The sequence below is a fragment of the Homalodisca vitripennis genome, chromosome 1 (assembly GCF_021130785.1).
Source record: "Homalodisca vitripennis isolate AUS2020 chromosome 1, UT_GWSS_2.1, whole genome shotgun sequence".
Taxonomy (NCBI): Eukaryota; Metazoa; Arthropoda; class Insecta; order Hemiptera; family Cicadellidae; genus Homalodisca; species Homalodisca vitripennis.
The window spans coordinates 10,939,946-11,084,124 of NC_060207.1; the positions used below are offsets into that span (position 1 = coordinate 10,939,946).

Consider the following 144,179-nt stretch of genomic DNA (forward strand, 5'->3'; position numbering starts at 1 on the left):
GAAAAGGCCGTTTTGGAAAAGAGTGATTTAGATTCAGACTTGGACTTAGCAAATGTACTAAATGTTAAGTCAACTCTATTTTGACTGTCTTTGCATATTATAGAAACCCGTAAGGTTATATTTTACAAGAAATAATTTACATTTTTTACTATTATTACCGTACTTTGCACTTTACTGTGTTTAGGTCTTCGTCCTCTATAATATGAATAACATTTAAACGATTCAATCACTTTTTTTACTGAGAAAGACTAATAATGACACCAATTTGAATCAATTTTATAAAATTACCTCATTGTGGTTTATTACGTTTTTTATTCTATATATAAAAAAGAAAGGAAAAAATTGTCATGATTAATTAAAACTATGTTAATTAATTTTTAATGGAAAAATGTCATAATATGAGTTGAAGATCATTGAGATATTTAATTTCCAATTAAAAATTTCATAAATTTCCTTGACATTATTTGTTAAATGAAACACATGCAAATCCAAGAATATTTATAGTGTATCATTGTTTTATTCCTTTTTATACTTTATCGTTAAACATCAAAGCATGTGAATACTGTACACTTAGAATCATTTTGAAGAAATAAAACCAATAAGTTTGGTTTTTTGTAATTTCATTAATTTCCATAAGTGTGTAATTTAAAAAATACTTTTTTGTTTTTTTTAAATTTAAAATAAGGAATATAATAAGTGGAAGATTAAAATATTACATAATCATTACGAGAAAAAATTATTAAGAACTGTTTAAGACACCTTTATAATTGGCTATCATAATGTAGATTTGTTTTATACTTAATCTATTTGATTCAAGGTCAATGGACTCATCACATGTGTCAATATCTGTCAAATAATAGTTAATTAACTAGAAACTCTAATACTTACTCTGAAATGAGTCATCCTAAATACATACAAAGAAATATCACATTAATGGTTTTGTAACTATTTAACTTTGAATCATTTAAATGAGATGTTGTAAAAGAAGAATTCAGTATATAATATTCACTAAATATTATGTTAAAACAACATGTTATTATAATTACTGTTAGTTTAATTCTGACTTTATATAAAAACGGTTGTGTGTGTCACTTTACTTTTATACCTGTTCGTAATAGTGAAATGAGTCAAGCGAATGCTTCCGAGAAGTCAACATCCGAGGAGTCTTCAGAGAAACTTTCATTCTTTGAAATGCTGGACGACACCATATACCAGTCGTTGAGTAACCCGAAACCAGGGTGTTCAGACAAACTGTTCACAGACATAGATATGTTCCACAACTGTTTGGAGAGAGTGAAGAGGATGTACTTGGACATGGAAGGGGAGAAGATTGAGAGCCTGAGGAGTTCCGTTGTCAAACTGTACGCTACCAGAGGCGGCCCGACATTCACACGCTTCCCAATAGACAAACCTGAGAACAAAAAAAGGTTAATTGATGCCTTTAAATGGAATGATGACAACTTCACAAAACTATTTGAGCTGCAAGAAAAATTAGAAAATGTTTGGTACGCTGTGAGGCACATTGTTATATAACTAGTTATTACTTAACTACTTGCGTTTACCGAACACATCAATAATTGGAACAATACTGTGCACGTCAATGTTTTGGTAGTTTGTGCTCAATAACAACATATATTCCCCGGCGAGGTAGATATGTTTCAACTGTGATTATTCCTGAAAATTAACTGAAAAAATGGTTCAGAATTTTGAATTTATGGTGCTGAATATAACAGCTGCAGTAAATGAAGAAACCTTATTGTTAGTAAGTTTTGATTTATTGTTATTATGATAAACAGCTTCACCTAATTGTAGAGCATTGAGCATTGTTTTTAAATTTACATAATATAATTTGTATCACTAAAACTGATGAATAATTAGTACATTTTTAAGTTCACCAAATATTTTAATGAAAAATTATAACTAATTGACATTTTTTTCACAAAGTACCTCACACTGTGTGTATAATATTAAGAAATCATTTGTGAAATTGTAAATTAAGGCCCCACAGCTCCTTTGTAATTATGAACACTTTTGATTAGCTGTACAACATGTCTTTACATCAACACAATAATTAGTAAATGTAAGTTAATTATTTCTAAAAATCGCCCCCCAAATGGGTTTTAAAAATAATTTATTTAAATTCATATATTTTACGTTAACAGTTTAATGTATTTGTTTCTTTAAACACATTATTGAAGATTTTTGCTCATTGAAGCCAAAGTTAAATGGATAAATATATGCAATACAAGAGTCAGTTTGTCAGATGAAGTTTCTTTAAATATATATTCAAAAACTAAAGAAATTTAGTTATCTTAGTATTTAAATAACTAGCCTTGAAGTTAAAATTTTAGACAATTCTGCTGATGTTAATTTCTTCCACTGAACTGTTAAACATTTTAGATATAACAAATGCATTTGTATTTTTATAAAATTTAACCTAACCTTTTAAGTAGATATCTGAAAGTTTACTTCTTTTTCTAATCTAATAACTTTATCACACATCGAGGAAATACATACAAAAAGATCTTTAGATGTTCCCGTGCTGGTAGACAGGGTTTGAACATAATTGTAATTGTTTTAAAAGTAGTAGTCATAATTTCTTCGAAATTTTAATGAACAATATTACAAATTTAGCCTAAAATAGCGTTACAGTTATTATATTGAGCTATCTCATCCGTTGACTCAGTCCCTTCAAATAAACATGTGGCAGTGTCCTGGTAAAATTATTATCTGAAAAAACCAGTCTGATTACAGGCCTGCTGGTAGGAAATAAGACATTCTGTTTTATTAATTCTTTAAAATTTATTATTTAAAGTTTCTGTACATAATTTTATTAATAATACTTTAATAATGTTCAGTAACTGCTCTTGTACATACATACATAGTCAAGATCCAGTTACTATAAACCATATCTTATCTCAGATACAATCTCAAGATGATTCTGTGTAGAGTGGAATATTAGTGTGTACCTCGATTCAAATCTGTGTTAATGTGTGTTAGTACTATACTTTACTCTCATCGATCAACACCTTACTTTATAAAACAATCAAATGCTAATATTACTTTTTTGGTAAATTTTTTCTAATTTATCAAAAATGAATGATTATTCAATATTATGTTAAAATATTGCAGAACAGCAAGTTTTACTTTCATAACATTTTTTTATCTGTCCCAAAAATATTGCTTATGTGAAGAAACTACATTTGAAAGTAATACAAAACTGGATGGGATCTTGGAGAAACAGACAGTTCCTAGAAGTGTTTCTCGGTGGAATGGTACAAAACGTCCTTTTCCCAGAAGCACCCAGAAACCTACAGACAGAAGTGAGATCAAATTTCCCAGACGCCTTGAGCAGTTGAAAAGTGGGAAAAAGATTGAAGTGTTGAGGCGACCTCCACAATTGATGAGGCAAAATTATGCTTTTCCTCCGAGCAAACACAACCCAACGCTTTTTGAGTTATTGGATGAAATCATTTGTGATTCATTGCGTAATCCTGAATCAGGGTTTTCCAGCCAGGTTTTAAAGAACGTTAATAAGTTTTACCACTTTCTACAAATGGTAAAGAGAATGTTCATAGATAAAGAAGGGAAGAGACTAGAGGCTTTAAGGTATTCTGTTTTCAGGCTTTATATGTCCAAAGGAGGGCCAATATTTACTCGCTTTCCTATAAATAACCCTGAAAATAGAAGAAAGCTAATCGATGCTTATAGCTGGACTGATCAAGATTTTGAAATATTCAAACTTCGCCAAAAACAAATTGAAAACACATGGTATAGAGTACAAATGAATATACTTGATATGAATCAGCTACCCAGAGTAAGAGGAAGGAAGGATGCAAAGTTACCGTCATCTACTCAGTCTGTTTGAGACATACTGATTGAAATGAAAATATCAAACTCCCATTTAAACACGAAGTGAGTAACAGTTTTCAATTTATATTTCATTTTTCACAACACATTGATTTGTTTAATTTTGAAAATTGGTTTGAACAGAAGCTCAGTGTATAAAGTAATGTTTTTAGTAACAGTTTATTTAGGCTTATGAATATTCCTATGGATAATTCTGAAATTTTTTAAAAGTATTTCACGCTGTGTACAGTTAAAAGTAAAATTATTATGTAATGTAAAATATAAGCGTGTTAGTAATTCGATTTGTAAGAGTGTTAAATAAAGTTTATTGAGTGAGTATTAAGTGAATTGTTAATGCGGTGACAAAATGAGTTATTCAGATAATTTTTTATATGAAAATAAGTTTTATGTTGCAAAAGAAAGGAATTTTTACTTTAAATAAACTGTAAGTTCGATAAAATGTTAAATTCTTCAGCCACTCCTACACATATATGAATAAGATTAAGGAGAATTTCCATATCAGTCATCTGTCTGTGATCAAAACATCTTTTCCAACCAAGATTCTCATTGGATCTTCTTCAAAAACTAGCAGCATGAAAAAAAGCATGTTCAAACATTGACATTTAGATTATTGAACAGAGTACAAAATGACACTATTCCACCACCAATAAAGATTGGGTATGCCACATCACATTTTACAAGTTGCGCAGAAAATTTCAATTCTATAGCTAATTTCACTCACATAATGCACTGCAGACAGACAGACCGAATCGTATGGAAAAGAAATTTTGGCATCCCTACAGCAGACAAAAAAGAAATATTGTCAGCCCACTGAGTGATAGGCTTCAATAAGGCTCAGCCAAATTACTTGGTTGGACATGCACCATCATAGAGCTCATTCTAGTCTGTATAGAAGTGAAGTTTCATGCAACATTTAAACTCTACAGATCAAATAGTTCTCAAGATATATATCTTGCCACACGATTGATACATTCAAATTTTTGTTCATTAAGTTCTGTTTCATTGCAGAGTTTACATAACAAAAGTCTACACACCTAGTAATCGAAAGATAATGTTGTGTGTTGGAGTAGTTAGGCTACATGTTTTAATGTGTAACATGTTTAAATCTCATTTGATTGTACTCAGTTGCATTACAATTTTATTTACTTTGTTATTTTTCATTACCATTATTATTATCAGTAAGATCAGTATAAAATGTTTGCTAACACTCAGCCAAATTCCACTTTTATAAAAATGAAGCTTCATCTAAAATTTGTTCATAGGTTAATTTTTTTCAAGATATCGTGGGGACAGACAGATCAAAATAAATTCTTTCCAGCCCTTTAGACTCTGCACTCAGCCAAAAGCTGAATATATATTAACAAATCTTCTCACAAGTGTTCTCAAAATTACTAAAAATTACTAGCACTATAGTGTCTAATTCAAAAAATATATTGCCAAAATGGTTTTCCTTATTATTTCTTATTGATTTCCTTGAAGTTTGTTTTTGATGACGGAAGGATTGTGAAGGAACAAGATTTTTCCGGTCATTTGCCATTGTTCAGAGGTACAAAAAAATCAGTACTACTGTGCATTGTTACTGATTTCTTTTGTATCATTATACAATGGAAAATGTCCAGAAAAATCCTGTTTTTGCTCATTATCTCTCGGATAACAAATATGCACATATTATTTCCCAATTTCACAATTATTTTCATAACTGTAGCTCATCTTAGTATGAAATGAAAATGTATTCAATTTGATTAGTGGAAAGGGATAAGAACTACTTTTTATCGTTATTGCTGTAAATACTCATATCAGTTAGTTGATAAGACTTAAGAGGTTGTTGGCCCTTGTCCCTTGTTGCAGGTTATGATTTTAATTCATAACATATCTCTTGTGCTGTGGACCATTAAAAATAAACAATGATAAGTGGATCTGTATGTTTCAAAGTGATGAGTGTTGTTAGTATTTGTAGCTTAGTGAATGCTGTAACATCTGATGATGATGACAACAACTATACGAGGGCAGGAGAGGTGGATCTTCGCAACTCAACTACGATGATAGGGTTAGACAGTTTTATTTACGACGTGATTGTAGATCCAACTAAAGGTTCGGGTGAGGAACTTCTCAGTAAGCTAGAGCTGTTAACCCACTGTATGCGGAAGGCCAGGACAATGTTTACATATGGAAATGAGGAAAATGACTATGCTATAAGAGCTGCAACGCTAATTTTTTTTAACAGTGGTGGACCAACGTTCTCACGTATACCTTTGTACGACGAGGCAAATACTCTTCCTCTGAAAAGACAATATAACTGGACTGATGAAGACATTAAAAAACTAGAGGAAAAGCAAGCAGAAGCCGAAAGAGCTTGGAATAAACTTAGGAGATCTATCCTCTAAACATAACTTAGTTTGAGGTTTGGAACATGACAATTTTATTGTTAAATTTAAGTATTTGTATTCGTTTTCTGTGACATTCAATGTGCAACTTGAAACTTAATGATATGATAACTCAGTTGAATAGTAAGCTTATTATTATCATCAGGTAATCATTATTTTAACTTGTTGGTTCAATAACAAAAGTCATTTATTCCCTACATGGAGAAATGAAGTATGATCAAAACTATGATTAAAAATCTATATTTTTTTGTAATCAGCAACATAAATCTGACAAACTGAATTTTTAATGTGTTTTTGTTCTACTTAGAGTAGAATTAGTAAACATCTTTAAATAAAAAATAACTAATTATATACATTCTACAGGAAATTACAAATGACACCTTTTAAAAATGTTATGTTTACTGGCCATCCAAAATATCTAAACTCAAATATGTCTTTATCACTGGTATACCTGTAATTTCCCAATACCGTTGAGTTTTATAGATATTGAAGTAAAATTGAATTACAATACAATACAATACAATACAATACAAATGATCTTTATTGACATAAACATGGAGTACAGTCATGGCGTCAAGAGTTTTTAAATTTGAGTTGTGTGGTCATCAGTGAGAAGGTCTTCCTATCTGCAGGCATTCTTCAACAGAGTAGAACTCCTTGTCCAACAGCCAGTCAAGAAGAGCTTCTTTAAAGTTCCTGTTGCTTTTTTGTTCTTTCAGCGTTGGTGGAAGGATGTTGAAGAGTCTAGCCCCGATATAGGACGGTTTTTTTTCATAGGCAGTCAGGTGATGTGCTGGGAGTCTGTAGTTAGCTCTGTTCCTAGTGTTATAAGGATGTGTATCCAAGAATTGGACGAGTCCTTTGTTAACTGCATAGGTTATTACCTCACCAATGTACAGGTTGGCAACTGTCTGCAGTTTCAGTCTACATTTGTTTTTAAATCAGAGTTGTTGATTCATTTGGCCAGAAAAATTAAACACTCATCATTCAGTATCCACTGACGAAGATGTTCGCCAAATGAAGCAATTCAGGAAACCAATCAAGTGTTTATGGTATTATCAATGGGATCTGAAATGAAGTGTAAACTCTTGTCTAAGAATGAAAGCCACCTCCACTGAGACAGTCATGGGGGTAATCTCTAATATCACTTACATACAGTCTGTGGTATTGGTAATTAATCCGCAGTCATGATTTACAACTGAAATAATAGAGATCTCAAAAATGTGGGCCTTCTTACTGTGAAAAGCTGAGTGCTGTAGTGATGTACTTATTGTACACACGAGATATTTAGTTCTAATCAGAGAAATTTCATTATAGATAAAGTTAATTACATCTATAATTATTATAGTAGTTGCATGTTTGTTGAGGGAGTTTGGACTCTTTTCACTAGGGCAAGAACTCTACTGCATTTATAACATTTTATACATGGCTTCCAGAGTGACAGGATGGTAAGGTTGAGGGATTCAGGCCTTCTCCTGCTGAGATAGTATAGTGTAGTCACCATGAAGAGATATAATGGACACTATCTTGGTCATGCCACTTTGGAAAAAGGGAAGACTTTATAAGTATTCCCTCTACTAGTCAAATTGGTTATAGTTTATTTCTCCCTTCTGTTTAGGCTTGCAAAATCTTTTTACACTAAGGGAGTCTTTTACTCTCCAGTAATCATCTACAGTAAACTAGACCTACTGATTAATTTATCCCTTTACCCTTATATCTCAATATATGCAGATTGTGATGTGCCACTTCTGGATATCCATTGAGTTGCCCAAAAGTAAGTGATCTAGTATAGGTTCAACTGACAGGTAAAAGCCAGTCCTCTATGGGAAGGTTTGTACTATTTAAAGCCTGTTGTATTTAATATAGCGTTTGACTTCTTTGACAGCAATATTTCCCTATGAGTTGGTATTATACCTACAAATATTCAACACTTCAATTATAAGGGGTTTCCTTTTCTACACTATCTTTTTCCTTATGTATTATGAAACAATTAAGAAGGATCCACCGAAATTTAAATTAGGTCCAAACACAGTGACTATTATCCAAAATAGTTGATTTAATTTTTGAAAATTAAAAGAGACATAGTTGTTTTCACTTAAAATCGTAGGTTTTTGACATTATTTACATATGCTTAGGGGGGGAAAATATTTTTGTTTTGAACTACAAATATAATGCATAAAAACTTATATATAACCATTCTTTTCCAAACTTTGAATAGCCGCCATCATGGAACCTTTATAAAAATACATTAAAAAATAAAAGTTGTTTATAACCGAATATATTTTAAAGATGTTGGGCCTATGTTGAGAATTACTCAAGTTAAAATTTTTCCTTACATTGCGAATTGCTGCTATATTGAAATCTGTTATTGGTTAAAACTGGCCAACTCACCCAAGCTATGTACATTTATGTGGATTATTTTTTTATGTGAGAGTGAAAACAAAAAAACAGTTAGTTAACAAAGTCAGTGCCAGTTCGTGTTATGCGTTATTTGGAACACAGTCTATTTATTTGCCATGGTCACCCCTTCCAGGTTAAAAATTATTGACACTATAAAAGTTTCTATTTGCTAGCCAATATTTTAATTTGCATAGATATTTTAAAAATCACAGCTATTCACAAGCTGGTAATCTATGAATTCTACCTAAAGCCAAATACATACCCGTAACTCAGCACCTGGTGATTTAAATGTGACCAAAGATTATTTTATTTTACTTTAGGCATCATGTAATAAAACTCATTAGTAAATAAAGTAAATCTTATCTAAAACTCGAAGGTTTGGTTTAAATAATGTAATAAGCTTAATAAAGAGTATGTTTGCAATTCTCATCGTAAGAAGCATGATTAGTTTTATGATTTTTTCGAATGTACATCTGTTCTGTCAAAGTCATCTGGTTTGGTAAATTCTAGAAGCTCATTTAACCGATTTTCCTTATCCATTTGCTGCAGGAAGTCTACCTCATCTCTTGTAAAGTTATCTATTCTGGGATAGGTGGTGCCTTTAGGATCCAGTTGTTTAAGCTCCCACCAGAGAACTTGGGTGACGCCAGTCGCATAGTACATCTCCTTAAGGTGCTCTTCAGTCCAATTGAACACTTTCATTAAATTATCATTGTCATATTTAAATTTTAAAAACTTTGGACCACCCAAATCACAGAACAATCTTGCTTCACTGAAAGTACTATTGTCTTCACGAATTGTTGAAACTAGCTGGGCCAGGTCTTGGTTATAGTTTTCAAGCATTTCCATCAACTGTACATCTTCACCCGATTTAGGTTGCTGTAGTATTTCCAAAATTTTATCCTCATGTAGCCGAAGTGAACTGTACAACTTTTGAAGGGATTTTTCTGAGAAATTAGAATTAACACTATTCAACACAATCACACTAATAAATGCTATGAAACACTTCTCTCTTAGATCACACATAGTGATGAAAACATGTTAAAGTTTTATCTAATGTGACATTTCTCACTGGTTTACAACAACAATCTTAATAGTATCAGTAGTGACATGCATATTAATTTATACTGCAGAAGAACATCATATTCATTCAATTGAATTTTTCAAGCACATATTGAGTTCTAATTTTGCAATAAATGAATGTTTTTGTAATTTTTTAGGATAAAGATTTGAGATTTAAAGGAACTGTGTAAATACTGTGACAGATAATTAAGTAGCACAATCTCAACGTAAATCAAAATTGAATACATTCAAAAATATGATTTAACCACAATTTCTATATAGACTGTTGTAAAATTTAAAACCAAGGTGTTCAAATAAGGTGATGCATATACACATGTATATTTGTGCATGTGTATATAAAAAAAAATTTGAGGGAGGATTAAACATCCAGGAAGTTAAAAAGAGCCTTACTCACAAAATTTAGATTTTTTTGTTTAAAAGTGTATTCTCTTCAGGTAGCTGGCTCAAAAATTCTCATATTTGCTCATAATCGTTTACTCAAGGTTATTACAGCATCTGCTCTTCCAGATCATTTCGTTGCAGGTAAGGACTTTACTTCATGAGCTCCTCATGGGCCACGCAGATGGAACAATCTCAGAGAGGAGTGGTGATGGAGGGGCCCCTCCCGCCAACTACAGATAGCCTGAGTATTGCAATAGTGGATCAGCTGTTCCACACGTTCTCGCTACATACTCCTCTGGATTTAATTTAGTTTAGTACCTAGAAAACCTGTTACCACTGTGTTTTCAGCTTATACTCAGAGTTAAACACTTTCTCGTAGTTTGGTGCAGCATACATATTTCAGCTTATACTCAGAGTTAAACACTTTCTCGTAGTTTGGTGCAGCATACATATTTCAGCTTATACTCTGAGTTAAACACTTTCTCGTAGTTTGGTGCAGCATACATATTTCAGCTTATACTCAGAGTTAAACACTTTCTCGTAGTTTGGTGCAGCATACATATTTCAGCTTATACTCAGAGTTAAACACTTTCTCGTAGTTTGGTGCAGCATACATATTTCAGCTTATACTCTGAGTTAAACACTTTCTCGTAGTTTGGTGCAGCATACATATTTCAGCTTATACTCTGAGTTAAACACTTTCTCGTAGTTTGGTGCAGCATACATATTTCAGCTTATACTCTGAGTTAAACACTTTCTCGTAGTTTGGTGCAGCATACATATTTCAGCTTATACTCTGAGTTAAACACTTTCTCGTAGTTTGGTGCAGCATACATATTTCAGCTTATACTCTGAGTTAAACACTTTCTCGTAGTTTGGTGCAGCATACATATTTCAGCTTATACTCTGAGTTAAACACTTTCTCGTAGTTTGGTGCAGCATACATATTTCAGCTTATACTCTGAGTTAAACACTTTCTCGTAGTTTGGTGCAGCATACATATTCAAATTACAATTACAAGCAGGATGCAGCACAATTACACTGTTTCATTAAACCTTGTTTTTACAACATAGTTAATTACAGGCAATTAATCTCGTCTACATACAAATAAACTAATACAATGGATTATCGAAAGATACAACACGCAAGGAAGTCTAATGTAACAAAGTAACCTTGCTTCATGCAGTGGCGTAGCCAGAAATATTTTGAGGTAGGATTAAACAACCGGGAGGTTAAAAAGAGCCCTATTCGCAAAATTTAGAAATATTTTAGTTTTTAAAGGAATTCTCAAAGCTAATTGTACTTTTTTAACTTGCTTACTCATATTGATTGTAATCATTCATGTATGCAATCATTTAAGAGAAACATTACAAAATATTCGAGAATTATGTTCTTAGCAAATGTAGTTAAATAATTATCTTTAAGGACTCTAAAATACAAAAACGACCATTGAATGGAGTTTTTTTTAAATTGAATATTTTGTATTTTAAAATGAAAACCAATAAAATTGTTCTGTAACATGGTTCTGTTTGGTTTATTGCATTTTCCAACAGCCTTAATCAAATAAATATACTTCCAGGTTATAACTATAAGTTAGAATTTACTAGATAGTTACTATAGAGCATGTTCTTACACTATAAACTAACTACTCATTAATTCGTAACTAAGGTCGCTGATCAGCCGCATGTTCAGGATTTGTCGGAACTAATTGACTTTGTCCCACTCTACACTATGCTTTCTGCCAATGGCGTAGTGTAGCAGGTACAACAGTTATCACGAGTTAACCAGAACAAGCAAGTTTGGATGGGTGACTGCTGAGCGATCCTGTCCTTGCAAGCAGTCCACCTGCCTGCCCGTTGGTGGTGGTTCGGAAGTCACCTTTAACCCGTTGGTCCCCAGTTTAAATGTTAGAAAGAGCTTCTTAGCCCTAACTTCACCTGGTAAAATAAGACATATCTTTACTTTACTTTCTCACCGAGGTCGCTGATCAGCCGTATGTTCGGAGTTTGTCAGTACTGCTCGGCTCTGCCCCCACCCTTTCAAATTAATTCAATTTAAAATAATCTTTATTCATTCATTTGGATATTTTGTACATCTAATATTGTCAATTTAATGGAAAAAGTAATCAAATTATAATGTAAAGTTCATAAATTAATTTTTAACAGATACCTAACAAGTATTAAACAGTATGCACTTACTATTAATATTACAAAACAAAAATTAATATTAATATCTTAAGGGAAAGTGCTCAAATTCTTCTAAAGAATATAAAATTAATCCTACCAAAAACTCTTTTGACTTTCTTTTAAAACGAGTAAGTTTACACTCAATTTTCTATAATCGGAAATTTATCTGAAAAATGTATTCCCTATATATAATTTTGTTTTTATATACAGTAATTCAAAACGATGACAAGGGATTACAAATTCATTTTTATATCTGGTGTCATAGTGATGCACCACATTACTGCTACTGATAGATGTTTGATATTTAACATACATGATGGCTTACAAAAATATAAAGTCCATATATAGTTAATATATTTAATTCTTTAAAACGTTCTTTAAAAGATTCAACAAAATAATTTTTAAATGGTTCTAACAGCTTTTTTTGAATTTTCAGTATGGCGTCGAGATTTTCTTTCTAAGTAGCCCCATATACACACAGTCTATATGTAATGTAAGAAAAATAGATAAGTTTTAAGGTGTTGGTACTGCATAAATCAGACATTCTCCTTATTGCGTACAAGCCAGAATTAATTTTATTTATAATAATTTTGGTGTGAGCATCCCATGATAAGTTATTGTCAACTGTTAGCCCCAAAAATTTAACTTCTTTGGCAAATACTATTTCTTTTCCTTTAATTTCAATGAGTAGAGTTATTGCTTGTTTATTTTGTTTTGTTTCAAAACTTAGGCATTTTGTTTTATCCGTGTTTATATATAAATGGTGTCAGTTAAAAAACTTTGTAAATTAGCCAATTCAATATAGGATTTAATTTCTAAATGTTCTTTTATTTTACTTGATATTTTTAAATTCAAATCATCTGTGTATAGACATAGGATTGTAGATGGCTCAAAGCTTAAAACAGTTTTTTAATTTTTTCAGGTAACAAAGGAAAAGGAGTGGTCCTAAAATAGATCCTTGGGGTACTATTATCTCAACTTTTGACAATTTTGGTTTGTATTTCAATTTTAAGTTATTTTCCAATTTAAAATTTATTTCTACAAATTTTTGCCTATTTGATAAATATAATTTAAACCACTTTAATGCTTCATCACTACCAAACCAGCAGCAAGTGGGATGATACACACTGTTAAAAGCTTTTGACATGTCCATAAATACTCGGTTACCTTCTTATTTATTTATTTAACGGAAACCCATTACATACAACTACATAACAATAAGCATTCAATGTTTGAAGAAAAAAAATTACACAATAGCTAGGTATTTATTACACGGATGGCAGCAGGCAACAACATTAATCAAACAAGAGTCCATCGTGCATGAGAGGTATCCAAGTAAAAAAAGAGACAGCGTATACAACCGATGACCGTACTATAAGTAATATAAATAACAATAATCATAATAAGAGAATATAAATATATGTAAATACTCACATATATGTATAATAAAAAAACTAAGAACCAATAACATAAATATATCTTAAGCATTAACAAAGAGATAGTGGAACATTCTATAATAATCAACAGTATTAATCATGCATAGCAGCCGTGCACAAAACACATCCACGTCCAACTAAATCCAGATTATTAAAAATCTATATCAATTCAAGAAGTAATATTAATACGAAAACAATAACAATACTATAACAATAACAATGCTATACAAATAACAATTTGTTAACAATAACCATGCAATAACAATAACAATGTTATAACAATAACAATGTCATAACAATAACAATAAACCAAAAGAATACAAGAAATATAATATAAACCATAACAACTAACGTAAATTATCGGTAAGCACTAACAAGGAAATAAACCATGCAACATACAATAACAAACCATTACTTAGCCATAACATCGAATAACAACTCCGCAACAATTACAGCCACTCCAAAATACCATAAGTGGTCCCCCGAGTGCACTACCATTCGCAGTACTGGCACTGATCACAGTGAGACATCACAGGACCACTGACAACATGTGATACTGTGGCCCTTTAAAGGCACCACCAATTAAATATTTACGCAAACAGCACCACTGCTAATGATCACCAGAGAAGAGGAAGTCCTTAATTGATCTTCGGAAAGTAGCCTCCGACATGAAGAAGACGTCCACCTCTTCAGACAATGAGTTTCCAAGACGTTGCACCCTGACCATGGCGCTTTTCATTTCATAGTTAGTCACATGATGGAATCTACAAAAAGGTTCTCTGGATCTTGTATGAGAAGGCAGACGAAAAAAACACGTTCCAGCAACTCAGGGCAATCAGTCAGACGATTGATGATTTTATAAAGAAACATTAGATCTTGGACTTTTCTTCTGGCTGCCAATGGTGGAAGACACAGCGCTTCAGCCAAACGGTCCACAGGTACCTCTCTGTACAGGAAGCCAGTTCGGACGCCCAGATAACGTTGAAACTTGGTTTGAATCCTTTCAAGGTCATTTATCAAGATTGACTGGTGCGGGGACCACACTACAGAGGCATATTCGACAATCGGCCTTACCATTGAACAGTACAACGTTCTTAGTATACCAGGATCACTAAATGGCTTAGCAGATTGCATAAAAAACCAAGGGCTCGTGTGGCTTGTAGGCACTTCTTAGCAATATGAGCGTCGGCATTCAAGGTAGGTGTCCATACCACACCCAGATCACAAACCGAAGGAGGCCGTCGTATGACATCACCACCAACACTGTAATTGAAAAAAGGCCAAAAACAAAACACAAAATTACTGTAATGCTGTATAGGTTTTTTTACGGAGTCATCACCATTGTCCAGATTGTTGACGACTGTGAGCGCGTCGGCTATTGGTGTAAACTGATGGTCCAGACCAGCGCTTGAAGGCCTAGAAGATCCATTTGATGGTGGGTTAGAATAAATGTCAAATTGAGACATTCCAATTTCAAACAAAACTGGATTAATTCTATGTTTTGCTACCATTCGGGATCGAATATCGGAGATTTGACGCAGCTGACAAGCAATATTTTCAGCAAATACGTCGCAGTCATTCTTTTGTTTCATCTGTGATTGAAGTTGTTTCAGAACTTCATAATATGCTTCGTGAACCTCAGGGTTCCTTTTATGTTTGCAGTATGTTAGCTTACGGTTATTACTAGTGGAGGGGCTGATTTCAGACAAAATTTTCTCACACGAGGAAATATTTCCACCACTTGTTTGGGGAATATCACTGGTTTCAAAAGGAGCTGGTTCGTCTACTTCTGTTCCATCCTGGAAAAAATAGGGTATCTTAATAATATGATAATTGATTTATTTGTATATGCATTACAAATTATTGCGTGATGTCCAAATAGGACAAAAACATGTATTAAAACTATACTATTAAGCCTATACTATACTGGCTGTACTAGATAAAAAACTGATTCTAGTTCTTATTATTTTTTTTATTTTTATTTTTTATTATTTCTTCCAACTGATTATAGCTTCCCTCTACAAAAGATGAGTGGCTACATCACGCTGAAGAGTATAACCGACAATGGAACTTCCCTCACTGTATTAGCAGCATGGATGGGAAACATGTAATGCTACAAGCACCAACCAACACTGGCAGTGACTACTTCAATTATAAAGGATTCTTTATCATTGTCTTGCTTGCAGTTGTAGATGCAAACTATTGTTTCACTTATGTTTCGGTTGGATGCCAAGGACGCATTTCTGATGGTGGTGTATTTGCTTACAGCAAAATCAAGAAACTTTGGGATGAATCTGATTTGAACCTTCCAAACCTCAAAATGTTGCCAGGGAGGACCTATCCAGTACCTCACGTCCTGCTTGCAGACGATGCATTCCCTTTGCAAACAAACATCATAAAACCATCTCCAGGCCTCCACGATAAAGGAAGTCTTAAAATAACCTTTAACTATCGCCAATGCCGTGCGCGTAGAGTCGTCGAAAATGTGTTTCGAATTCATCAAGAATCAAGAATCTTTATTTCCAAAGTACATTACAATAATAATTTGTTCACACAAAAATTACATCAAAAAGTATATAAAAGTACAATGGATAGGCACCTCTGAGCTATTAGCTGAGTTGAGGTTGCCATCACTAATTATTTTTAGGCAGATGGGCCTGGCAGCTCCTCTTTCAGAGTAAGATACATAATTAGAGTAATGAATAAACCATACCAATATTTAAAACAAAGCACAAAATTAAGTTGTATTTCATAATGAAATTCAATACATTACATTACCACAACATATAAAAAATAAAATTACTACATAAATTCACATACACATACATACATATACATAAATCCACACACATACACATAACACACATACAGATACATATACATTTATACACATTCACACATACATTACAAATACACACACATAAACATAAATTTACAAACACATACATTACTGAAACATATAACACACATACAAAACACACTACAAAGATACTTAGACACAATAGATAAAGATGTAACCATTACACACTCATACAATAAAACAAGTCTTCAACAAAATATCTAATTTATGAGTCCGCTCTACATCAACAATTGTAAAAAAGCCAGCATTTCAGAACTTCGTATGAATGTACCCAATGTTTTCGACGAGGACACATCGAAAGGTAATTTGTTATAGAGCTTCGGAGCTATGAATGTATAAAAACGCTTGTAGACTTCTAATTTAGGAAAAGGAATAGTTACTCGGTTTAAAATTTGTAACCTAATCGAGTGAACATTTACATTTCCCAGTGTGTGGCCGCCTCTTGAGAAAAATATCCTGAGTACCCTATAAATGTACAAATATCTAAGCGGAAGTATTCCAAGCTGAATATAAAGAGGAAAAGAAGAATCACGCCGATTAGCCCTGACAATAACCCTAATGATCTTGTTTTGATTTATAATAATAGGTCGAATAATAGAATAATAGGCTCCTCCCCAACATGAAATACCATATTGTAATTTAGAGTTAATTATAGAATAGTAAATAGTTTTCAAGACAGATATTGGACATAAATACTGAAGAAAATAAAACTTCCTCAATGAATTGTTTAAATAGTTTTTTTACATTCAAAATGTGTTCCCTCCAATTACACCTTTCATCCAGAAATAACCCCCAGATACTTTAATTTGTTCCACCCCTCTCAATTTTAACGCAACCCTGACATGGATTTCTCCCGAAAATTAAGCATTGCTTGCATTTAAAAAATATATCTTGTTGTATTTCTTTTTCTATTTCTTAGAGAAAAATTCATAAACTTCGTTTTTTACGCTCAAGACCATCCTATTTCTAGCAAACCACGTTTTCAATTTGTCAAGGTCTTCTTGCATTACGCTATACACTATTTGACTATTTATAGTGGAATAGCAAAGGGCAGTGTCATCTGCAAAACAAGTTAGGGAACCCGATAGATTTCCATTACACAAGCTATTAATATAGACTAAAAATAGTATTGGACCCAAAACAGACCCTTGTGGTACTCCAAAATTTAATCGGGAGAGTTGAACTGACGGAGTTCAGAAATCTTACACATTGAGATCGGTTTGTTAGATAGCTCTTAAACCATATCATAAGGGATACCTCTAACTCCAGCTACCCAAAGATAGTCTAGTAAAATTTTGTGATCCACGGCATCAAATGCCTTAGTTATATCATCAATAAATATTCCACTGACCAATTTACCACTGTTAATTCCTTCATAAACGTCTGAACAGAACTTTAAGAGAGCATCTTCAGTAGATTTTTTGCCCATAAACCCAAATTGATTTGCACAAAAAAACTTATTAGAATCTAAAAACTGAAACCAACCTGATTTTCATAATCTTTTCCATTATTTTAGAGACAACAGATAAAAGAGAAATCGGTCGATAGTTATTGAGATCTTTATTGGAACCTTTCTTGTGAAGTTCTTCTAGTGCAGTTTTTTACACAGAGATAGGAAAGATACTCAGTTTCGAAACTAAGGTTACTTAACTCCAGCCAAACAGGAGACAAGATTTTGTGATCCACGGCATTTTTTTATCATTACATGCGCTGAAATACCATCAATTTACCAAGACTTGTTAGACTTTAAAACTGTTGATAACAGCTAGAACTTCCTTGCCCATAAACTAGTAGGATAGCACAAAAAAACTTGAATTAGAATCCGAAAACTTAGCAGAAAACATTGGGTGTACATATGATTAGAATCAAAGCCATCAAAACAGTCAGAAATCGGTCGATAGTTCATTGAGGTTATTCAACCTTTCATTAACGAAAAAAAGATTGAACTCATTAGCGACAGCTTGACAGTCTGAGATAAGTTCTTCAGGCCTGGATAGAGAATAAACACTGGAATGTGATTTCCTCATTTGCTACCCAAAGCATTTAGTAAATTGTTTCCCATTGCTTCACTGATTAATCATATTTATTCCTCAAAAATATTCGGTAATAATGTATTCCTTCATAAACGTTCATCAATATCTTTAAGAGAGCATCTTCAGTAGATTTTTCCTATAAATTTTTGCACAAAAAAACGTTGAAATTTGATCGTTCAATATTTTTTTTTTTGATTATTTTAGAGACAACAGATAACTAAAAAACCGCTGACGCTTGCAAAGATCAATAGTCATTCCAAGGCTTTAACAACTTATATTTAGAGGTGATGTTTGACTTATACATTTTTAGTCCCACAGCCGTCTCAATACATCAGCAAACAATGAAAACGAAACATTGACATCGTTTTCTCACATAACTGACCAGTTGTACGTGCTAAGAAAACTTTCCATTTTGACAAAATCTGTTTTATTTTTAAACTGTTCAGGAGACAAAGCTATCCTTCTCTTCAGAACTAGTAGGATAGCAAATTGGAAATAAAATATTACAAACTTACTGCATCATTGGGTGTACATATGCCTAAAAGAAGTTAAAACATCAGATTCGCTACATTAGGTCTTTCAACTGCATTAACGAAAAAAAGATTGAATCATTAGCGACAGCTACAGTCTAATGGGTGAGTCAAGTTCAGTGATCAAAGGCCATTACTTGACATGTAATCGCTAAATACCTCTTTTGTCGACGAGCATGTTATTAATTGTTTCCATTGCTCCTGAAGCAAGCATAAGTTATTTTCCTCAAAAATTTCTGGTAACAACTAATATTCCGATCTTTGGATTCATCAATATCATTTTTTAATTCATCCAAAAAGATGCAGTAGAATGTGAATGCAGTTATAAACCGCTGACGCTTGCAACAGATCAATAGTCATCCAACAGACTCAATTTCAACAGTGACCTTGAGAGCGTCAGCTGATTGCATAGTACAGCCTGATCGTCTGGCTTCATATCGATCACTCACAATGAAACGATATCACTGGCACCTGATCTTTCTTCACAACTAACTACAGTTTTGCATACTGCTATACCCACTAATTAAATACAAAATCTGTTTTTATTTTTCACATTCCAGGAGACAAAGTATCTTCTCTTTTAGTACAAATTGGAAATAAAATATTACAAAGAAGGCATCATGGTATTAAGATAAAGTTGAAAAAGAATCAAAGTTTATTCTCTAAAAAATATAGATCTAAAGATATTATTCCTTGAATGGGTGAGTCAAATATAAAAAAAATCTAGTTTTGTCTCAAACAATATTGATTGTTAGTGTTCTTTACAGACTTTTTACCAAATAAAAACTTACTTACAAGTTTTTTCAATTTGCTCCAAGAACTAACAATAATAAAGCCATCACCCTGAGCCTTCCCTCAGAAATATTTTGCCATTTCTTGAGAGCGTCAGCATAAATATGCATAATTCTTTTCCTGTTTTCCCCTGATCGTGCAGCAGCCAGTACTGGTTATTCCTCACTTGGTAGTAATACAAACTTATTTCACTCTCGTATCCAAACACGTAGTAACAGTATTAGCAAAAGTGGACGTAAGTGTAACCAACTAGATATATGTGAGTTTAGGTTTCTTTTTGACTCTCCGTTTTTCTAGGAACTTTTTAGCTTGTCTTCCTATTTGTCTGAACGAACAATAATAAAGGGCTATAATTCCATATTTTGCCATTTCTTACAGCATCATTCTTTCTTTTTTTTAGACGGTGGCAGACATCGATAGTTTCTCTGGATGAGACTCGTTTATACGAGAGCAACGCCAACCTTCTTCACAACTTCGTACACGTCTTCGTTTTTTGCTTTCAGGAATCCCCTGAATCTCAAGTGTGTTGAGCTGCGCATCATATTGCTCATTGTCCCTCAACTTCCTGGAGCATCCAAATCAGTAACAACTTCCTTTGAAGCTTGAATATTTTCATCCTTAAATCTTGCAATAAGCTGAAGGTACTCAGTTAACTTAGCGCTTTGACTTTTTGATTACGTTGTTTTGTTCATTAATTTGTTCATTAACAAACTCAAACGATTTGTTAAATTTCAGACTCAATTCGCTTACGGTCATCGGAAGCTTCATTGAGCTTTTTTTAGCACATCAGACAAAGCTGTTCTGATATCAGACTCCGGGCCACAAGGTGACTCACAAGACATACACACAAGATAATTGTATCGGTAGTGTTTAGAATACTCAAAAAACCACTTCTTCTTGAACCAGAAAACGCTGAAAGAATTGTATTAACATGCGCGCATCTGCACAACTTTTTAAGGAGGAGTGAGACGTCAAGTGCATCGTACGATCCCTCAGGGACATACGATAGTGAAGATGCAAGTGGAACTCTTGTACCTGGCCAGTGGAGGGTGGATGGAATGCCCCAGGGGACACTTCTCCGTCTAAAGCGGATTCCTAGGAAACCCTCAGAACTAGCAAAGAAAATCCGAAAAGAGTTTGCAGAATATTTTAAGAGTCCTCAACGATCAGTCTCCTGGCAGGATAAGCATTAATTTTAGGCAATGTGAAATCGCAGTGTAATCCTGATTTAACATTAGCACAAACTTACATTAGTGTTTTTTTAATTGTAAAAATGTTTATTGTAAATTTTTTAAAGAAAAAAATTATTAAAGTAATAATTATTAAAATAGCTTACCTGTGGGCCAACTGCTTCTTGCTCCCCCGCTGTCTCTCGAGCTTGCCTGGGGATCGTTTTGTCCTTCAGGAACATCATTGATTGAAAAAACTTCCACTTGGTTTTCCCATCGTCGGCCCCCGATCCAGACTTATTCCCCTTTTTAGCTTCTATATTGAATTGAATAATGAGGTTCCTCGTTTGATTTTGCACCTCTACCTTGCTTAAATTCATTTCACGTGAAATGTCATTCCATGCGTAGTTTTTCATGTTTTTATTTTTGTAATCGGAAATAGTTTGGTTTCACAGGACTTGCTGCTCTCTGTACAAGCTAATTAACTTTAGAATGTTGTCTGTGTTGAGATAATTCACAGCAAGCACGAGAGAACTCACAACAAGCACGAGGTAACTAGTAGCAGTCCAGACAGGAAATGACACTTGAGTCGAGACAGGGTGGTGCGAATGATCACGTGAATGAGAGTGGAGGTGGCAGCGTAGGGGATGGCGGGGAAATGTTTCTGTTTCATGTTTCAACGGCACAATAGTGACCGAAACCAGTGTTGCAAACAAAAGTTTGCAATTCCTTTTTATCTTTAACGACTTCAGGTGGAAATAAAAATGTCTGTTGCAAAAATTTAAAAACTGTTTGCAACAGCTAAATGTTTCGTCTAAATTTTTAGAGATGTTTGCAATATTTCTGTTTGCAACTCGTGTTTTAAACTCCAGTATTAACCACAGCAGTATTATCGTGCATAGGGTCGTTATCGTGTAAATCAAATCGGGAGGGACTGTTGTAACACACAATTACACTTAACAAGTCTGTTTACAAGAACTCTTCCTTTACTGCACAGACCAATAATCTCTGATAGCCTTTTTCCTTGACTGTCAGCATATAGTTCAGTTTTTGTTTTGTTTTTCATAATGTTTTGTTCTGTTTTATGTGTAGAGATTTTTGTAGGAACAGTTTTTATGTATGATTCCATCTGTTTGTTTTCTCTTTCTTATTGCAGTGCAGAGTAATGCCATTGTAACTGCTATTATAACAATTGTATTGAAAGGTTTCTCTCCCAGTTTGCTGATCAGCCCATCTGGGTGGCCCGCGAGGAGCTTGTCTTCGCCACTGGCCTACATTTTATGACATACATTACTTCAAAATAATGCACCTGTATGTTGAACTGCCATCTTGGATCTACCTTTTAGGTTCTTGAATTAATTAAGTGTTAACAGTGGTTAACATCTAACTCAATTTTAATTGTCAATGTTGTTTCTGTATATAATATTTACTTATTGTTCTTCTCAAATTGTACAGATTGTAAATAAATAAAATTTCGTTAAGAAAAACATTCTTAGACAAATAAAAAAAAACTACAGTAACGGTGCAGCATTCTGCAGCAGCTAAGCCAACAAAATGTAATCACTGTATTGGTCACGTTATTCAATCAGCAAGGGGGACTCAGCTGCTTTATTTGGGACCTGATTAAAGTATTGAATACAAAAAGCCTTAACTAACTTTTGTCCAGCAAATCTTGATATTGATAACAGAACTAAAAAAACTAACTAAAACTTTCTTCGTCCAACTATACACGATTTTTCAGTCAGAAGCTTAATATTTTGAGCTAGAGGCTTTATCTCTGTTTGAGGTGCATATCGTAAAACAATAGCGAACTGGTCAGTGTGAGAACAATCAGAAGTCAAATCTACTACAAGACAGTGGTATTTAGCTTACCTGCATAAACTACAATTTTAAGCAAACAGTTCACCATAACCAATAGATTAATTCCATTTCATTTGTCGCATCACATAGTTTCCTGTTCTTAATTACCTCTGCTTCAGTAAATATATGATTTTTTATGATAATTAAAAACTAAGATTAGAATGAATATTTCATTGAATCAACCCTATCCGTATGAGATAATGAGAATACCTTTTCACTTCAGTGGCCTATTTTAAATTTCAAAGTAGCCTGGGGACTTGTGTCCAGGGGCTAGTGGCTATTTGCCACCTCTTGTGTCTTTCTTAACCAAAGTTGTATTAAAAACGTATTAGGTATCAACAACATTCTACGTTGAAACCATAATCTTGTTATCTTTTATCAATGGTTGCAATGTTTTAATTTATCAACACTGTAATATGTTTATTTTGGAAGAAATAAGAACATTTTTAAATAAGAAACCAACTGATATATTTGATCTTACGTATGCAAGCTGGCAAGTAAAATGTACATGTTTATTCAGGAAAAAGTAGAACAGAACTTTGTATCATTTAAATCTCTATGTTGATTACATCAATTTTCTTCTTGATTTAGAGACTGAGAATGAATTGATAACATCTTCGATAGTTAATTTCTCAGCCATCTCAGACCCGATGGTTAAAATCGCGTGTAGGTTTTTATCACACATATTTAAAATAAAATGTTTTAATGTTATGTCAACATAGGGGTATACGTATTGAACTCCGTTACATGTCTTGTAACAGTTTATACAGATTAAAAATACTTTTTTGGTCGTTCTTGATCTTTAAGTTCCTTTGAGAAACAAAATAAATGTAGACATTCTATAGAAAAACCCTCCGGTGAAGGGAGACCTTGTTATAAAAATTACACGTTGTCTTACAGTAGTCAGTTAGTGTCTCTTTGTCGTTTCTTTTTCGCTAAAATTGAGAAATAGAAAAACCGAGCTCGTAAAATTTTTCTGTTTTCTATTTCATAACAAAGGATGTCTAATGTGAAATAAAAAGTGATTATTCTAAAGTTCTCTCAGTCTAGAAATTTCCAGTCTTATCAAGATGGAACTTTCGTGGCCTCTTTTATGACTTCACCTTCATATGTACATATTTCTAACTTTAGCACAGCTCTATTTTCATAAACATCGAACTCTTTTCTTATGATACTAATATACTGTGATAATGATCCATACATTAGTGCTACTGTTGTCAAGTCAGTTTTAGATTATGGCAGATTTTACTAGTAATATTAAATCTATTGAGTAGATCACCCCCATAGAATGACAAAAATGCAGTTTCTAATCTTTGAAGCTTGCAAGGGTAGCTACCGACTTCAATTCGTGTGGTTGCCTCTTCCGTTTCGTCATTGAAAATAATTCTGAATGCTTCCTATCTTCATTTAATGTCTGCAAGCGTCACCTCTCGCTTACTAACGTGAGTTTGATATACTTTTTATGTTTAAGTTGTTTTTCTTCCGCGTATCAACGGAAACTACATTACTTCTGCCGCCTTATACAGTGCAGACAAGCATTGACAGTATAACGTCCAAATATCTTCTATAAAACAGTGCAGTATACCAGTGTTAACATACACGTCCTTAAATTTTAAATATGCCTAATTAAATTGTTTTTGTACGTTTAGTAAAACCTTTGCCGCCCTGGGCTTCAGCCTTTATAGCTTTCCCTCTAAATACGCCACTGCTTCACTTAGACTATACTATATTTTGTAGTCCAGGTTGTTGAAACATGACTCCAGATCCCAGGAATAAATAAAGTCTATGACTGCGTCAGATTCCAGATGCTGCACTAAGGAGAAGGTAAACCGGGTTAAACTCAACATTCCCACTGAATCAACTGTTCCCACTGTATAGCGTAAAAATGGATCTATTTGATTTTAATGCAGAGGTAAACTATTGAAAAGATTTAATAAGGAGTACTAAACTCTTTATTCATATATCTTTAAGCAGTGTATAGAATAGTGTAGAGTATTATACCTGAGTGGACTGTAGTGTTCTAAACTATATTTTTTAGCAAACCAAGGTTATTTTTTAGTAAAAACTTCAAAAATGTAAATACACGGAAGTGTTAAAAATATAGATATGATGTGTGTCTTTGATATTCGTTAGCACATTTTCCCATGTGTTGGCCAAGATTATAGTCACTAATCTACTTGAGGCATCCAAAATATTCCAAATTGATGTGAAGTTGATCCGAAGTCCACATTACCTCCTTAGACAGGTAATTCCATAACTAATGAAAATCATACTCCCGTACGTAAGAATGTTGTGCAAAAAATGAATGGCATTATATTGGAAGTACATACAATAAATACTGATACTAAAAGTATTGAGCAAATTTTACATGAAATTAAGTAAATATTTACTAGTTAAATTTCAGTCCTCATGGAAAAATTAACTACTTTATATTAAAACCCTACTCTAACACTCTGTTTAAAATGAAATAAAACTCTTTTTCACAGAGTTTTTGTTCTTAGATTTAATCAAACTGAATAATCAAACATCTGTGGTTGGCGAAAGACATCTTACAGTATTAACTTGTATGAAGAACATGGTTTGTATTATAGTTAATTATTTTAAACACACTTCACGTTATTTCCATTATGTTTTACATTTATTGTGTAAGCGTTATAATAGGGGAAAAATTCAGGAGTGAAATTTTGTGTGAGTTATCTGATGTGCCTACATACCAGAAGAAGAAATAAATAAACCAATATAACGGAGTATTGAGGGATCCGACAAAAAGTAATAAAAGAGTTATTGAACAGACAGATGGACTACTCTTTGACATTTTGTTCCCAAAATCAATAGAGATTTTCCTTGGACACAGAGGAACTTTTTTATAACAGGTTTTAAGACTCTAGGGTCTTTATATAAATGGTTATTGCACATCCATATGGCAGATGAATGGACTTCTTTAAACTTTTGATCTCAAATTAGAGAGGGTTTCCTTGGACAAAAAAACCTTTGAACAGAGTTTCAAGACTCTATGACTTTTCTATCAAGACTTATCGCACAAACAGGTAAATGTACAGACAGACAAATAGACGAGTTGTCCTTTGACCCAATTTTAATAGGGTTCTTCTTGGACCAAGAACAATACATGTACCATATTTCAAGAATCAATCTGGCAGGCGAACATATAGACAGACTGACTGTACTGTGACGTTTTAACTCCAAACTCAGTTAGTCAACCTCCGCTTCCTTTGCCACTGCAATCACCTTATTTTCAACTATCTCCTTTTCGTCTTTGACCAACCGTGGATAATTTCATTTATTAAGTAACTATAAATAGGCAGATATAAATACAGCATTGGTATGGTGATGATAAATATGTAATCTTTAAAGTATTTTTCCACGGAATAATATGACTTATTAATGAGCAGATCTCGATAGTACTTCTGAATTTCTTTCTGTCATAATTTCTAATTGACCCAGGAATATTGTTTAATGTTCAGACTTTAATAGTCAGAAAACAATATCTTGCTTAAGGCAGACTGCAATACCTATTCTTTAATTGCCTTATATTTGTGATAGTATAGCTGTTCCCTCTTCGTGCAACTCGGTGTGAAAAATACAGTTGAAGAAGAATTGGTTGAAGTTCCGACAAGCGGCGAGACATAGCCCTACTGCTGAATTCAAGGTGAACGTGGAACAAAATATTGTAAACCATGAGAATAAATCTTATGAAAATTTTAAAAATATTATTAGTACAATAAATAGTGTACACAGTTTCTACTTTCAATTTAATTTATATGTCAAGTTTTTGTTTACTGTAATTACAGTAACTTACAATATGCCATATTATTCACACTTCTACTTTCCTCTTTGCATCAAAAACAATAATATTAATTCAGTGCCAAAATGAAAATTGTTTCAGTTGGCTGTGGTTCGTCGTACTAGTCATTTTGGCTTATCCTTTCAAGATGGCAGCATCTACAGGTTTGTTTATTATAGATTAAGTCAGTAATGTTATACTAAATGTAACTGTATTACAGTATATTTCGTATCGTACTGTTTTCTCTGTTTATTAATTTAGTTTTACGTTTCATATGGTTAATTAGATCATAGGGAACAAGGTTACACTTTGCTTATTTGATCAATATTCCATTGTTTGAGGTGTGACTTATTATTTACAACATGAATTCTGGTTATTGTTTTAAATAATTATTCAAGTTTACAACCATATTCCTATTTTTAAATCATAGTAAATTCTACATTTTATGATTATGTTTATGCCATGACTCTTCCCAGTTCTTATGTTTCATAGGCTAAGTAGAGGTAAGTGTTGTCCTGAACACATTTTTTAAACTTGTAATTGATGTCCTTAGACTTTTTTGAGGATTTTGGTAACTAAAAAAGCAGGTTACCTAGGTAATGTTAAAGTAAACACTACCTGGTAGACTTTAATAAGCGGCCTGCCTACACTCGTTATTTGAATTTTATTATGAAATGGATTGATTATTAATCCAAATGAATAATTCAATATTACAAGTTTTAACATATGATTACAACTTGGTTATATTAATTTTTAATGTAAGCAGTAAACACCAAGAAGTAAATAATTGTTAGAGAATTTAAAACTGGATCCTATCAATATGAGGAAATTATCTGAGATATTTCTATACACATTTGGCTCCTGATTACCATGGGGAGAATACTTTCCTCCATTTCACAAAAGCGCTTGCTCACTGCTATCCGGGCAAGCTGTAAGTATTGTAACGTTTTATGATATGTAGACCATAGTTTGGATTTGTTATTTTGTAATGTTATTGTTAAATTTATGTTATTAAAATTGTAATGTATTATTCTTGTTTTAATGTATCATAACTACTGTTATGTACGATTATTATACAATATCAAAGTTTCATAATATATTGAATCGTTGGATAATAATAATTGAATAACGAGTGTAGGCCGCTTGTTAAAGTCTTCCCACATTTTATTATATATGCAGCGTTAAGAAAATCCCGTTTTGTCTGTTTTTACATAGGAAAAGGCTAGCATAGGTAAGTATAAACTTAGCTCATCTTATATAAGCATAATTCCTATGGGTGTTGTATCAGCAACATCTGCAAATTAGCCCTTTGTCACAAATGTTCCATTCACCAAAGCATTCTGAACTTTGTGCTTAGCCCTACTCGTAGTTTGCATCTCAGGAGAATTAGATGAAAGAATGCAGTGTGAGACATTTTAAAAAGCATAATTTAGTTGTCTTTATGTCTTGTTCATATAAATTGGTCTAAGTTGAATGCATTTGTAAAGCCTGTGTTACAGATTTTATTGTTTTGTCCTAAAAATCAACAAAGGATGGAATTCTGTCCTCAAATGAGTATGATACCATTCTATATTCTGAGGGATATGTAATGTAGCTCTCAGTTGTTTATCTCACACAATTCCTCATATTCATCGCCATTTACAAATTCTCCAAAAATTAGTTACTACTTCATTTTGTTTATTGTTTACATTAAACATTACTATAACTGAAAGTTGAAATATGTTAATTTAAATAATAAATTTTAATATCAAATTCTTTATTTGATATAAAACAATTGAAACATTTGATGAAAACGACCTAGAATAACAATTGTAGGTCACTTATTAAAGTCTAGGCCTACCATGCAGGTGTGATTTATTTTGGTTCTCTAACCTTCGGAGCATCAAAAACCAGGGTTGATGAAAGCTCGATAGAACACGTAGTGGACGGTAACTAGGGTTTAAGCAACCGCAGGAACTCCTTAGACAACCAAGCTCCCAAACTGAAACATGTGCTGTCAGGGTCTCATAATTTTCCTTAATTACTTCAGTAAGCACAAAATTTGAGCCAAATGAAATATGATAAAGAAGAATACAATTTTATCTATATATAGGATTTTCAAGCCTTCAGTATCCAATAAAAGTCATTAAAAGAAGATGTTCACGTCCACATTCTTTTGTTTAAACTTGAACTGGATGTATCGTTAATAGATTCATCTCATAATCTTTTAAAACATTATGATTTGTAATTCGTCGGTTTATTTTTTAAGGTGGAGAAAGCATGGAAGAGAAGCCTACAGTTGAAAATGCATCCAAGCTGCCAAACAGTCTTCAACAAAGTGCTGAAAAACCTGAAGGTATGCTGCGTGAGTTTAGATTTTTGAAGAATCATTTTTTAGCATAGTATATTTTTGTTTTCAAGTAGACTTCCATTCACTAATGCTTGCAATAAAAAATTATATAGTTAGCTACCTCTTCAAATCAAACATTTTATTTAGGCTACTAAAAAATAAATTAATTTGTAAATACATCAATTGTATGCTTGTCATGCGTAAAATGACAAAGGCTAATACCACAATTAATTATTAGGGTCTCAATTTTTTATTCTGAATTTGATAGTTATTCTGTAGGCTACTATTTGTAACTAAGAAAATAATTCACTGGTTTTTTTTCTGTTAAGCAACTCGAGCAGGTAGCCAAAAATTTCAAAGAATTCAGCCATGATAAAACATTTTAAGAAAAGTAAGTGAATGTCTGTTTACCATTGAGCAGCAAATGTCCACCCATAGTTGCAACAGACATGTGGCGATACATGTAGACATTGGAAATAGAAACTGCTAACTAAACATTATTAATTTAACAAACTATAATAATTTTTTAATTTGGTTAACTATCAATATCAAAGTTACACAGAAAGTACAGCAATAACAAGTTTCAGTGATTAGTAATTTGTATACTTTAGTCAGCTGATATCTGCTAGTAGACTCAGCAGACTTAATGTGATGCGCGATCATAAATATGTAAAATATGAACACCCCCCCCCCCCCCCACCCCCCCCCCCCCCCACCCCCCCCCCCCCCCACCCCCCCCCCCCCCCACCCCCCCCCCCCCCCACCCCCCCCCCCCCCCACCAATTATGGAGAAAAGAGATAGAAAAAAGTTTGGAAGTCAGTTATTAAGACAGCTGTAAATACTGCACGGGTGGTCCAGACTCACCCTGTATACTCTACAAGTATAAAGATGAAATGTCTATTTAAGTTTTTAGGTTAAATTGAATTTTAGAGCTTTCAAAAGATCATGTTTTCAGTTTTATATCATATTTATTTTAATGTAACCTAATAATCTGTCATTGCAAATAAATTAAATAGTACTTAAATATTTATTGTTTTAAATTAAGATATAAATCCAGCAATAGGGTGGAGGTGAAAGACAAGGTGATATTTTCAGACAAAAGGCACCAGTGAAGTTTTAAATGCGACTTACTATTCACTGTTAGTGTGCGAATCTAAACTGTTCACGCTTATAGTGGAATAGCCAAGTTTCGGTACCCCTGATGTGTCTGTGTAGATAGAGAGCAAAGTACACAGGGCAATCGTGCTCCCAACCAAGAAAACGACATTACGAAACAATGGAGTGCTCTGAAAGCCTGAGAGTTACATTTTAAAAATATTCCCCCTTGTAAATAGTGGTATCAAGTCAATGTACCAAACATAATGCAGTCAAATAAACCATCAAATTGTACTTAGTTCATTGGAGAGAAACAAGAAAATATTTTGCACCTTCCAGCTGAAACAGAATTTATAAAGTTGGCGGTATCTGAGTTAAGTTGAAGAAATCTGCATGCTTTGTGTTAAATATAAAATCATTTCTAAAATTTTCATTAGAAACAATATAAAGTTATATACCAATCTGTAGCATTTTTTTTATTTGGATTGAAATACGTCAAACTATTATAATACAATTCCAACAACTTCCACTGATTAAGTCCACTGATCAAGTTTTAAACATTATATTTTTTTAATTTGTAATGAGTGTTTTCTAATATGAATTTGATGCACATAATCAAGAAATAACTGTTATCGTTTGAAATGATAACAATTTAGTCACAATACTACATGGTTTAAAAGATTGATATGTCAATCTTGAAGATCATTCTTAATGTTTGTATTCAATTATAAAAAGAAGGAGTAAACTTACACCACACCAAAAATCTTCTATGCAAAACTTGGTTTCATGAAAAACTAATTTTATAGATAATTTCATTTTGATAGGTTAGATGTGTTATTATGTCACATTTTAAAATGACATGATTGTACACTGTATGTTTACAAATTTATTTATTCTGCAGCTTAATTATTGTGTTTTTTTATGTAACGCTTAGGGCAGATATGTATAATTCTGAATGTTGTTTAAACATTAGTCTCATATTTAAACCGTAGAAAACAATTGGTCAGTCAAAAATGTATGTATGAAGCTGTAGTGGTGTCGAATAAATTTAGCGATTTAGATAAAAGTTTGCTTACATACTCATTTTGAGAAACCTTAAATTAATTAATGAGCCAGTTTCCCACATGAGAATTGTTTTTAAATGGCACTTCCACTTACAACACAACCAATAAAGTGACAATATAAATGCTATTTATAATCAAGGGTAGTTTGTGATAAATGTAAATAATTTGTAAACTACAATGATTCATATGATAACTCTACTGACTCACGTGGTGTTCAAATTATTTCTAGAAATCTGCCCATTTCTTATAGTGTTATATCAAGAAGGATATTTATCAAGAGCATTTCAAGTTTTGGAATTTAAAAACAGCATGTTAGTAGCTTTTTGGAAGGAAAGTGTTTTACAAAACAAATACTTTGTTTAAACTTGTTTCTCTTGTCTTCAATTTTTACCTCTGTACAACTGTTGGGTCTGTTAAACATACTGAGATTAAAGCTGATTGTAAAAACTTGTATGCTCATTTTACAACTGTTAATGAAGTGGTTTAGTAACAAAATCTAATGTTCATTAAAACGAACCACGAACATTCAACTCTCTCCAGAAGTCTTACGGCGAGTGAAGCTCTACATCCTGACTGACCTCACATTCGGTATACCTGGCCCCATTAATATACTCTTTGGAGCTGCCATTTGCCCCAAGCTGCTCACTCATGAGCACTACTCTCTTGGCCTCAATATGCCACATGTTCTCGGCAGCTATCTACGTTACGTGGTAATGGCTGCACCCTGCCTCTAAAGTGTCTTATCTCTTTACTCTCAACCAATGAGCTTGATCAATCCCCCTCCAGCATTTTTGTACTCAAGAGCCCCCTCTCAGCAGAAAATAACTTTATGATGACTTCTTTAAATCTACTCACTCTAGAGACCTTAAGGATGTCATGTCGACTGCCTTCCCTTTAAACCTGAAAATCTCTGTTGGAACTTCAAAAACGGTGAGCGTAGGTTCCATTCCCTTAAAGCCAAATTTCAAAGTATTTGAACTTCAAAACCTTCTATCTCAACTTCATGTCTGAGTATCTTGCCCAAGGTTACAGTTGGAGGAATTTAGCTGTGCTCGTAGGGCCCTAATACTACCCTTTCAACAAATAAACGATATCTGTGTGGCGGGTTGCGTTTACGTGCTAGCCGCTGAGATGAAGGCGCAACAATAGCTTTAACAACTTTAAACTCACGATTTCGATTTGCAGATTAGTATTGACAAATACGTTATTTTCAAAAACACGTTAAATAACACTATAACAACTGAAAAACAAGGATAAGTCCTATTATTGCTATTATTTGTTATTATCTTATTATTTAATTCCACCACAATCAGCACTGTCACAAAACAGACTGATTTTAGCGAGTGTCGTGAGTTATTTGGGCCAATAAGATTCCTGAAAGGAGGATTTTACCCATGAGTCACAGGAAATGTTTTCGGGACGCAGCGCATAATGCTACCCCGCCACCCCTCCCGCCTTTTACCACACACTCAAGGTCACGCGCGCAGCTAAAGTCCTCGAACTGTACGTGGTTGAATGCCCTTATCCTGTCTGCTTATCTCCTCTCTATGTTCTGCCCCATCATGGCTTTTCAAGACTCATATTACCATGTTTAAACTCCATAGTTTTTATACCAGTTAAGGTCTCTCTCAATGATGTCCTGATGATAGGACCAGAACTTCAAAATAACATCTGTCTTTTTACAGACCACCACTTCTCTATATTAGTCCTACATTGGTTATCTAAAAGTGAATAGTTCACTTACAATATAAGACTTCCCACTTGAAACTCCTACTACACGTAAAGTGCTTAGACTTACAGCCTAAATCTATGATCCTTGTGGTTTTCTCTCTTCCGCTTAATGTTTTATGCAGTAGTTCTGTACTACATAAAACAGTTTGGGGCTACTGAATTTCTCCAAAAGCGAAACTCTTGTGTAAATAACATTTCTATCCCCTGTCATATACAGTAAAATGACCGTACAAGTTATGAGCTACATGGGTTTTCTAACACATCCCAAAGTGGTGAAGCGGCCACAGTATACTTGTGGTGCTCAAACAGTGGAAGCGAAGACAATAGACAAATTCTTTATTTACAAATTCTTTGAGAATTGTAACTCGTCAAAATTTGTTACAGATCATATAAATACAATTGCGTAGTTTACAAACAATGAATTTACAGGTAAATGTCCAGTTTGGTTGTTAGTTTTGCTCTCTGTTCAGGTATTCTTCTAAAGAGTAGAATGGATTTTGCAGCAGCCACAACTTCACCTCCTTCTTGAATTTTGCCGCACCATGTCCCTTCAGGTCTTCTGGCAGGTGGTTCCACAGTTTTAAACCCATGTAAGAGGGCTTCTCCTCAAATAGAGAAAGTCGATGCCCAGGGAGATGAAAATCTGTCGCTCGTCTTGTGTTGTAATGATGTGTGTTACATCCTCTGGGAAAACCTCTCTCATGCACACAGGTTACTGCCTCCAGCACGTACAAGGATACAACCGTCAGAATTGAGAGGTTGATAAAGCTGGTCGACAACTCTCTCTTGGCTGTAAGTCAGCAAGTGTTCTCACTGCTTTTTTCTGTGTTACCAGCACACGTTGGAGATTTCCTGCAGATGAATTACCCCAGACCAGGAGATCATAGCGAAGGTTCGATTCAAATAAAGCAAATTAGGCTGTTTTTTGCAGAGGGTACATCACTTATTGATTTTATTCTTTTAACGACATACAGTCCAGTACCTAATTTCCTGCACAGGTTGTCAATGTGTGTTGTCCATTTGAGATCTTCATCTATTGTCACTCCCAAGTACTTTGCCTCTGATGCTGCTTGGACGTTAGGCAGGTGCACAGTTTGTTCCTTTTTTGGGCCCAATATGAGTTGCTGGGTTTTAGCTTCATTAACTACCAGGTTATTAATATGGCAGTACTGTACCGCCATGTTCATTGCAGTGAATGACAATGAAATCGCCTCCTTGAAATCCCGTTAGGTTTTGCACAGTTCGTTTTGCTCTGGTTACCTTGTAAGCACTGGTCCCACCTCCCTCGCCAATTAATATTGTTGCGAAGTATTTCTGCAACATTAGTGGTGACTCCAACTGCTCTTCTACCTATGGACACTGAGTAGACCCCATACGGAGGATGCAATGCCAGACATAACACCCAGCACATCTCCAGTGATGTCGTTAGTGAGTGGCATCACCCCAGTTACCTTTTTCTATCACTTAAATGTTCACTTTGCCAACCATGTCATCTCTTTATTTTAACTCTTTAGTATCCAATAAATCAACATCTCTCAATTCTCAGTAAATCTTGGGCTAATAGTGGTAGAACTTAATTTCTTGATGATGCTATTTCTAAGGCAGCCATCCATGAACTACACTTGCAGTAGCACTTGGGTATGGGTTATTAGTTGGTTTTACTAGATTTAGTAGTTTTTATGATGTGACTACAACCATAAATCTTTATAACTACTTAGAAAAGTATCCGGTTTCAGCTTTCAGTGGTTTGTCATGAGTTTTTTTTTTTATATGGGATGTATTTGGTATGATGTTCAAGTTTGAGTATATGTTCGCAACATAACAGCTCTCTAATAAATAACTATCTTTGGTGGGTTTATAGCATAATTATATGATTATACATATTCGAAAAGTAGTGTGAAGGTCAGATGAAAACAAACACAAAGGTAATTAGAAAACTTTCCAAAGTTTAATGCGTTCTGGATGTAACAGTACAATCTTTGGGTTACACTCATGTACAAGTTTTAGTAACAAAACTTAGTATATAATAATATCTGTATAAATTTAATCTTAGCTTTAAAGTGAAGGAAAATTGATTACAAATATTTCTCATAAGCAAGATTCTACTCAAAATCTTGTCTTTTATCTTACACTACGTATTGTACAAAAGTTAAAATTTAATTTGCACTATGCAAGTATGTATTATTATTCATTGTTCTTGAAATATGCACTTTGATGGCAGGATTATGTAGAGCATTATGTACAAATTATTATAAATAACACAACTGTAACATAAATCTAACAAGACTGGATCAATTCCACGATCTGAAGTAATTACAAGTTTGAACCAGTTGTTGAATTATTGTTGGATGAATAGATAACAATTTGGTTTGCACAACTGAAACTCCTGTCAAAGATCAATAGCATGAGCAATAACTTGTTTGTCCCAACCGCAGGAATACAACGTTCTTGATTGTTTATCAAAGCTGAGTCCCCGAACAAAGTCTGTGTGCCTTTCATCCTTATACCTGAAACAATTAATGAAAAATATAATGAAGAATTTAACAATAATCACAAATTTTATAGCATGTAAACAGAGTTCATAATATTAAGAAACGTTTCTACTGACAAGAATATTCATTGAGGTTTACTACAACTAGGTTTACCAATTAATTCACCACCAAGTACATGGCCAGGTGGTTAACTAGATCTAATAAATAATTAACAAAACAATTACCTGACTTTAAGATCTTCAGTTAAGGGATCCAACACTATCACTTCATGTGAGTCTGCACAGGTTGCTAGCGAACTAAAAAGAAAAACATATATTTAACTACTTTTGTTTATTTAGTCCAACAAATATTCCACATTTCCAAAATATGTAGACCTGCAACTTAATTTCTACTTTACTTAACCGCAGAAGCTAAATCAATTGTTAAATATACAAAAACAGTTGGTCTCAGTTGTTAACTTCGAAATATTGAATTATACCTTACCACAATTTTAATGAAAACCATTCAAAAGGCTTACTAGGATTTATCACCATTAATAGTCTATAACTTATTACACTTTTTAAGCAAGCATACCCCCATTTAACTCCAGGCTGGCTTGTAAAATATGCAACTAATATTTAAACTAATTAGGATATTTTAAAAAATTTCATATTTTGATGTTAACAATTCTATTGTAAACTATTCTTCGCTGGACTTTGGTAGCCATAAAAACACTTCAAAAGTCAATTTTTTAAAGTTTTATAACTACATCTCTTGTAGAGCTCGAGCTATTGAAATTTGTTTGTAAAACCAGCAAAATCACAATAAAGGGATGTATAGACGTTAGAACACCACTACCAATTAGCATACTAATGGTTTAAAAGATAAAACTTGTTTATAAGATGTAATAGCTCATATTCGTGGGCTTCTATTTAAGACTAGCAAATATAATAATGTGGCTTTTATTTTTTGCCACCACTGACATTTCCATTCACTAGTTTTTACAAGTTAGTTAGTAAAGTTACAAGACTGGACTGATAATGATCATCCTACCTTGGCTCAATGGACAGAAGCTTGTATATAGGTCTCTGGAAAAGATACGACTGCCTCAACACTGAACGAGTCCGTATATCCAGCATTGATACGGTGCCAAACGCTGAGCCTACAACGAGGGTATTTGAGTCCCCACTCTGCCAAGCAATTGCTGTTAAACCTTCTTTTGGATCATCTACGATAACTGCAAAAGAAATTGTACAATTAAAGTAATAAGCCAATATCAATTGAAGGTTTTACTATGTAGGTCTTGTACTTTGATTATCAACATAATATGTATAAAATTTCCATTAATTTCAACTAGGTTGGAGGCGGCTTGTATTATATGGAATCCCATTCATGTTATACACAAAGATGCCATAGAAAGGGTTCAAAAAAGATTTTTACGCTACCTCTATTATAAATGTTTTAATATTTATACATATTTGATTCCTTATGAAGAGCTGATGAGTCTGTTTGGGTTTGAGAGTCTGAGCCTGAGGAGGGATGTGATGGAGCAGATGTTTTTGAGGGGCCTGGTTCAGGGACGGGTGGACAGCGCTGAGGGTCTGGGGGTTATAAGTTTTAGGGTCCCTAGCTTTAACAGTAGAGGCAGGCTACTGTTTGAACTGCCACACGTGCGGACGGTGGCGCGCGCGCCTCGCCTCTGCTCCGGATGGTGAGATCACATAATATGATGCTTTCAGGTGGAGGTGATATAGATATATTTTTCGAAACAGATTCTACTTTTAAAAACAAGTGTCTAATGCTTCTTAAACTGAGATCTTAATAATTATGTATAACATTGTTATTTATTAATTTATTTATAAAATTGTTTAATTTTTAGAATAGATATATTACACAACATATTGTTTTGCTTTTTTTCTGCATGTTGAAATGTACAACTTAAAATATGTTGCTTGTTTGTTGATTATTAACTAAAGTACAATTAATTTATTTGTGAATTCCAAATGCATGTTATACACACATATTGTTGTTGTTTATATATTGTTATTTTTTTTTTATTCTGGCCATTTATTTATTGTTGTTATTTACTTATTGTTGTTATTTATTTGTTGTTGTATTTATATATTATTTGAGTGAGTTATGTCTATTTACATAAAGGATATATATGCGTGTGTATTCCTTAAAATTAAGGTGTAGGTATAATTATTATTAAGTAATAGTTTCAATTATTATTGCTTTTAAAATTTATTGCTTGTTGCATGTGGTTGGGGACTTTAACCCACAATATATTGTATTGTAATAAGAGAACTGCCCCAATGTAATTGGGTTGTTACCTGTTTTGGAGCATGTAAAATAAAAATAAATAAATATAGTACCTGAATTGCAAGACACAATAAGGACATTTAGTAATTTACTGAATTAGTTACTGAATAAAAAATTCCTCCTTGAATAATAATTTTATTTTAATTTACTAAAAGCGATTACAAAAAAGTAAAGAAAATTTACTAGAAATTCAATACAATAAAGTGGGTAGCCTAAACATAGAACTGCTATACGGCATAGTAATATATGTTACAGCTCCATAAAACAGCCTAAATTAAAAATGAAACCTGTCTTAATGGATTTTGATGGAACTGAAGATAAATAGGAGCAAATTGACAAAATATAAAAATTTGTATCCACCACTATAGTACAATGTGAGTCCTGTCCAGCATATAAACAATAAACCACAATTTAGTAAACCATAGTATTTCAGGATTAATTTGTGTAACTGACATTGATTAAGCTTCCAAAATCTTAGTATAGAGGAGCTCAGTTGCAATGAGCCATACAGACAATCCAGTGTAGACAATAAACGTGAATCCTCACTTCATTTAACTTTGTTGTATGTACAAATTCAAATTTAAAAATCAATCCCAGGTGATGGTCTATTGTACAGTAGAATTGTTACCAGAGATCCAGAAGGTTACTTGCCTGTAGCTGGCTTAGGTTGCCGTGTGTCCCACAACAAAGCAGCTCCATCTAGACCACACGAGGCAAACACCTCAGAGGCTGCTTCAGTGGAATAAGCGACATTCATGATATGGTGTGAGTGAGCACAACGATATGTGTGGGCAGGAACCAGTTCATCGGTATCCCAGACTTTTATGCTACAACACAAGAAACAAACTCAAGTTTTCACATTTACTTGTATAGTAATAATAATAATAATAATGTTTTATTGCGTGAACATATTACATGTTATGCAATCGTCAGATAACTGAATTAAGCTAAAATTTTTCACTCATACTTGCATCAAAATCCCTTTCATAGTGCACTGCATTTCTGTCATACACACTACTGTAAAAATACATAATTTTGTTATTTTGAAATAAAAATATTAGTTATAATTGAACTTGTATTAAATACAATATAATCTATTTGAAATCATAGAATTAAGTTAAGTTTTTAGATGGTTTAACCCATTGGGGAACTTGCACACTCGTTTGCGGCCGAATGGACTGAATAATCTTGCCTGAGCAGCACTCGTGCTGATTCTAGACGCTAACGATCACGTATTTGTTTGTTTTTACGCTAGATCACAGTTTTGTGCCCTCCTACATCTTAGGAGCAATTATTCCGTTTCGATTCGTTAGGTTTTCACACTGGAACCACAACTAATAGCTTGTTTTGTTATTGTTTACATTTTGCCATATGCTCAATTTTCGTCACTTCAATCTTTTGTTTACATTCTATTTATCGTGTTCTCAACGTTTAGTGTTTAATTGTTTATAGTTGTTGAATGAGTTTTTAGTTATTCCACTACCTCATGGGACAAAACAATTTGTGTAGTTCAGAAGTAGACAGATACTTGGACAGTGATATTGAGATATCAAAGATACTCAAAGACTGACACAAAAATGAATTATAAAAAGTAAATGAATGGTCATTGTATGTAATGTAAATAATTTATTTTAATTATCATTTTAATAATAACAACAGAATGTAACAAACAGTTTTATCTTATCTCACAGACAACTAATTCAGGGGCTTGTCATAAAATAATCATTATAAAGTGAAAAAAACATAAGTGAATTTTGATTGTTTTGTTATTATGCTTAATAATTATTAATATAATACAATTATGTAGCCCAATAAAAACTGGCTCTCCATGTAAATCATTGTGCTGTTTTGAATTAAAAATTATTGAAACAGATAAACAAAAAAAGTAATAGAATAGTGACAGTTGCTTTTGATTTTTGTTTTTCTTGCTAAAACAATTTGTAAAATACATACTTAAAAAATCAAATAAAAATTATTTGGAGAAAACAATAAACACTAAAGAGCAACCAAATAGACTATGATGTCCTGAAAAATTGGCTAATTTATCTGTATCCAAACTCGTGGCGGGACGATCAACTGAAGCCTGCGCACAGGCTGAATGCCCATGCAGGCTTTATTCCTTATTAATTATTTAAGTAATATCTTAGCTAGATAACTAGTAAACTATTGTTTTCAAAACAATTCTGTTTAGTGCTTTACTATTGTCATTAATTTTAAGTGTATTTCATGTACAGTTGATGGAATAAATGAATTCATTCATTCATTATATTAATATTTTAGTACACGCATGCATTTTTTTTCAAAATCAATACAAACATTCAGTCCTAGAGAGGCTAGGGTAATTGCTTCCTCAATGGGTTAGTAGTGAGCTGAAAAAACTGGTAGTACTACTTAAGAGCTAAAATATGTAATTAACTGACTATATATTACAGGATATTTTATTTATTATTTGAATAATAAAAGGATTGTACAATTTAAACTACTATACTATCTAAACGCCAATATAAAAAATGTAAGATGTGAATAATGACAGCTAATTACAAATAATGAAACCATGTTGCTAATTTCTTTTAGTTTGAGACATCTCTTTTGGTTCACTAATGTTAACATTAAATTTAGCAACAAAACAAAATTGAAAACGTTGACCTGGTTAGCTATTGGCAATCTTTTTAAAAATTCTATAAGGCCCCATAAAATCTGCGTACAGCATGTATAACTTGGCTTTAAATCACTTGAAATCATAAGCCATATCTTTCATTGTTTGAAACTGATAACAAATAAGTTGATAAGCTAAATTACCACAGATCCATTCCCGCTGTTACCACACTTGATTTGTCAGAGGAAACAGATATGCTCAATACACAACTGTCGTGGTCATGCCTCGAGTTTTTCCCTTCCAAACTGATGGGTTGATCATCTTCTTCAATGAGCTCCAATACAGTTACAGCCCCTGAGTCTTCTCCAACAATAATCTAAAAATAGCAACAGCATCACATGATTAAACTGGCATTAAAAGAAACCAAGAAATATTAAATAACTTCGTATTTTCACCAGTCTATAAAACTGTGACAATAAAGAAATGAACAAACTATAAATTTGTTAGTTTTAAAAACTTCAAAAAATCATCTCACATATAATAAAAAATTATAGAATATGAGTGATTGTAAAAAAACTTGTTAGATCTTTATCTTATCTTTATCCTAAATTTTAAACAAGAATTTTAAAAATGTCACTCATTACTTTTGACTGGAGTAAAATATTATTGTATCTTATGCTTAAACTGGTTGTCTCAAAGAACCACTCACACTTTAATCTTATGACACGGTTGTTTTAGTATGCATCCCTACTAGAGCAGGACTTTTTCAACAAAGCTAGTATACAAAAAAAACAAAGGTTTAGTGAAGACCCAATATCTTAACTAATTTTAGTAATATTTTCGTGATTTTTCTACCAAAATAATCATAATGAAACTTAAAATATATTAATTGAATTGTTTTAATTTGTATTATACTTATAATTATTTTTATATAATTCCATAATGAACTAAAATTGGAGGATCCTCAAAGCCAAATTCATCTTTCACTGGACTTACAGCACAGTTCAACTTGCCACTCACAAAACTGTGCTGCTGAAGAATTCTAAGTTAGTACCCTTTGAAGAGTATTTAAAGTGCTTTACAATAATTATGACATCTTGAAACATTATTACAAAATACAACAGAAAGAAGTAAAGTGAAACGTTATTTTTTGCTTTCTTAGGACATTTATTTTATTATTTACAAAGGTATCAGAGTAATAATACACTGTAATTTGCCCAGTAGCGCAAAGTATGGATAAACATCTTGTCCACCTAAAAGTCTGCCATTTGCTCACTCACTACTGACCTCTGAAGATCAAAAGTGGTGCTACGTTTGTTAAAACTTGGAAATCCACAAATAGAAAAGGGAATATGCAACAAATGGTCTGAATTGTAAAAAGTGCATGTGTATCTTTTCATGCTTTTGAGGTCTTTTACATGAAAAAAGGTTATTTCAAGTAAATCATTGTAAATATCTTTAAAGTAAACTTTTTCATTGTTTAAGTGATTTTATGTAAAACTATTTAAAAAAATGTTTGGAATATAAATAAATTTCTATTTTTTTCTTACTCTTGGGAACCACTTTTAGGTTGCAAAAGTCACTCCTCTACAACACCATCTGATGATGTTCAAAGACAAACAATACTGAAAGGGTTTAAAACTGTGCTCTGAGACAATCAGATAATATTATATCATGCATAACAAGAACATAATTACAATACAGTACTCTCAAAATTGTGCTTTTAGACAGAATAAGTCTGTGACAAAGATTATATTGGATATCAAAATACTTTTAAATTATTTTTAAGTGTAAGATGCAAAAAACACATGTGAGTGACTTGTTTATTGGATTAATACTCTCATAATTAAATACTAATTAAACATAAATGACAAGCTAGTGCCTGTGTTAAGTTGTCTCAAGGCAGAAACACAGGTGTAATTCCTTTCCTTCTCTGCATGATTTTCGTTTAATGCCGTTAAACCACACAACCTCTAAGGCTTAAAGCTCACAGTATAAGGCTCAGATAGTAAGGAGTATATCTTTCTAATACAAAGGATAAGCTACTAAAACTGACCGTTTTTTTGGCATCAATAAATTTTCCTTCACAAACACTTGATTCACACTCAGTCCCAGTAGCACAGCTTTCTTTTCTTGGCGCAAGCGAAGCATTTTTGAAGTACCACACGGATCCTCTCCAATATCTACCACTTAGATTTGAAGATCCCAAAATTGCATAGCCTTCTACAACAAAATCCAATCAAATAATTAGTCTTTGTGGTCTATGTCAAGTTTGAACAGTTCAGTGATGGTAGGAGAATACTAATTCATTGTGGTTACACATCGTAAACATATTCATCCATAATAAAGGGTGCAACATTTTACCAGAAACTACATTTATACTATTAAATTTGTGACTTTTACGTTGAGGAAATAATGTTGATTGATTAAGGTTGAATTTATGTTTTACAGCTATTTAAATTAATAGCTAACTACGGAGAACAATACTTATCACTATGTTGATATATAGAAAAGAACAAAATTAGAATGCATTTTAAACCAAATAAAACAGCATAGTATACATTTCAAGTCATTAAGGCTTTCATTAGAAGAGCAATTTTTGTTATAAATCCCACATAAATGATATAAATAATTATTATTATATATTGCTTTCTATTCCACTCCCAATATTTTATCATATTTTCAATGTCCTCACTATTACAAATAATACAAGGAGATATGGCAAATTAAAATAATTAAACTGATACAACTGATATTGAAGAAACAAATTAAATGTAATTAAAGCGATATTGCACAGACGGCTGAATTGCCCTTTGACCTTTTGATACCAATACCAATAGGCTTCTTCCTTGGGACCCAGAGTGTCCTATGAACAAAGTTTCAAGTCTGCCGGACCTTTCAATCAATACTTATCCGATAGACGGCATGATAGTGATTTTACGAAGGACCTGTCAGGTCCTAAATTATTCAACAAGAAAGAATATGAATTTCGTAATACTTTAGAAACCCTCCATGTAATTACCATGAAGATCCCATGTAAGATCACATCCCAACTTTTCTAATTTCCGATCACATTGAATTGTCTGGCGTGTGATCTAAGGTCGGGAAAGTACCAATTGGAAATGCCTCTGTCCGTCAGTGCAGGCTTCGGCGAGCACCCCGGTACTTGGGTTTTATCCCGAGGCCATAATGTTTTATCAATTATTGTTAAAAAGTAATAATTTCATGATGAATAAAAAACTAAGTTACATGGTATTGATAAAATGTAACAAACTAAACAGTGTAACATTTAGTTACAATTTACTATTTTGAAGAATAAACGTGCCTCACAGCTTGTAACACAAATAACACATGCACATCGCCCATTACTGTAAATGAATTATCTTTGTTTGGATTAATTTTACTTGGAACAATATTGTAATTCAATACATTAAAAAAAGCTGGAAATAATTAATTGTAAATAACTATAATTATGATGATTTTGTAATCAGAAGCTTAGGTAATTAATTAATAATTTGGTGCCCTGTCCGATTGTGGTGATGGCCGCTTATTATACAGCAGCCCAGTTCAATTTTACTTACGCATTTTAGTTACCAATTTTCGATTTCGTATGGAATACCTCCCACAAGAAAGGGGAGTACTAAGGCCCTTATCCAGAAAATTTTTAAAATATACACTTATGTCTCTAAACAGTGTTTATATCCATTTCTGAGGTGCAGGGAAAAGTTTCCAGTCCAAAACAAAAGAACTTATTTATTTTAGAGGGAGGTCCTGGAGAATTTCATAATTTACACTGATATTCTTTTAGTTTAATTTAACATACAAGCTAGCTGAGTGTCTCTAAAGCATGGGAATAGATATCTAGGAAGGAACCTTTTATTTATTTCGGTGAGAAATTTCTTCCCTCGGAAAACAACGGAATTCAAATTTTAATTTATATAGATGTTTCTATGTAATGCAATTAATTAACTGAAAGCCTACGTCTTTTGGTGATTATTTGTTATTTATAGAACCAGATGAAATAATACTAATTAATTGAATAAAAATTCACATTTTTGTACAATTATTTTAGTAGAATCGATCTATTAACCCTTAAACTGGCAATCAACACTTTAGTGCTGATCTGGATCAATTCCATAGTGGCAGTCGACATTATGTTGATCCAACACGCACCCGTTTTGACAGTTCGTAAAGTCAACACTACTACCACTGTTATATACTATTTCAAACAGAAAGAATTGTCGATGTCAATGGTAAAATTTCTTTGCTGTTTTGTTAACAACAGTGATATCATAAAACTTGCCTTCTGCTCAAAACAATCATCTTCATTTAGCCATTTTCAATCCAGACCGTCTGGTATTTGGTTCAATATTTTGCTTTCAGTCCTTTGGATACTCATGAATATTGATGATTCGAATAATTCGATAATCGTCAACCGATTTTGTTTATGGCTGCTTATTATACTGCATAACGAGCGGCTACCACAACTGAATCAGTGAACCAAATTATCAATTTTAGAAATACCTAAACTATAGCATTCATAACATTCTAATTATAGTTATTTACAACTAATTTATTGTTAGTTGTCTTTAGCCTTATTATGACAATATTGATTAAGATCAATTCAAACAGTAATACAATTTGTTTTTTAATTGAATAACTGCCGCAACTACAGAAGCGATGACCATACCATTCAAAAGCTGTCGGACTCGTTCATCCTTTACAATAGTAGGAAGTAATTTTAACACTGCTTTGCTTGTTACATGTGATAACATACACATATAGTTTTTATCACTGTATTATTACTTTTTTTAGATATAATAACGTAGATGAACTTATAACATGAAATAGTCCACCCTATAATATAATTTGGTTGAAAAATTGGTTTTATACTGTCTGGTACTTTAGATACTCGTAAATATTGATAATTCGATTGTCTTGGTGGCTACGTTAAGGTGTAGAATGTAGGTATCATTGAAAATGCACTAGATCACTTCACAGTACTCACTTACTACAAACTGTGATCAAGTGTACAATATTGTCTATAGGTTTTTTTTACAAATAGATATTACAAAGTAATAACCAAATTACTAATTTAAAATAAACAGCTACAATATGATAAGCGGCCACTAACACAATCGGATTATGATTATCGATTTTAAATATCGATACTATCGAATACGACATTTGACCTATAGGTATTCATAAATAATCATTGCCAACTTTCTTTATTTAGACTAGTGATGTCATTACCAGCTATTTTTATTTCGTTTATGTAGGAGAAGGCTAGTGAAAACGACAAGAACTATGGCGATGAATAGGCAGATAATGGCTCAAAATGTTTTTATAAACACTGAGTAATATTCTAAATGGTTACAAGATAATGACCTTGCTCATTGAAATCCGAATTGTCCTGTTTTTTATTAATGAGATGAAAACTACAATTAAAGGAGGAAATCAAATAGTGTTTCGCTGCAAGAAAAGTAAGAACAAGCAAAATGTATCTAAAAACGATCTTGGAAGACTTGTTTAGAACATTCTAAATTTGGTATTATGATTATAAAGTAAATCGTGTAACTATTTTAGTTGGAATCAAACTATTACTTTTTTATTAATGACTGTACTTTCGACAGCATCAGTACCTGCAGAAACTATTTCAGATTAGCTTAAGTAAATGAAAATACAGTGCTCAAAACGTCGTTTAAATAAATTTTAGTTATTTTATGAAATTTGAAATAATGAAATCAAATATATTTATTTTAAATATAAAAGTATAGCTTCACTAAAATATAAATTTAAAAACCTAAAACTTAATTTAGTTCAACATTATCACTCAAAATTAGTTCAAAGTAACATTGTGTTTGGAAATAAATCCAAAATTTAAATCATTTGTTTCGTTATTGACTAATGGCGGCAAGAATAGTAATTACGTGTCTTCTTTGTTTCACAAGTAGTCACGTTTATCCTTGAAAATACATAAAGTAAATGTTATGTTTTATTGCAACTATATAAATTATGTTACATTACAATTTGTACATTATATTAATATTCATACATTAATTTCCAAGATTTAAAACTAGCAGAACCATACTGTTCTTTGAAATATCTATTACGTTATTTGTTCCAACATTTTGCTTTCAGTCTTTTGAATGGTCATGAATATCAATGATTCAAATCATTCGATAATCATAATCCATGTGTTGGTGGCCGCTTATTATACTGCAGCCAAATATACATGTAATTGAACAGGAAGACAAATACATCCAAATGGAAGAACGATACCAGCAAGTTTTTCTTTAGTGTATGCTTGCCTAGAAATGTAAGTTGATTTGCCAATCACCAGTTGAGACAATGTTCTAGAGAATCAACCCAGTTGCAGGATGAACTGTCCCTGAAGGGCAAGATGGCCCAATCTATGAATCAGGTTGGGAAGCTGCTCGAGTTGTTCTCTGGACTTGACTAGAGGAAGCTTATCAACTAAAAGTAAGTAGAGCAGGCCTGATTTGGGCTTTGGATCACTGTAGATGTCAACGGTTCTCTAGTTAACCTTCCTTCATACATGAGGGTTTTAGACCTGTTAACATGTTTTAGACCTTCTAGACCTAAGACAAATGACAACTTCTAATACACTTTAATTGCTCAGATTATACTCTAAACTATACAAAGTGGCTATAACAGACACAATAAATAGGAATTACTTTCTCAATAATCTTGATAAATTATTTTATTTCTTTAGCAATAAACTGAACTTTAATTCATATAATTGGAACTGATCATAACATCATTGATTCAAAATGATCAATGATTATCTTTAGAATTCCTATTTGCTAACATTTAACTAGTAAAGCTAGTTAAATAAAGTGTTAGCACAAACACATTACAAATTTGTAAATTAAACAAAATCTTTCCCTTTTATTGTTTAGTAAAAAAATATGAAGTTAGACCTGCATTAAATATTTCCAAATGTAACCATTACCTTCTGAAATATCAATAAAATCTAACCGCCTTTCTATTTCAAATGGCGTAACTGTAGGTCGGTAATTTCTGTATACATCTGCAACTCTGTTGGGTTCATCTATTAAATAGTTCGATTCCATTATGAAAATTATCTATCCAGTTAATCAATAGAAGTACACTCAAAACAACAAATCAAATAAATATATTCTGCTCGGCAAAACACAGATATAACCTGCAAACACACGGAACTACAGAGTGACAGAAGAAAGCTACAATTTACAATGCAACCAACCACGCTGCCTGCACGCGACAACAACCAAATCAAGAGAAATGGCTAGGCTTGCCAATATAACCTAGACACTATCCCTACGTTAGGTCTGAAACTTCCTTACATTTTTCAAACATTCATAACATAATGGTGCACTTTTTAACAAAATGTTAAACACAGATAATAAAATTCAAAGTTAAAGGGTCTGTCAGGAATTACAAAGACAGTGGTATGTACCTATATATTTATATGTCTGCTAGGGAAGTTTGCTGGTATCCTCGGATAAGTAGATTCGAACTAAAATTTTGTTAATTTCAAACTCATAATAAACGCATATTGTATGTGGTTTTGTAATTACAACACTAACGGACCACTTCCCGAATCACTTCTTTAGTTGAAATGATTCCATTAGCTTCTAGAGCATCAGTACATTTTCAACTTGATCTTAGAGAGCATAACGAACATTCCGTTCCCTTCTGAAGAAGAGACTATTTGGCGTCTTTCTTAATGTTGAAATGATACCTAAAATTTGGGGATACGACCAAGTTTTTCTTGAAAATCAAATCTAACTGAGAACAAAATAAAAACATGTTACTACTCTTATGAAAATAATTCTATATGCTGTAAGTAATTGTTATTGGCAAATTCTTTAATAAGTGTACACACTGTGACTGTAGTTAAAAAAAAACGTTCATTTTTCTCTGAGAAAATCATTTAATTACTTGCTTGATTTTATTTATGTTGTATATATTTGTGTTTTTATTTGTTAAAGCATGATGAATTAAAGCATTATTTTTAATTGTAAACATTCCTAGGTTTGATATTACTATTATAAGTGCAGTTCCGTGATTGTTTGTAAATAAAAATAGTTATAAGGTTTTATTTTGTATATTTTATTGTGATTTATTTCCAAGTTCCTTTATACATGATATTTTTAGATGAAAATAGATTATTATGCGATCGGTTATTTTGAAATAAAATGGCCTTGGGGGGCAGGTCCCGTTCGTCCCCCCATCGCCCCTGCACGCAGTGTTATTAAATTAAAAAGAATTACAGACGACTGTTAATTTACGACAAATAAGACGAATTCCCGACCATTTATGCAACTTACTTGAACAAAATTGTGAATGTGTAGGCCTACGTAAAGGGTAGGCAAAATTTGTCAGTAACCTGTAAATTTGGCTTAAAGGTTATACTGGAAAACAATAACTTTTTCAAGATTTAGAATAGCAGTCTTTGGATAGCAGTTTGAATCTAAACGTTATTTTACTGGTGCAATTTATTTGACTGTATATACTTTGTTATTTGGTGCTCAGGTGTATTTAGACTATATTTGTATCATCAATTGAACCAGAGTGAGTGCATCTACCTATTAGTTCTTAAATTCTGTCGTTTAATCTTTGCATAATTCAATTAATTTTTCAACCCTAATTCACTCACCGTTGATAGTACTAACGATCTCCAGCTGTCATCATCACTCAGCAAGTCACAGACACTTAAATTCAATTCAACTGAACCCCAAATAGCTTGGCATGTTATTTATGCATGTAGCCTGTATATTTTAATTCGCTTCGCTTGGATTGGTATGGTTGTTTGACGAGTGTATTATCTCGTTTCTTGTTGCTCCTCGCTACTTTAGTACATAGTCCGTGAGTTGTCAGTCAACGTGACAAACATCAACTTATTTTTGCATTTATGATTTAGTCAAAAATCTGATAACCATGATTGTTCGACTTACTCCATACGATAGCAGTACTGATAATAGTGGTCTTATAAGTATGTTTTGAAAATGTAATGTTTAATTGCTCGTATTATGTTTGGCTGCAGCTCTAAAATAGTAAATATCCTATTCTAGTACGTATAGTAAACAATCTGATTAACCTGACTAATATCAGCTGCAGAATAATAAGCGGCCACTTCAGGATTGAATCAATCATATTGTAACGGAGTTTCAATACTATCTGTAACTGCTAGCAAGTCGAAATAGGCTCGGATCATCTAGTTCTTCATTAGGAGAAGCCGTTTTCATAGTGAAAAGCTTTTGAATACAAAAGACTCAGCTTATTACAATGCCACCAAAGAAGAGTCCTGAAGTTGTGGGATGTCCAGTCTGTATCAAGGCTGTTATGGATGAAGATGACGCAATTCAATGCGACTTTACCTGTCAACGTTGGTTCCATATTAAATGTATCGGAATGCCTAAAGCTGAATACAGCAAATACAGTAGCAACAATTAATATGAAGTGGCCGCCGTGCTCCAGGTTGGATTGCTCCGCCCTAGCTAAACACTCTCCTAGTGATGTATGGGATAAATTGAACACCATGATAGGAAAAATTGATGCTCTCAATAACAAGGTAGGTCCCCTTCTTGATCTCCCGGTCAAGATAGATGATATTGAGAGAAAAAATTGATAGTGTCAAGGTTTAAAGCTGGATGGTTTGGAGGCTAGGATTGAAAGTAGTGAAAGTCGCATTGATAGCCTTGAAAAAAGAGTTGATTCTTTGGCATCTGAACCGCACCTTCAACCACTGAGAATATAATTGCAGAAATTAATGACCGCGCCAAGCGCGCATTCAACGCCATGATATTCAACATTCCCGAAAGTTCTAGTTCTTCAATTGATACCAGAAAACGTCATGATATCTCCAACGTTAAAAATTTGTTGAATTTGTTCCAAATTGATACTTCCTCTGTTGAGATAAATGCATTAGGGTTGGTAAATCAGCTAGAAACAAGGTTCGGCCCGTAAAAGCAATTTTCAATGACTCAGAAATAGTTTCGAAAATTTTGTACTAGTTTTTCCAGGGATGCTGTGAAGAATGCTTATCCCGAACTATCTTCAGTTGCTGTTACCAGAGATCGTACTTTCGGAAGAGCGAAATCATCTGAAGAAGCTCCGAGATGAACTAAAGAAGAGAGTCGACAGTGGAGAAACAAATTTAACCATTAAGTATAATAACGGTGTTTCCTACTATTACTGTGGTTAGTTCAAAAAACGATTAGATTCTCACGGCATTTCCAATATTGTATTATACTATCAGAATGTCAATGGTCTCAGAACTAAAATGGAGACTTTCAAGAAAGCCGTGAATACTTTGCATTTATGATATAATTTGCTTTATGTGAACTAATCTCTCCGAGGACATTTCTAATTCTGAACTTGAACTGGGCTAACTACAATGTACACCGTCAAGACAGATCGATACACACTAGTTCCAAAAAATCTGGAGGCGGCTCTTTGATAGCTATTAACAGTGATTTCCCATCTTGGCGACTGCATTCCTCATTCACCTCTCTCGAATGTGTCTTTGTCTGCATGAAGAGCTATACTACCTCTTTCTTACTTTGCACTGTATATATTCCACCTGATGCCTCTTCCTCAGTCTATGAGGAGTTTAGTTTGGCTACGGGAAGAAATTTTGTCATCAGGTAAATCTTTCGATAAAATAATCATTGCTGGGGACTTCAATCAGCCAGCTACAGTTTGGGATAGTCATCCAGTATCTCCTTTGAGCAGCTCTTCCGGGTTTCTGGTGGACTTGGCTTCGATTCTGGACCTTCATCAGCTAAATACTGTCAGGAATAAGAGGGGCGTTATCTTGGATTTGATCTTCTCCTCTGACTCTTCAAGTGTTATTGAACCAGCTCATGATGTCTTGATTCCTTTGGGAGGACGATCATCCAGCTCTGGCTATGAACATAGGCACTGAGAGTGGCCGTTCAAATGGAAAATTGCAACTTGTTCCTGATCTCAGACGCTGCGATCTCCCAGCTGTATTCAACTATATAGCCAGTTTGTCTTACCTCATTGGTTGATACTACTAATGCGGAAACGCTTTTCAGTCACTTCTGTGATGAACTCAGGAATGCTATTCTAATGAATTGTCCATACAAGAAAATAGGCACAACCTCATTTCCTCATTGGTTTTCCACTGATTTGAAAAAAACTGATTATTCAGAAGAAGCTATCTCACAAACGTTTCAAGGAAAACCTCTGATCCTACTCACTACGCGATATTTCAGCGCCTTAGAGCCCAATGTACTGTTCTTGTTTCTCAGTGTCGTCGTAAGCTCCTGGATCGTATCAATGATTCAGTGTCGAACAACCCTAAAAGTTTTTTGGAGCTATGTCAGTCAACAGAGGAAAACATCGAACATACCCAGGACGATTCGTCATGAGGAATCGGTAGCGGAAGATCCTGAAGAAATTTGCCGTGTTTTTGCCAGCTACTTCGCTACTATTTTTAGTAAAACTCACGAAGATCCTCCTGTCTACCATCCTCGAGAGTTCAAAGTCTTAACAACCTGGTGCCTTTCAGTTGAGGCCATTGAGCGTAAGCTTAGCCAGCTAGATCCAAACAAAGGGGCAGGTCCTGATTCCATTCCTCCATCGGTGCTTAAATATTGCAGTGTGGTGATTTCTCCTCATTTATATATTTATTTCAACATATTCTTCTCTAAAGGAATTTTTCCAGATTGCTTAAAGACAGGATACATAGTTCCCATATTCAAATCTGGCAATAGTACCCTTGCATCGAACTACAGACCGATTGTTATTTTAAAACACATTGTCCAAAGTATTTGAGAGTCTGGTGTTAGATGGACTTGAATTTGAGCTAAAACACCTAGTAGTGCCGCAGCAGCATGGCTTTCGCTCCGGGAGATCCACAACCACTAACCTCACCATTTTTTCAACACTACATAACCTCAGCATTCGCAAGAGGTCGGCAGGTGGACTGCATTTATCTGGATTTCGCAAAAGCCTTCGACCGGGTTAGTCACAAACACCTATTGGCTAAATTGGACTCTCTAGGATTCTCCAGTTCTCTCCTACAATTCTTCCAATCCTATCTTCGGGGTCGAACGCTGAGTGTGAGGTGTGGTACTGCTATTTCTCACCCCATTGGTGCTGAGTCAGGAGTTCCTCAAGGGTCACATCTGGGACCTTTCCTTTTCAACCTCTTCATCAACGACATTGGTGATGCCCTGACCGCCAAACATCTTTTATTTGCTGATGATGATGTGAAGCTCTTTCTGGAATCATCCTCGGGCCATGATGTGGACCGTCTCAGGTCGTCATTAAGGGCAGTGGAGCACTGGTGCTTTAAAAACGCTATGGACCTGAACGTATCTAAATGTTCAGTTATGACCTTTTTCCAGATCACGGAATCCAGTTTTTCATGACTATTACCTTGGCAGCGAAATTCTCCATAGAGTCTGGAAGATGAAGGACCTTGGTGTCATAACTACTTCAACTCTCCATCCCGATGAGCATGTGCGGTTCATTTGCAGGAGAGCCAACTCCACGCTTGGCTTCATCTTTCGTTTCTCTGGGGGGCTGCATTCTGACTCTCTAGTAACATTGTATAAGACACTAGTGCGTCCGCTCCTGGAGTACAACTCTTCTGTGTGGGCTCCCGTATCAATCTAACTCTCATATCGGATATTGAGAGAGTCCAGGTCCGATTCATCAGGGTTTGTTGGCTGCCGAATGGGGTACAACTACCTTGAAGTCCCTGTACCACTACTGAAGTCTCACTTCCGCCTTCATGACTTAGACATTCGTAGAAGGATTCATGACTCAGTTCTCCTCATGAAGTTGATCAATGGTGTTGTGGGCTGCCCTGAGCTGTTACAGGAGCTTCCTTTTCACACTCCTGGTCGTACAAGATCCCAGGATTTGTTTGAGAGGCTTCAGTACTCTACGTTATACCAGCAACGCAGTACGCTCCCACGCCTTTTACAACTCGGCAATGAGATAGGTGGATCTTTGGACTTTTTCTCTCCTGGTGTGGCTCGATTTCGTAGCCAGGCTGTGCGCCTTCTTACTGCGAACGATGGAGTTGGTGATGAGTGATTGGTGGCGCCTTTAGAGGTCACATATCAGTGTTGTAATGAGAAGTTTTATAATTACTGCTTGTTGTCTGTGTTTTTTATTGCTTGTTAAATGTTATAGATGTATTTATTGTTTTGTTATTATATATTATAAGATACATTATTACTTTTTTATTGGTTCATATAGTTGGTGTTATTTATTTGTTGCTGGTTATCTTTGGATGTATTTGTTGCTTGTTGTACTGTATTATAGGATAATTTATCTCTTGTTGTATCGGATTTAACATTTCTTATAAAATGGTGTATGCCGTTGTATAAATAAATAAATAAATAAATAGAATAACTAATCATTGGTTGAATATTGTCCACCGAAACTCGGAGAGACTATTATCTCCGAATGACACATTTCATTCGACATGGAAAAAATAATTTAAAAAGAATTCACCCTAAAAGATTTTTTTTTTCATTTGAACCTAATTTAAATGTAAAAACCTAAAAAGAATGCTGAAATCGTTCATAAATAAATTTTTAAATCTAGGTAATGAAACGTTCTACATATAAGCTGCATCAGTCTGTACTTCTTGCTTTAAAATTGTATTTCCTTATCGAGACATAAAAATATTCTACTTGAAAGGATGGATTTGTCGTTTATGATATCCGTTAATTTATTATTATTGTTACCTCTTAACAATTAACATTTAAAAATGTGTACCTGATGTACGTCCATATGCATGTATATGAGCATAGGCGTGTGCGTGGTCCATGATTGTGATGGGCACCTCCAGCCTGACATACCGATGGGTTGGGGGTATGGAAACCTCCAATAAAAAGGGGATTTCGGGGTGGTAAAACTTTGCAAAAATGTACTAAAATTATGAGTTTTGAACCATTTTGACAATTGTTTTTAAAGCCGTTTCTTTGCTCAAATTAAAGTCTTCAAAAGTGGGAGAGTTTCTATTAAAGATTTTAGCTTAGAACCAATCGAGTTTTAAATAGGCAAAATGAATATGATGACTTTATATTTGACAAAATACACAATGTATTAGATGAAGCAATGAATTACGACATGTCTGAAAACGAACAGATGAGCATAATGTATATAGCCGATTATGCAGCAAAGAGACTAGTAAAATCTCATAAGTCGGGGTGGACTGAAGAAACCTAAACCTGAAGACAAATTACATGATTTGAAAAAAGATAAGAGTTAAAAAAATTGTCAGCAAAATAACATTTAAAGAGAAAATGTATAAAACAAGCTGTGGTGCGACAGTTAATTTGTCATTATTAATTTTTTTATTTTTATTTTATTTTATTTGCATGCTTTATAACAGTATTAACCATTTACAATAAATCAGTTATTACATATAAACAATTAACTGTGGGAATGTTCTTCACTCACTTCACTTTATTATATATGGTTTTAAATTATGTGATAACATAAAAAAAAATTTTACTTACAGCCTATTGCCTATAACTTATATAATCTATAACTTTTAACTTTATAAGTTAACGAAAGAGAATAAATAAATCTATAACAATCCATAACAATAATAATAAATATATCAATGATAACAAAAAAAAGAGTAATAAATATATGCACATGAAATAAATAGGAACAAACAATTAATTGGGTGGAATATCAAACAGTTACAAACATAGATACAATAAAAATTAATTACAATGTACACAGCTGATTAATTAATTTAAACTTCTGAGGCATTTAATTCTAAATACATTTTGTGAGTAAAAAAATGTCTGCATCAGACCCTAAGCTCTGTATAAAAATTGTACAACCTCATCACCCGGTAGAGCGGCGAGGAAGCGTGAGCCGTCGTGCGGCAGAATGGAACCGCGAACAGAAGGTTGCTCCTACTGTTGAATGAAGGTACGCGATAAGATAAGACGGGCCAGGCTAGCAGGATCGTCTACCACGCCTCGCACCAGCTTGTATGTAGGAACATCAGGCTAGCCACCCTCCTCCTCAATTCAAGATCCCGAACCCAAACAGCCCCAACAACTCGTCATATGGAATCTGCGTAACGTAAAAAATGTTAAAGCATTTGAAAAATAAAAACCTTAAAAATCGCTTTTGAATTTTTTCTAACATATCTTGATATGTAATGTGAATAGGATTCCAAATAATGATATTGTTTTCTAGCCTCGACCTGACCAATGAACAATACATCAATATCAGAGTTTCAACATTTTTAAAATTGAAACTTTTGTCTAATAACAAACCCCATGATTCTACTAGCTGCTGAAGCACACGCATCTACATGACAGTTAAATAAGATAAAGTAAAGTCTATATAAATACCTAAATCTTTAATTTTCTCGTTCACTCTAGATACTAGTACTCCATTCAAAAAATAATCATTTTCTATGTAATTACGAGATCTTCTGAAAGTCATTACCTGACATTTTGATGCGTTTAAAAGACATTTTGTTTACAATACTCCATCTAAAAACGTTATTAAGATCGGCTTGCAGCTCGTCGTCAGCGTCCGAATGTGACCTTATTTGCTTAAATATTTTTTAAATCGTCCGCGAACAAAAGAGTATTAGAAGAGAATATACAATTACTTATATCATTTATTAATATAGTGAACAGGCAAGGCCCTAAATTTGAACCTTGAGGAACTCCTGATTGAACATTAAAGGTTGATGAGCTGAAACCATTATAAAAAACAAATTGTTTTCTATCAACAATGTAAGATTTGAAAAATTTTAAAAAAACTTAATGATATGCCATAAAAATGCAGCTTCTGCAATAAATCTGATGATCGACTTTATCAAAAGCCTTGGCCAGGTCGAGAAACAAAGAATCAGTCTGAGCTCCAGAGTCTAGCCCCGAGGAGATATATCCTGTTAAAATTTAACAAATTTGTGCTAACCGACCTCCCGGAACAAATCCATGTTGTGCTGGAGAAATGTATTTTTTAAAGTGATTAAATAGAGATTTATGTACAATTATTTTCAATATTTTAGCTGATACATTCAAAACTGCCACTGGCCTGTGATTAACTATTTCCGATCTCCTTCCGCTCTTAAATATAGGAGTAATTTTTGTAATTTTCCATTTGTCGGGGAAAACGTTAGAGGTCAGACTTAAATTGTACAAAAATGTTAATGGTTTTACTAAAGTGTCCGCGACCCTTTAAATAAAATATTGAGGCAGAAAATCAGGCCAGTGGTGTTTTTAGATTTTAACCTTTTATAGCTTTCCAGTACGTCATGTTCGCTAATGCGCGGGAGAGCAAGGCATGACACACCCGCCCAGACACGGCGCCGCCGTCGCTGACTCTACACTCGGCTCCGCTTTATATCTGTTATAAACCGAACTGAAATATTCTGCAAATGCAGTGGCGATTGCTATTCCACTATCTAGCTTGACTCCATTATATTCCATAACCATTAACTTACTATTTTCAGATCTCTTATTATTTTAAAAAAACTCCAAAATTTTAGTACTGTCTCTATTAATTAAAATTTCTATGTTATGCAAGTACTTATCGTACACAACCTTCATTTCACGCTTCAAAAAAGACCTTTGATTCTTAAATCTATTATAATTTTCTAAAGAACTGTATTTTTTTATATTTTCTCCTCAACTTTTCCTTTAGTTTCAAATTAAAAATAATGATGGGGTGAACCATAATGGATACTTCGATCTTTTTTCTCTTTTCAGAGGACAAGATTTTCCAATTATTTCATACACTTGACTGTAAAAGCAATTTACTGCGCTATTTACATTTGGGATGGAATACAATTTGAGACCAGTCAGCGGAAGAAAAGTCCTGATACAATTGAAGAGAAAATTGGCCTTACTGAAATAATAACCCGCTGGTCCGGTTGACCTTGACCTAAAAAGATAACGGAGAATCAACAACAATCCTCGCCTCAATAGCCCGAGGTGATAAGGGTCCTCCGTCACTAAGTGATCCTCACACCTGGTTAACCTCTATCTTATCCATGTTGGAAATAACTAAATCTAATGTTTTTGTTTTGAAAATTGGAAATATTGTTTTTTAATTTAAGACCGTTGTAAATCTAAAAATAGAGACAATTCCTTGCATAGGTTATCACCAGTGATTAAGCTAGAATCTGATCCATATATTGGCAAGTTAAAATCACCTATGATCACTACGTTACTATTAACTGAAAACTGTATTTGCTGCAAAGAATCGTAAAAAAAGCCTGGTAAACCCCTAATGGAGATCTAGGTCTAAATAAATACACTAATATACAATACTTTTCCCTTATTATTTGAGATTTTTACCCAAAACACATTCACAACCATTTACATTTACTTGAAAGTTATCTAATTTACTTGACAGTAGATCTTTAGACAAAGCTAATAAAAACTCCCCCTCCTCCTTGTCTCCCTGTAATATCTAAATTTCTATCACACCTATAAACATTAAAATTATCAGAAAAGAGCTCTGATGAATTAAAACTTGATTGTAAATTAGTTTCTGTCAAGGCTATTATTTCGAAAACTACTTGGTCAATAAATTGCAAAAAAATGTATTAGTTTTTAGTTCTGAGCCCTCTTACATTTTTGATAATAAATGGAAATATTCTATTGATTCTTTAACCATTTAAATTGAAAGTGAACAAAAAAGTCAATTCTGAAACATTAGTTTTCCAAAAGTCAATTAAGAAAAAATTATTTGGGGGTATATGTAGTAATAATAAATTATAAATAGTATAGTAACGTATTAAAGCTGATAAATATATGCTAGGGCCTATGCATGAGAGACTATGGATTAATAAACTATAATAATAATTAATAATAATATAGAGAACTCATTAATTAAATAAGAATAAATATAGAGATTACACATAAATAATCCTTAATAGATATGAAAAAGTAACCCATTAAAGCTAATAAATGTATATTAGGGCTTTTGCACAAGATACTATGGATTAATGAACTATAGTAAATAATAATTAATAAATATAGAGAGCACATAGATAAATACAAAAATATATAGATATTACACATAAATAACGCTTAAGAGGTATGAAAATACGGTAACTTACAAATATTGTCTCCTACATGCGTTGGAGATCCGTGGAAGACGTGATCTTGATGACCGGCGATCCCTTCTCTCGTCGTACAAAGATGGAGCAGTTGGTCGTCCACACTTGGGTTATAACCCTTCTGCTTGGCAGCCTCCCTCGTCATCTTCAGCAGCTCTCGGTTGGCAGTGTTAGCGATTAATTTATGTAAATAGAGTTTCTCGCTGCTGTAGCCGAGATCGGTAGCTCTGAGGTTTCGTCTGACCTTCCTCTTGTTCCAGAAGTCATCTTTATCGAGTCGGCTCACAAACTTTACGATGATGGGTCTGGGCTGAGTCTGTGTAGCTTTTCCCATCCGATGGTACAGCATCCATCAGACTTGATGACCAGTTTTCAAATTGCAGGGTGACAGCCAATCTTCTCATGACATGTTGAATGTTTTCGTTTTTATCTTCCGGTATTCCATATATAATCAAGTTGTTTCTATGAGAATATTGTTCCAAGTCCCTAAGTTCTTTCTTAGTACTTTTCAGCTCTTTCCACAACCTCTGATTCTCCTCATTTTACACGTACCAGTTCATCCTCACAAGCAGTTATTTTCGAGCCCTGTTCGGTTACAAGTTGTTTCACATCACTGATGTTAGTATGGCAGAGCTCAATAGAAGCAGCTAAATCTTTCTGTTCCTTTTTAATGTCCTGTATGTCATCTGTATGTTTGCGTAGAATATTTATTATGGAGTTCAACTTATCATCAATAGACTGTAGTGAAGCAGGCTCGGGCGTCTCCGGTTTTCCCTGACTTAGCCGAGTTACGCGTCGTGACCTTGTCAGCTGACATGGCGCTCACTGACATTGCACAGACCGGTTCCTATCACTTAAAAACTTGCAATTTCTTATCAGTTCGTCCAATTGTAGATTAATTACCTACTCCCACAGTGATCACTAACACAATGTGCACGCACTTGACAAAAATTATAAACAATGGATCACTATATCTCACTTAAAAACGAACTAAATCACGGAACCGATGTTTACGTGTCTTACGTGCAACTCATCCCCACTCCTTCCTCCTATTAGTTTCTTAATCCTAGTTAGATATAATTGGTATCATTTTGTTCCCTCATTAATGCAGATTAAAATGATATGTAGTTTTTATACATGTTGAGCAATAGGTATTGAACTAGGCCAGTAATAGAGCGCGAGTGCGGGTCCTCGTAATGCTATACAAGCAGTAACAGTTAAGTTTCTCAGCCACCGTTCGTGACGTCACAACGGAGTCTGCCGGTGCTGGCCCGAAGTTAACGCTAGCCATGTTCCATCCCCACTATTTCGCTCCGAGTATGCTGATCAGCTCTTTCAGGTATCCCCTGAGGAGCTCGTGCCTAAGTAAATTTAAGACAGAAAATATAGTTGTTTGTCAATAACCTATTACTAAAATAACATGGTCAGTTGCTAATAAGTTCCAGTAGGATGATCTGGTAACATGTTACCAGCCGGCCGACGCTTGGCATATTAGCATCACGTTATTACTCAACTGACGTTATTACGTTGCAAGGATACTGGGCCAGACAAATATACATGTGTGGGGCTATTTAGACACATTATAAAAAATGTAACTAACTTAGTACAATGTAATACTGACACTGGTAGACTACTTTGAAATATACTAATTATAAGCGGATTATTTAAATTTTCACTGCAAAATACAATATTGTTTAGTATGGAAACATTTAACTAACTTAGTACAATCTAATATTTACACTAGTAGATTTATTTTAAATATACTACCTACTTATAATTAACGATAACTGAAAACGAACAAAGAAATGACGAATAAGTTGCGTTTGTTTTCATTTTTCCAGAAACAAGTCTCTGTTTCTTTTTTGATAGATATATTGATATATCTGATCCTTTGTTCCTATTTGTGAAACACTAGATAAACTCTGTACCATCCATTACAATATTTTTTCTCAGTTGCGTAGTACCAAAAAAGCGTTACCAGAACTAGTCCGTTTCTAGCCTCATTGCTTGCACAATAATCGCCTCGGCTGTTACTCAGTAACCAGGTTTCTGGTACCTAATACCAGAATGACGTTATGAGAACGCCAAATCATTGAGCTCTGCTGTTACTGAAATAGAAGGGTATTACTGGTAACACATTATTCCTGTAAGAAATACCTCTGAATATCTTGTTCCTGACACCAATACGTTATATTATACAACCCATCTAGTAGAGATGCAAATAGACAATAATCTTTATTTACGTATTCATTGAGAATAGTACATGCGTCAAACATTTTTTTATTTTACAGTCAGTTTGTTAAAAGAAGAGCTGGTTGTCAAAAATTCTTTTTCAGTGTAGAAAGGTCGGTCTTGTAGCCATGTTGTGAGCTGGATCTTGAGGTGTTGTGCTGGTTCTTTTTTGAGTTCTTCGGGGAGATGGTTGTAGAGAAGTGCTCCTTTGTAGGATGGTTTTTTCTCGTACAGACTTAGGTGATGTGGTGGCAGAGTAAAACTTGCTGCATTTCGAGTGTTCTGATGATGTATGTCTCAATGTCTGGTTTGGCTTGTTGAAATGGCATGGAGAATAGCATCACGGATGTAGAGTGCAGTTACTGTAAGAATCTTCAGCTCTTTGAAGGCATTTCTGCAGCTATCTCGGTATCTAAGGCCTGCAAGACATCTTACAGCTCTTTTTTGTTGGATCAGTACTCTTTCGAGGTTGTTGTTGGAAGTTCCTCCCCATACCACCATGCCATATCTGAGGTGTGACTCGAATAAGGCATGGTAGGCTGTTCTTGCAGTTTCCTGGTCGCTTATTTGCATTATTTGCCTTATGACATAAATGCCGGAACTAAGTTTCTTGCAGAGATGGTCGATATGCTGCTTCCATGTAAGATGTGAATCCATAATGACTCCAAGGTACTTTGTATTCTGTTGTGCTTCTAGCCCAGGAAGTGTTATGTTTGTGTTTTTATTTTTGGCAGTGAAATTGATTTGGACAGTTTTTTTTTCGTTGAGTGCAAGTTCGTTGTGGGTGCAGTACTGTTTAGTCTTATTTAAAGTAGTGTTGGCGTTCCTGTTTAGAGTTTCTACCGATTTATTTTTTTAGTGTGAGGACCGTGTCGTCTGCGTACATTGTGATTTGGCAGTGTTCCTGGAGATAGTCTGGGAGATCATTTGTGAGGAGGAGGAACAGGACCGGTCCCAGAACTGATCCCTGTGGCACTCCTCTTTGCGCGGCAGTCATTTCAGAATGTATTTTATGAAAAGTGTTGTTCTCTACATGCTGAATTTCAACTAGTTGTTGTCTGTCAGTTAGATAGCTCTGGAACCATTTTCCCGCCATCCCCTCAATGCCCAGGGCTTCTAGTTTTTTGAGGAGTTGTTTGTGATTGAGGCAGTCGAAAGCCTTACTGAAATCCAGGAACAAGCCAGTTACTGCACAGCCATCTTCTAGTTGATCAATTATGCACTCAATGAGTTGTACTAAGGCCGTAGTAGTAGACCTGCCTTTGAGAAAACCGTGTTGCTGGTTTGTTAGATGTGAATTTTGTTCTAGATGAGAAAGAAGTCTGTTGAGAACAATTTTTTCAAAAATTTTTGAAATTACCTTTACTAGCAAATTGTCTTTACTTAGCGGGAATGCGTTGCGACGTTCCCAAGTGAAAGCTTGTGGCGGCTACGGATTATTTCAGCTACTGTAGCTGACTACCGTTGCGAAGCGGACGTCTTATATATCCATTGCGAAGCGTTTTTCAGTGGCTGTTGCTTACTGAATATTACTGAAATACAATAAATTACTAAAACAAGGGTCATTGTTAATTATCGGACTTTGTAACTATTATATCTTATTCAAACTTGATAATTAAATATTCTTAGTCTCGTTACTATAAATTTTATTTTGAGGTAACAAAAAATATTATTTAGTATAACGAAAACAAATTTTCAAGAATTAATCTGACATTATTTCTGTTATTTATGACTATAATAATTTATAATAACGTAAAATTTTAAATATACAATTTGTATGGACCAATAAAACATTACAAACATTACATTGATTAAACTCTTAATTAACTTAAAACTCTTAAAAGTGGTTTTATTTTATGACTTATTAATTATACACATAATTTTGTTCTTGAGAATAATTATACAATTAAAAATTATTGACAAGGTCTTGCAGATCGAAATAGAACCAAAACTGATATTAATATTTTAATTATAAAAGTATAAACATTGCTCGCATAAATAACTTTACACAACTATTATAACACATATGAACACACTCAAATTGAATAATCTATTATACATAATTGAAATAAATATTTTGTGTATAGATTACACTAGAGGTTTATAAAACTTTAAAACAAGCTGCTTTTATCAAGCTGTAAATAGATATCCGGCAATGAAATAATAATGGCCACACTGCAACTCTGTTGTTCGTTATAAACCTAGTGCTTCCCAAAGTGTGCGCCGCGACGGCCTATGACGCCTTGAAATAATATATAATTCATTATAGTCTGGAAAAAATAAATATTTTTTATTTCTTTCACTCTAGACTAGATTTATAATGCCATTTAAAAATATGAGAATTATTTAATTGTCATTAATATACCTACAGGTCCGTAAACTACTTAAAACTACTGTATATGAAAACAATTTATCGTAAACAAAAGAGATTTCTGCGTCATCGCATGAATAGCGTTCTAGTGAGAGTTGCAGACGCATACACCACTATTTATTAGATCGAGTTGTCTTGACGCTATATATCACTGCATATACAGACATGCCAATAAGTATGACATTGACTGGCAAAAGTGTCGAAAAGAAGCCTTCAAGCTCGTTCGAGCGAAAGCGACCATTGCTACTTAGACCTATTGCATGATCCATAGAGAAGCATTAGCCGATGAACATCTCATTAAGAAACTGCACGATATACTTTACATTGTTATGGGTGCAATCGAGTACATTAAAAACACTGCTAAAGAGTAAGATGTTCTGAACAAATGGACAAGGACATGGGATCTGACTAATTATGTTTTATTCTTCAGTAGTTCTTGTCCGTTGTCTCTCTGTAAACCACACTTCTAGGGAAATATATGCTTACCAGAAGGATAAAACTATATATTTGCCGATACATTTATCGATAAGAACTTTCTGTCGAAGATAGCCTTCATTACTGAATTGTTTAAAAATTGAACATGGTACTAAAGTAAGTGATTACAAGAAAAGAAGACAAATATCTTAAAAATGTCAGGAGGGTTTAAAAAAACTTGATTTACAAAAAGCTATCATGGCTAAAGGTGAATACACTAGATTTTACGCCTTAAAATAGTTGATTGAAGAAACATCTTTCCTAACTGAGTGTATTTGGGTGAATATCTTACCTATCAACTATGTCAACTCTATAATGTGGGTATCAAATCCATTTAACAAGGAAATGCATGGAAAAAATCTCATCCTTCGTATTGAGTTTTAATAAATATTAGCCTATGTGAAACTTTGACCGAATATTACGACATCTGATAAATTTTAGTAGATATAATTTCACTAGCTAAACTATAATTTTTATGAAGCAATCATTGATTTGTTAATACAATATTTATAATGTAAAACGCTTTGTACTTTACTTACTTCTTTTTATATTTACTTCTATTATTTCAGGCCTAACAACAATATATCAATAGTGTTCTTCGTTAAAAATCAGTAATAGTGAATAGTACATAGTTTTACACTGATTTCTAATTTACAATAGGCATAAAAGCAAATGTTTTACCAATGTGAATAAATTATTGTGTGAATTAAAAAGGTACAATACTTTACTGTACATTACTTCATCGACTCCATTGAGATGAGTTGAGGGGGTGGGGCGCTTCGGAAAGTAGTACAGAGCTTAAAGGAGCCTTGAGTCCAAAAAGTTGGGACTCACTGGTTATAAACCCATTGCTCAAGTAACAGCTGAAGAGTTTCGAGTCTCAGGCAGGCTTTTGACTGTTCCAGCTATATAACGCCCTACGCCCATCACTATTCTATAGTGTGTGAACGCCGTGATCTGTCACCGTGTCACTATCACTTTATTCACACACAATATAAGTGATTATTGTATAGACATAGTGACCTACTTATTTGAGACATTTAAGTTTTAACGTGATTCGTCTTTGCTTGCTGATTGTGTTTGTTTGTTCTTCTTCGTTCATCAGCGACAAAGTCGTAACTTTAGAATAACCGGTCTAGTTTCTCTCTAAACAATGACAGTTTTCAAGTTAATTTCAGCAGGAATATCTGCGTGTGGTGGTGGATTTATTTTATATTCTCTCAACAATTATAATTTTGATCATTTTAAGGTTAACGCTTCTTGGACAACTAATTTTAATCCAACCACAAAATGGGATTCCAATTGGGACAGGTGAGACTGATTTTTTTACTAACTGATGTCCAGATTGGTTAGGTATAGCCTATCCTTTAACATGTGGATAATTCTGGACTCTCCTTTTATCAATGCTTTTTAGTATTATTAGACTGTTAGGACTTACTGTAAGCTTTTTAACTAGATTAGGTCTTTTTAACAATAAATAAAGGGTAATTCTTTAATTGCATCTGAAGATGAAAACATGGTATCAGTGAAGTTAAGGGCCGAGTTGCTATTAAAATTTAAATGTTAAAAAGTATTCAGCCGTCACCATATGTATGGTTTTAGGAGGGGGTTATCACAAATAATTATGAATTTTAGTAATTAAAAAGGAAATGCCATTTTGTGGTTGTGTCTGTGTACCATACTTCTTGTTATCTATGATTTTCCGTGTTATCTACGCCTAATAGCTTATCTATATTCTTTGATCAGAACAACTTAGTACCACCAACAACCCCATGCAATAGCCTTCACAGCCTCATGGATAACAATGGCATCTCGGTATCAATTTACAATAACGTGACCATGGAAAGGTATGTTCATTTTGGTACTTTGGGATTATACCGACCACACTAGTATGAAGAACACAAAAATAGAAATTTATAGAAACAAACATGATAGAACGAAAAAACAACTCTTCAATTACAAAATTACAAACTTACAAGCATTTCCAGGTATTGTGATCGCTGTTATCTTATCTTTCTCGAGAATCCTGATTACGGCAGGCCGCGCGGCATCACGTGATTTGCACGGTACATAATTGCCTTTCCATTACAATTCAATTTATATTTCTGATTAGCCCCTCTAGAATTTGATATTTTACTGATAGGTACTATCTCGAGGGATGTTTTTCTTTCGTCGACATCAGCGCGGGGCAGCACCGAAGGTGCTGCCAATGCCCGCGCTGATGGCCGGAGGCACTCGCATTTTGGGTGGCGGAATGTGATCAAGAATAAAAACAAGTTTTTAGTGTTTTTTTAATAAAGAGTTTAGTTTGGTAAATGATTGTTTTTGTTGAATTTTTGTGTTTGGAGAAATGTAGAGGTAAAACACGGAAGTTCAACAAAGCGATGCACCAGCTGAACGGGCGGCGAGACTGCAATCACGTTATCTACTAGACGCTCGACTTTGACCTCTGTCTGAGGATGGGGAGGGGTTTGCGATAAGACAATTCCTGTTTTATATTGACGAAATATTGTTCTACGCTAATCTAGTAATCAGTAGAAAACGAAATGTGAAATAACGATTCATGTCTGGGTGTGGTCGGTATAATCCCAAAGTACCTTCATTTTTTTTTTCCTGAAAACAATAGTGAAGAAAAAATTCGTCGGCAACGAAAATCAAAAAAGTTACGATTTTTTGAAATCCTCTGAAAACTCTGTTTTTGACAGTACCTCTGGCAATTTTACTGAAATGATGCTGACTAGTACGTTAATCCTGTCAACGATGCCTGCCCGCTGCGCAGTGCTGCGCACTGCTTGCTCTTTTAGAAAAAAAAATTAACTCTAGCTTGCAAAAGTCGAATCCCAGATCACGTGATGCCCCTGATCCTTAACCCTCCAAGTGTTGTTCGACAAAATTTTGTCGGTTATTTTCCATCTTTAACGCAATAATGCCTGAAAGGCATCAATATAATACAATAATATACTTTCCCCCCAGTTTATATGCACCTGTGATAATAATACTTGGCTATAAATGCCCAACCCATGAAAAAAAGTCCATTTTTCATGGTCACGGTATTGTAAATAAATACCGGCATCTCTACTGCGGCGGCGTGTTAACTTTAATACCGTCAATTAGGGTAATTGTAAACTTAATGGCCGAAGTGGCAAAATACCAGGTTTCGTGTTATTAAACTATTGCTATCGTCCTGAACAAAACAATATAAGGTTTCAATGGGTGGTAATGACAAATAACGACGTTATAAAAAATACATTTTACTTCTATTTCGTGGATAGGTTTCCTGAGTTCCATTCCTCTATCTTTATTCATAAAAAACTAAACAGAGTGTATCCGTACTTTTTACTCACACTGTATACAGGTTGTTCTTTTGAAAACTTCAAACTGGTATTAAAAGACTAATGCCCAAGTATCAAAATACTGTAAACGGGGGTGTATACTGTAGTACTAATTGGGAACAAAAAAAAAATTTTCAAAATGGGGGTGCTCACCCCCTTCCCCTTCCCGCACCCAAAGCCAAAATTTTGAAATGGCAACTAATACCTTGTGACACCTCAAATTGAAGCTCATAAAAATTGCTGTATTTTGTAAAAAAAATAAATTAAAATAGGCCAAATCGTTTGGTATCAGCAGCCAATAATGTAATTTCTTACATTACTGTTATTAGTCAACAAACTACTGTACTACTGCTAATAATACAACATCATTACTTACTGAATGCAATGATATTGCCAAAAAGCGAAAGGTTTTATGTAATATTAACATAATTACTCATTTCGCTATGCAGTTTCATTTGTTTAGTGACTGTGGTGCATGTTGTACATCTTGCTTCACAAGGAAGGTTACAACCTTCAAGAAAGAGTAGAAATTATTTTTATCTTTGGATCCAAGAATAGTGTGCGAAAGAACTGCTAACGCATTCAAACACACTACATCCTGGAAGGAATGTTTCACCTAGGTATAGTAGAGAATTTATAGCATGACCGGTGACTTCGAGATGCGCCGTAGGCAAAGACGGAACTAAAGTGGTGGGGGGTGGAGCGGCTCAGTCTGTCGCCGTATTTAGCCTTGTGAACTTCGGTCTCCAGTCTTCTATACGTGCCGTCCAAAAAACATCCGCTTGTGCTAATTCACGAGTTGTAATACAATTTGTGAATTAATTTCGTTGTGCTCATTACGTTTTAAGTAAAGAGTTTGAGATGGATCATAATGTAAAAAGTAAAATTGGAGGTAGAAAGGTTATACACGGCCAAGCAAGAGAAGTGCTTCCCACTTTATGAAACGGGAAGCAGAAACCAACACACTTATAAATTTGAAGAAAGTTCAACAGCGTGTCGTAGAGGCAACTGGAATTTCTGAAAGTACGCTGAGACGAATTTTGAAGGAGGAACAAAAAATAAGTCCAATTGGCAATTCTTTTAGTACGCCCAACAAAGTAAGAAAACGCAAACATACTAAAAGTAATCTGGACAATTTTGATTTGGGTGTAGTTCGAAGAACAATAAATAATTTTCATCGACAACGGGGTTTTTGTTATATTAACTATTGTGTGTGGATCGTTGGCGTTATTGTTATTTTAAGTATACATCATTAAATTAACTTGATACAAGTTGGTAGATAAAACTGAGTTTTTTTTCTTATTCTACTGTGTATATTGACAGTTTTATATTAATTTTTAATTTAGCAGCTAGGCTATGTCAGTTGAAAATTTTTGTAGTGTATAATTGTATCTACTATCGTAAATCCTGAAGCTTACACGGTTAGTATATGATAAATTGAATTTTAATGGCTAACAAAGCGTAACAATTACAATTCTGAACTGTTGTCGTCGTTGGAGATCAAGAATAATATAAATTCCTACCCTTTCCCAATTTATGAGAACCCTTTCTTACCATCAGGTATCTCTACTGCGAACTCATTAAGAAGGGTGAGCTATGAACACAATTTCGGCAGAACATAGTCATTGTTTAGATCACGTACATCCGGTCCCAATATTTCCAAGATTTCCTGTATTGAATTCCCCATCATAAAAGTCCGTCGCCGTAACTTCAAAAGAGTCTAGAAATGTTCAAATATTCTCAAGGTCTCCTATACTAAATTGCTCATCATAAAAGACCACCGTGGTAAGAACATAAGGGTCTAGAAATGTTGGCAAACACTACAACATTCGGCTCCCGCCACCACTATGAGCCGGGAGCCGAAAACTCTCAGTAGGGTTAGTAGCACCGTATTCACTCCCCTACTTTAGATTGTGCCCCCACGCGCTCAACTCCTCCACTCCTCACGCGCATCCCACCGGTCATGCTATAACTTCCCTAGAGTACATCATAGATTTAGTTACAAAATTTACTGAAAGTGGTTCAGGTAATAACAAGAAAAGGTCCAATAGATTTGTCGACAAATCTCAAATTGAAGTGATTCATCATATTATTGAAAATCCTAATACATCCATTCATAAACTTGCTGTTGAAACTGGATTATCTGTTGGTTCTGTTAAAAAGCGTTGAAAATTTATAAATTTCATCCTTTCAAAGTCAAAGCTTGTCATGAACTTAATGAAGATGATTATAACAGTCGGATTTAATTCTGTGAAAAAATTAGTGCAATCATTACTGGCAATGAAAATTTTGTGAAACATATTTGCTTTAGCGATGAATGTAAATTTTATGTTAACGGTTTTTTTTAATAATAAATCAATTGCTGATTTTGGTCAGACCAAAACCCACATGTATTTGTTCTGAAAAATTAATGTTTGGGCAGGAATACTTGGTGACACTATTGTTGGACCTGTATTTATTGAAGGAAACTTAAATGGAAGATCGTACTTAGATTTGCTAGAAAACACTATTGACTTTCTTATTGTGGAGACACTTGAAAACCAGATAAATGAAATAGGCCAGTTAAATTTAGATGCGAACATGTTTTATTTTCAACAAGTTGGAGTTCCTCCATATTAAGCTCTTCCTGTGAGACAGTTGCTAGATGCACACTACCCGGATCACTGAATCAGTAGAAGAGGATCAATTGAGTGGCCAGTGAGGTCTCCAAGCTCAATACCCTTAGATGTTTTTTGTGGGGTCACTTGAAATCAGTAGTTTTTTAAAAACACATCACAGGTGTCCAGGACTTGAAAAACAGGATCACTGCTGAGTGCAGACGCTTAAACCAGAGAAACTTTTAGAAAGGTTAGGCAAGAATTTGAAAATAAGTTTTTTTTTTGCATGAACAACAATGGCTACCAATTTGAATATTTGATTTGAAGTTTACAAAGGATTTACAACAGTATTCAGTGAGTAATTTTGTTGTTATTAGCAGAAGTACAGTAGCTTGTAGACTAATAATTGTTGTGTCAGAAATTACATTATTGGCTGCTGATACCAAATGGCTTGGCAGATTTCAAATTATTTTTACCAAAATACAGCATTTTTTATGAGCTTCAATTTGATGTGTCACAAGGTATTAGTTGCCATTTCAAAATTTTGGTTTTGGGGCATTGTGGTGAGCACCTCCATTTTGAAAATAATTTTTTTGTTCCCCCAATTACTACTATACATTTTCGTTTACATTAGTTTGATACTTGGGCTATAAGTCTTTTAATATGAGTTTGAAGTTTTCAAATGAATACTCTGTGTATAAAGATGTGATGTGTCTAAATGCCACACTACCCTGGGCACGCTTGTTTTAAAATTTAATGTCAGCGTGGTTAATGTAATCCAAATGCCTCGACCAAATAAATCGAATTAACATGGTCTGCCTGTATATTATGATTATAATAAAATATTGGAAAAAACTAATGAAATCCAAACCCAAGATTTCAGCAGGAATTGATGGATTGTGTATGAAGGCCATCAGATTTTGTCAGAGTGAACTGATTGGAGTTAAACTATCCATTTGTAGCTGCAAATCCGTTTATCTCTCCTTACAAGAAAAACTTAAATGTATTTAGATGTGTAAAGATCTTTAAAACAAGATATTTTGTTTAATTCTATGACCAAAAATAAAGGTGTAAAAGTTTTAGAAGTTTAACATTGTTTTTATGAGGTAAAACTCTAGGTATTTTTTACTCTGGCTCTTTAGCTTTGCTGGTCCTAGGTGTTTCAGGAACTTATCAAAACTGTTTAGAAGATTTACTGGCCTATAAGGAAATAGAATTCCACATAGCGTACTGCCTTTATTCAACACCATGAATCTGCACTCTTGAGCATAAACCGAAACTTTCTTTTAGTGAAGACTGGTTCTTTAATAATAGAATCTACATCTGAGATCTTATTTCCTGCTGCTAATGTTCTTCTACATTGTGAGAGGAAACCCTCCCGACACAAGTGTTACAACAGTTTATTACTCAGTACAGTAATGACTATTTATGTTTTTTTACTCATCGGCTATGATCAATGAAAACTTATTTCCTCCAACTACTGCTAGTTGCTGCTTTACTAACATCATTCTCAACACAACCACTGTCTCTGCAAGTCACTTTATTTTTTTTTATATAATAGATGTTAAATGAAATTCCTAGAAAGACTTTAGAACCTAAAGTTAAGGCTTCCAATCTTGGTTTTTTCACATGTTGCGTTATTGTAAAAGTTAAAGAATGGTGTATAATGCAGCCTCCTCCACTTGTGTGATCTATTGACTATTCGTGTGCATTATCTTTGCAGGAGAGATCCGTCCAGTGTAGTAAAACCACCCAAGGGAGATGAAGCATCTGCTAGGTTCAGCAGTGAGCTGGAAAATGCAAAACCAACAGCAAAAACGTCATATATTTTTGATCAGACATGGGCAGTATAATCTTAGTGGAAAAACTGATACAGAACGAATTCTTACCAAGCTTGGTAAGTTTTGTTTGCCACCGATGTTTCAGTCTGTTATCTTAATTACAGTAGATATGCCACTATTTAAGTTTGAGTTTTGTTTACCACCAATGTTTCAGTCTGTTATCTTAATTACAGTAGATATGCCACTATTTAAGTTTGTTTCAAAACTTGTACAAAATAATTAGGCATAAACCATTAATATATCTGTGTATACATAATAGCCCCCTATCCACCTCTGCTATATGGCGGGTAGGGAAGCACAAGCCAAAACTTCATTAAATAAAAAATAAATTCATTCAGTATAAAAGTCTATTCCCATGTATGAATATTTTTAAAATTTATGTGAATAAAACAGCAATCCACTAATATTGTATAATTTTGACAAGGGTATAGCATTTTTAGTATATTTAGCTGTAAATAAATATAATACAAAAGGCAAATACCTCAATCTTTTTGATTGAGCTTATTTAACATCGAGTTTTACCACGTTTTCTCACATTCTCCATGGTTTAATCACAGTGAGTTTACATTTTACAGGATTGCTAGAATTGACTATGCCATATCATATGTGGGTGCTATCTGACTGAAATCAACCAATCTACTATTACGTCTTCAGCAGGATATCTTAAGCACTGAAATGGTTGAAAACTGCATATTTTGGCTTCTATATGACTGTGAAAAGTTACTTAGCACCACTAAAATTGTACAAATTTTTTAGTCAGCAAAAAATGTGTTAATGAAGGATTTTGGGTAATTTTCCTTTCAACTCATTCTCAGATCATGAAATTACTTCATTTCTTTCTGGTTTCCATTCATTCTAGTCAACACATAGTAAGTCTAATACAGTAAAACTCCGCTTAGCCAAAACTCGGTTTAACCAAAACGCCCGGCCTAGTATAGAACATTTCTGTAAATACACCAGACAGGTGCGGTCTATGACCCACATGGCCAAATTGGCCTGTCCCATGCTTCATACGCAAACGTGGTAAATACCCTTTGTAGGAGGGAGGGGGTGGTTACTTTGTCTATTAGTAATTTACTCCAGTTACTGTTCATAGCATGTGCGCGTACAGTGGTGTTCTGTTGTCAGTTAAGGAGTGACGGTTGAGATATTAGTTACTATTAACATAAGTCCTTGTGCGATGTCTTTGAAATTAAAACTTAATGCTGTGGAAATAAAAGATAAGCTCGAAGTAATAAGACTTGTTGAGAGTTGGACTTTATTAAAAACTGTTGCTGCAGATTTCAATGTTGGGATATCCACTGTGAGTGATTGGGTAAAGTGTAAGGACAAACTCTTGGAACATTCAACTAAAATTCCAAACAGGAAAACGATGAAAAGTGCGGATCACAAAAATTTTAATAAAGCACTGTATCTTTGGTTCACTTAACAGAGCGATTAAGGTATACCACTGACCAACCAGTTCATCAAGAAAAGGCCAAATTACTTGCTGAACTTTTAGACGAAGGTGGAAAGAATTTTGTTGCTAGCAATGGATGGTTGGATAGGTTCAAGATCCGTTATGGCAATCGCCAGCTTAATTTATGTTGGGAAAAAATGTCCACGGACTATAATGCTGTTGATGTTTTAAAATGTTGATTTTGAAGTGATGATTGAGGAATACATTAACGACCAAATATTTTATGGGGACAAGAGAGGGATGATTAGCTATCCAGGGAAAAAAAGCTAAGCTCTAACACAAAATCCTATACCAACTGTTGCTGCCACGAACTTCCGGACACAGCTTGTGGGAATTTGGTTTCGTGGTTGAGACGGGCCATTGTGTCTTACAGACATCACCACACACTTACACCGGAAGTGGGTTGTATAATTCAGCCATGTCTAAAGGAGTGTTGAGTGTGAACAAAAATTGGATGGTGACAATTAATTTTACTATGTTGACTAAATTTTACCAAAACAAATGTTCTTGATTCATTTTGAATATTATATAAACTTCCATGTTTGTAACATGAGCCAACCATGCACTTTCTGTCACCACCGTCTTATGGCTGATACTACATGTTAATTTTTTATATAACGAAACAATGATAAGAATGTTTAATTATTATCTCAAGGTTACTGTATTGTAAGGTATGTTACAGTAAGCAACTTGAGACCTCATGAGAACAATTAGTCTACTGTCATTACATTTTACAAATTATTAACAATGTTTAAAATAAATTTTTAATTAATTAAAAAATTTAAATTACAGATTAAGGCCGGTAAGGTAAAGCTATGAATTAATAATTTGTGACAGCTTTAAAAATACTTCAACATTTATAGCAACCCTGTTGTAACTTTGTTCAGCTGAAATAGTTTTTAAAATATTCTCTGGTATTAAAAAGACATGCCTGTTTTTAATTAAGTGTATGTTGTTCATTTCCATTGCTGAACATTGAAAGAATGGAGAACTCATTTTAAACTTGGTGCATTTCATAATGGTTAAATTATGATTGACAAGAATTGGAGTGGGCAAACCAACATCCAGATGAAAACTGAAATGATAAAATCACTAGGGATGACATTTTTTATAAAAACCTAAGGCATTTGTCGGATCTATTAAGTCTTTTGTGTAGATATTGTAGAGATATAAGAAGTGGAAATTGAAAAACATTGTTTTCATAAAACGTTGAGCAATTTGAATTTTTAATATCTCCTCAATCTTAAGAACAATATTTTGAGATATTTGGCTGTATGTTATACTTTCCACATAAAAATTAGTGTGATTTTGTGGGAAGTGCCTTAATTAGTCAACAAATAAATCATGTTAAAGTTGTGTCTCCAATTTATATTCTTAAAGTTTAATTTGATTCATTTGTTTATTTTACAACAATCAAACAAGGGTTGTGTTTATTCTAACCATAGAAGTGTCATGCAAATTTACCGTAGTATATTGTGGACAGTGTTTTAGAGTACCCAGTAACATATTTTTCTTAAGCTTATTTGAAATACAACAAATGCTCAATATTAACATACATATAATGTTTCTCACCAAAGAACAGATATTTTTTGTTGATTATGTTTTCACTTTCAACATAGTGTTTTAATACTTAATAAACTATGTGAAAACAGATTTCCTGTTATTCACTCCTAAATTTTAAATTTTGTCTTATACCTAACTTTGAGTATATAAAAGAAAAAAAATCATCTTTTCAGAAATGTATTGTTTATTTGACTTAAACGTTATGTATAAACATTTTTATGAAAATTTGGGGATGTTGGTGGATGAAAATAAACAAACAATTCAAGCCACCAGCTGTTGATTTGTAAAAAATATGATGTAGTACAGTTTGCACGCTCTTGTGAACAATACAATAGATTTCAAATTACGTGTTGCACAATTAAAATGTAAAATTTGGAGGTTATGTAATACGCTAAAATTAAAAACCATTGAGTCCATAATATTGTAAGAACACATTCTTTGGAAATTTTGGAGTTCCAAAAAATTAAGGGATCCGCACTCAAAGTTCTACTCATATATGAGAAGTATGGGTCTTCCTCATTGCAACCATATAAATTTTACCACGATCGGATAATATTTACTACTTCAAAAGTTACATAGTATGTTAATACACCACATACTAAGTTTGGCACTAACCTATGCGGTGCATGCCACTTCTAGGATGAATATGTTTTGTTCAATATTATTTAAATAAATATGAACATAATGTTGTACAAATGAATATACTTGTGTTACAGGTACGGAGCAGGCATTTCTGACAGGTAAAAGGTTGCAAGAGTTTGGACACAAATATACTCACCTGATCGTGTCAACAATGACCAGAGCCAAGGAGACCGCAGCTCTCATCCAGGAGTCACTGCCCAACAACCTGAAGGTCATTCACTGTCCCTTGCTGGAGGAAGGAGCCCCAATACCCCCTGAACCTCCACTTGGGGACTATCGGCCGGAAGCATGTGTAATTGACAATATTTCTTGACATTATTAGGATTGTTTGCTACTTACCTATACAATTTCAGGATCCCAAATTTATATTCCCTTGCTACAATAACAGATTGAGTAACAAATTTAACAAAATAAAAAATCCCCACAGACACGGAAATATTGTAATGCTAGGTTTCTAAAACAACTTATCTGAAAAACAATGTCAAAATCTGCAAACATGTTCGGTTCATTTGGCTTCATTCAGCAAAGGAATCTGTGTACTGTAGACCCCCAGTTATCTGCCTTTGGTCATCTGACTTAGTCTCGGAGTGATTGTAACGTTGTATAAATTAAGATGGAAGTGTAAACGTAAACTAGTGTTGCTCATTTGGATAGTAATATTGGCTAGGATGTTACTAAAGATCTACACATTCTAAATGTTTATTCTTACCAGAATAAAGGTCAAAACATTTAAATAAAACAATAAAGTGTAAAAATAAATATATGTTGTAATTAAAAATATAAAAACGCTTAAAATATGAAAAAACGTATAAGAAACCAACTGAATATAGTCATTTATTACATGAACTTTTCTACCATCGAAATATGTTAGTTTTACCCTAAAAAATATATCCATACAGTTATTAGTAAAAACAAAACAAAAATTCACTAAGCATTATAGAGAAATGCACATGTTAGGCTACCCATTAAAATCATGTAAAAGAAAATTTTTAGACTAGTAATAAAACAATAACTGTTAATAAAAGAACTGCTTGTTATAGTGATGTTAGTTTAATTTTCACAAAACGAAAATTCCCTGTGATGTATGTGATACTTGGAAGCATCAGTATTTTCTTACCCTTCTTGCAACTTTGTGTGATAGTTTAGTTAATTGGGAACAAACATAAAGATATCATATTTGTTGGGGCTAATATGATGGTGGTTAAATATGTCAGAGAAGTGAAGATACACAATGTTTAGAGAGTTGCTTGGCAAAGTCAAACGAATCAAGAGCGATTTAAAATGGGTTGCGGGACAAATGGAGGGTTGTGTTATAAAAATTCCATTGTTAGTTATTTATTCTAAATTTATAATAGTTGTTATAGAATCATTGTTAACTTCCTGTAACTTTCAATCCCAAAAACAATTAGTATTGTGGAACTTCGATGTATCGAATTCCTTAGTGAACGGTTTGTGTTAGATTTTTAGCTGTGTCAGTATTTCGTGTTTAGTACGATGGCAAAATCAAAAACTTTATCTTATCAAGATAAAGTTAAACTTATAGATACTATGGATGTTGGGAATAAGAAAAACGTGACAATCCAAAGGAGTTGGGTATACCAGTGAATACTTTCTCGACCATAACTTACTACACTTTTCCTGGTAAAGTATTCATAATCAATCCTACATTATTAGTATACTGTAGCTGTTGTGGACATCCATACATTGAAGTCTGCCGATTTAACCTTGATGTAATTAATGATAGAACAAAAAGTTGTAATTTCTATATATCAAAATCTACTCTTATTACAGCCTTAATATCAAAATTCTCAATATTTTAAAATTTGTATTTCCCCTTGGTTTTGATTTATCTTGGTTTCATTGTAATAATAAAGCACAAATATTACTATACAACTTCTTTTTAGTTATGGTTTTGGTATTTCTTTCAACAAATATGTTTATTCAGCTTTCCACACACAAGCCCACGAAAGCTTATCATTTGTTCTATTGATTAAGTTTTATAATAAATCTAAAAATAAATTTCAAATTCAGTACATTTTGAAACCGTTTTGTACAGTATCATTTGTATGCAGTCCTTTTATTGATGTACTATTAATGCCCATCCATTTTTCATTTACGATAGAAAAGCTCAAATGATGTGAAAGATAAAACGAATTTTATAAATTTGGGATTATAATTATACTCAGGGATTTATAATTTAATTTATTTATGTTGATGGAAAATTCTAATGGTTTTTGTGTTTTGTAGCAGTTTTTCGAAGATGGTGCTCGCATTGAAGCAGCTTTTAGAAGACATATACATAGAGCTGATCCTAGACAAAAGGAAGATTCATATGAAATAATCGTGTGTCACGCAAACGTCATTCGATATTTTATTTGCAGGTAAACCAGCTCTTAATCAAATTATGGTATGCATATACAGTTCTTGCTTATATCTTGAATAATCACTCTTAATGAAATTATAGGGGGCTAATTCACCTATATTCTGCCTCCTGATAATATATAGTGTGGAGTTGGTATCCATAGATTTGAGATTATATACAATTATGACATTTAATATACAATATGCCACTTTTCAATATTTTAGTATCTTGTGCTGCCTATTCACAAGGTCACAAGAAATGCAATTAAAACTTATTTTGTTGAGTTGGTTTTATAAAATTTAATTGAAATATTTTAAATTTGATTTAGTGCAGATTATTCAAATAACGAAGAGTGATCTTAACCCTTTGACTGTGTAAATCACTCATTACTTGTAAGTAAACTTAAATTTTATGGAATCTTAGGTAAGCCTTTGGAATGGTTCCAATCATTCCTTACTGATAGGAAGCAAAGAATATTACTCAACAATAATGGCATAAAACATACATCATCATGGGCAAACATATGTAGTGGTGTACCACAAGGATCTATTTTGGGTCCTTTATTATTTATTATTTTTATAAATGATCTGCCTTATAATGTTAAAAATAATTTGATATTGTATGCAGATGATACTACATCCCTAGTAAAATGTAACCGAGGACAACATATTAAATCAGAAATTGTTAATTCGCTCATAGATTTAGAAAAATGGTTTACATATAATGGGCTTGTACTAAATAGTGATAAAACTCAAATTGTAAAATTCCAAACATTGCAAAGCAAGACCCTGTCAAATTTTCAGATAAATTTCAAGAATACAACTCTGACTGCTGTAGATTTTAGTAAATTTTTGGGGCTCCTTATTGATAAAAATTTGTCCTGGAGACCATACATAGATGTCTTAAACAAAAAACTGAGTTCAGCTTGCTACCAAATGTTTACATTAAGGGAGTTGGTAGACATTAAGACTAGGCTTATAGTTTATTATTCTTGCTTTTATTCACTAGCACAGTATGGAATACAAATATGGGGCAGCTGCTCTGGCATTATCTCTGTCCTCAAAATTCAAAAGAGATACATAAGAACCATGCTATTTTTGAATATAAGAACCTCATGTAAAAAAATATTTACAGATTTAGAAATATTGACAATTCCATCATTGTATATTTATAGTTGTTTAATTTTTATTCATAATCGTCTAAATTCAGGAAATATAAAGCAACATGAGCACCAGTATAACACCCGTTTTAAAGATAGACTGCAATTTCCTGTACACAAATTAACATTATTTGAAAGTTCACCAAGTTATATGGGAACTAAATTTTATAATAAGCTTCCTCCTCCTCATTTAAAACAGCTTAAAATGTCTTGTTTTAAGAACTCAGTTAAAAGTCTACTAATTAGTAAAGCTTACTATAGCATAACTGAGTTTTTACATGACAGTCTTTACGATCACATGTTTTAATGTTTGTAATATTTTAATGTAATGTAAGTTTTATTCTGAGGTAATTGTATTATAGATTTAGTATTTATTATTGACAAGCAACCTGTTCACACAACATCTGAAGTTGTAAAATCTGTGAATGTTTTGTTGCAATAAACTTCTTGATTCTTGATGCTGTTATTTTAGTGTACACTGCAACCCTTATTATGGTGTACTGTTTGAAAAAAAAGTCTATGTTAAAAATATAGAGGTATGTTATCTATGTTAAAAGCCTAGATCTCAGCCTAGGCCAGATTCTCATGATTGTTTCAATAAAATACAATAATATATCATATACTCTATATGGTTTACACATAATATTATTTTGTAAATTTATTTCAATCTTTTCTGCAGTAGAAGATTTTAACATTCTTGAAGCAAATTTAAGTTGATTTCAAGTCTATTTTTTACTTCATCCAACTTAAAAGTAAAATTGAAAGGGTAATTCCTCTTTGCTAGCCCCCAGCCCGTCATGCTTATGAGTAGGTATGAACAATTTTGTGATTTATGCCTTCCAGTTTTCCTCAGTAGAATCTTCCTCAAGTAACTTGTTACATTTTTTTAAAACAGTGTGCTCTGAATACACAGTTGTTGTTTATAGTCTCCAAAATTAATTTTAGACTCAATTTTAGTCGGTCTTGAAGCAGACTCTAGGCTGAACTTACTGTAATAGAACAAGTATACAAGGTGGTATCAGAAAGTTCCCGAACTGTGCACACGATTTTTATGGACGTGACTGTACAAGCCTCTGTAACCTCTGCTGCAATAGCCGCTGAGTCATTGTGCCAAGTTTTACATTTTATTTTTACATTTTATTTTATTTATTTATTTTTATTTATTTATTTTTATTTATTTATTTATTTATTTACGGCAATACACCATTTTACATAGAAATTGTACAACTGAAAACAACAAAGAAGAAGGCTGCTGCACAGAAAAAGACATTAATAAACAATCAAAAGAATGTGCAAGGACTAATAAATACAATTATGAATAACAGCTGTTATGACAACAATCATAGATAACAATAGTAAATAATAATAAAAAATAACAGATTATAAATAACAGTTATAAATAACAATAATAAATGGAATTATAAATAACAATAATAAGTAACGATAGTAAATAACAATTATAATAACAAGGATAGTAACAATTAATAAATAAGAATTGACGATTGATAATAGAATAAATTAACATGCATAATGCTTATTTACAGCTTAGTTAAATTAGTAGTATGAAAACATGTTGAGTTACTTTAGGATGAAAGCGAGTGCACACCGCTTGAAAGATTCTGTAGAAGGGCCAAAGAAGTCAAGATCAGCACAGGCATCATTACCAAGTCTCATTATGCGGGGTAGAGTACTGTAGTAGGTGTAGTTGGTCGGATGGAAATTCCTTGAGAAAAGCTGAGGGTGACGAGACTGACGAGGTACATGGAAGTTTATCATCTGAAGGATATTCGGACAATCAATAAGGCTATTTAGTAGTCTGTAGAGGAACATGAGATCCAGTAGAGCCCTGCGAGCAGCCAAGGAAGGAAGGTGCAGCTGTTGTCCCATTTCCTCCAAGTTTGTCTCCAAGTAGCGATATCCCATCTTCACACCAACCATCCGTAGAAAGCGTCTTTGTACAGCATCAAGACTAGAGCAGTGACCAACCTGATGTGGGGACCATACCGTAACGGAGTATTCTAGTATTGGCCGAACTAATGTGACGTAAAGTGTTCTTATGGCAGGAATAGCAAAGTGCTGGCGGCAGGTTCGGTTGATAAGTCCAAGAAACACGATTAGCCCTGCTGCAAATGTCCGAGATATGGGCACTGGGGTCAAGGTTTGATGTCAGCCTCTGTAACCTCTGCTGCAATAGCCGCTGAGTCATTGTGCCAAGTTTTTGTTGTGAATGGTTAGGTTATATCTACAAATTGTGCTTTGTTGTTGTGTGTTATCATTACATAGCGACTTTTGTGATAGATGATAAAATCAAACAACAGGCTTTGCAATTTTTAAGAAGATTTTGAAGAAAATTCACTGAGTAGAACACAGGTTTTTGAGTGGTACGTTTGTTTCAAGGCTGGTAGAACTTCAATTGAAGATTATCATCATTCAGGACGGCTCCTACTAGCAAAACAGATGAAATTCTTTTTAAAATTTCACCCCCCCCCCCCCCCACCCCCCCCCCCCCCCACCCCCCCCCCCCCCCACCCCCCCCCCCCCCCACCCCCCCCCCCCCCCACCCCCCCCCCCCCCCACATAAAAATATTCCAGTTGTGCCAGTAGGTTTTCCTTGTTATGATATCCAGCCTATATTTCTCAGATTCCTTTAACTTTACTTTAAGAAGTTCTTGGGTCTTCGTTTTGAAGTAAATGTGAACATGGTCAGCGAGGGGAAGTTTGTCAGACACATGCCAGCCATGTATCCGTTTAACCATACCCTCCCACGTGGTCACATCTATCACCTCCCCTTCTTGTCTGCATGAAAAACATAGGAGCATTACCCACATTTGCAATCACTAAACTACAGGATATTATTTTATTTTAGAAGTGATTTACTTCTGCTACACGTTAGCATCGTACCCATTCACTCAGTTCCACATCACTTCCTCCTAGCACGATCCACCAAAGCAACCATCTAAAATTATTATTATCATATGGAAGATATGATGATGAAAGGGTTCGTCCAGTGCCAGTCTGAAATAGTCTGACGGTTGAAGATTATTACTTCATAAGAAAGATATGTAAGAAAATTTTTGTTACCTTCATAAATGGTTATACAGTATATATATTTTGGTTTACTCAAGGTTTAGGAAAAAATGTGGAATTAATGTTTTATTGCTTGGTTTTTTACAAAAGAGAGGTAAATAATTGTCCAACGTATAATTTTACAATCAAGAGAGGTAGATGCAGGTCCTTTCACCCTCTTTCTTCCTTTCGGACCAACATATGCTGAGAACCGGAAAAATTTCAAAAAACAAGAACTTATAAAATCAAGACGCATTTGAACAGCTTCTTGAATCAAGAACTGATTAATCTCGAAACATTGTATTTTACACGACGTGGTTCGTGGAATTGTGAATGGAAGATCGACATATGTTCGTGAGCTCCATCTGACACTGTAAGTGGAGTTTAACTTAGTTATACTCCTGTGCCGCTCCCCTCCCCCCAAAAAATACGTAACAATGCATTGGATAGTTAAAATCGGCAACCGATCGTTTTGATACCAAACGAATGGTACGCTTTAAGTGGTAAAGCGGGCCGAGCGGTACTGACCGTCGATACAAAGCAGTTTTTTGTCCTTAAATATTATTCAGTCGTCGAAGTGGGGTCTCCAGGCGAAGTTGTCCAACTCTTATTCTTAAGTGAAAATAGTGATTGGAAAGACGTGTGTTAGATAGATAGCAAAGGAATAAAATGTGCAGTGTTACAAATAGGCTTAAGAGTTCGGTTCGTTGAATAATATAAAATGTTTGACGGTTTGTACAAAGCTTAATAAGATACCCTTTTGGAGAAGAAAGTAGTGGGTTAGTTACAAGTAACGTCCCAGAAGGGAGCGTTTTGCGTCCTGTTTCACAGCAATGACAGACTGAGCTGAGGGTGGAGCGGCAGGAGAAAAATGTAATGTTTGGAATTGGCGGCGGATAAGCACCATCGTGTGGTACTGCCCTGCTTTTCACGTCTGCTATGGCTAGTGTCTTTAACTTTAAATCCCCGCCCAAATTCTAGCGCTCACTGCCCACCGCTAACCGCTCGTATCGCGGCCAAGGCCTCGGTTGGTCTATGAACGATTGCTCCTCACACACGCTCCGATTGTCATCAAATTTACATAGGTTAAAACAAATGAAATGATGTTATGTTTTGATATCACAGTTACATCCAAATCTCGACTACTAAACTTCGTTTTACATCGGCAAAAAATGGCGCAAGTTTTGTATTCAACTAAACATCTCTAGTCTAAAACGGGCGCACGAGCTCTCGCGAGCTATTAAAATTTCAATTATAAAAACCTTGCCGAGACATCACTGTCGTGTGTGAATAGACTTTGTCTTGACTCCCTGAACAACCATCGGGTAGCGCTGTGTTGGTATTTATTTGTTATATTTGTATTTCCGAATTGGATACATGTATTAGTTATTAAGTATACACAATGTTATGTCGACACATCGAAAGAGACAGAGATTATAAAAACTAAGGAGCTTAACATAGGTTATAGCAATGAATTGTCACAGAATTTCTTGCATATCTCTAGCGACGAAATGCTAGCCACATCTGCTAGTGACGATAAAACGTCATCGTTGCGCTTGGCGTAAGCCTTAAATACATTACTAAAGTTGTCTCTGTTTTGGTTTGAAAATACACTAGATAAGCGGAAATGTTCGACCGGAAAACCGGGGAATTTGAAAAGAGGTTTTGAGTGGCCACCCTGTAAGAGCATTTCTGGTTCAAATAAATTAAAAGGGCTGTTTTTCCAACCTCGAATCTCACTCCACGGCTGGTCTGCGGTGAGACCAGTAGTCGTTTGTGCATATTCCCCTATACATTTGTCACTTCTGAGTTCAAGTAGCTTGTTTGTACTGAGCTGCAGTGGCATAAACATGGCCGCATGTATTGATTCTCCCACCAAATGTAGGTTTTTTTCGTTTCCTGCAAGCAGAAGGGAATAGTGCAGTAGAAATCCATTGGAGAATGTGCTGTGTTTACGGAGAAAACATAATGAATGAGATGTTGTACATGAGTAGTGTAAAAATCCAAAGATATTGACTGACACCCACAAGAATCGTTTAATGGCTCTTCAATCAGCTTTGACATTTCTCCTTGAAATTTACAAGTTGTATATATAGCTCTCAAAAACCTACTTGGGTTAAAATAAACCTGCATATTTCCAGGTCTTGTACTCTACTTCCGGTCTAATATATTTCCAGTGCCATAGTTGAGTTTACCTTGTTGTCCCGATTAAGGAAATATACAGTGCAAGTTGAAAGTATGGATACACTCTGTTTAGTTTTTAATGGATAAAGATGGAGGGATGGAACTCAGGAAATAAAAGTGAACTTTTTAGTCACTAATAGAACTTTTCTGATTTCCTCAAAATGGGATTTTGGGGAGGGGCGGCTTTGGAAACTAAAGCTTTCTTTCTCAACCCAGTACAAGATGGCAGCTCATTGAAATTAATTGAGTTAAAAGCATGGATGAATCCTGCTCAATCTTCAATGGACAAACATAGAAAAATAAAACCCCTCTATGAAACAAAAACAAATCATTTCCCTAAAATGGGCTCTTTGGGGGGCAGTTTAAAAAATTTTAAATGTAAAGTTACAGTAGCACTAGTAATTACAATTATGTTAAGGAGTAAAATGGCTAACGTGTCATATTTTATATCAGATTTTCAAACTGCTGTCCTAGGACAGTTTGACAATGTCCAAACCTGTTGTAGAAACTTGAAACGCTCCGCTGTATGGATTCACATGGGATTTTTTTTTTTATTTCTGCTACTATTCCGTCCCTAGGTCATCAATCCGCTGGGGTTTCGTTTTATAGATGTTGTTTTCAATGTAACCCTACACAAAATAGTCAAGTGGGGTTAGATCCTTCCCCTTCTGCCTATCCAGTGATTGGGAAGAATATTGTTTAAATATTCATGGACATGCAGGCCATAGTGTGGAGGTGCACCATCCTGGTTGGAACCAAACTTCATTACAGTTCTTGGTTGCTACTTGGATAACTGGATAAACCTCATTTTTTACATTTCCTAGCGTACCTCTGCATTAAGGTTTCCAACAATAAAAAGGGTCTAACAAACTGATCCCTCATAATGCCAGGCCAAACGTTTAATTTTTCGGGTTGCTGGGTTTGTTGCTCTCATCCAATGAGGGTTAAAATCAGCTCAATAACTGTATTGTGTCTGTTAACGTTATCATTTAACATAAAAGTTGCTTTTTATGAGAAAGCAATGTTTTTAATGTAATTGTATTACTATCAATGTTCCACATAATTATTTCACAAAATTCTACTTGACGATCAAAATCATCCTCGTTTAGCTCATAAACTAAAGGAATTTTGTACGCTTTATAAACACTGTCATGTAAAACTTTACAAACTGATTTTTGAGATATACCTAATATTTGAGAAATATTTCTTGTTGAGGCACAAGGATCTCTACAACAGACTGTAAAACGTCAAGTGACAATGATTTGTTTGTAACCAATGTTGGTCCCCCAGGTTTGGGACGGTCTTACATACACTGCCTGTTTCCTGCAAACGTTGGATTGTTTTTTGAACTCCTGATTTAGATACATGGTTTTGATTGGGATAAGTGTCATTAAATAAATTCCTTACTTCATCACAAGATCTCCTCACCCGGTAGGTCTCCAGCCTTGCATCATCAGGATCCGTAATACGCTATTGTTTAATTAAACACTCCATTTCAAAGTAAAGTATCACAAAAACATGTCTTTGTTAATTCCAACCAGAAACTATACATGACACTGGACTTTGAAACTGATAAGATAAGGGAGGCAGGCATCCTACAGCAGATGATAACTGTAAAACAGGTTTGAGTTTGTAAGGAAAGTGGTTGTCTATTGACATTATTTACCTTTTGAATGTGAATGTTCATGTTTTGTCTCAATTAATTTTTAATTAATTTCAGTAAGCTGCCATTTTTTACTAGGTTTAGATAAAAAAAAGCTCCATTTTCCACTATTCTTCTTTTATCAAGATCTTTCAAATGAGGTGATCTTAATGGATCTTTTTGTTAGGTTTGATGCATGTACAACAGTATGAATAACCCTTGTATTTCTTGCAAAGTTGAGTTGGGTGTTGGATTATTTTATTTCTTATCTGTGTAGTCTTTAATCTAATGGTTGAATTCAATATGATAACCTATAATTTAACTACAATTTAAACATCAACCAACATCAAATTTATTAAATTTCTATACCTAGATAAATGGATTATTTTATAATCAATAGATTTTTGTACGCCTTCCAGATTGAATTTAAGGTATAAATAAATGTAAATTAAAATTCAGAAAGATTTTATTATCTTAAAAAGTAGTTGTTTCCTTACATTATTACAAAATGAAGTTATTTGATCTGCTTACATATATAACTTACAAACTTGTTTGAACTGTAACAATCAATAGAAGATATAAGGATCATGAACACCAATAGAATATATTCTAACAAGTATGCAGGATTACAGGAAACTTTTAAAGTGGCAGGATAACGTTTTTGCATGGGCCACCAAGGCTTATTGCCGTACTGTGGGAGGGGAGAGTAGTGAGGCAATGGACTGCGGCACTCACTCCATGAGCAATCCATACTGTTTATGTATCGATGGTCACTTCATAGGATTTGGCTGAGTGTTGGCGAGCAGTTTTATATTGGTCTTATGTTTAACAATGATGAAAACAAGAAAATCGCAGAACAAGCTGAATACAATTATATTGAACTCGCAAACTAACTGGCCAATTAGTGTACTGGCAAGGCAATTTTGGCCAATACGCAAGAGTTTTTCTAAACTGTTACAGAAAATGTAGCACTCAATATGAAATACTTTGTAAAAATGTAAAGAAAATTAGATATTATAATAACATACCTATATAAACAAATTTGGAAATTGGCCATAAATGTGGTGGTTTTTTATGGGTCAATATAAAATATGGTTTTACATACAAGCTCAATAAATGTTAAATCGTAATTATGTTCTATTAGCTAAATGCAAAAAAGGAAAAAAAAAAAATGAATTGAATTGCAAAAACATAAACAGTTTTGTTTTTATATATATATATATATATAGTCATATAACACAATGTAAATATACAAGTATTTTTTTATTAAAAATTAGATTTAAAAAATAATAAAATGAAAAATTGCAAATTATATATATATATGTATATATATATATATATATATATATATATATATACTCTCTTCTACTTTTAAAATATATTAGTTTCACCCTAAAAGAATATATTAAAAAAGGTTTTATTTAACTGGATTTGGAAACACATGCAGTCGCTAGGCAACCAATTGTTATATGTCTAAAAAAAATCTTTACATTTTGTAACGAAAAAACCAAACTTTTCATTGATACAAATTTCTTTTTTCACAAAACAAACATTCCCTTTTTATGGTACATAGAAGTATCCATGAAGAAGCATGCTTAGCATTTATCCTTCATGCTATTTCGCAGCTGGCACTAACTATGCACCTACAGTACGAATGAAAACTATTGTCCAATTGCTTTGCTATCATCCATATAAAAAAAAACATTAAAAAAACTAATAAATAATCTTTATCATCTAGTTAATTATTTGGAGCATACAGTAATAATCTATTGGAAAACTGCCAACATGTTTTTCACAGTGGAAGATCAGTGTTAACAGCATCAACGGAATTTATTGAATTTGTTAATAATGGTTTAAACAGTGAGATAAAAATATGTACTAGTTATATTTATTTACAGATATAACTAGAGCTATATGCTTTTATGAATGTTGTTTAATATGGGTATATGCAAGAATACACTCAATTGGTTAAACCATAACCTCTGTAAACAGAAGGCAATATGTGGAAATAGATCACAACAATAAAACTAATACAAAAATATTTTTTCATTCAAGAATTAGAAATGTAACATATGGAGTACCACAAGAGACCATCTTAGACCCTCTCTTATTTATTTGTTATTTATTTATTAGTTATTTATTCATAAGCATCACATTACATCATAATTTTATGACAGGTGATTTGTCATGAAAATTAAATGACTAAACTACATGAATATACTTAAAATATATATTAAAATCAAATAACAATAAGTATAATAAGTGAAACAACAATTTTATAATACAATACATTAAAAATTATAAATAATATTATTATATTATGTTAGACAGACAACCTACCAAAACTGACGAACGGTAACTAAATAGAAATGTATGCAGGTGATAAAAACCTTATAATATCTGCTTTGTCAAAAAGAAGTTAGAATTAGCACCAGAAGCTGATAAACAAACTAACTCAATACTTTAATGATAAGCAAATATTGTTAAATACTGATAAAAGTGAGTTCATTATATTTACAGTATTACTCATCAAACACAATTCCCAATTAATTCTAAAATAAAGAATAAAGCTGATTACATTTGATTTTTAGGATTAAAAATAGAAACAAATCTTTTGTGAAATTGCATGTTAGTAAAATTATGATTAATATACCTTTAGGAATATAAGCTCAATTAAGATAATCTTTTTTTAGAATAAGCCTTAATCTTTACCCAAGAACAGCAATGAAAAAACACTGCATCAAGCATAACAATGTGGTATTACCTTTACATTTAACAACCTGTTTATCAGTAAGAGACAAATTATACCATTTAAGATTGATGAGAAATAATCATGATTATAGAACTAGAAGTAGAGGGGAGAGATATTGCGTTACATTCCTACAGATCAGTACTGTACTTAAAAAAAAAATCAAAATTATCGGTTCAAAATTGTTTAATAAACTCCCAACGAATATTACAGTTGTGACATCAATTAGAATTCAAGAAATATTCAAGGAATCTTCTTGTTAACAATTCTCTGTATTCATTACAAGAGCTCTAATTATAAATTTGAACTAAAACGGCTATATTTTATATTTTAACTTATCTTTATACAGCAGTTAAGAAATGTTTCTTATAAGATATATTGTTATACGAGGGGGTACCCAAAAAAAAAACCGGAATTATTTTATAAAAATTATATATTATCAAATTTTTTACAATACGACCTTATCTCCTTCAAAATAATTTCCATTACAACTAATACACTTGTCCCAACGGTATTCCCATTGATCAAAACATTTTTTTGTAGTCATCTTTAGAAATGGCTGCAAGCTCGAGCTTCGTTTTTTTCTTAACCTCTTCAACGCTGTCAAATCGTTGACCTTTCAAGCATCTTTTCATGTGTGAAAATAAAAAAAAGTCGCATGGAGCGAGGTCAGGCGAGTAAGGTGCGTGGGGCAGCGGAACCATGCCGTTTTTGGCTAAAAACTGCCTAACTGAGATGGCTGTGTGTGCCGGTGCGTTGTCGTGGTGGAAGAACCAGTCTCCAGTCTGCCACAAATCGGGTCTTTTCTGGCGAACACTGTTGCGCAATCTTCTTAAAATCTCCAAATAAAATGTTTGGTTGACAGTCTGACCTGGAGGAACAAAACTCAGAATGAACAATGCCTTTAGCATCAAAAAAGCAAATCAACATGGTTTTGATGTTTGATTTGACTTGCCGACATTTTTTTGGACGAGGTGAAGATGGCGACTTCCATTGGCTTGACTGTTGCTTCGTTTCTGGGTCATAACCATAGCACCATGACTCATCACCAGTAATTACCTTTTCCAGAAAATCGGGATCATTTTCGAGATGTTCTTTCAGAAGGCGGCAAGTTTCAACTCGATGTGCCTTTTGATGGTCAGTCAGAAGTCGAGGATCAAATTTGGCAGCAACCCTTTTCAGTCCTAAATCTCCTGTTAAAATTCGCTGAACCGAGCTCCAAGTTAACCCACTACTCTCTGATAGTTCCTCAATTGTCTGTCGACGGTCGGTGAGCACAAGTTCACGAATTTTCTCAACATTTTCGTCCGTTCGAGAGGTTGATGGACGTCCAGAACGAGGTTTGTCTTCAATCGACATGTCGCCATTTTTTAAATCGAGCGAACCACTCGTAGACCTGAGTTTTCCCCATAGCATCATCTTTGTAAGCTGTATTCAACATTAAAATAGTTTCTGCAGCATTTTTACCAAGTAAAAAAAACAAAATTTCACAGCTGCACGTTGTTCACTTAAACTTGCCATGACGAAAAAAACGAAACAAGAACAAAACAGGGTTAGCGAAAACAGTCACTACGAACGAACAGAATGCACTAGGACAACAGAACTGGGGTCACTGAGCTCGCAATGGGTTGCGCGACACACGCCTAGCGGCAGGAATGTGTACTACACGCTGCCGGCTGCCAGCAATACAATTCCGGGTTTTTTTGGGTACCCCCTCGTAACACCATTCCTGTATATTATTCATTTTGTTGAATAAAGAGAATTAGAATTCAATTCAATTGTAGAAGTTGCTTGAGGTAATGAGGTTTATTGAAAATTTCAATACAATTTGGGATAGTTTAGTTTATTATTGTGAACACGTGTATATCATATTTACTGGGGTTAAAGCCCTGTTTCGATTGTTAAATATGGCATAGAAGCGGAGATGGCACATTGACAAAAATATGTTCCATATTTTATAGTTTTTTAAATCTATATTATCTTTTATAGCAGGAAAATAATATATGAGGTTAAAAAGAAGAGAGCAGTTCAGTAGTCTTCTTTGTAGAGCACTGAAGATAACTGGAATTTGGACATTTGCTATCATTACGTGTTACATAAGGTTTAACACAACACTTCAAGGATTAAATAGATTAGAATTCTCGAAACGTTGTGTTATTCCTTTTGTACCATATAACGATGGTGAATGTCTGAAATCCTTTATCCTTTCAAACCCTCTATCTTCAATAACGAACTTTAAACAAAGAACATTGAAGATGTTCTCACAACAGAATACTCCAAGATTAAAAAACCAAAATATTCACATCTCCAATACGATCCTACAAGGTTGAAAGGGCAAGATAACAATCTTTGTCACCATAACACTGAGGATCTATTGTGACCTAACTCTGAAATTTACTTAATCCAAGTCATCTTGAGGCTGTTGAAAAACCTTCAGACTTCTCAAGAAGCTAAAATCCCATTTCAGCAGGTTTTAGAAATGCTCTGTTAAGGTTTTTCTGCGTAATTAGGGCAATCACTTTGTATTCTCAAATGATGTGCGTATCAGTCTTCTTGGTGAATAATTTTGTATTGTAAAAAGTAATAAACTTACATCTAATTCAATTTAATCTCCTTTAAAGAATTCTCCTGGGCTGGCAATGCACTTATGCCAACGTTTAGTCCATGACTGGGAACATTTCTGGAAGGTTTCTTTCTGAAGGGTTTTTTATTAGATGCTTGGTCATGGAATGCCCTCTCAATGTCAAGAATTGTGTAAAAACATTTTCCTTTAAGCACAGTTTCAATTTTTGGGAAGATCCAGAAGTCATGTATGGTGCTAAATCGGGTGAGTATGGCGGATGTGGAAAGACAGGAACACCTTTTTCGGCCAAAAACTCATGAATGAGAAGCGAGGTGTGACACAGTGCATTGCCGTGATGAAGAAGAAAGCCATTCACCACACATTTTTCTAGACCCTTTCTTCGTACGCCATTTCACAAATGTTGTCCTTATAAAATTAAGAGTTCACAGTTGTTTTCCTCTTGGAACGAACTCTGATTACACTATGCCCTCGCTATTGTAAAAATCGGGGCAATGAAATGCACTGTTTTCCATTGGGAACTCTGCGTTTTGGTTTTAGTGTCATATCCATAGACCCAACTTTCATCTTCAGTTACAATTTTGGCCATAAGGTCCAGTCTGCTTGAAGACGATTCTTCAGTCCATGATGCACGACAGATACAATAAACATGACCTCACTCTAGCAGCTCTGGCAGTTAACTGACAAGCTCCAACATGTTGAAACTTGTTGCTGCCTGTCTAATCAGATCATGCTACTAGGTAAATTACATCATGTTGACGATTGATCAAACCTTATACAGATAACCATCCTTAAAACAGGTGGTAATTAAGTGGGCAATGTCCAGTCAGCAGACTAAAGAACAATCTGATGTCCGGTCTACTGAGAATAGCTTTGTTGTCTATCGATAGGGAGTCTGTGCTTATATTGTTTAGCTTCATTTCATCTTCCGATTAATGCACCATCTGAAATCTGGCTCTGGTCTAGACTTTTTCCTAAAATCTGGAATCCACGTATGTATAATTCTGAATCAACCCTAGCTATGGTATGTGTGTCCCTTATGATAGCTTTTGCTTGTCTCAAACCTGGGAGTTTTTTCTAAGAGGGAAAAGTCTCCACAGCCTCCTATTTCGTGACAGTGATTCTGACTTGACACTTTGCCAAGCATCAAAAGAATTCCTTTCAGGCATATGAGTTAAGAAAGCTCTCGCCAACCTGTTCGCCACCCTCATTTTCCACAATCTAACTTAAATAAATTTTAGTCTGTTCAATAGTCATATTTTTTTCCCATTCACACAACATAGAAATAAATATAAATTTACCAATTCGTCTCGGACTGCAGAATTGTCATGATCATCTACGATTCTGATAAGAAAATAAGAGTCACGTCAAAGTAATAAATTTAAGCCTTTATAAAATTAAATATGTTTGCGTATTTGGAAGTTTTGTGAATGGTATAAGTTCAATATCTTCTTCAAAGTTTCCAGATATTTTGATATTTTTGACATCTACCTGCAGTGATGTAATACCCGGGTAAATATCCAATGTTCATGAATATCTGGATACTTTAAAAATCTCGTCTTGGAGTCAAGCCCGGAATTATACATTTTTACGCTCATGTACCCTATACATTTGCTGCCGCCTTCCCTACTCCCACCACAAGAATAATGTCATAGACAGCAGGTATAGTTTGGTAGTTAATCATTGTATAAATGAAACGAGCTCAAGAAAGTAACAAATTATTATATTGAGCTATATACTGTAATATATTTGTCTTTTTTCTAAATACTTTGGATAGAGGCACAACTTCCTTATCCTTGCTTGCTACCACCACCACTGAAGGACTTGCTTCTTCACCATCATCTGGATTTTCTCCCTCAATCATGGAGTTATAATTTGAATGAAAAGAAGTTTCCCCTGAACGTGAACTGATTAAAAAAAAAACACAAAAATAAAAAAACACATACATTAAGATTTGCAGTTTTACCTCAACAACTGTTTCCATTTGTTCCATTTTTTTGTACTCTTCACTTCTTAGTCTCTTACGTCCATCTGCCATATTTCTTGTACAAACCGAAAGAACTGATACACAATAAGTTTTTGATACACTAAATCACATTTTACACAAATGTTAAAGTTTAAAACACAATGCTCACTAAACACTACTATAAAATTAGTAGAAATAGAAATAACAAAACAACTCTATAGATAACTTGACTATAGACTGGATTATAAATTGCAGTGAGAGAGAGAGAGGTAAACAATATGAATTTGTCTTATTGTTCATGTCCATGTGCTTCTGTTAAGCGCTCTGGCACCATCAAACAAATATTTTGTCTTTTCATTAAATAAATCTGAAAACAATAAAAAAGTTCAACTTTTTGTCCAGATTAAATTTATTTTCCCTTAAATTTTGCTGCTCTCAAATATTTGTTGCCCATATGGCCCATGCCCAAAACCCGTCCTGTGTGGAAATAAGTTTAAGTCTTGAAATGTATTAATTGCATTTATTGAAATGTACGATTACAAACTCATTTTTCAGAGTTATTTCAACAGTAAATTATTAACATCGATATAAATTATTATTGGGATTACTATCAAGATTTAAATTAAATTAGTTAATCAAGAATTAAATTGGTTTAACCTGTCCAACCTCAAAAGTTCATAAAAATTCTTATGGATGCTTAAGATCTACAATAGATTTAAAAGCTGGCAGTAGTGGAAGCAATCTTGAGTTTTACTCCATAAGAACTAAGTTATATTTTTATAATTTTACACTCTCTTTTTGGCCAATGCCTGATTATAATTAATATGTAACTAAACCTTTTTTGTAGGATGTATACTTATTTTAATGTTTAAACCTTAAAATACAGAAAAGTTAGTTTTTATGAATAGTCCACACAAATATAAAAAAATATTAAAACATTTGGATATGCTATATTTGTATTTTTGAGAAGTATTTGAAAGTGTTTATTAGAAATTAAACCCACCTTGTAGTATTTAGGTTCTAATTGAATATTTGTAGTACACTGTAAGGAATATTACTAATCCTTTTAAAGTATTTTAGATGTAATTTGAACTTTTTTTAGTTTTTAAGGATACCGTACATATTTTTCTAATTTCAATTTAAGCCATCAAATGATTGTATTCTCAAAATTGTAAAATACCATAATTTTATATATTTAAATGATCATTAGGTAAATCCTCACTGTGTATTGACCCGGTCCATATCACTGTCTACATGTATAGTTGGTGTGTGTGTATTGTGTAGAATTTTCTCCATTTTATACAAATAACAAAGACATTAGAGAAAACCATAGTTCGCTCTTTGTGTCCCTCTCAATGTTCGTTGTTGTTCTGAAGTTGAAGTTATTCTGTTTAAATAGTCATTTGATTTATCAATTATTTCTACATATTGTGTCCTCCCCACAATATATGGTTTAAACCATGCCAAAAAATAACTTATCAATTCTTATTTCTTGCAGTATTTACAAAAGAGTTTCATGGTTGATAATATTAAATTCCTTTGTCAAATTCATAAAGAGGCAACTGTTTTGTCATCCTTATCAACAGAATCAGTAATGCTCAACAAAAACTTTTAATGACAGTAATGGTTGATTTATTGTTCCTTTATTCATGTTGGGTATCTTCAAAAATGTAGTCTTTTTAATTGAATTTTTAAATTTTTGTATACTTTTGTAATAGATGGTTATAAAGAAATTGATTTGGAATTTGGTAAAGTTTCATAGTGGTTTTCTCCCGATTGGTATTACTTCAGATATTTTTAGATCTTGAGAAAATTTCCCATCTGTAAAAGAAGGATTTATTAGGTATATTAATGTTTACTAATCATTTATTAACTTGTTTGGTAGCTTTGTTAGTAAAAAAAAAAACAAGTACATGTATTAAATTCTTATAGAAAACCAAAAATATTTGATAACTTATCTTAAATTGTAAGCTTTGACTAAAAAAATACCATAGCAGTTTTGCATGCACTTAATTAATCTAGTAGGTAGAGAAAAATTTCATGCAAATTTTTATAAATAATAATATTTATAACTAAAATAATAATATATAAAAAGTAAAAATGCGTCTTTAGTTCATTATTTTTCTCAAATTATGCATAACTTTTTTAAATGCAGTGAGGACTCAAATAATAAATATATAAGTTTATTTGAAGTGTAAATTAAATTTAAAAAATCATCAATTACAATTTTCAATTAGGGGTATGATTGTTACACACTAATCGTTATGCTGCTTTATAGGCTACATAAACAACCATGTATAGAGTTCATGTTATCAAACAAATGTTGTTTACAGCTCCTAGAAAAACTGCTCCTGTTTTACTCAGAGCATCACAGTTGGGATCATCAACTTCACCTGCAGCTACACCTGCGAGTAGTACAACTAACAACTCAATCCCTTCTTTTGTGTTAAGTCCTGCCAAACTAAGCAACCCATTTTGTAAAGCAGGTAAGCTGTTTATTAGAAAGTAAGTTTACTAATTTATGAAGTATGTTCAAATAGTTACAGAAATTTTATTTTTATTTTTTTGAACAAATAATATGTCTACATTAATGTTGTCACCTTCAAAATAGTACCCATTAGATATTATGCACTTATGCCAGCGCTTCTTCTAATCCTCAAAACACTTCTCAAACTTGATCTTAGAAATAGCCTTTAGCTCTTTCAGCAAACCACTTTTAATGTCATCTATGCTTGTAACCACAGCATAAAAAAGTATAAAGTAAAAAGAGTCACACAGTCCTTTGTTTGAAGGTTATTTTTGACGATGGAAGGATTGTGAAGGAAACAGGATTTTTCCGGACATTTGCCATCGTTCAGTGAAACAATAAATCAGTAACACTACGTTTCGAGATCTGCAATCTGATCTCTTCTTCAGGTAAAGAACTAACCTAATACATAATATTACAAACTAGGTTGAAATAAACAAATCTTACCAGAGCGTTGTGGCACGCCTAAGTCAGGAATCACAACCTACATGTTGTTTGTCAACTTCACTAACTCTATAAACATGCACTTAATAAAAACTATACAAAACACTAATCATTAAAACTGAACTACGGAAAGGTGACAATACGTCTTCATTCGTCTACTAACCACCTACGACTGACCAGAGGGACTAGCCAATGGTAATCAACGCTCTGGTAAGATTTGTTTATTTCAACCTAGTTTGTAATATTATGTATTAGGTTAGTTCTTTACCTGAAGAAGAGATCAGATTGCAGATCTCGAAACGTAGTGTTACTGATTTATTGTTTCACTGAACGATGGCAAATGTCCGGAAAAATCCTGTTTCCTTCAGTCACACAGTGCTGTAACTGGAGAATATGGAGGCTAAGGCTTCTTGCAGTGCTGTTTTTAGCCAAAAATTCACAAACAATTCTGTATTGTCGTTGACTTCATTTAATAACTTCCCGCCGCTTTTTTTGTTCAGAATTCAACAAGTTTTGAACAAATTTTGCTACCATATCCAAAACATTTGAAAAAAATATCATGACCTGGGCTAAATTATATGCTAACATCATCAGCAGCTTCTCTGATTTAAATTTTATGATTGTGTTCATAACCATTTCTTCCACTTTTTCATCAGTTGTTGATTTGCCAGGCGTTCATCATCTTCAATGTCGTCATGGCCATCTTTGAAATGTATATGCCAGTCATAAACCCTTGTTTTACTCATAGCAGACTCACCATAGGCCTTTATTAACATTTTACACTTTTATTTTTCACACAAATTTTTATACAAATTAATTTTTTAACAAATGTAAATCACTGAGTTTATAAAACACCTCTAAATAGCTACCGCTGAAAAAGTAAGCAATGAATACAGCTGGAAATTTTATTATACTTCAGGAGCATGAGTACCAACATAATAAAAAAATCTTGACAACGGTAGTATCCAAACCTACGAAAATTAGAATTCCCATTACTTTTTTAACACACCTTGTATATGTACAGGAGCAAGAAGTTGGAACACCTGTGTTTAGGGAATTTTTGTTTGTATACAGTACCATTGTTTTGGGTCTATCAGTCATCTCCCTCCATAACTAGGCATGCAAACCTAGAATATTACAGTTTGCAATTATATTAATATTTAATTCATTTTAATATTTAAAGATATGGTTTTAAAATTTTGATTTCCAGAGCCACCACTCAACAAATAATGTTTGTATTCTTTTAAATTCTTGCTTTTCTTTTCCTTAAGCTTTCTATCAGACTACTCTAGTACTATTCCATCAACTGTTTTAAGTATCTGATTTCATTTATTTCCATATTTGGCTGCTATGTGTCAAAATGTAATGTTTCACATTTTTCGTATTTACCCAGTGTTACCAGTGACCAACAATGTGTTCTTTGTTGTAGCCTTAGATAATGATGACAGTAGCAGTACATCAGAAACCACTACCTGCTCTGAAGCTAGTAATATTCCTTCACAAGAATCAGAAAAGGTGAGCAATTGTAATTAGCTAACCTGTTAACCTATTAGAACTTAAATATTTATATACCTGACCTCATTGGGTGAATTTTATACCAAAATGACAAAAATTTAAGGTATTTATTATAATTTACAGTACTTTTAAGGGAAAATTGGCTAAAGGAAATGTTTTTAGTTCAAAAAACCGTTTATAGTACACTTTTCTTCTAAAAAAAATTATTATCCAAATTTGGTTTATTTTAGCAAAAAACTTAAATTTTTACATACATTTAGAAAGAAAGTTATTTTGTTAGTTATAACAATACCTGTACTACCCATGTTATATTATAGTATGCAACTAAGTCTTGTGCATATGTTGTAACTGAAAACGTATCTAGCAAAACAATGTTTTTGATCAGCATTCTGCATTGCATACAATATTTTGTTTTGGATAACATCCATGTTGGTAACCCCAGTCAGCTGTTCGAAGTGGTGGGGAACAAGGCTTTGCGCACTGAATAACATTTTATCTAGAGATCAATGTCAGCCACTTCAGGCATATTTCTTTTTTACGTGTTTCTGAGAACAACTTGAATAAATGGAAAAATACGGAAAATCAGAGTTTCTCAATGAAAATAAAATAATTGCAAGTGATACAGAAAATCCATATATATTGTAGGGATAAAATCCTCTCCCAAGGAAGTTGACTCATGAAATGAGAGATAGCAAATTGTTGTATCAGATGTCCATTATGCATTATAAAACAATATGATTTTTATTACTTGTACACCATAACTAATATTAAAATTCACACATAATAATCTTATATTGTAATTTTAGTATTAATATTACATGTTACAACACCTAATCATAAGATTTTCTGAGTTTTATTCTTCAATGCATCTCCAGTAAAAATCTCTTTATAATAAACCTAATCCTTACAACTAGTATGTTGGTTGTAATCTGACCACCATAGAACAGATCCTGATAACATAATAATTGGTTACATAATAACTTGCGTAAATCAACATATAATTGCAAACATTTTAAAACGTTTATCCAAATTAAGAAATTACATTTGTATTAAGTTCAAATAGTTTTTAATTAGCTGTTGTAATTTTATTGTATAATTTTGATCTGTAGTTAGCAAATTATTACAATATGTATCCTATGTTTTGATTGCAAGAGCCATGTACAATTGTAAAAGGAATGGGAATAGAGTTGCTGAAATTGCTATTATACATTTTGTTAGCAGGCAAATTCTTCCAAGCAATGTTCCGAGGTATCCAAAGTGTCATTTGTACCACTGGCCAGCTCAGACTGTTCCAGCTCACCGTGCAAGTCTCAGCCCCAGGCTCCCACTGGAGCTACTCCCACAGTTCCAACCTTCGTGTTCGGCCAGAATCTCCACGAGCGAGTTGTAAGTTCAATATTTCACATTCGCTATTTTTATAGATAAATAGACTCTAAAACTAAAACACCAGCATTGCTTTAAATAGTATATATTTTTTTAACTTAAAGGATTAGGAATTTGCAGCACCTATGCTATATGATTTCTCTATCTCTTATTTCCATTCTTTTCCCTATTCTTTTCTCTTTATACTAATGGAAATGAGATGGAAAAGAAGTTAGTAAAGTCTCATATTGAATGTTCATGCAACGCAGACTTCTGACCCACATTGCTGGATTGTAGTTTGCTTCGTGGTAGCACTGTGTTGGTATAGTTTGTTCTCTTTATTTTTTCTATATTGGATACATGTATTTTCCAAACATTACAGAAAGGAAAGTTATTAGCATACACAATGTTATGTTGCCATATTGAAAGACACAGAGATAAAAATTAAGGAGCTTAAAATAGGTGGCAGTGATGAATCGTTACAGAATTTCTGACATATCGCTAGCAACAAAATTTGCTAGTCACTGTAGCATTGTGGCATTTCCTGTAAATACAGCTGCTGACAATAAACTGTCACTGTTCCACTCAGTACAGGGTTAAATATACTATTACAGTTTACTTGGTTTGAAAATGAACTTGAGAATCAGACATTTTTGACTGGAAAAATCCTGGGATTTGAAAAGAGGTTTTGAATGGCCACCCTGTTGAAATAATCAAGAAAGAAAATAACATTAAGTTGTCGAAGAGTTGGCAGCCTGTAATGAAGAAGCCGTGTTGATCATATTTGGTTAAGCTTCACCAAATCACAAGAAAAATGCACTACTTTCAACTGTGAACAACAAAAGAATATAGTAAAATAATATGGTGACAGAATAGGCTGGATGTTACGTTTAATATGGGCTGTATGCAGGGCCATAAAGGCATTTCTGGGAATGAAATAGGTTGCCAAAATAGGTTCTGAAAGCCTTTTGGTAGGACCAGAGCCGGGCTGTGGAGTAGCCTTCTCCTACAGTAAAGATCTAGTAAATGTTCGGGAAAAGAGGAATATACAGAATAGACTTGGAGAAAGACATCAGGACTCAGGCAATCGAAAATGTTTATTCCTCTATATAGAAAATGATGGTTAATACTCCTAGATCTAAGCAAGGGATGCTGACAGGACATGGCCCTCTTATGAAACATTTGATGATGGTGGGTCTAAGCTAGACTGATAAACATGGAGTTTTAATTTGAGTAACGTAAATTATTTATAGCAATCACACGGTTTGGTTTACTTTTAGAAGGCACTATGTAATCATAAAAACGTTCTGCACTGGAACTGCAGATGGTACATTTTATAAATTTATGATACAGAAAATGTTTATTTTATTTTCAACTTCAAAAGTAAACTAATGTGTTGGATATTTTAGTTTTTGTAGTTATGCTTGAAAGATCGGTAAAACACAGTTTATTTTCATTTTCACTTATTTATCTCATTTACATATAATACAAACATATGATAATAATATACATGAGAAGGTACCCACATGGGCAAAAGCCTGTGTGTGAGAACCGAGTCCATCTTCACTCGAGTTTGCAATCACAATAATACTAATATATAATGTAAATATTAGAACAAAATTACAATTGTCTGATTTAAAGATAACTAAATAGTGAACATACTCTGTTTGGATGCATATTAACTAAATTCAAGCAGTGTAAAAAGTAATAATTTAATCAGTTATGATAATGGAACGACATGACAAAGATGCAACAAATTCTAGTATATGAAGTTTTATGGCTATAAGAAGTAAGACAACATACGGGATATGCTTAAAGAGTGCCCAAGAAACCTTATTTTAAGACCTATAAAAAAGGAAAAGAATAGAAAAATAAAAAGATAAACAGAAACGAATCATTTTATTGTTGTCGATTTCTGGAACCTACACTATATAGAAATTAATGCATTCCTTCACAAGAAAAAAAAAAAAAAAAAACACACACACACACGCATTCATACAAAGCTAAAACAATAAACTCTCTCTCTCTCTCACACACGCACACACACTTGCACACACACACACACACACACACACACACCCTCACACTCGCACTCACTCACTCACACACACTCGCACACACACACACATGCATGCACACACGCCTCAGCGCTCTCACGCATACATCCGCAACATATACAGACAAAAGCTTAATGCATTAATTAAGAAAGCTCGCACATGTCCGTCACCAAGGTATTCACAAACTATATATAAAATATCATACCCGTTCAAGTGGGTATAAATAGAAATTTATTTTAAATAAATTAAACTTTCGGTAATGCAAAGCATTCTAAATTCAGATCTTATCGTATTGAAAAAGCAATAAGTAACTACCGTACTAAAACACCCTGATGCACATTCGAATCTGACAAAACGATATCACAGTTTCGCCAAGTCCATACTTTCTATTCCACAAGCAAAAACGTAATTTGGATCTTCCCTTACCCTCTACCACCTCTACCCCTCTAGCTGACATGTGTGAGAAAGTGATCGAGCCTCCTGTGTGGCATTCTTTGTACGCAAACTTTGCAGTTACAAAACATGCCAAAGGGCTAGTTATCTGAGATGCTGGATATAATAAGGCCAGATATAACAGATTTCGCCCTACAATATACTATGAAAGTTATTATTACTATACCTATAAATGAAGTAAATAAAAAGTAGACTCTACAGGACATAATCTAATATTACACCTGAAAACACTACATTTTGTAAGAACCAAAAATATTTTTCAAATTAGATTACTTTTCAAGAAAAATACAAGTTACAACCTAATGCAGTTGTACAGTATACACAATCTTGTACACTTGTTACAATAAGCTAGAGTATTACTACAATGTTTATTTAACACATTTGCTGTTGAAAAAAATTTTACTGGTCATGGTAAATGTGGGAAATTTTTTTTTTGTTTACCCAAAACAAAGTCAGATCAGCCAAAAAGGTTGTACAAGGTTGTCTAGGTAACCCCACTGCCAGACTTGGTGACATCATAACTGTGACAATTGTCCGGTCCCCGCTTAGTCAGTACCGCAGGACACTGTGTCTATTACTCCCGAATGGCACTGTCACTCGCGGAAGACATTGTCAATTGCACAAATAGTGAAAAAAATTGTTTTGTGTAAAAAATTTAAAACAGTCCATAAACATGGAAGAACATTTTATATGAATCGGAAACGTCCTGTTCACTCATAAAGTCTTCCACTAGTTCATTGTCATCCTCCATATTGCCTAAATACAATAAGAAACACACATATACAGTCACCTTACACCATACATTACACACAATAAACAATACAGCACAGCCAGTGAACGAAAATTCGAATCATTAACGGATTGCGAATAAACAACGTAGGAAACGAGCACAACGCGCAGCAAACGGCACAACATTCCACGGCAACTGCTAGGCTCACACTGAGGCAATGGCGGCCAAGCGAGCAGATGTCTGCTATTGTTGTCATCCGCATGGCACACCAGTATTACATGACAATTGTTGTCACCCACAGCGAGTGTGTTAACTATGTAATGTGACTCCAAAGATGAAAAATAATAACGATCAATTCCTATGTTACAGGAGGTATCATCAGAAACTGTACGCAGTGAAGCAGAAACTAGTGGGGCAGCTGCAACTGTGAGTACCAATTGTTGTTGAACGACCTCCCCTCCACGTACAGATGTTCCTCTACCGTAAAGTGTTCAATAATGGAGAGAACTATTATGGATTGTATTAAAAACAAATGACTTTTAATTTAAGTTCCATTGGAGTAAATTGATTTGAATTGACTTTGTTATTTTAATTTTATTATTAAAATAGTAATAGTAAATCATTTATTTCCAAAGGAAAAATATCATGCATTAGTGAGGGATGAACTTTGATTGTGTTTATTTAGACATTGTGTTTTTCATATTGGCATTCTGTACAATTTTATGAATGATTTTTATTTTCGAATTGGTCTAAAGGGTTAAACTGAGTGGAATGAAACCTGTGAATGATCTCTTAAAGTAGGTAGAGATCTCTTTAAGGTAGACTCTTCAGTTCCAGAGTCTACCTTTTTGGTCTACCATCAGCTGACACTGATGAGATATACAGATTTGTCTGGCATCTGGATATAAAACCATAGTTTGTTATACAAAGTGATCTCTGCAATACTGTTTAAAATTTGGAAAATTCAGGTGTTTACATGTGTGTGTAGATGATATCTTTAAAATTTTAGTACTAAAAACGTTGATAAAGTTAATTTCATCAAGACTATTACTTGAAGTAGGCGACTTAGGTTCCATTGCTGCTAATCTTGAATTTTCACTCATTAGTTATCAAATCCAAAAAGTTAGCCAAAATAGTGGAGATTTCAAGGCCACATTGAAACCACACATATATATATATATGTAGTCTTTGGGAGGCCGATAGTGGTACATCCAAATAGGAATTAAATCCAATGCATCAATTAGATTTCCAAAAGAAATCAGATAAATAAATCAAATAGTTTGATCGCTATTTGATTGATGAATTCAGAATCGTTTTCAAGATGAACCAGTGAAATAATGGCTTAATTTATTCTGCACTTTGAACATGCATATTTTTATTGAATTGTAAGAAAAGAGACAAAGAAAGAATCAGTGTTGCGCCATGCTAACATCAAAGTCTTCTGACTCTGTCGAAACTGATCATACAATTAAATTCTTGAAACATTTCAGCCTGGTAGCCATCTTCAGTCAACTGGTTCAACTGAAACTGCTACTAATATAATAAGAATTCTTCTTTGTAGATGAGTTGAAGGGAGGGAGCTTTATTGTGACTGGCTGAAGCTTAACTATCAACAACCAATTATGATCAATGTTTTGAGAACACTGTGACCCGGAAGACTTTCATTTTAGTTAATGTAACCCTAAGAATCAAGCCTTCACACACTGCATAATGTTCATTGGATATTCTGAAGCCAGCTTACTTTGGCCTAATACATCCACATTTAGCTTATGGTCTAAGATTGTGGGGTGGCTGTTCTAGATACAAATTTAATAGAGTGTTTAGAATGCAAAAGAAAGCTGTCAGAATCGTTTACAAATTAAATCAGAGAGAGTCGTGTAAATTAGCCTTCGGGGAGCTTGGATTACTCACTTTGCCTAGCCTCTACATTCTCGACGTCGTGCTATACTGCCGATTCAAGTGCGTCTCACTTCGGGGTAGCGACGTACACCAATACGGAACTAGAGGCCGGGACAACTTTCGTATGGCACAGCACAGAACTACTGTTTTTGAACGCTTGCCATCTAAGGTTGGTGTGAGGCTAATCAATAGGCTCCCTGAAGAGGTCAAACGCGTCAATAACCACAAACAATTTAAATCTCGATTAAAACACTTCTTAGTGTCCAAAGCATTTTACTCAGTTGACGAGTTTGCGATGGGTCGCTGGGATAGTCTTCACTAACATTTAAAAAAATTCCAACTCCCCTTCTGATATCCAAGAAAATTTGGCCAATATCGAGAAAACGGTGGCAGGTGGCACATACCCAAAAAGTAATTTTTATTTTAAATTTACTCGAATATTTTTTTACTCAGAATTAAAATTAATTGTGTTAGTTATTAGATTAGGACTTTTATTTCTATATGACGCTTGCAATACAATTATTGTTAATTGTTTCCTGCAATAAAGAATATTATTATTATTATTATTACTGCTAATGAATTGCATAATTTTCCTTCAACGCCCAGACATCTATAAAATATATTTTTCTTTAAGTTCAAAGCTAGTTTTTATTATAAATATACTATAAGAGGTCAATGGAAAAAAAGAGGGCATTTTAATTCAAATTTGGATATTTATTGGTACAAATCTAATAACTATTTACCATACTGATAATTTGATCTAAATTCATGGTACAATCCAACAAAACTGAAAAGTTATATAAACTAGTAATTATTAGAACATTCTCTTATCTAAGGTCTATCATCTTATCTTATCAACTGGGCAGACAACTGATATATTTGGTTGGAGCAGGTGGGGAGCTAGACAAAGAGTGCTCCACCCCCTTCTGGGAATTTGGGTTGTCTAAAATTACTTCCTAGTCTGTGCCATAAGCACGGAGTGTGCACCTGCCATTTCAAAGGCTTTTTGTCAACTAAAAAAACTCTCCAAGAGACACAATGTGTAATTTTGGATATAATCGGTGTTTGGCGTAGGTCAAAATTTATCATTCGAATGTATCCTATCCACGATGTGGGAAAGGTTAATATTGGATGATGCAATTAAATATTAAGTGACAGACAAACTTAAGGGTGTATGACTTTGATACTGAAGTGCAGGTGCCGTCATCATAGACAAAGATGGCCAAAGAATCTTGTGTAAAATAAACATGCATAACTCAATCAAAGATCAATCTGATGCACGTGTCATTTTCACTTCATCTGTAACAATAATCAAAGCACAACACTCTAAATGGCAGTTTTTTTACAAGCATCCACTCAATATCCACAGAGCTCTCTGTCAGGAGAAGTATTACTTCAAGAGTTGGTTTTTTTCGAACACATATAACAATAGAGCAGCTCTAACAGTAACCATTGTACAGTTTGAGGACTTTAGCTGCGCACGTGACCTTGAGTGAGTGGTGATAGGCGGGAGGGGTGGCGGGGTAGCATTATGTGCTGCATCCTGAAAACATTTCCTGTGACTCATGGGTAAAATCCTCCTTTCAGGAATCGTATTGGCCGAAATAACTCATCACACTCGCTACAATTAGTCTGTTTTGTGACAGTGCTGATTGTGATGGAATTTAAATAATAAGAGAATACTAAATAATAGCAATAATAGGACTTATCCTTGTTTTTCAGTTGTTATAGTGTTGTTTAACGTGTTTTGAAAATAACGTATTCGTCAATACTGATCTTCAAATCAAAATCGTGAGTTTAAAGTCGTTAAAGAGATTGTTGCGCCTTCATCTCAGCAGCTACCACGTAAACGCAACCCGCCACACAAATAGCGTTTATTTGTTGAAAGACTAGTATTCGAAACCTACGAGCACAGCTAAATTCCTTCAACTGTATATCGTCGGAGGTAATCGAAATAAACTAAGATTTCCATAAGTACTATTGAGAAGAACCTATCCAATCCTGCTAAAGTGAAATTGTGGAGTCATAGTGCACTATGTAACCTATTTCCTCCTTTCCTAACCTAGGAAAGAGTTTTTGCTATAATTTCCACAGTTATAACCCTTGTAGTTAAGTTATGTAGTTTATTTTTATGTGAACTGATAGTGAAAATTGTTAACATTTTGCAATTAGATTTTCTTGGCTTGTTCTAGAACTCCAGTAACTGTAGCAGTGAAGCTTCTGTTACTAACGGTGTCACCCCAGAAATGCTTTTCACGTCAGTCATACAACGAGAACGGCCTGATATACAATCTGTAAGTTTTACGTCTTTCTGTTTTTAACTATCCAAATAATTTAACATTGTTGTTATATAGAAACTTAACAACATAGGTGTTGAATAATAGATCACGATTCTTACTCAATTTTAAATTTCCAATATACACACACTCCTAATATTATGAGTAAAGATTTCTCATCTTTTTTATTTATTGACTTGATAGCAAAACTGTTTTGTAGCAGTTGCTAGCCTTTAAGTTAAATAGATAATCTGATTTATTCATTTTATAATGTTATTTATGGTTTAATTTAATTTGCTTGATCGTATTTAATTATGTTGATAAAATTTGTGATGTATTGCCATTGTACTAACTGTAAATGCTGATAAAAAAATATTTTAACTACATTCTCTTCTCTTTTAGGAAATGGCAAATGATGAAAGAAAGCGGAAAAGTCTCAGTGAAGCTGCAAGAGAATACGAGGAATCACGAGCTGTAAAAAGAAAGTATGAAGAAGTAACTGTAAAAACTGGAGAAGAAGAAGAGATTAACATCCTCCAGGTAAGCAATATTTACTCAGCTTATTTTTCTACTTTATATAACCCTCCAGTGGTTCATTATACAAATGCTCATGATTCTGCCAATTTAGTAAGATTTGCAAGATCATTTTGTGAATTGTTTAAAAATACTATATTATCCCTTTCGCTGTCAGGCTATTTGTTTACAGCCTCTTTGGATCTTGGCGAGCCTTTGACCAAAAGTTGTGGAGCCAGTTTCATACATTTTGCAGGGTTTTAAATAATCTTTCCTAGGTGCACCAAACTCTCTTGTTATTGCCTTTGACTTGCAAAGCAATTTACATTTTTTTATCATTGATAATGTTAAATAATACATCATAGAATTATCTAGTTCATTGTGACTAAAATTATACACATAAAGGGAGATTAACAATTTACAAAGAATTTTACATATTTTGTTATAAAAGTGTACAAGTAACCCAAGAACAACAGCCTACCAGTTAGAAAGAAACCAGTTGCCGATTTATGACTTTTGTGACTTAATTCCAAGATACTTTCCGCCCTGGAAAGATCATCGTATCAGTTCACACAAAAATTTATTCAGATTAGGACTTTCCAATTGCTTGATTGATAGATAAAACTTTATTGTTTTGTTCCAGATAAATTGTAAATTATTTGCATTCAACAAAGACAAATCCAACTGGGTGGAGAGGGGCAGAGGGACTCTTCGCTTGAATGATCTCTCGGTGGAGAACAGAACCCAGTCCCGGGTGGTGATGAGGGTCTCGGGTAGTCTCAGAGTGGTCCTCAATACTAAGGTAACTTACTTTATAATAAGTACATACATAGACACTTGTGTACTGTAATCATACAGTCTTGAATGTAGATAGGTAGAAATTATATATTTTTTTTTATTTTATACAGTAAAACATACAGGATCTTTAAAAGTCTGAAAACAGCAACATTTTCCCCCATAAATAAAGAAATTTTGCACATTACATCATATCCTAAGGTATTAATATTTTAATGTCACCACAAGCCACCTTTTATGAGGAAGCGATACAAAATCTTGAAGGTTATTTCAAGTAGCGTATATTTTAAATGTCTCTGTGAGGCAAGAGTAACAAATCGTTCTAGATCGGAGTACCGAATTACGTCATATTATTCTAAATACCTTACTTGCATTCAACATCCAACAAACTATAATCAGATTCATGAATAAAATTTTAATCTTCATGAAAACGTTAGGTTGGAAATTAGAGATTATGATCAGTTGTAATTAAAGTTTTTTTTTTAATTCATGTAGTGAAATTTTGAAGATTGATTGCAGCATCGCTAAATAATGACACTGAAATTAAACTCCTGACTGTTTCTATTGATCTTAGACAGAAGAGTCTGTAGTGAGTGTATTAACTGTACACAAGGATTTCCTGAAATGTTTTGTTTTAGAACAAACGCTGTAATCTCTTGCAATATTATTCAGTAATATATTCTTGTTTCAGATATGGGCTGAAATGACTGTCGATAGACCTAGTGATAAGAGTGTGCGGTTAACGGCTCTGGACAGCAGTGGAGAAATTAAGGTTTTCCTGGTCATGGTAAGATCTTAAGTCATATTCATTTTGTCATTTGTTTGATAGTAGAATGATTGCTTTAACAACTAACAACTATAAGGAAATTATATTTACTGCTGAACCTGTATTACATATAAAAGGTCGAATAAATACAACAGAATCCACCTGTCTACCTCCTCTGCGAGGTAAGGCCAGAATAGAAAATGGCAGGATTAACTAAACATAGGCTTTAAATATATTAATAACAGTCCTTTAACCCTCCGAGCGTCCATCATATTTCCCTAAACGTCCACCAGTTTTTTTACTTTTGCAGTCTTTTTTTGCACAATTCATAAAAAAACTTAAGAATGGTTTAAATATAGTGTATTATACATCATCTTTCTTGGAAAGAATCACAGAATATGATTATATAAGAACAGAAATCTTTAAAAAAAATTTCTTTTTGCAACAGCCTTCAGGCTGAAAGGGGAAAAAAATATTTTAGAAAATATTTTTTTTAATATAAAAGTATCTACATGTTATTGTTATATTACCTCTAAACAATTTCATAATAGACAAATTATAGCAAATTTAGTCATGAACACATAAATATACAGGGTTATAGGGTTCTGTGAATATATTCATAATGTTACATCATAATATATTCACAACAACACATTGAACAATCGCGCGAGCCGCGTCCCGCCCGAAATAACAGCTGGTGTAAACTACGTACACTAGCATCTGGTACAGACCAAGAGGTATGCAAAGACCACTAAATGTAAAGAACAATTCACAGGCTTTCGTTATATGTAATTTAGAACAATATTACGCGGGTCGAATTAATTTGATCGGCAAGTGCCCGCCGTCTTAAAACAAGTCGCCCGACGCTCGGAGGGTTTATTTCATAGTATTTGTCTGTTTTGAGGTGTAGAGTATTATTTGTTTAGAAAAATAATAAACCTTTATTTAAATGCAATTAAATTGTAATGTGTTTTTAATCATTTTGAATACAAAGAACGATGTTCTAGCTAACTAAATATTTTGGCTGTATAATGATGGTTGTTAGTAGGGAGGTTCTGAAATATTCTAGAGGAAGGAAGGTTGTGTAGGATGAAAGTTCTCCTCCAGAGGATGGTAGTTTCCATATACCAAGACCAGGAGCTCGAGTTTCAAATCTCTATCAAGTGTTACAGCACAGATGAATGGACAGAAAATAACACAATTTAAGAATTACTTTTCAGGTCCTTATTCAATTTCAATGTACAAGTATAAATTACAAATCAGTTTTTATTGATGAGTAAAGTTAGTACACTTGCTATTACAGAAATATTCAACTAACATTGTAAATAATAGTTGTACCTACTGTATGGTGTGACGTTATTGTTATTGGATGTCAGGGCCACAAATCAAGTGATTCACAAGTGCAGCAGGCATCCCTTTAGATTCGTACGCAGTATTCCGATGTTCAAAATAAACTAGTGCTTTAAAAACACACTATTGTAGGATAACAGGACGCAAATGTGTATTTACAGTCTATGGGTAGAATCCAGTTGCCGCACATTTGCAATGTCCAGTTATAATTTTAGATTGTTTGTTTTAATCCTCCAACTGATAATAAGAAACTCCCAAAATTATACACTGGTTTTTGTTTTTGCGCAGCATATTTTTCAGATATTTTAAAAATATGTGCTTAATGATAAGTTATAAGTGTTATATACCAATTTTTTTTTGTTAAAAACCAGAAACAATTTCAAAATAACAAAAATATGCTCTTACTTGAGTTTTATTTTTTTTTTTTTTTTTTTTTTTTTTTTTTTTTTTTTTTTTTTTTTTTTGTACACAAATATTAAAATGTGTATTGTAAATTTTTTGTTTTTTAAGTTTCATTCCATGTAACTTTCACATGACTTGAGATAGTAAGATACTGTAAATTTACATAATATACACAGTTTTATAGTGAACAAAAGGATTATAATAGATATACACTTATTTACAACATAATACAGTTTTTTTATAAAAAAAATTACAACATAATACAGTTTTTTGATAAAAAATATAAAGTATGTACTACTTTTTTTGGCAGTACGCATCCATATTGGGGTTTGATGAATTCTTTGGGCAAGAGGAATATCAGATAATTATCAATTTTTTTCACAACCCAACTCACATTCCACCGGTTTATAATCATCCAGACTACTTGACAACAAATGTGACAAAGAAATCATCATGCACTTCATTTGCTGATATGTCATGTATATCATTTGAACAACGAGGATTGCCCATTTGGCAACATAACAATAAATACAATTAGCCTACATAATAACATAGCAACAAAGATCATAAAGGCCGTGCAACGCGTTACCAGCTGCATAGTCCATCAGCTGTATGCCGTACGGCATTTGGATTGATACCAGCTGACAATGAGTAATATTACGAATATAAACTATGTGAAATGAATTTGTATTTATAAGTAGAGGATTTGACTGATGCAGGTTATGTTTTTTAACGGTTTTCACGTAATAATAGTGCAAAGTTTACTACGGCTGTGGCGTCTATCAGTTCACAGGCCGTATTGATAAACGTCTCTGCCGTGGGTCATCAGTTGGAGGGTTAAGAATGTGGTAGTGAATGTGTTAGTAGTTATTTTATTATTTTGCTCTTTAGGCAGAATATAGTCATTATAACATTGAATTGTTCATTAAAAACTGTCATTGTTTTTAGGCAGGAGTGAAAGAAATCGACCAACTATTCAAGGCGTTGGACTGGCGAGTCAGCAACCAAAAAAAGTTGGCTGCTGCTTCTGAGAAGAGCACAGAAACAAATGCCAGCTAACTGTTTACCATAGATTACTTAGATGTTGGTTTTTTCCGACATTGTGTCCTTATACTAAGGACTTGTTAGCCATATTCTCTTGGCCTATACTTATGTTGAAATTACAGAGAAAAAATCCATTATTTGTAAAAATACATTTATTTTTATCGACATTAACAGTGGTTTTACGTTTTAACCATTGACTCGGTCATAAGGCAGTTTTTAAGAATTGCTATGCAAGTCAGCGAATATAACATAATATTTATTTAAGTTGTACAATATTTCAAATGGTTACTGATTACGTTATTCTTTTACCTGTATGCTTAATAGTAAAACTATTTATTAAAACCACAAATCATTGGCATTTTTACCTTGTATTCATGGAAAATTAATTTAAGAATAAACGATTTAGATATTCTTTTGTTTATTTGTTTTATACAATAAGTGGTAGTTTAACTCACACCATTACATTCAATCCTAATTATTAAATTCAATAACCAATATACTGTTATATAGTTGTGGTACCTCCACCAGCTCTTATCATATTTAAATAAAACCTGTGGTGTTATGATAGGTAACAAGTGAACACATTTAATTGTGAATGATACTTCATTGTTTATTTGCAAGTTTTCCCTGTTACATGGATTTCGTATCTTAAATGAGTTAGTTATAAAAGGTTTAGAAAGAAGATGAGATACTACTAGGTGCAACTTGCTGCCTAGTAGAGAGACTAGAGACTAAGTTGTCTCTATGAAGTACCAACTGGCTAAACTAAACAAGGTACTGAGAGTGTGCTGTGTGAGAGAGCCAAAGAGAGAGATGGGGTTCTTCTGACCTCTTATTCCCTGCTCTGGGCTGGGAGTCCCCACCAATAGAATGCAGCTCTTCACCTTTTTTCACTTTTATTATTGGTTTTTTTGTCCAGTATTAAGGACCAGGTGGGCCAACAATCAAGAAGTTTTTATTGTCTTTAAACAGTGTAATTGACAAAGTAATAGGCTTATATTTATTTTGTTCATATTTACTAACGATTACAATTATATATTGTTTAACATACAATATAATCACAAATTAACAATAAAATGATATTACAAATAGCAATGGCCTAATTAAAATATAAACTTTGTATTTGCCTGTGTAAAAGATAACACATTTAGACAAGGCAACAAAGTGATTTTAGATTAAAATACTAATACTAAAATAAATAAAATCAAAGCCGTACAATAGCTGTTAAAATGATACAAACATAATTAAAACTCATACATTAAAAACTTAATATACTAATATCACAGGCCAAAAATTTGCCAATGGAGTAAAAAATATTATCCTTCAACCATCTATCTATTACTGTTTCAAGGGCACATCCCATGAATTTTTAGGCATTTTATTGAATAATTTAATTTTCATACATATATGACACTTCTGGTTTTTTCTAATCTTACTAATGTTAAGTCAAGAAGATGGTTTTTCCTAGTAAAATAATCATGAGTCTATTTTCTTGTAGGAAGGGTATTTAAAGATTCCTTAACATCGATCAAGCAGCAATAGATATAAAGATTTGGAAGAGCCATTATTTTAAATTCTCTGAAAATTGATAAACATGAATGTCTATCAGAAACATTCTTGATTGTTCTTAGTCTTTTTTTGCCATGTGAAAGCATTTTGTACACTACAACAGTTGCCCCATAGAGTTATTTCATATCTTATGTGGAAATGGAAAAATGCATAATAAGCAGTTAACAAGTAACTTATCTGCAGTAATACAGTTTCTTTTTCCTAAGAAGAAACACAACTCTGGACAATTCTTTACATAGTTGCTCCACATGGCAATCCCAACTTGCCAACTTTGCCAAAATCCATGTCTCTTCTCAACCTTGGCTACAGGGTGTGGTTAACCAGAGAGGACTATTATATAGTCGACCACATCTGGTGCTATAGGCATCCTCTAGATCAGAACTTGATGTCTCTACCTAATAAAACGATAATGCTGATGGAAGGCCATGTCTTGAGCCAATTTCCTAAAGCCTTTGAAAATGCTAAGGCCAAATTCTAAGTCAGGATGATACAACAATGTAACTAACATTTAATGATTTTGGTATGAATAGAATGACTAAGTGCATAGTGTTGACCCTATGCATATCAGTTATTTCCTAATATTCTCTTTGTTTTATAATGAATGGTGACTGCTGAAACCTATCAAGCAGCTGTTTTTTAAGTAATTCTTTTGTAAACATTGACAGTGCAAATAAGACAAATAATGACATGAAGTGGGTCTATACACTGAAGTGATAGAAACCTAGAAAATTTTACTAGAAGACGTGTGCTAACTATTCTTAAGTGTGTATTTAAAAAAAGTTTTATTCCTTAAAGACTGAGAAAAATGTAATATAGTTCATGTCTGAGTATAACATAACTGTAAATCCCTACTCTATATTTTATTTATATATATATATATATATCTTTTTTTTAACAATATACATATAAGAGCTAAATTTCCCAAATTAATGTGTGACTATCTTTATTAAAAAGATTCATTAAAAATTAATTTTAAATTAGTTTTCATTTCTTCTTTTAACAAATTACTATGCAAATAACGAGGAGGATATTGAAAAATAATTCTGGTCTGCAAACAACAAAAATGGCCACGAAGCTGCTAATGAAAGTAGCGTGGCCATCTGTAGCTGTCCTGGTTTTCTGTGAGGACAAGCTAGGGCAAAACTAACGCGAGCTGTCTGTAACCTTTGTGTGGCCATTGCTGCTGGCCTTTTGAGCGTAAAGGGTTAATGTATTAAGGTTCAATAGTACCTAATTCCTGTTCAGACCAAAAGAAGGAGGATATAAACAATTTAACAATCTTTTATGCCAAACAAATTACATAGGAGGACCAACCAGAACTGTCATGATCCAAGGAGGAGGACTAGATACAACTATGAACAAATGTTGGGGCTCACCAGTCGATATCTTCAACAAGGGTTCGAAGGAGAAAGGTGAAGCTGGACACCCTAGTTAATTAAACATTCACATAATGGCACTTCACATTGTTCATCTCAGTTGTTAGATGGAACCAAAAGAGAATAGATTGGGAGAGTAGTAATGGGAGTTTTGGATAAACTTAATTTGAAAAATGAAGTGTTAAAATGTACGTGATTGTAATTAACTTTCCGACAAGAGTATTCCAAGGCTCTGTTAAAGAGACAATTACAACATTTTTACAGTTTTTGAAAAGGAATATTCGAAAGTTAATGGGTGTTGCAGTGTTTTTATTGAAAACAACCAAATAAACAATGATTTTTATTTTAAAGAATTTTCTGTAGAGGTTGTAAAATTACTTCAAATTTTGTAAAAAGATTTGTTTCAAAAATAAATATGTTGCTCTTTGCATAAAGAGGTAGTAGATAGTGACTTTAAGCACACCACTTTATTTTTCAATTAATACACTAGTTAAAGAAACAAGACTAATTAGTCTAATTCACTAATTAAACAAGAAAAACTAATTAAAGCGGTAGGTGGCTAGTTTACATTTTTATGTATTGGGATAGCTCTTTCAGCGATACACTTTTAATGTCATTTACGCTTGTTTTTACCCCCCTAAGGGTCCAATGGCTCTTAAAGGTTCTCTTTATTTTTAGAAATAAAAAAATGAAAAGGCACATGGAGCCATGTTTGGATAATGTGGAGGCTGGAACATCGTTAGTACTTTTTTTGGCAAAAAATTCACGAACAAGCAATGAAGTTTGAACTCATGGTGCAAAAGCCATGAATTGTTTTACCACAAATCTGGCCATTTTTTGGATTGCTTTATGCAAACAGCGTTAAACTTATAGGTAGTTCTCCTTATTGACCTTCTGTCCAGAATTCTTGTTGCACTATGTCATTAAAATCAAAGAACACAGTGAGCATGGAACAAACGCATAGAAGAACTGTTTGTGCACATTTGACTGCACTTGTCGAGCCTTTTTCCTTCTTGGCGATCCAGAATGCCTCCACTGGGATGATTGAGCCTTAGTTCGATGCCATATCTGTAAATCCATGTTTCATCACCTGTTATAAAATGTTTCAATAATTATGCATCATTGCTGAATTCATCATTTAGTGACTTCTGAGTAACTTCCATTCGCCGCTGTTTTTTTTTCAACACAGGTTAGTATCTTTTTTCAAAACAATATTTTTAGTACTGACCAATTGGGCTTTAGACCTGAAGGTCTACGATTAATGCACTCGGTGAGCTGATTTCTCATGTACTTTCAAATTTTGAAGTAGGTAACAATACAACAGCTGTCCTTTGTGACCATTCAAATGCGTCGATCACGACATTGTGTTGACTAAACTCAGGCTTTGCTGAGGTTACATTAATGATTTTTATGTAAATTTTAAGTACCTATAAAACAATAATGTTAGCTGATGCAACATTTACAATTCCCAGTAAATTTCTTGTTACTAGTCTAATAGATGAAACTGAAAATGGCACAGAGTCAATATGCTGTATTTAAACAATAATTAAGACCCAGCAAATTACTTTTTCACAAAAAGATTCCACACAATATAGCTTAGGTAGTCCTTGTGTTAAGCTGCTTGGTTTGTTTATGGAGTTAGCATGACATGCTCAGGTTGACTGTGTAGAAGAGAAATAGAGTCATATATCTGACAAGGTATTTTAGACCACGTATATCCAATGACCACTTAAAAATGGTGTGTTTTGTACTATTTCAGAGTATTTTTACACATGGCCTTCTTTTATGGGATAATGCGAGTGGCATGGGCAGTATACTTCTAATTCAGAAGAAGGCTATCAAGCTGTTAGCTGGAGCCGACTACAGATCACACAGTAGACCTTTGTTTGTTCAAGAGAGTGCTTTAGCAATTGTAAAATTGTACATATTCCTTTATTTGCAGCATGTCAAACTATCGGATTTAATGCTAAACAATCCAATGCGTAGGCATATCGCCAAAAACAGCTCTCAAATTATTAGACCTTTCACTAGGCTAGCAAAAGTAGCCACCTCTTATAAGGTTATGAGTGTACAACTAGAATAGAATAGAATTTATTTTTGAAAATATTACAATAACACATTATATACATTGGTATACACAATGTAATACATCAATAAAGTAACCTAAACAACCAAATGTATACACAATGTACAAACCTAATGAGCAAACTTAAATAAAAATGTAACTATTTACTAGGTTGCCTCTGAGAGCTCGGCATGTTAGTTTTAAGAAATTCAAACAAGTTATTTATGCATGGTTGCTTGCTGCCCTTTTTGTGAATTGGATGGATTCTTTGAAGCAGACACAATAAATATAAATTTTTTCTATAGATTAAGCTAATATAGCTGCTGAATTAAATGGGCTACGTATACAGGTTTTATTGGTTCTGTAGTTCTGATTTATTCTTAACTTAGTATAGCCTAACTTGTGATTTGTGCATGATAGGTTTGGTTTGCTCTGTCTGCTTATCGTCTCTTATAGTACATGTATGTTCTATTGATGACGAGATTTAATATATTGTAATATGTCATATAAATCAATCAACTATATTCAAAATTCAACATTTTTGGAACAAATTGTACTGCCATTCGTCTCATATCCATTCCTAAGCTTCCTGTCTACACTTTATACAGTATTAGCCATAAGAAACAGTACTGAAACTGAATCAGCTGTAGTTGCCTTCTCGATCAGCTGATTCAATTGTCGATTGTTACCACGGCTCTGTGTTCATTGCTTCTTTCTTATTTGAGGTTAGTTTTTGCTAATATGGTGCTAACAACGGTAGAGAAAGTTTTTATCGTAGAGTATTATTTTCGATCATACGGAAATGGAGGTGCATGTGGGCCAAGCTTGTCATACACTCATTATTTTTTCAGGAACATTTCAAAAAAAAACTCGCCTAGTAATGCTGTGATTCTTAGTGTTGTTGAAAAATTTCGAAGAACAGGTAGTGTTTTTACACAGCGAAAGGGCTTTTCAGGTCGCCCAACTACTGTCTGTTCAAATGAAAACCACGGAAGAGCGTTGCAGCAAGTGTTACAGTCACCGTAAAGAAGCCTAATGCAAACTTCTCTTAAACTGAATATTAGAAATACGTCAATGAGAAGAATGTTAAAAAACATTTGTGGTTTTCCCTAAATGATACAAACTGGACAACCTTTGAACTGTAGAAATATTGCTTTCCTCCAACAAACCTTTGGCAACCGTCTCATCTCCCTTAGAACAAACTTTCCTTACCCAGCCCACTCCCCCGATCTTAACACACTGGAAGCCTACGTCTAGGAAATGTTGAAAGAAAACATTTTATGCGAGGACCCACCATCTACCATCGTTCAACTCAAAGAAAAAAATAACCATGTGTATTAGGATAATGGTACAACCCCATTCATAAAAATGACGCAAAACCTACAAGAACGGTACGAGTGTTGCCTCAAACTGAACGGGGGTCATATTGAACATGTTAATAGCCGAGTTTAACCGATATTGCTTCCTTTGACTTGTATTTATTGGCAAATAAATAAAATCTAGTATATGTATTGTTACTGTGTTTAATATAAAAAATATTACCATTTCAGTACTGTTTATTTTGGCTAATACTGTATTATCTATCTTTCTTCCATAATGGAACAGAACACTCGTGAACATGATCATATTTACATCTCCTCATTTAGGAAGAACTCTAACGTATTGGAATTAAGTCAGTTCAAATCATCGGATGGTTATATTTCTGATAACGAATTAGATAATTGGCAAACAGTTAAGTCAAGAAATACTAAAAGAAATACTTCTTCGTTAGATCAAGGGCTCAAGCGCCATTGCTTAAGTAAAGCTACTTGACATAGAAATGATGACACTATTCGACTCAATAATATCTATGAATTGCTATCCTCTAACAAAAAAAACGGAACTATTAAGTTGAGAGTAATTAACAATACGTTATAGTAGCAGTACATCTGTAATTGTAAATGTGACGCGTTTTTAATTTTCCAATTTTAAAATCCACGAAAAAATATTATCAAATAACTAGAAATCTATTTTACCACGCTAGTAAGATAAATCTTATACCGTAATAATACTCATTTCATGATGAAGAGGTTAAATATTAAAAACATAATTAAAATGAATAATGCTAAATTTTAAATACAAATATTCGTACAAATATTAAAAATGTTTAAAAATATATTCGTTGTTTTCATTATTCATTTATAAGTGAGTAAACACCGAGTGAACAACAGTGAGTTGAACACCGTTGTAAATAATACAGTTATTGCTACGGATAAAGTATATAATTGCAATAACAATTAAACCCACAATATTTTTAAAACTAATAAATTAGTTAAATTAACTTGGTTTCGTTTATTGCACAATAAACTAATTTATTGAGTTAATACGGTATCAGTGAGCCAATGCGCCAACTACAGTTCCGGCAGAAACGTTCACTCATCACTTCATACGCTACTACAGGCTAAACTAAATTTCCAATAAAAAAATGATAAATTACAAAAAAAAATATTCATCTATTTTCACACAACTTTCTCGCTGACAAATTTTGTCTGACCAAAAAATAAAAAAAATCCTCGCTTACTACTTTTTTCTTGTCATTGTAAACGCTATGTAAAATGTAAACAATAATCAAAATTATTTCGAAATTTTTTTAATATTTAAAAATGTAACCAATAGATTGCCAATATTAAGAGCTTTAATTTGACGCATCTTACAGAATTGTACGACATTGGCTTCACTTTTAAATCGCGAGAGGAAGCCGTAAAGGTCACTGATTTTCGCAGTCTGTTTTCATACTCCGCCGGGACAGTTTTAACACAGCGAGACTGACTTTTTCATGCAGGTTAGTAGTCCTCGGCCAAGTCTACGGTTAAAAAACACAGCGAGACTGACTTTTTCATGCAGGTTAGTATCATTAGCATGTCGGTGACGAGAACCGAGGATTTTACCCTCTACCAAAACGCTCAACGCGCCTAAAGAAGTTTTCACTTCAAAAATCGACGGATGAAGACGTCACTAACAACCTAATACAAGATTCTAAGCCACCTCCCATATTTTTGCCAGAAATGAACAAATATTTCACCGATGATCAAAGCTTTAAAGTCAACGGTAAGTAAAACTGAATACTCGTATGTGTCTTAATCAAGACAGAATTAAACTTTTTCCATCTTCTCCTGACGCTTACCGGAAAATAGTCAAAGAACTAACAGACTTGAACGTAAGTTTCCATACTTCCCAGTTAAAGCAAGAACGAGCATATAGAGTTGTGCTGAAGAATATGCATTACTCTATTTCTATTGAAGACCTAAAAATAGCGATTGAAGAAAACGGCTACAAAGTAAATAATCTGATCAATGTAACAAATAGAATCACAATGAAACCGATGTCTCTGTTTTTTATTGATTTGGAGCCTTGTGATCGTAATAAAGAAATATTTCAAATTCAGTATTTACTAAACGCTAAAGTTTTATATGAACCACCTAATAAAATGAAGGAAGTTCGCTACGCGTCTTTCTAAGTGGGGGAATTTTTGTTTTGTATGTCTCTATATACACCTTTGTAGTTAGCCGGATGCTCACCAGAGCTCAAAACACAAGAAGGGGGTACTGTTGAAGGCTTACTGCAAACCTTTGTATCACGATCCTGGGAACATTTAACACAACGAAATGTATTGACAATATGACATGAGCGTTCTGTTCCATTACGAAAGAAAGATACAAAAACAAGTCCTTAACCTAAAAAATAATCGGAATATATCAAATCAAGGAATGTTCACAATTGAAACTAAACTAACGCACTGACTTTACATGATTAATTAAACTGATTCAACAAATCAAAACACAAATATAAACAACATAAATAAAATCAAACAAGTAATTAAATGATTTTCCCAGAGAAAACTGAACGTGTATGTGTTGCTGCTCTCTCAACAATATAAACCTTTTAGGTTCGTGAATTAATTGTGTTAGTGTTTACAATGGTTAGCATCTAACTCAATTTTAATTTTGTTGATTTTTTTCTGTATATAATATTTACTTATTGATCTTCTCAAATTGAGCAGATTGTAAATAAATAACATTTTGTTAATAAAAATTAGATAAATTATATGTCAACTAAAAACAGTACAGGTAAGAGATTCAAACAGTCAAATAGCATTCAACAATGAAATTGTAAACAGTTCCAATAAAAGAACCAAAGCTGCTTGGTCAATTATAAATGAAAATAAAGGGCCAAATAGTAGGCCTCTTTCCCACCCAAGCATATTTTCTCCTGACACGTTTAACAATTATTCTGTTGAATCTGTGGAGGAGCAATAATTTTACTTTGAGTACTAATTACCATAAGTTTTATTTAAAAATTTGATTTATAACGTGAGATGGATTATTTTTTGTCTAAGCCTAGTTTTACCATTAGAACATTCTCAGTAGAAGAATTATATAAAGCTATTGACAATTTAAGAAAAGGTTCATGTCTGGATTTTTATCGATTAATTTCTAAGATTTTAAAACTTTGTTCTGTGCATATTTGGGAGGTTTCAATCTTTTAAATATGTGAATTGCTCAAGGGGTATTTCCCGATATTGTAAAACCGACTTAAAATGGGGAAATCATATTGATAATGTAGCCACCACACTAGCAAAGGGACTCTTATTGTTGAGATTTCTAAAGAGCAATGTTAGACATCCTTTTAAGCATATACGAGTACTACGCTTACATTAAAAGTCATCTTATCTACGGTATGTCATTATGGGGTAATTCCGGATGCTCTAAAAAAGTTTGTTCATTACAGAAGAGTTAATACAGAAGCAGTCAGGTTAATATGTGGCACTCCGGATCAAACCCATTGTAAACCTTTATTAATACAACTAAAAGTAATTTCATTGCTATCACTGTACGTTTTTCAACCTTGTTATATATTAAAGAAAATATGAATACATTTAATTATTCAACCGGTATTCACAGCTTTAACACAAGATATAAAAATAATTTAAACACGAAAAATGTATGTGTGCTAGTACACAAAATAATTTAAAATATATGTGTACAATGTACAAAGTTTTACCAAATAATTTTCTGTACAATAAATTTAAGTCCGCAGTTAAGAGCTTCCTACATAGTCGAAAACTGTCTATATGAGGTCTGTGAGTATTTTGACGTAATTAATCTAACTAGAATTATAAAATATTTTATGCTTAGTGATCCTTGCCTATTGTTATGATGTACAGTCTTCTACAATACAAATCTTGAATTTGAAAAAAGACAGCACATATAAAATGAAAACTCCGTATTCAATGTATACTTTGGGACCAGTGCGTTTCAAGGCTGCAACACATAGTTGGAAAATGTTTGAAAGGAAAACTTGATCGTTTTGGATAAAACTAATATAGTCTTTGCTACACAAAATAGGTGATGCAAACAGTGTAACACAGTTTAAAAATAAAGGTGAAAATAATTGTGTAAATATAATTATGTTTGGTGTAAAAACTGATTATATATATATATATATATATATATATATATATATATATATATATATATATATATACATATAAACAATGCAGACACATATATATTTGAAAATTAATTTATATATATATATGTGTGTGTGTGTGTGTGTGTGTGTGTGTGAGAGAGAGAGAGATCCGGGTCGAGTCCCGGCGGAGCAAGTACTTTTTGTGATTCAATGTTTATTGAAATTAAATAAGGCTATTGCCATTTATACAAATTTAATGTAAATAAAGTAATTTGACAGGTATTTGGTCTTCCGATCATATGTTAGTTTGGTTATTTAAACATATATGTGAAAGAAACAGCCAAATACAAAATAATTGAATCGTAAAAAGTGAGGGCTCTGTGGTGTAATGGTAGCACATTCACCCGGCAAGTGAGAGATCCGGGTTCGAGTCCCGGCGGAGCAAGTACTTTTCGTGATTCAATGTTTATTGAAATTAAATAAGGCTATTGCCATTTCTACAAATTTAACGTACGTATATATATTATATAATAAATAATAATTATTATAATTATATAATAAATAAGTAAGCAAAGAAGCATGAATTACGTCTTTTATAGTCTTATTTGATCAGTTAAAGTCGTAGTGTTATGACTTTGTATAGTACAACTCGCCTTCGGCTCGCTGGGGGCTACGCCCCCAGGCCCCCAAAGTAAACGCTTGCAAATTCGGGGATAAGCGGGAATTCGGTGACTGGTTAAGTTCCGGACATTAAGTAAAATGACAAGGGATTTAAAAATTGACCTTTTTCATAGATTTTTTTCCGGATTCGTAAAAACTTTTGACTTTGAGGGCATTTTGCGGTTTTTAAACCGTTAGAGATACGACAAAAAGTGACTGGACCTTTCTTGTTGGAAATTTAATTTTGTCTTTCGATTGTGCCCTCAGATCTGATCTACGACCTATGGTTTAGCCAGAAATGAGCTCGGGAGAAAAAGTCTGCACGGGTCAGCTATCTTGAATTGTTTAGTATAAACATAATAAAAAACCGACCTCAAGGCAGTATTTTAAGTCGAACAGGGGGTTTAATATCACCATGAGACTATCTAGTCAAGGCGAGAAATTCCCTGGGTGGGTGATTAATGTTAAGGAGGTTAAGACAAGAGGGGGTTTAATTTCGTCAGGATATTGTCTGGTCATATGAACAAATTCCCAGGGGGGGTTAACGTTACCGAGGGATAAGTCTCCAGGGGGTTATCTGGTCATACCAGGATCTTCCCAGGGGGGGGGGTTTTTAAGAGATTTGGTGACTGGTAAAATTCGGACATGAGGTCATGGCAGGAAATTCCCTGGGGGGGTTTAATGTTACCAGGGGGGTTAACACATCAGGGGGTTGAATGTACAGGAGGTTATCAGGTCATACCAGGAAAATCCCCGGGGGGGGGTTAATATTACCGGGGGTTAATGACACACTTGGGGCCCTTTTTTAGAGGTATTGTGTCTGTGAACATAATAAAATATTCCTCTGTCCCTATCTACTATTGACGCTTAGCTAACGCTTCAAGCCAACTCCCGAAGTCACTGAACCTTTTCTGTAGATCAACGTGATTTCCTAAATCCCGTTTAAAATTTGTTTTGAGTTACGACCAACCGTTTAGCCGCTATCAAGCCCGGAATGTAAATTTTTAGGCGAAAATGTCCAATATTTTCACTTAATCGCGTTTTGCGGTCAAACTAAGGGCAATATAGTAAAAAGTCACCGGACCTTTTTTGTAGGTCATCTTATTTCCTAAATAAAACGTTAGTCCTTATTTTGACCTCCGACCAATGGTTTTCGCCGCTATCGACCCCAAAAAAAACAAAAGTTTCGCGTAAAAGTTACAACAAAAATTGTACATAATCACGTTTTTTCGGCCAAACCAATCGAGATAGGGCAAAAAGATTACTGGACCTTTTCTGTAGATCGCGCAATTTGCTAATTTGATGGGTCAATCAGATTTGAGCTACGACCAACGGTTCGGGCCGCTATCGGGCTTGAAACATTATTTTTATCGAAAAAATCTCTGGAATTTCAAATGTTCGAGCGTTTTGTCGCTTAACCATGGAAGATAGAGCAAAAAGTCACTGGACCTTTTTTGTAGTTCACCTCATTTCCTGATTATGAATTTTTCGTCAGATCCGAGCTAGCTCCAACGGTTCGCACCGCTATCGGGCTTACAAAAAATGCCTGCAAGGGGTGAAGAATGCGCGATTTTTTGGGAATTTTTTTGAGGGGGTTGAAAATGAAAAATTCTCACTTTTCGGGATTTTCCTGGTGGTTACACGTGGAAAGCTATCTGTGTACCAAATTTCAAGTCTCTAACTCATCTGGAAGTAGGTTAGAATTAGTATACGTGAGTGAGTCAGTCAGTTACACATGCGGTTGTATATATATTAGATTTCAGGAGAAGGTGTTATGGGTGTTTTCGGATATCTGTATGCATCCACGAACGGAAAGACTTAGAGTAAACAGAATGACGTCAAAGGCCAACGAAAAAAGATACTAGAACAACAGAGAGCGTGAGAGAGAGGTAAACGTGAACGTGAACAACAAAACGAGTGAATAATAGTAACATAAGGAAAGTTGACAGAAGCCATTTTGTTGCATTTTATTTGGTGTTTAGTGTAGTATGTAGTATCGATGGACTCATACAAGTAGTTTAAATTATTGTGAAAAAGTGTTAATAATGTGATGGTGGTCAAGAACCTGGTGAATACTTGCCGACGTGAACGTGGACTTAAAATCTCAACCGTGTTGAACTTTGGACAATACCCATTGTAGTCCTACTAGTTCTAGCCTATCGAAAGACAAATAGTTACTTTTTGTCTTGATTCACACATTACAAAACGTTATAATTATCTTATGTGTGTGATGTATATAAATGAAAGTATGCATATATAGTAATTGTTGTGCCATCAAGTTTATGGATAGGGACTTAATTTCTAATATGTAGTCACAACAAACAGCAAACTATTGTGGTAACTAACACATTTCCTGCCCATGGAACTGACTATTGAATATTACCTAAGTCTGCCTGTAATTAATTTTGGTTTATATCTTTGTACTAAAGGTATGCTACCTAGAGACCAAGAGGCCTATTTTAGTATTTAGTCAAAGTTTCCGTTGTACAAAATAGAGCTAGATCTCAACCTTTCAAGATGTCGAGTGAAAAGCCAAGGTGTAGACTTTGTATGCATCATAAACCATACCTTGCAACATTATTTAGACGCAGTCTTTCAATGAAAGTAATGGAATTAGCGGATGTTCAGGTAAGTTTAAATAATTGCTCAGATCTAGCTTATTTTACCTTATTATGGTCTTTGTGGAAGTAAATGGCTGTAGTATAATAAGCAGCCACTATGACAATGGAATCATAATTATCAATTATAAATATCGATAATATTAAATATAACAGTTTCGAAGTTTAGTAATTCTGAATTAATCATTGCTAACCGTTTTTATTTATAACACGTTAGCTGCCACGCCGACCCGATTGGGTCGGCACAGTTTGTCGTGGGAGAAACATCGGCCGACCTGGTGGGATTTTACAGGACTTTAGTAAATCAATCTGTGACGTTTATCAGTGGTCGTTAGCGACTATTTTAAGAGTCATACTATAAGAAAACAATAGTATAAATGTTATAGAATATTAGTTTTGTAAATAAAAAATTTTTATTCTACATAAATACTGTCGGATAATAAGTACACGATATTTTGCTGACCGATCGGGTCGGCACATTTAATTTTTTAGTTTGTACACTGTTATTTTGCTGAAATATGAATACAATTTGAACCCAATTGTGATATTTTTTGCGGAACATAATAAATATAAAACTGTATATGTGTCAGAATAATTTTTTTATGTTACATGTTATACGTTAAAAACTACTTTCACAAAGATCCTTCCTATTTATGTAAGTTCTTAAAACACTCTTTACAAAGAAATGGTTTTGCAGGAAATTTTTCACAAAGTGTAGTAATCTTCTTGAGATTCTTGGTTGCTTTTCGGTCTCCAGTTCGTGAAGCTCTGGCATAACAAACTTTGCAGTTTTTCCAGGCTCTCCTCTTGTTCTTCCCCTCGCCTACAAATATTGCCGTTTCGGATAAGTGGTGATGTCCAACTTGTTTGACTGGCTCGAGTTGTCCATTTTGCAACCCTAGAAGTGCATACACAATTTTCTCCCTGAAGGTCGTAATGGAGTAGAGATGTTTGTTTTTACTTTGAGAGTTGACCCCCGCAGCATCCTTGTAGGCGAGCCAGGCATTGACGACCGCTGTACCCAGCAGGAACTCTTCTGCGACTTTATGATACCATCGCATAGATTTTCTGATGGCTGTGATATACGATGACATCTGGTCAGAAACATCAATTCCCATCTTCGCCTTGTTGTATTCGACGACCACAAGAGGTTTGAGAATGGGTTCGCCCTGTCTGGTTTTTTCCCAGTGTCAACATAATCAGCAGGATGTTTGGTCGACATCATTTTCACTTCTCTTTTCTCAAACCATTTGGTGTAAACAATACCACTTGGGTGTTCAAGACAGCTCATTTAACCCTTCTTCAGATTCAACTGGCCATCGAAATTACCAGGAATGGTTTTTTTTGTGAGGGAACCAGGACCTGTTGCTGATTACACTTCCGACGAGGTGAGTGTTCCTTGCTAAAAGCATGTGGGCAAGATCGACAGAGGTGTAAAAATTATCGACATACAGGGTATGCCCTTTATCTAGATAATCTCTCATGAGATCCATGACCACTGATGCCGCTAATGTCAGGTTATCTTCAGTTCCTGTCCCGGCGCCCATGTAAACTTTCATCTTGTATGTGTAGCCAGTAGTGTCACATATTTTGAATACCTTAATCCCGTACTTGTGGGTTTTATTGGGTAGGTACTGGCGAAAAAGAAGTCTTCCTCTGAACGGGATCATGCTTTCGTCAATCACTATATCTTCACCGGGAGTTTTCTTCATCTTGAAAGAGTCGTTTAGACGATCGATAAGTGGAGATATTTTACCTAGACAGTCATCTTGTCTTATGTTCAAGTTATCATTAAAATGCCAGAATCTTAAAAGCAATTGAAAGCGGTTTCTGCTCATTACTTTACCAGCAACAGAATTATTATACAGCAAGTTTTTCGACCAGTAGTCAGTCGGCCGTGGCATTGGCACTAGCCCCATCCATAATAAAAGGCCGAGAAATTTTTTTCATTTCATTTGGATTAGTAGGCCGCCACTTGCGGAGTCTGCTACTACGATTCAATCTCAGTGTACTTAACACCAGGAGCAGCATTCCGATTAGTTTCGTCTACCATCATTTGTATCAGATCATCAGATAAGTATTCATAAAAATATTCTTCTGGTCTTGCATTTTGGGGCAGGCCAAAAGCAAAGTTTGATGTTTCGTCAAAAACAATGTGTTTCTGTTTACCTTCAAACAGCTGCCATTTTTCAAGTTCATCTTTTTTCATTTGCAACCTTTCCTTCTTTGTTTTTAAACGTTTAAATTTTTCTCCTAAATTAACAGTGAAATCTTCTCTATCTATACCTTCAATATTTACATTTTCACTTTCACTCGATACAATCACATCTTCAATAACAGAATCAATCATTTCATCCGAACAATCCATACTCTCTATAATACCAACTTCATTGTCATCGGATTCACTGCCTGGCACTGAGTCATCACTAGGGAGGAAGTCGGGGTCTTCGTCCGTATCGTCCATCTCACTATTTACATTACTGCCCAAACCATCATCACTTACACCATCCATATTTGGGTCAAATTCACTAGAAGGGGCTTCGATTGCTCTTAATGTGTCATCACTGTCTAGATCGTCACTCATGATTAACTAATCAAACTTCAGCAGAAAGAACAACAGTTCAAAGTAGACTGCGAAAAAGCGCCGAACTGACAATAGAAACAAGAAAACAAACTGACGTTTGGCTAAAAGGCGCGAAACAGCTGGCGGGATACTCGAGAGTCGTTGCGTAAGAATAGCTGACGTGCTACCAACCTCTCAAACGAAATTATACGCCAGTATACACGGGCGACCGATCGGGTCAGCAAGTTTGTTTTTCAATCAATATTCGTTAAAAAATATTTATGCCGACCCGATCGGTCGAGAATTTTAAATGATTTATTTTAAAAGTTTTAAAGTATATCTTATTGTCATAGTGTATAACAAACACAACTAACGTAAAAATATCTAAAAATAACTAACGGTTAAATTTGGCATTACACCGAAAATTTGTAAATACGCCGCTGGCAGCTAACGTGTTAATTTACATACAGAGTAGGCTAGTGTCGTCATTGCCAGCTGTTATTTCATTTATGTAGTGAGTAGGCTTGTGACATTAGCAAGAACAATAGCGATGAATATACAGATGGGCCTATTGGCCCAAAGTGTATTTTTAAACATTGAACAATGTTTTAAATGGTTGCAAAACAAAGAGCTTGCTAAATTATAAATAAACAAACACTAATGTAGACATATTTTAACCCTATAAGTGGCAAGCGCCGTCTGATTCACGCCACCGTAAAGTGGCAAGCGCCGTCACAGCCATCGCTTCACATTTAAGGCTGTTGCTCCCACAACCGTCCATTATTTTTAGGCCTAGTTTGAACTATCGTATTCTCCATGAAATTTCCTATACATATCATATAGTATAGTGTGTATTCATGTTACTAATGTTTGCTGGCTTAAATGAATCCAACAGTTTTTGTTTGATTTAAATTTGTGATTTAAATTTAGTATCTTTTTTAGATATATTTTATATATATATATATCAATATATACAAAACAAAAATATGTATATTATATATATATATATATAATGATATCGATTGATAGTTCCGTTATTTGATATATAAAGTATTGTTTATTGTAATAAGCGATATAAAAACTGGGTCCGCTTATCATACTCTGCCCCAAAGAAATCCTTACAAATTGGTCTCAGGATTAACTGCATTGTCAATCATCTTGCATAATACCGGGTTACTTAAAAATCCCACTTCCCCCCTATTAACTTTCATATGAATAGAGAAGGAGTGGTTTACTTTGGGGTATGTTATATGACCAACTGAGGGGTTTTTGGCCAACAAATACATTTCTTTGACATATAATACAATTCTTTAATACTTGCTTCTCTGTAATACACTTTAAAATCCTAAAACTTAATTCACCTCATTATAATTCAAAGTAAAATCGTGTGTGGAAATAAATTAAAAGTAAAATCATATGTTTAATAGTTATTGACTTATGGCGGCAAGAACAATAACGATGCACATGTGTTCCTTTTTTTCATAAGGAGTCAGACCCGTTTATCCTTGAAATTAGTTAAAGGTAAATAAATGTTCTTGTATTGTTTGTAACATTTTATAAATATTGATAGCATAGTTTTTTATATACCGTTAATACATTAATTTTTCAAATAAAAAAAACCAACAGAACTATCTTGTACTTCAAAATATCTATTACATATTTGGTCTGACATCTTGTTTTCTGTATTATTAAGTGGTAATGAGTATCAATAATTCAATATAATTTGATAATCATGATTCGATTGTGTTGGTGGCCTCTTATTATACTGCAGCCAATTAAACATAGTTTAATAAATATTTATACTTCTAATAATGTTATGATTGAGTCTCTTCTCATTGGATTTAGGAAGTTAAACTCAATATTTAGATTTATTTTATGTCCCTATAAGCAATAGCCTATCAGGAGTATAGGAAATCAAATAAAATTATGTTAAAAATACTAGGAATTTGGTTGGCAGATCAAGCGGGAGAATATATTCCGGTATAGTGAAGTTAATGGTTGGAGTTCCCAATCTCTTTAATTACAAAATTACAAGCATTTCCAGGTATTGTGATCGGTATTGTTGTCGATGTTACTATCTTATCTTTCTCGAGAATCCCGATTACAGCAGGCCGTGCGGCATCACATGATTATTTAAGTTTTTTGCACGGAACATAATTGCCTTTCCATTACAACCCAATTTATATTTCTGATCAGCCCCTCTAGAAGTTGATATTTTACTGATAGGTACTATCTCGAGGGATGTTTTTCTTTCGTTGACATCAGTGCGAGGCAGCACCGCTGCCGAAGCCCGTGCTGATGGCCGGAGGCATTCGCATTTTGGGTGGCGGAGTGTGATCAAGAATTAAAACAAGTTTTGTGAGTTTTTTCAATAAAGAGTTTAGCTTTTGTTTGGTAATGTTTGTTTTTGTTGAATTTTTGTGTTTGGAGAAATGTAGGGGTAAAACACGGAAGTACAACAAAGCGACGCACCAGCTGAACGGGCGGCGAGACTCTGCAATCACGTTATCTACTAGACCGCTCGACTTTGACCTCTGTCCGAGGATGGGGAGGGGTTTGCGATAAGACAATTCCTGTTTTATATTGACGAAATATTGTTCTACGCTAATGTAGTAATCAGTAGAAGCAAAATGTCAAATAACGATTCATGTTTGGGTGTGGTCGGTATAATTCCAAAGTACCTGAGTTTGATTAAAAAAACTCAGCATTGGTCACGTTAATGAGCTTCTAATCATTATTTTTATTTTCAAGGTCATTTATTTTTGTAAACACAATTTAAAACTATAGTTTTTAACACCACTTTAATTAAACAGAATTTGATTATTTACTACGGCTGGTGCCTGCTTGATGGAACACGTGAACCGTCAGACATTGAAGGTGGTATTGCGACGATTGTGCGCAGTCCACTCGTGCCCTTAACTGCAAGAGGAAGTCATAATAAATTAAATATTGTTTTAGTATATTTGACCATTTCCTGTGTATTTTTTTAAATATGGACTTGTGACTTCCAATGTCAGGTCTAACACAAATAATTAATGTTCAATAGTGCTGTTTATTAGTACTTTTTTCATTCTTACAGACACAAATCTTATTTGTTGCTTGCACATAATTTGCATTATACGTCTAGACACAGAAGTAAACAAGCTAAATTTTAATGTAACTCCCATAATTTTAGCTGTGTTAGTTTGTGGTTAATGTTCAAACTCTGGTATTTAAATACTTTTTGATTCTAGAGTAAGCAGGTGTTTTCCAACCAGTTAGTTCAGCAGCGCGGTACAATGTCTAATATTTTATATACATGAAATCGAATATGATAACAAAATATATGATAATTTTCTTAACAGCATTGCATTTTCTCAGCTTGTTTTGCAAGATGTGAAAAATGTGATTGAAGCGTAAACACTCTGTCCACTGGTCTTAAAAACTTCTGTAACACTCCCATTATCCATTATGTTTATGGACTTGGCTTAGTCAGCAGGTGATAAATGTGTTTTTAATCACCTGTCAGAGTTAAGAATAATAAGTATAATCATGTATATACATTTAAACCAGTTATAGGAAATGGTTGTTGTTATTCATCTGAAGTTAAATACACTTTACAATGTGATATAATGTACAAAAGTTTTTTTTTTGTTTGAGTTTGATTTTGTTTGTTTTGATGTAATGCCACAATTTATTACATCATAAATGTGTTAAGGCTGAAAAGATAAGGACTTGAAGCCTATCACTGAGTAGGCTGGCGGCACAAATTGGTCTGCCAGGGAGGTTGCCAAATTTTCTTTTCTTTCACAGGACATGTTAAGAATTAAAATGAACTATACATTTGAAATTTTCCCTACAACCTCAATGTAACTTCTACCTTGTGTTATTTTAAAATGTTTTATTACATTTTTTTCTCTCAGGTCATGGAAAATGATGGATTGCCGACAGTCGTATGCATTGACTGTGAGAACGCTGTTGAAAAGTGCTACAGTTTCAGGACTCAAATTCAGTGGGCAGATAAAAAGTTTAGAGAAGAAATGTCAGTTTCTTTGGTAAGTTAAATAATTTCCAACAGATTTAACTCTTTTGTTGTTAGTCGTCTTTTAAAAAGTATCTGTGAAAAATCACAGCAATGTTCTATATGGGACGTGCAAGTATCCCAGCATATTTAGCTTGTTTTGGAGACTGTTGCAAACAATGTTTTTACTTAGTTTACAAATAATTTTCCCCCTTTATTTTTCTTTGTATTCAGCGTGAAATTAGGTTCTGGGTTTAACTGTGGCATGAGAGTGTAAAATCCTCCACAGACTTGTTCTATACTGCCAGGATACAGTTCTCTCACCCAGAACCAGCACTCCCGATGTAACCCTTCAGTGTGTTGATTCATGGAGATCTAACCTACGATCTTTGTATGATTTTAATACAGATTGAAGTAATGTGCATGAATTTTGGAGTAAATTTTGTTGAGGATGGAATAAAACATTTGAAAATTAGTTAAAAAAAAAAAATTATACATACATGTATTGCCTTCTGGATGGACATTTGACTATAAAAATAATTAAGGTTAAATACCTTTCTGTTGTCAATTCTATTTTTTTTTATTTTGTTGCTAACATGTTTTGGCAGCGCTGTTTCATTTACAAATCATTTAAAACCGAACAATTATACTGTCAAAATAAAAAAATTACCCATAAAATGAATAAATAAATAAACAAAACTACTCAGACAAAGATACTCAATGAAGCAATTGAAATATAATTATATATATATATATATATATATATATATATGGCCGGCCATGGACAAGAATTGACTATTCCTTGCCAACTTGTACAACCCCTAATAACCCCTAAATTATCCAACTAGAGTTCTGAATACCTTTTTATTTCATGTATTTCACTGTCTGACTGAATGACTCTGACCCGGCCCTCACTTCTTTAATTATCTTTCAACTTAAAATAATAACTTGTCATAAAACTTAAACGAACATTTCAAAATATGACCGTTACAACTTATCTAGAAATGTATAGGCTATGGTTATTAATGCACTTTACATTACTTTTTGAGAGTATGTGCACCATATTCTTCATGTTGGGTTCTAAAACTTAAAAATTTGTTGTCTTCAGGATTAAAAAGCGTACATTTTTGTAAACGTTTTAAGATGTATCAATAATTGTAGTAATAATTCAAGAAATACCTGTTTGTAATAATAAAAATGTCACAGAAGAAATAAACGCTGAATACTGAATTTTTGTAGTTGTAAAGCCTAATTTTTTCTAGTGCTAAAGTCCTAAAGTCTCAAAATTAGAAAATAGTACTTCTATAAACTTGTAGTATTAAAATGTTTTCTTCTTAATAAATTTTATTTTTTTTGAAGTACTTACATTAATTTATTACGATGTGACTTTATAGGTGGAAGTGGAGGAATGTAGTATTAAAGAAGAGCATGGAGATTTTATGGAAGATGATTCTGATTTACATAGTGACAGAGGCCACAATGATGTAAGTATGAAGTTAAATATTTTATGCTGTTAGAAAGTATCAAAATAAAATAAGGCTATGTTTTAAATTTATTCCACAATTTTTATTTTTACATAATACGCACAAATTTGCTATAATTAACAGATTAAATGCCACTATTAAAAATCCTGAGCTTTCCATTCTGCCAAATGTTTTACTGCTATTTTTGGTGTTTATTTCGTGTTTTGAGTGATGACATTGTAAACACACATAACAGATAAAAGGCACACCAGTTGTCTACTGTTCAGCGGACCAGATGCCCAAAGCACAAACACACACACATTGTCCTGTGTTCTATGTTTAGCAATAACCATTGAATTTCTTGATGTTTCCAGTAGATTGTGTTTGGATACTCTTAACTAGGCTTGGTATTTTGTTGTTTTCACAGTAATACCTGTGAAATCAATACAATTGAAGTATAAGCTCAGAAGTTCTGTTACATTAGTTTTGGTTTTAAATGGTGGTCGGTTGTATTCTCTTTGCTTCAGAGCAAATAAATATGAGTACAATATTTTGGTTCTGTATTTATTAGTTCAGATTTTTTTATCTAAAAAATGTATAAAATTGTCATTAACTACACATCAAAGTATGACCAATCAGGATAAATTAATTTTTAATTTTATATTTTTGTAGCTTTAAAAACACTACATATTTCTATAACGAGATGCGATCATAAGATTTTCAGTGCCAATTAAGAATAAATGTTGATCCTGTTATCTCCTCCTTATATGCTATGTCTACCAAGCGCAAAACATTACTAAATTTTTTGTACAAAAGGAAAATAAGAATTAGACTTTATACTAAAAAAATATATATTTTTTCTGATAGTCATGGCAGAGATCTCTATGAAATTGTACAACCACTCGTTCCAGAATCTGATGTGTTTGTTAATGTCTGTCCTGGAGCTCCAATTACCTTCATCATGAAGAATTCTGCTGACATCTGTGCAGACCTGACTGACAAGGATGTGGCTGTTATAATCGCAGGGGTGAATGACGTGAACAGAGTTGCCTACATAAGGTTATTCCTAAGCAGATTCATACGTTTTGTCAGAAAAAAATAACCATACCAAATTTATAGTTGTTCCAAGATATGACCTCAGATGGACACATATCATTAATAAAGAGATTGCAATTTCAATCAAGAAACTCAAAGAAATTAACAGTTTTGGTGTTACTGATAATACACAGCTAAAAAAACAGCATTTTACTCACCACGGAATGCACCTAAACAAGATGGGGAAAAGATTACTTGCCAGAAGAATAGTCCAGGCTATTGGTTCCCTAACATCAAATGTTCCTTCAGAAATATCTGCAGATCCCTCGGCTGTGGATAGTAGTGAGAGTGGCCAGCAGACACCCCCACCAGGTCTTATAAAAAGCCCATCTGTGACTGAGATCACAGATGGAGACAAATATTCAACTCTCTGCAACTGGAAATAAGTGTTTCTTCACCTGTACAGGGCTTTAACCCTTTGGATGCCAGCCCATTTTCCAAAAGTACTACCCAGAAACGCCAAGGGCATTTACAGCAGTTTTGCAAGCTTTCACTAAATGTATCATAACTTTTTTATTTTTTAACAGATATTGATGATTTTTTACCATTATTTTGCTTATGAAATGCCCTTGTTCTGTTGGTAAATTTTAGTTGCATAAATGTAATTTAAACTTATACAAAAATTAAAAATTAAGAAAAAAAAATTAAAATTTCCAAAAAACATTTTTTTTAGCACAAATAAGTGGTTTAAAAGAAAATGTATGCTGATTTCCTGTTATATCCTAGTAAACTATATCTAACCCTTAACCTAATTACAAAATTTCAAAAGTCTACCTTATATAGAAGCCCAGTTATGATTTTTTTCACTAAATGTGACACGGGCACAGTTTTTGTAATTTGCATGGACGTTGTATGTAATGTTACACTATATTCACAAATCAATATTTGACACTATACAAATCGGTACTTTGGGATTATACCAACCACACCACTATGAAAAACACAAAAGTATAAATTTATATATATATTATAAACAAACATTGTAGAACGAAAAAACAACTTTTTAATTACAAAATTACAAACTTACAAAGATTATCAATTGTTAATGAGGTCAGATTCGCTTAAACTTTTTTCAATGAACTTAGAACATTATAAAACGATGTATTTGAGTAACAGAACTAACATTCCATCAATCAACAAGCATTTCCAGGTATTGTGATCGGTATTGTGGTCGCTGTTATCTTATCTTTCTCGAGAATCTCGATTACGGCAGGCCGCGCGGCATCACATGATTATTTAAGTTTTTTGCACGGTACATAATTGCCTTTCCATTACAATTCAATTTATATTTCTGATCAGCCCCTCTAGAATTATATTTACTGATAGATACTATCTCGAGGGATGTTTTTCTTTCGTTGACATCAGCGCGAGCTTCGGAAGCACCTTCGGCCGAAGGCACTCGCATTTTGGGTGGCGGAGTTTGATCAAGAATAATGACAAGTTTTGTGTGTTTTTTTTCAATAAAGAGTTTAGTTTTTGTTTGGTAATGTTTGTTTTTGTTGAATTTTTATGTTTGGAGAAATGTAGGGGTAAAATACGAAAGTACAACAAAGCGAACGGGCGGCGAGACTCTGCAATCACGTTATCTACTACACCGCTCGACTTTGACCTCTGTCTGAGGATGGGGAGGGGTTTGCGATAAGACAATTCCTGTTTTATACTGACGAAATATTGTGTTATGCTAATCTAGTAATCAGTAGAAGCTAAATGTCAACTGTCTGAGGATGGGGAGGGGTTTGCGATAAGACAATTCCTGTTTTATATCGACGAAATATTGTTCTACGCTAATCTATTAATCAGTTGAAGCTAAATGTCAAATAACGATTCATGTCTAGGTGTGGTCTGTATAATCCCAAAGTACCAATGAATCTAATAAAAGGGGCATAGTAAAAATGCCCTAACAACAAAAGTAATGAGAGAATTACAAACGTAAACAACGCATAGCAACACGAACGTAACCTCAATCTCGACCAAACAATCCAACAGCTGCGAAGCTCAAATACGACCACACAAACAGTCCATAAACGAATTAACTACTTTGTGGTTGCAAAGCAACTAATCGACTATCGATTAGTCAAAATTTCGCGGCAATAAGATGAACTATAAGAAAATTACAGGTGAAAAACGTGACGTACCTATATTACGGCCGTTGGCGATTTTCAGTTGAGTAGCCGACGGCCGTAATACCGGTACGTTGGCATCCAAAGGGTTAATACATCAAACACGGACAAAATTATTTTGATACAAAAATTAGTGGATGAGTGCAATCATAAAAAGAGAGCCTCAAGCTGAAAATAATGTTTTTGTGAAGGAAAACAAACAACATGTAAAAAAGCCTTAGTAGCAATAGTCTATCATATGAAGCAAATAAGAATCATAATAACCGTATTAACAATTATTTGTGTATGTTTAAAAATGTTCAAGGGTTGTATGGAGAAAATCTATGTACACATTTTCTCTATTTCTAGTGTTGTGTATATATATATATATATATATATATATATATATATATATATATATAGGAAGACCAAATACCTGTCAAACGACTTTTATTTACATTAAATTATATAAATGGCAATTGTCTTATTTAATTTCAATAAACATTGAATCGCAAAAAGTACTTGCTCTGTGGTGTAATGGTAGCACATTAACCCGGCAAGTGAGAGATCCGGGTTCGACTCCCAGCGGAGCAAGTACTTTTTGCGATTCAATGTTTATTGAAATTTTATGTATATATATATATGTCTTCAGAAGTTCAGGATGTTTGAGAATATGGAGTACAATATAAAAAACAAAACAAATAAACATATATATATATATATATATATATATATATATATTTGTTTATGTTGCTGGTAACATCTGAACATGGGTTTGCACTCCTAATTTAAATCTGTCACAGGATGCTGCAAAGGGCACTGGTGATAAGGGACAAGATGGACCTGTCATTCCTCTGGTAAGTTTGATTTTAGTACAATATGCTGTTTAAGTCAAAATTTGAAACGCAATTAGATCCTAATCCTATTACTTTTTTACTTTTGTTCTTATTTTTGTTTCTTTCAAGCATGGTAGTTTTTTCTGTTGACTTGGAAGAATAAATGTAACATACATATTGTTGTTGAAAAAATTAAATGAAAAAATTTCAAATTTTCTTACTACCTGATTGGGGCAACATTTGTGTATGTAACACAACTTTTTGGAGGAGCGAAAACTAAGTATTTACAGGCAAGCATAGTGGTAAATAATTTCGTGTAGACCTTGAGATGGTAATATAAATTGAAATTGTAACCCTTAAAGTGTAATATTGCCTGTATTGTCTGAACCATCGGAAATGTGCAAATCGTAGCATAAGAGATATCCATAACGTCTTATTTTAGTTTTAGCCTCTCTTTTTCAGGGACCACTTTTCTCTGTCTTCACTATGTTAACTAATGCGTGTTTTCTCGGTTGCTATAAGAAATAAACTTTAAAATTTTTGAGGTTTAATTTTCTATATAAATAGAACTCATAACAGTAATGAAGGGTTTGACTTTCAGGGAATTTTTGTAAAAAGATTTTACTTATGTTCCAAAAACTTAAAATATTATTATTAAAAATATTTGTTAACCCTTTTACTGCCAGACAATTTTGTTACTACATGCGCCCAACCTGCCAGGCTGTTCATCATGGGCATGTACCCAAACTGCCAGGCCAATTTTGGACATTTTGCAATGTTTCACATAAAAATTCATAGCTTTGCTATTTATAGTCATTGAGAGCTAAATAATACTTTGTTTTTTTCCTCAAGAAATGTAGTATTTAATACAATATCTAAATGTGCAATTCAGGAACTTATAATATTTTTGAAACAAAATATGTACTTACCTTTTATATAAAATTTTTTTTTTTTAGTTTGACTTGAGATTATATTTTGTAAACTTCATTCAATATAAATTAAAGTGTTTTTATTTTGAAGCTCAATACTACTTTAAGCAAATTAAAAAAGAAACTATTTAAATATCTTTAAAATTATAGTTTTTATGAGTGTTTTTATGACTTATTACAAACTCACAAAATTTAAAGGCAATCTGAAAAACCACACTGTAACAACTGCTTCACCAAGTTATTGTCTTATTCAACTATTCTCAACTGTTTTATTATTCTTTTCAACTTAAAAATAGTTCTTAGAATATTTTCTTAGGCTATTTACAATCATTCTTGTCATATTATAGTATAAAAAATGTAAAAATACAGGTACGTAACATTTTTACTAACGTTTTTTGCGTGTTGTAGCTGCATGATGTAGGACGGATCAAATGTTTTACACAATAAAAAAATGTTGTAATAAAACTGTCACTTCAAGAAACAACTAATCTAATATTTGTCTTTTGTCTTAGTAGTGGATTTTAGTGTGATAGCCCGCTTGTCACTGTCAACATTAGTATCCGCGTAATTATGAAAACGTGGACAAATACGCGTGATAGAACCGTCTCCATCCTCAATAACACTATCGACATCAATTTTATCACTTCCAATTTCTAATAATAGTCTATCTCATTCAGGTGATCGTAAATTGTCACCCATTTCATTTACGTACACGCACACGAGGCAAAGGAAAATCGAACGCCACGACTGTACGCCTCAGACAAATTATTTGTCGCAAATAATAACGTTATTGCCGATAACGAGGGAAGTATTTGTGGACGAGTACCAGAGATAAGATAAAAAAGCCAGTCCAGGAAAACAGACTATAAATATCTCCGAGGCTTATAACACCGATAAGCGTTCAAAAACAAATGAGTCATCCATACCACGTCATCCGCGTGAGGGTCACGTCATTGTGCTTTTGGTCCACGCCTCGCTCCGCGTCACCCTCACGTCGTTGATCCGCAATGAGTTAATAGAATATTACTTTACAACATGTGTTACGTATTCTGTGCTTCATTCTGAACACAGTAAACACAAATAAAAGACAATTATGTGAACTTCTATATTATTAATTAATTATTTTACGAACGTCCGGAAAAAAGGACGCTGGCAGTTTAGGCGTAGATTACCGACGTCCGGTTTTTAAGGTCGTTGGCAGTTTAGGTATAGTTTTACAACGTCCTTAAAACAGGACGTTGGCAGTGAAAGGGTTAAACAATGTTACTAGTTGTTGCAAGGTCCAAAAATAAATACTATTAATTAAAATAGGCACAGAAAGTCAGATTGATGGCTCTAGTAGTTTCAGACATAATTAGTCAATTTTGCTAAAAAAAGTAGTATTTTTTGGAAAATGGAAGAAAACTAATAAGCAAGCAAATTTATATACCTCTTTGTAGAAATAGTTGTTTCTAACTTTGTAGAGCCTAACATGAAATGGGTCTTGACCTTCACCATCTTTATACTTGTCTTTAAATTTTCTTTTTAATAAACATGCACACTGTCACACAGTTTTTAAAAAAAATTTCTACGTTAGCCTAGTAAGCAGACTACATGCCAGTCATCTAACATGACATCTTCATGGTTTTTACACATTTTTTCCGGGTTTCTGTCCTATCTCTTGTTATAACTCACACTTTCCTTTTTGATTCTTATTAATAGTAATACCGGGTGGGGCAGAGTGGACTCCCTGATTTGATCGGTTAACTGTATAAAAACCATACAAGATTATTACAAAAGCTTTTTATTTCTGAAATCTACATACAAGGCCATTTATTTTTTATTAAGTTTTAAAAATGATATCGTCCAGGTGACGACCTTGACGAGCGATGCACATATTCAGCCGTTCAATGAAGTTTTCAAAAACTCTACGCAGCATATCTGGCATTATTCCAGTGATAACATCAACAATTGCTTCCTTAAGGGCTTCCAAGGTCCTTGGTCGAACTTTGTAAACCTCAGATTTGAGGTAACCCCAAAGAAAATAATCGCATGGGCTTAGATCGGGCGAGCGAGGGGGCCATGAAACATCCCCTCGTAATGAGATCAAGCGGCCGGGAAACCGTTCTTGCAGAAGTTGGCGAGAGCGACGGGCGGTATGAGCCGTGGCACCATCCTGTTGAAACCAAAAGGCTTCCATATTATTTTCCTCACCATACTCTTCAATTCTGGGGAAGAAAAAGTTCTCCAACATCTCACAATAGCGTACAGTGTTCACAGTAACGATTTCACCTTCGGATTCAAAAATGTAGGGGCCAATTATGCCTATGGAGGACACAGCACACCACACAGTCACTTTTGGTGAATGAAGAGGTTTTTGATGAAGAGTTTGTGGGTTTTCAGCTGCCCAGTAACGAAAATTGTGCTTATTTACTGTGCCCGAGAGGTGAAAATGTGCCTCATCACTAGACCACAGAATAGTGCAGGGATGTAAAGAAGCCAGTATTGCATTGCAAGCATCTGTACGTTTAACAAAATTTGCTGGCATCAATTCTTGAACAACCATCATCTTATACGGGTGTAAATGAAGGTCTGAGTGTAAAATTCACCTCACCGTTCTGGCCAACATTCCAAGAGCAGCAGCATGTTTCCGCGCAGAGCGCGATGGAGATTGTTCAATAGACGCTCTCACCGCCACTATGTTCTCTGGTGTCCTCACACTCTTTGGTTGTCCGACTGGTTTTCTAGGCAGTGCAGATCCAGTTGCCCGTACACTTGTAATCCATTTCCTTATGGTTTTAGCATCAGGAACACTATCATGACGATTCAAACCAAACCGTCTACGAAATGCACGCTGGGTCGCCACCACACTAATCCTTATTTTTAAAGAACGTTTCGACTACAAAACCACGATGCTCGCCAGTCCACGGCATGGTGACTACTAAAAATGGCATCTTTCCCCCCACCAAATGAAACCACTCCCACTCCGCTAACTCGCGCGCGCGCTCTTCGGCGACTGATTGAAACTAGGGAGTCCACTCTGCCCCACCCTGTAGTTGCACCAAATGTTAAGGTAGAAAGCCTCTCGGAAACTTACTTTATTGAACTGCAATATATTTCCTTCATTTATGCTTTTCAATCTATTATTGTGCATTGCACACTTACAGTGAATATCTCTCTATAAATAAGGTATCAAAATGTTAAAAATGAGATTATGCACTATAAGAATAAAAAATATTTTTCTGATTGTCATTTATCCTGTTAAGAAACAGTTGAAACTAGAGCTAATTCCCAACAAAATCTTGAATGTTTACTGTAGTAATATACCCAGTTTTAACACTGTTGTGATTGTTCCAGAATCATGTTGAAGTGATGGAAACAATCGAGACTGGAAATCAGGTTCAGATGATTGATGATCCTCAGGTGAGTAAAGTACAAAAAATATAAAAAAATAGGTAGGTTATTTAATTATTGAATACAAATGGAGCAGTGGTGAAACAGGAGCTAACTCTCAGGGTTTGTAGTAGATTCATTTCTTACTGCATGACCCACAGGCTCTTCAGGCTGGCTAAATTTGTACTTAAAGCTGTACATGATCTCATTTCTGAGTAATGGACGTGCGTTGTGTGCAATATACAACGTACGCATTCAGGAGAGCCGTGTCCATTCATGTGATGATAAAATTTACAACTTTTAATCGTTTATGGGATAATTTTTATAAGATCACTGGTTTTGGCTTTTACACTTCTGTTTGCATGAATAGAAAAAGGATTTTATTTTTCAGTGTTTGTGTTGGTTTGTTACTGAAATAGCAACTCGACACAATAAACAATCAAAGCAAACTTTGATAATGAAACTTAACCATTGTGTACTGCGTAGTGGTAAAATTTGAATGTAATAAAATTCCTCTATTTTATTTTTATAAACTATTAATGTTATATTACATACAGGCAGGTGAAATCTCAGTATTTTGTGTTCTGAAACTTCCTCTCTTGGTTACCAAAATAATTTCCATTCAGAAATTGTATAATATTATCGAAAAACTTTGATGACATTTCAGGTGTCAATGCAACAAATCTAGGGTTAATTTATTAATCACAAGACATTATGGTAATATGGGGCTACCAACATTTAAAACTAAGCATTTTCAGACATGTTACATTTGACTCTTGTCATGTTTTGATGCCCTGAATGAATTTTAGAACTAAATTGTCATTGTTTATAAAGTACAATATTATATCTCTAATGTTTGTTTACATCCGAACAGATGAAAATTAAAAATTTTTCACATTACAATAAAATGTGATCCAAAATAACACAGTATATTTAATATTCAGCTTTATATCAAAATACTTTATATAAATGAAAGAAAATATGGGTAAAATACTTAGTAATAAATTAATAACATTAGTTTTATTCTCTCAATTTATTTTCCTAGATACACCACAAGTCGCATACACCACTCTAATTTTCCAACCATTGAATTTGAATATTTTATGTTGTGCAATATACGTGAGCAGTACAAAACTCAAGTGATCTGCTCAGTACTTTCCTTTAACATGGGTGAAGCAAGTCAGGTTATTTAAAGGGAGTTGTTACTACAAATCTTATACCTAAGATTAGTTAAAACTTATTGTGTTGTGTAATTTTAATCCTAAATAATGTTTTTATGATAGGGCCAAGCAGAACCATTGATTGAAGCACCTTTTGCTGCAAAGGAAGAGGAACGTGCCATGGATCCACTGGTAAGTTACGAGTCTAATATATATACAGACCGCATGTGTAACTGACTGACTGACTGACTCACGCATACTAATTCAAACCTACTTCAGATGAGTAGGAGACCTTGAAATTGGTACACAGATAGCTTCCAACGTGTAACCACCAGGAAAATCCCAAAAGTGAGAAATTTTCATTTTCAACCCCGCAAAAAAATTCCCAAAAAATCCGCATTCTTCACCACCCTGCAGGCATTTCTTTTGTAAGCACCGATAGCGGCGAACCGTTGGAGCTAGCTCCGGATCTGACGGAAAATACGAGTCAGGAATGAAATGAACTACAAAAAAGGTCTAATGAAGTTTTGCTCTATCTTCCATGGTAAGCGACAAACGCTCGAACATTTGAAATTCCAGAGATTTTTTTTCGATAAAAAAATGTTTCAAGCCCGATAGCGCGCCGAACCGTTGTCCTACTCTAAATCTGATTGACCGAATCAAATTAGCAAATTGCGCGATCTTTCTACAGAAAGGTCCATAATCTTTTGTGCCCTAGCTATCTCGATTGTTGCCAAAAACGTGATTATGTACAAATAATTTTTTTATTGTTGTAACTTTTACGCAAACTTTTGTTTTTGGGTCGATAGCGCGAAACCATTGGTCGCCAGGTCAAAATAAGACTACGTTTATTAAGGAAATAAATGACCTACTAAAAAGGTCCATGACTTTTCCTATATTTCCCTAGTTGACCGCAAAACGCGATTAAAGTTGAAAATATTGGACATTTTCGCCCTAAAAATTTACATTCCGGTCTTGATAGCGGCTAAATGGTTGGTCGTAACTCAACTCAAAACAAATTTAACGGATTAGGAAATCACGTGATCTAACAGAAATGGTTCAGTGACTTCGTAGTTTGGCTGAGCGTTAGCTAAGCGTCAAGAGAGATAGGAACAGAGGAATATTATGATTATGTTCACAGACACAATACCCTCTAAACAAGGCGCCAAGTGTGTCCATTAACAACCCCCGTAATATTAACCCCCCCCCCCGGGGATTTCCTGGTATGACCTGAATAACCTACTGTTAACATTCAACCCGGATGTGTTAACCCTCCTGAAACATTAAACCCCCCCAGGGGAATTTCCTGCCAGGACCTCATGTTATTCCGAATTTATCAGTCACCAAATCTCTTACCCCCCCCCTGGGAAATCCTGGTATGACCAGATAACCCCCGGGAGACTTATCCCCCTAACTTAACCCCCCCTGGGAATTTGTTTCATATGAACCAACAATATCCTGACGAAATTAAAACCACCCTCTTGTCTTAACCCTCCTTAACATTAATCACCCACCCAGGAATTTCTCGGCCTTGAAAGATAGTCCTCCTAGTGATATTAAACCCCCTGTTCGACTTAAAAAATACTGCCGTTGAGTTCGGTTTTTATTATGTTTTATACTAAACAATTCAAGATAGGCTGACTCGTGCAGACTTTTCCTCCCGAGCTCATTTCTGGCTAAACCATAGGTCGTAGATTCAGATCGGAGGGCACAACAATCGAAAGACAAACTTTAAATTTTCCAAACAAAAAATCCAGTCACTTTTTCCTCGTATCTCTAACGTTAACCCGAAAACGCCATTAAAGTCAAAACTTTGATTAAAACCTGCAATATTCATTAACATGGTCCAATTTAATTCCGAATATTCCGCTTATCCCCGAATACTGGCCCACACCCGACATGGGGCCTGGGGTGGTTCATTAACCCCCGATAACATACCCCCCCCCCTCACCCGATTTCCTGTAGACCAGATAACCCTCCTGAGTGAATTAAACGCCCTGATGTGTTAACCCCCCTGGTAACTTTAAACCCCCCCAGGAATTTTCCGGCATGATCTAATTCCGAATTTT

The 144,179-nt window shown here is 33.8% G+C and overlaps 4 protein-coding genes across 11 annotated transcripts in view; 3 read left to right on the top strand and 1 right to left on the bottom strand.

Moving 5' to 3' along the window:
- Nucleotides 1-4,188, top strand: part of LOC124357019 — a 4,948-nt gene extending 760 nt beyond the window's left edge. The window contains exons 1-2 of the mRNA XM_046808392.1: nt 1-1,758; nt 3,625-4,188. The exon at nt 1-1,758 is cut by the window's left edge and continues 760 nt beyond it. Coding sequence (XP_046664348.1) covers nt 1-84 — 84 coding nt within the window. The 3' untranslated portion in view covers nt 85-1,758; nt 3,625-4,188. The remainder of the gene's footprint in view (nt 1,759-3,624) is intronic.
- Nucleotides 4,189-26,823: 22,635 nt separating this feature from the next.
- Nucleotides 26,824-111,266, top strand: LOC124357030 (ran-binding protein 3-like). 2 transcript variants are annotated; one of them, XM_046808404.1, is made up of 11 exons: nt 26,824-26,950; nt 29,035-29,121; nt 95,055-95,207; nt 97,122-97,207; nt 98,426-98,593; nt 102,179-102,235; nt 105,901-106,002; nt 106,387-106,524; nt 107,141-107,299; nt 107,984-108,079; nt 110,759-111,266. In XM_046808404.1, exons 1-11 carry the CDS (start codon nt 26,935-26,937, stop codon nt 110,867-110,869), a joined length of 1,173 nt encoding a protein of 390 aa, XP_046664360.1. In that variant the 5' UTR covers nt 26,824-26,934; the 3' UTR covers nt 110,870-111,266. The 2 variants fall into 2 exon arrangements, with proteins under 2 accessions (XP_046664360.1, XP_046664370.1); XM_046808414.1 differs by having other exon boundaries at nt 98,429-98,593.
- Nucleotides 34,933-47,644, bottom strand: LOC124357037 (methylosome protein 50-like). Its single transcript, XM_046808428.1, has 7 exons — nt 47,372-47,644; nt 42,452-42,618; nt 40,599-40,771; nt 38,451-38,626; nt 36,531-36,714; nt 35,723-35,794; nt 34,933-35,513 (listed from the first exon to the last, which is right to left on the bottom strand). The coding sequence occupies exons 1-7, from the start codon at nt 47,490-47,492 to the stop codon at nt 35,396-35,398; spliced, it is 1,011 nt and encodes a 336-aa protein (XP_046664384.1). The 5' UTR covers nt 47,493-47,644; the 3' UTR covers nt 34,933-35,395.
- A 12,563-nt stretch (nt 111,267-123,829) lies between the features above and the next one.
- Nucleotides 123,830-144,179, top strand: part of LOC124357044 (zinc finger protein 62 homolog) — an 83,898-nt gene continuing 63,548 nt past the window's right edge. For 3 of the 7 annotated variants that reach the window (XM_046808443.1, XM_046808456.1, XM_046808450.1), the window contains exons 1-6: nt 123,833-124,603; nt 131,059-131,190; nt 132,551-132,640; nt 136,617-136,670; nt 140,915-140,980; nt 142,234-142,302. In XM_046808443.1, coding sequence (XP_046664399.1) covers nt 124,493-124,603; nt 131,059-131,190; nt 132,551-132,640; nt 136,617-136,670; nt 140,915-140,980; nt 142,234-142,302 — 522 coding nt within the window. In that variant the 5' untranslated portion in view covers nt 123,833-124,492. Of the gene's footprint in view, nt 124,604-131,058; nt 131,191-132,550; nt 132,641-136,616; nt 136,671-140,914; nt 140,981-142,233; nt 142,303-144,179 lie in introns of all 7 variants that reach the window. The other 4 variants (XM_046808471.1, XR_006921918.1, XM_046808464.1 and 1 more) reach the window with 4 other exon arrangements.

Bases quoted from the DNA above. Each gene is read 5' to 3' on its own strand.
- LOC124357030 (XM_046808404.1), top strand. The intron at 106,003-106,386 runs GTAAGTTTTACG...CTTCTCTTTTAG, and splicing joins AACGGCCTGATATACAATCT to GAAATGGCAAATGATGAAAG. The intron at 107,300-107,983 runs GTAACTTACTTT...TTCTTGTTTCAG, and splicing joins GAGTGGTCCTCAATACTAAG to ATATGGGCTGAAATGACTGT.
- LOC124357037 (XM_046808428.1), bottom strand. From the start codon at position 47,492: ATGGAATCGAACTATTTAATAGATGAACCCAACAGAGTTGCAGATGTA. The intron at 40,772-42,451 runs GTCAGTTTTAGT...TGCTATTTTTAG, and splicing joins TTATTGATGCCAAAAAAACG to ATTATTGTTGGAGAAGACTC. The intron at 36,715-38,450 runs GCAAGTAACCTT...TTTCTTTTGCAG, and splicing joins GCAACCTAAGCCAGCTACAG to TTATCGTAGATGATCCAAAA.